Here is a 144,179-nt window from a genome sequence, read left to right as displayed (position 1 = left end):
TTAAACTTCAAAGTGTATATGTTGGAGGCAGAGCCAAGATGGTAAAAAGGTACGAAGCTCTGTGGTGAACTCTGGTGCCCCAAACTCCTCCAAACAGACATAGAAAAATGGAGTAGATCAATTCCTGATGAGGAAATACAGAAAAAATAAGAATGAGTCATTTATCCAACCCAGATCAGTATAGGGAACCAGACAGGGAATTATACTGACACTAGGGATGGGTTGGTTGAAGATGATCCCATGTGTTAGCACTCCAGCAAGAAGCTGCATGCAAGGGCAAGAGGAGGTCAGACCCATGCCATACCATTGTGACAAGTATACGTGCCAAGTAGCAACTCTGTCATCCACTATACAGTTCCTGAAGTGAGGAGGAACACTGCCTGGTGGAGTTGATTGAGGGTCTGGACAGGGAATCCTGTCTGCAGATCCTGGGTAGAGAAACTTGTGGTTGCTCCCAGACCAGAGTGCAAACCAGGAGAGGAGTAAACTTCTCTCCCTTGATTGTGCCAGTTTGGAGGAACTGCAAACTTACAGGTCCCCAGAATATACCCTCCTCTTGACAAAGAACTCAAAAATCAAGTAACTGACTGGGAAAATGCCCAAAGAAGGGGAAAAAATAAGACTATAGAAGGTTACTTTCTTGGCGAAAAGATATTTTCTTCCATTCTTTCAGATGAGGAAGAACAAAACATACCATCAGAGGAAGACATTAAGGTCAAGGCTTCTACATTCAAAACCTCCTAAATAAAATATGCAATGGTCTCAGGCCATGGAAGAGCTCAAAAAGGATTTTGAAAATCAAGTAAGAGAGGTGGAGAAAAATTGGGAAAAGAAATGAGAATGATGCAAGAAAACCATGAAAAGCAAGTCAACAGCTTGCTAAAGGAGACCCAAAAAAATGCTGAAGGAAATAACACCTTTAAAAATAGACTAACTCAACTAACCCAAATGGCAAAAGAGGTCCAAAAAGCCCATGGGGACAAGAAGGCTTTAAAAAGCAGAATCAGTCAAATGGAAAAGGAGGTTCAAAAGCTCACTGAAGAAAATAGTTCTTTAAAAATTAGAATGGAGCAGGTGGAAGCTAATGACTTTATGAGAAACCAAGAAATTACAAAACAAAACCAAAAGATTGAAAAAATAGAAGATAATGTGAAATATCTCATTGGGGATATTTTACTGACCAAGAAAATAGATCCAGGAGAGACAATTTTAAAATTATGGGACTACCTGAAAGTCATGATGAAAAAAAGAGCCTAGACATCATCTTTCATGAAATTATCAAGGAAAACTACCCTGATATTCTAGAACCAGAGGGTAAAATAAGTATTGAAAGAATTCACCAATTACCTCCTGAAAGGGATAGGAAAAGAAAAACTCCTAGGAATATTGTAGTCAGATGCCAGAGTTCACAGGTCAAGGACAAAATATTGCAAGCAGCCAGAAAGAAACAATTCAAGTATTGTGGAAATACAATCAGGATAACACAAGATATAGTAGCTTCTACATTAAGAGATTGAAGGGCTTGCTATAGAATATTCCAGAAGTCAAAGGAACTAAGATTAAAACCAAGAATCACCTACCCAGTAAAAGTGAGTACAATACTTTGGGGGGGGGGGAATGGTCATTCAATGAAATAGAGGACTTTCAAGACTTGTTGATAAAAAGACCAGAGTTGAATAGAAAATTTGACTTTCAAACACAAGAATCAAGAGAAGCATGAAAAGGTAAACAGGAAATAGAAATCATAAGGGACTTACTAAAATTGAACAGTTAACATTCCTACATGGAAAAATAATATTTGTAACTCTTGAAACTTTTCTCAGTATTTGGGTAGTTAGAGGGATTATACATACACATATATAGACAGAGGGCACAGGGTGAGTTGAATAGGAAGGGATTATATCTAAAAAATAAAATTAAGAGATGAGAGAGGAATATATTGTTGGGAGGACAAAGGGAGACATGGAATGGGGCAAATTATCTCTCATAAAAAAGGCAAGAAAAAACTGTTTCAATGGAGGGGAAAAGGGGGCAGGTAAAAGGGAAAAATTGAAGCTTACTCTCATCACATTTAGCTTAAAGAGGGAATAACATGCACACTCAATTTGGTATGACAATTAATCTTACACTACAGGAAAGTAGGGGAGAATGGGATAAGGGGGGTGGGGAGATGATAGAAGGGAGAGCAAATGGGAGGAGGGAGTAATTAAAAGTAAACACTTTATGGGTCAGACAAGGTCAAAAGAGAGAAAAGAACAAATAGGGGGCAGGATAGGATAGAGGGAAATATAGTTAGTCTTTCACAACATGACTATTATGGAAGTCTTTTGCACAACTACATATGTATAGTCTATATTGAATTGCTTGCCTTCTCATTGCAGATAGGTGGGGAAGGAGGAAGGGAGAGAAGCTGAAACTCAGAGTTTTAGGAACAATTGTTGAGAGCTGATTTTGCATGCAACTGGGAAATAAGAAATACAGGTAATGGGGTATAGAAATCTATCTTGCCCTACAAGAAAAGAAAGAAGATGGCAATAAGGGAAAGGAGGGGTGTAACAGAAGGGAGGGCAAGTTGAGGGAAGAGGTAATCAGAATGCATGGTGTCTTGGGGTTGGAGGAGGGGAGAGATTTTGAGAAAATTTGAAACTCAAAATCTTGTGGAAATGAATGTTGAAAACTAAAAATAAATAAAATAAATATTTGTGGCCTTTCATTGTTTACCTTTGGTCTTCAGTAAGTATGAAAAAGTATTCTGAACTGGAGAACTGTTGATCATATATTCAATTATTCCAAGTCAATATTTGTAGAAGCATAGCACAGTATCAACTAAGGAATTATTTGCGGCTCTGTTCACATAGCAAGAGATCCTTGTTGAATGAGATGCTATTGACCCATCTTCAGTAGGACATGAACTTTTAGCTGTTTTTCCTTATAGGGGTAATTGAACTGAGTAGCTCAAACCACTCTCTTGCCTTAATGTTCTTGGGAGCAGTGGTATAAATAAGGAACAGTCAACTGGGATCAGAGGTGAAGCTTGTGGATGCAAAATGGAACCATGCTAAGTGGTAAATAAAAAGATGAAATGTCTAGTCCTTGTCCTCAGCATCATGAGCTAATGAGTCATAAATAAATGGGTTTCTTTTCATTCTTTTGTAACTGGGGCTTGAACAGGATATGCACAAAGCTGTCCTTGCTGCTTTTGGCTGACCATGTGCATTACTTAGCCCTGAAGAGGATAAGCACTTTGAGAAGATGAAGCCACCCCATTAATGAAGGAAGAACCAATCATTGGACCTTGAAAAAGAGAGTGATTCTATCCCAGCTTTTGTCTTTCAACTTTTCCCTGAGGCAAATGGTGGTCCCTTTTGCTAGATTTCCCGTAAAGGAATGGGGAATGAGACAATGGGTAATACTCTTTACCTTATCCTGGCTACTCTCATGTGGCAACTAGATCAGGAGAACTCAAGTAGATGAACTTTTACCTGTGTCTCCAGGTATTTTTGCCCATGTTGTATTTCCCTTCCTGAGTAGGTGGTCAAACATCATTGAGATGGATGGGGTCCAAGCTTGGAAATAATCTTGAGAATGTGAGAGGTCCGGAGGATCTGGTGCCATTGGGTAGAGCTGTCGCTGGGAGAAATTTTTGCATCAGAGAACTACCAACAAGAAGAGGAAATCAAGCCCTGGCCTGGCTAGCCAGAAAACATGGAATTTGAAGAGGTCAGTACAGAGCCAAGGTGAAATGTAAAATGCTTTATCAGTAGTATTGAAAATGACTTCACTTTTAAACAGCTTTAAGTATCAACCTCCTGGCTGGGTACATGGGTAGTTATAATTTAAGTTACTGAATCCTGTTTTAAGTCTTTGTTAGTACATATTTGTGATGTTTATGTTTTGTATATAGGAAATAAATGCCTCTTTCATACTTAATTCTTGTTATATATTGAGTACTTTTCTACTCCCACTTTGGGGAGAATGTGAACATGAACCAAAACCTAAACTTTAAGAAAATCATCCCTGAGTCACCAAGGTAAAAGTTTAACAAATCAATGAGTGTGAGAAAAGGGAGCCTAACTTTTTTGTCAAGACACCAGGGGTCCCTCAGAATAAAACCCAGTTCAGACCATATGTGTGGGTCCAGAGCAGAAATTCTCTTTTGTGGAAATGAAGTAGACACGGTGTCCCCACTGCCTGGGCCCAGAAGCAGTTCCAAATCTTAAACCATGCTTATCACTAAATAAATCATTTATCTTTTTAAATGTTTGATTTACTCTATTAACATATAGGTCCTATTATTCCATTTCATCATTAAAAATCAATTGGTAGAATAGAATAGGTATCCAAAAGAAAACTTTCTGGATTCATCCAAATTGATAATAAATTCCTAGCTCCTGAAGATGTCCAAACACCCCAATCACCAAGATGACAATTAGTTTTATTTTGATGTTCCCCAATCACTATATTTTTCTCAGTTTATTTTTTTTATGTTTTGCTAATGTCATTGGTTGTTGTCCTTCATTCTCAAAGGGAACCAAAATGACATCAGTATGTTGAGGGTCAAGGTACAGTGTGTCCATCTGTGGCTGATCAGACCAATATGAGCTTAGAAGTCTCCACCACAGGTTGGGCACAAATAGTCCATATAAACATTTGGAGCAGAGTTGTCTCTAAACTCACACACTTCACATTTCTTTTGAACTTTTTAATTGTTTACATTATAGTCATTTCCCAATCTATCTCCTCCCCAACTCCACTTGATCCCTGCCTTTTAAACAAAGAAAAACAGAGAAAGGAAATGCGTGAACAGAACAATGTATTCAACATTCTTTATCTTTAGTTACTCACAGAGGTGTGCTGGAGCCAACTTACATCCACTCGTAAGAGCCAACTGTGAAATTTTCAGTGTGAACATTTTGTCATTTTTCAATTGTGTCCAACTCTTCATGACCCCTTTTGGGATTTTCTTGGTGAAGATATTTGGAGTGGTTTGCCATTTCCTTCTCCAGCTCATTTTACAGACAAGGAAATTGAGGCAAACAGAGTTAACTGACTTGGTCAGGGTCCACATCTAGTAAGTGGCTAAAGTCAGATTTGAACTTAGGAAAATGAGTCCCCCTGACTCTAGGACTGGTGCTCTATCTGCTGTGCCACCTAGCTACCAGATCTTGGTCCAGGGAGACATAACTCTTTGTTAAAAGGATATTGGTAACTGAAGTTGAAAATTTCCTGTTTCAGAGATTGGAGGCCCTGATGCTCAAGACTTTGAGGAAATAAGACAGGTGAGCCTAGCCACATCTGAGAAATTAGCAAATGTTATAAATCAGTTTGATTGACTATCTTGTTGATTTCTAGACTTAAGAAAATGATGGAAACAAACTTAATGCAGATTAAACTAAAAAATGTGTCCTACGTACTTTTCCCCCAGAAACTCAATTGATAAATGTTTACAGCACATTCCTGATCCCTCACCTCTCAATTGAAAAAAAAGATGTATTTGTTTTTTGGCAATAGCTGTATATCATTTTATTTTTATTGTTATTAAGCAACAGGTACATACTTCTTATTCCTCCATACTTTTCTGGAACCATGATCTCATCAATGTGGATTTTCCTCTTAGTGGAGCAGATCACAACTGATTCATGCCTTCTCATCCTTCTTAGACCCTCATCAATCCTTCAGTGATGACATACCACTAGAGTCCTTCCTCTAGATCTTTTAACATTTTGCAAGCGGTGGAGCCAAGATAGCAGAGTAGAAAGACACACATACTACAGCTCTTCCCCTGCAGCCCATAAAATACCTGTAAAAAATCACTCTCAACAAATTCTAGAGCAACAGAAGCCACAGAACAACAGAGTGAAAGAGATTGCTAGTCAAAGGCAACCTAGAAGGCTGACAGGAAAGGTCTATCCCATGGGACACTGAGTGGAGCAGAGACCAGCCCTGGCCACACAGCACCAGGAGGAACAGGACCAGAACAGGCCTCTGGGGCAGAATCCCCAGCAGGGAGGGTCTCAGATCCCTCAACCCACAAGCACCAAAGAAAGCTTCAAAGATCAGTGAGAGGGCTTTCCCAGTTAGGCAACAGGGGAGTAGGGTCCCCCACCCCAGCATGGGCCCCAGGCAGCAGCAGCAGCAGCAGCAGTGGGGCAGCAGCACATGGTGGAGTCAGGTGGCAGCTTCCATCATGGGAATGGCTCAGCTTAAAGTCCCTGGGGAAATTGAGCAGCTGATCTAAATCTCAGCCCTGAGTGGTGGCCCTGCCCCCGCCTAAAGCTCCTGGGGGAATTGAGCAGCTGATCTGAATCTCAACCCTGAGCACGATCCTGAGGGGGAGCACTAGGACTCTCCTCTTGACAAAGGATTCAGAAGTCAAGTAACTGGCTGGGAAAATGCCCAAAAAAGGGGAAAAAAATAAGACCATAGAAGGTGACTTTCTTGGTGAACAAGTATTTCCTTCCATCCTTTCAGATGAGGAAGAACAATGCATACTGTCAGAGGAAGTCAAGGCTTCTGCATCCAGTACCTCCAAAATGAATATGCAGTGGGCTCAGGCCATGGAAAAGCTTGAAAAGTGAGTCAACAGCTTGCTAAAGGAGACCCCCAAAAATGCTAAAGGAAATAATACCTTTTAAAATAGGCTAACTCAATTGGAAAAGGAGGTCCAAAAAGCCAATGAGGAGAAGAAGGTTTTAAAAAGTAGAATCAGTCAAATGGAAAAGGAGGTTCAAAAGCTCACTGAAGAAAATAGTTCTTTAAAAATGAGAGTGGAGCTGAGGCAAGCTAATGACTTTATGATAAACCAAGAAATTACAAAACAAAACCAAAAGAATGAAAAAATAGAAGATAATGTGAAATATCTCATTGGAGAAACAACTCACCTGGAAAATAGATTCAGAAAAGACAATTTAAAAATTATGACTGCCTGAAAGCCTTGATCAAAAAAAGATCCTAGACATCATTTTTCACGAAATTATCAAGGAAAACTTCCCTGTTATTCTAGAACTAGAGGGCAAAATAAATATTGAGAGAATCCACAGATCACCTCCTGAAAGAGACCCAAAAAGAGAAGCTCCTAGGAATATTGTGGCCAAATTTCAGAGTTCCCAGGTCAAGGAGAAAATATTTTGCAAGCAGCTAGAAAGAAGCAATTCGAGTAGTGTGGAAATACAATCAGGATAACACAGGATCTGGCAGCTTCTACATTAAGGGATTGAAGGGCTTGGAATAGGATATTACAGAAGTCAAGAGAACTAGGATTAAAACCAAGAATCACCTACCCAGCAAAACTGAGTATAATACTTCAAGGGAAAAAAAGGTCATTCAATGATATAGAGGACTTTCAAGTATTCTTGATGAAAAGACCAGAACTGAAGAGAAAATTTGGCTTTCAAACACAAGAATCAAGAGAAGCATGAAAAGGTAAACAGGAAAGAGAAATCATAAAGGACTTTCTAAAGCTGAACTGTTTACATTCCTACATGGAAATTTAATATTTGTAACTCTTGAGACTTTTCTCAGTATTTGGATAGATGGAGGGATTATACACACACACACACACACACACACACAGCACAGCACAGCACAGGTTGAGTTGAATCAGAAGGGATATCTATAAAAAAATAAAAGTAAGGCGTGAGAGAGGAATATATTGGGAGGAGAAAGGGAGAAATGGAATGGAGCAAATTATCACTCATAAAAGAGATAAGAAAAATCTTTTTCAATGGAGGAGGTGAAAAGGGAGGAGGTGAGAGGGAAAAGTGAAGCTTATTCTCTTCACATATGGCTTAAGGAGGGAATAACATGCTCACTAAATTTGGTATGAAAATCTATCTTACACTACAGGAAAGTAGGAGAGAAGGGGACAAGTGGGGTGAGGGGGATGATAGAAGGGAGGGCAAATGGGAGAAGGGAATAACTAGAAGTAAACACTTTTGGGAAGGGACAATGTCAAATGAGAGAATAGAATAAAGAGTGGAAAGGGTAGGATGGAGGGAAATATAGTTAGTCTTACACAACATGACTATTATGGAAGTCTTTTTCAAAATGACACATATATAGCCTGTATTGAATTGCTTGCCTTTTTAGCAGGGATAGGTGAGGAGGTAGGAAGGGAGAGAAATTGGAATTCAAAGTATTAGAAACAAATGTTGAGAATGATTATTGCATATAACTGGGAAATAAGAAATACAGGTAATGGGGTATAGAAATCTATCTTGCCCTACAAGAAAAGAGAGAAGATGGGGTGGGGGAGAGTGGGGTGTGATAGAAGGGAGGACAGATTGGGGGAAGGAGTAATCAGAATGCAAGGTGTTATGGGTGGGGGAGGGGAGAGATGGGGAGAAAAATTGGAACTCAAAATTTTGTGGAAATGAATGTTGTAATCTAAAAGTAAATAAATAAATGAAAAGGAAAAAAAACCTCATTTTGAGGGTAACAATGCGTAATGGGATTTTGGCACCTGATTAGACCATCTAAGATGGAGCTATCCTCTTAAAAGACATGCCAAATCCCCATTACAGATGTAATCCATAAATGATACACATGTGTCTATTGTGTATTTAACAACACTTTCTTCATATGAAGTAGGCATGCACACTAAGATAAAACATTTTTGGACCATCTATCTCTCAGTAAGGAGGTGATGACTTGAGTTTTCTCCAGTCAGAGAACCTAGGTAGTTTGGAGGCTTTTGTAGAATCCACTGTCAAAGTATGAGAAAAATATGCACATAAAAAAGACTAGAAGTTACACAATACTCAAATGCCATGTAATTGGAGGCATTGTGGGCTGGGGAGATCAAGAAAACCTCATACTGAAGGTAACTTTTTGTTGTTCAGTCATGTGCAACTCTTTGTGACCCCATTTAGGGTTTTCTTGGCAAAGGTACTAGAGTGGTTTGCTATTTCCTTCTCCGGCTCATTTTACGGATGAGGAAACCAAGGCAAACAGGATTAAGTGACTTGCTAGGGTCACATAGCTAGTGTCTTTGACTGGATTTGAATTCAGGTTTTCCTGGCTCTGGGTCTGGAGCTCTATCCACTACATTACCTGGCTGCTGATTTTTAAAGTAAACTAGGAATTTTAAGAGGCAGAGGGTATGGAGGGAGTGAATTCTAGGGATAGGGAATGGCCTGAGCAAAGGTAAATGGATGGAGTTCTGCATATTAGGAAAGGCAAGAAAACCAACTTGGCCAGACCATAGTCTGCCTGAAGAGCAGTCATATATAATAAGACTGGAATTTTAGAGCAAGGAGATGAAGTGGTTTAAATGCCCACCTTTCAATACTAACAGAAGGCTGTAAGGAAAAAGGAGTGAAGGATCTCAGAACACATAATAAAATGGCACCCATGGAATAAATGCCTTGAGGTCAGGGACTTTTATTATATTTTTGTTTCTTAAGCACCTATCATCATTACCTGGTAACAGAAGTTTAAATGTTTGTTGGTTGAATAATGATTTGGTAGAAAGATTCTTGGTTCACCTTGCGGAGCTTTAAAGAGGAAGAACTAATTGTTTCTTTGTCCCTCAAGAAGGAATTTGGCCAAGACTTAAAAAGAGGATTATGGTTTTTGATGCAGAAAGGAGCTTACTCGCAATTTCATATGTAATAGGGGATTGCCCAAGGAGCTCACTGGTTCTGGATACAGTGAGCCATTCAAAAAGCCTGTCCTTCATCACGTGGTTAGCAAATGGGAGTCAGTTGTGGAGTTTTGGTGCATGCTCCAAAGCCCTGGAGAAAATGGTATCAGCCATGAGCATGCACATAGTAAATGTGCTCATTAGTATAGTTACATAGAGATAAGGAAACTGAAGCCCAGAGAGGGAAAGTATTATACTGAAATAAAAACCCCAGTATCACCCAGACCAACAATAGAGTTGGCTACAAAACAAACTCACTTCAAGGCTGTCATTAGCCAAAATCCCTAACTCTTGGTTTCTGCCCAGTTAATATATGATTTGAAGGGAATGAAAAATAGGAAAAACACTTTGAAGTGCTTAGGACACCACCAGGTTTCTTTTCAGTGAAGGATATTGGTAGAAGACTATTCTTGTAGTGGAGTAACAGTTGGAGAGGGGGAGTAAACTTGTGACTTAAAATCAGATGTCTTAAAAGCAGCTGAAACTTGTCTTCACAAAATGGTAATGAAAGAAACAAAATGGAGTCACTTGTGCCATTTTTAATATTATAAAAGTAACTTAGGGTCCAGTTCGGTGGAGCAGTGGACAGAGCTCCAGGCCTGGAGACAGGAAGACTTGAGTTCAAATACGTCTCAGACACTTGCAAGTTGTGTGACCATAGAGAATCACTTAACACCAATTGCCTCCAAAAAAAAAGTAACTTACCTGAGGTTACATAGCTACTAAGTGGCAGTAGTACAATTTGAACCAAGATCTTTTGGTTTCAGAGCCGGTACACACTCTCCACTGAAACACGCTGCCTCTGCTTTCAAAGGCCTCCACCTTGCCATTTTTCTCAGTTGAGCTTCAAAGTTCATCCCAACTGGAATTCTTGCCCTGAAAACCCTCTGCCCTCACGACCCAGGATAGGGTATCACTGGGTTTTTTTTTCTTCTTTTCCTCTCTTTACAAAATGGTCTTACATTTCAGATTCCTGGGACAAGAGATCTGGTTTGGACGCCAGAGCAAATATTGGGAAATTTCAAGTCACTTCATTTGATCTGTTAGTGACTTCAGAATTTCATGCTATTGCATGTGACACTGCTCAAACAGAAGATTCTGGCACCAGCTCAGAGGTTATGCCTAGCAAGCAGCAGGGTGAGGGGGAAGTGGTAGAGCCAGCGCATAATGAATGGACAATGGAAAATGAGGAATAAGGAAAGGCAACAAAAAGAGAGAGATTTTCTCATGTGATCATTTATGTGCCTCCTAAGAAGGAAGCTAGATTCCAGAAAATAAAAAATGGGCTTCAGGACATGTAAGGTGATTCTAATATGTTTATTCCCCATTGGGTCATTCAAGTGGGCAGACTTGACAAGGACCACCCAAGCCACCCATGTCAGAGATTTCCCCAGCAGAGAGGTATCCCAGGCATAGAAGGAAAAGCCCTCCCAGGGAAAGCAGAAGGAATTCTTTAAAAAAAAAAACAAAACTGTAACACTATCTATTTTGACATCATGGTCATTTCTGGGTGTTATGCACATACACACATGCACACACAAAATTTTGACATGGAACAACAGCTATGTGGCACAAAACAACAGCTCAATAAAAGCAATGTCTAATAATGTACACGCCATTCTACTGTTGTGTCTCTGCTGAGATAAGAGGGGATATGTTTCATTATCTCTTCTCTGTGATTGGTCATTGCAATTATTCTGCATCTAATAATAGGAGCTAGCATTTATATAGCACATTAAGGTTTACAAAGCACTGTACAAATATTATCTCTCTCACAAAACCCCTAAGGAAGATGCCAATATCACCCCCAATTTACAGATAAGGAAGGTAAGGCAGATAGAGGTTAAGTGACTTGCTTAGGGTCACACAGTGACACTAGTCACATAGACACTAGTAAGTGTCTGAGGTCAAACTTCAACTCAGATTGTCCCGACTTCAGGCTCAGTCAAAGATGCCTTTGAAACTTTCTTTTAGTGTTTGTCTTGTCTGTATGGTCGTAGTCATTGAATATATTCTTCTTTGGTTCTTTTTACTTCACTCTGCATCAGTTCATACAAATCTTCCCACATTTCTCTGAATTCCCTGTGTTCATCATAAGACTCCATTGCACTCATATGTACAAATACACTCTCCTTAGCAACCACCAAAAGAAGTGCCACTATAAATATTTTGGTATATGTGGGAACATTCCACTTTGACCTCCATGATTGGAGCATTATCCATTTTGTGTAGGTTGATCTGGTTTCCGTTTAAGGATCAGAGATCATTGTTCTGCTTCCATAAGGCATAGAAGTCCAAGTCAGACTATGAGGAATTGTCCTTTGGAGGTTTTAGCAGAATTCATCCTGCCCTGTGAGAATTCAGACCTAGGTGGCTAATTGCCATGATCAAGGTGGAGGTTGAAGGGAATACCATTTTATCTTAATTACTATCTTTTTCAACGTCAGGAATTTCATCCTTTTTGTATTCATTGCTATTACTAACTCATTTTTATTGGATTTTATGGTCTAGGGGTGTTTTATTATCATCTAGTTGTTGTCCTTCGTTTTCAAAGAGGACCAAAATGACATCACCATGATAAAGTAAAATTTCAGTGTGTCGGACTGTGGCTGATCAGACCAACACGAGCTCAGAATGCTCTACCACAGATTGGGCACAAATGGTGCGTGTGAATATTTGGGGTGGATACTCCAAAGTTGCGCATCCTACGTTTCCTTTGTACTGTCTCAATTCTGCTTTGTTCATAGAGTACAGCACCCTTTCTGATGTGGGCATGCCATGCTGAACAGTCCTGTGCCAGTGTCTCCAATGTTGCATAGTCAATTTCAAAGTTCTTGAGAGAGACCTTGAGAGTGTCCTTGTATCGCTTCTTCTGATCACCATGTGATCACCTGCCCCATGCGAGTTCTCCATAAAATAGTCTTTTTGGCAAGCATACATTTTGCATTCAAACACTGTGACTAGCCCATCGGAGTTGGGCTCTCTGAAGCACAGTTTTTGAATGACCTGGAATCACTGGCCTAACCTGACTTAGCCCAGAATATTTGGTGTGGTGGTTGGTGATTTGTGTTTAAAGTCATTGTTGAAGTGACAAAAAGGTATTGTGGGAATAAAATGGCCAAATGTAAAATCTTGTACTAGGCAACGGTGGCATTTGGGGGGTTATATGGGGCACCTTCTCAGTGAGATAAATAGGATCAGTTTAGAAACACCAATCCAGTAATCTAGGCTAGCCCTACTTGCATAGACTGGCTATAGGTAGCTTCAGGTAGGGAAAAAGGTGATGTCCCCATCACAGTCATAGTTGTCATCTTATGCCACTGGTCAAGACAATTACCCAGTGTTCCTGAATGTAGCAACAGTATCTTTCCACCCAAGACACATCCTTCTCTTCATTCTTCCCCAGCCCTGCCCCTTGGCCCCTCTCCCACCTTCCACTCATTTTATGGTATTATTTAGGAGGAACTGGTAACATGAACAGCCTTTGGCAGCTTGTTGGCAAGGTAAAGGGTGACCAAGGCTTTTTACGAGAACCTGTTTTACAATACCTCCCTGGGAGTCGGCCATTTCCATACCACGCCAGGTCAGTAACAGATATCTCAGTAAGCCTATGTCCAACACCTTCTTCCCATGGTGCTTCCTTTTTAGTCTATACTAAATAACTCAGTGACCCCATCAGCTCCCACAGATTCAATTGTCAAAAACATTTTGATGATTCCCAGATCTCTATATACAGCCCATGTCCTTTTGGTGATAGCAAGTTGTACATTTCCAACTTCCTCTTGGACATCTTGAACTGGATATCTTGTAGACATCTCAAGCTCAATAGGTCCAAAATAGAACTAATTATCTTCCCACCCCCTAAACCCTCCCTCATTCTGAACTTCCCTATTACTGTCAAGGGCACCACCATCCTCCAGTCACTCAGGTTGACCATCTTGGTGACTTGACTATTTGACTTATCACCTCCATATCCAATGCCTTACCAAATCCTGACATTTCTACCTTCACAACGTCTCTTTCCACTCATCAAACCTCCACCCTAGTTCAATAAGCATTGATTAAGCACCTGCTATGTGACAGGCACTGTGCTAAGTGTTAGGAAAAAAAGAAAGGCAAAAAAAGGCAGTCCCTGTTCTGGAGGACCTCATGGGTCCTTCAGGTCCTCACCCCCTCTCAATTGGACTGTTTCATAGCCTTCCAACTGTTCTCTCTCTGGCCCATGTCTGTCCCTACTCCAATCTCTCAGTGGCTAAGGAGAATTTTCTAAAAAACAGATGTGACCATCTCACTTCCCAGCTCGTGGAGTTCCATGCACTCCCTATTACCTCCAGGATCAAATATAAACTCTGAATGGTATTTTAATTTCTTCATAACCTAGCTCCCCCCTACCTTTTCTATTGTCTGATAACCTTATTTCCACTCATATCCTCTATCTTCCAACCATACTGGCTTACTCCATTTCTCATCTTCCACCTCCAAGTCTGTCTCCAGGCCTGATATGTTCTACCCCACTCACCTCTGCCTCTTAACCTGACTTCCTTCAAGACTCGGTCAAATTCCACCTACTATAAGACTCCAACCTCCTGTCCCCAGAAGTTAATATCTTGCCTTTCAATATAACTTTGTCTATTACCTACTAGTATCTACTATCTATATCCATGTCTATATCTATAGTATCTATCTATAACTCTCCATAGAGATAGAGACTATAAGAACCTATAGTATCTTATCTATCTATAAATACAGAAATAAAAATAGGTAGATATACTATAGATATAGACATAGATGTAAATATCTGTCTCTGATATCTGTCTTTATGTTTGGTCTATATCTATGTTTATAACTATAGTCTATCAGTCTATATCTCTTGGGATATTTATAGACAGATGTTACATATAGACATAGGTATAGATAGATATATATATAGGTATGGATATATCTTGTATATACCTAGGTATATACCACCACCCACAGGTCCAAACAAGCCCTTAATGCAGGGGTTCTTATCCTGGGCTTTGGGAATAGACTTCAAGGGGGCTGTAAATTTGAATGAGAAAAAATATATATTTTTATTTTCCCTAATCTATAATTGAAATTTAGTGTTTTCTTCAATTATTTACAAACATGATCCTGAGAAGGAGGCTCTAGGCCACCCCAGATGGCCAAAGAGATCCAGGACATACAAAGAAGGTAAAGAATTCTTGCCAAAAATGTGTTTTGCTTGACTCTGCGTGTTTGTAACAGGGTCTGTTTTTCTTGCTTTCTCATGGCGTAGGAGGAAGAGAGAAGAATTTGGATCTGAAAATAAAATAAAGTTGAGTTTTTAAAAATAACACTTGTCTTAGTGGAATGCCATCTCTGAGTGGCTTTCTCCCAACCCACCCCATCCCCACTGTGTAGGTTCTGTTCTGTCTGGCTGTACCAAAAACTTGGCATAGGCATTACGGTCCACCAACCCTTTATCTTTTTGGCAATCATGATGCATCAACTGAGGCCCCAACTACTCAGGCATGTAATGCTCCTCTGTGGAGTCCTTTATGTCTTCATTTAGGCCCTTGTGAAATAATTCTATGACTCTGTCTCTTCTGGGTCCCAAGAAGGCTTTCAGTTAGCAGAGCACATGGATATAGGTTAACAATGACCATGGTCTTATCTCAGTTCCAGCATTATAGTGGTCATATCTTGACAGCAAGGGAGACTTCCCCCAAATAGCCAGGGATTCTACGTTTAACTGGTGAGAGCTTTCAAGAAGGAAAACTGCTCCATCTTCCATCACAGGAGCTGATTAATAGAATGTAACAGACCTTCCAGCACGGCTGCCTTGAAAAGGGGTCCAAGTCACTGAAGATACTGGGAGTTCATTTTATTTCTCCCTAGTTTTGGAAAAAAGAAGCAAAAATGAGATCAGAATTGGAGACAAGAGATGGAGTGGTTTCCCTGTACACTAAGCATGTGTCAGGGGCAAATGTCAGCCAGTCATCAAGTATTTGTAAAGTGCCTACTATGTGAAAGGCATTATGCTAAGCACTTGGGATACCACCCCCTAAAAGGTAAAAAACAGTCCTTCTCAAAGATGCCACTTCGAATGAGAGAGACAATAGGCAAACAACTATGTACAAACAAGATATACGCAGTACAACTTAGAGATAATGGATAGAGGGAAGCTGTCAACATTAAGGAATACTAAACAGCAACCCTGGTATCATTATCCGTGCTTCCTCCTGGTAGACTGGAGGAACAAAAGCTAAGGTACATTTTAGAGGTATAAGACTGTATTGTTTTGTGTACTAGGTGGTGCAGTAGATAGAGGGCTGGCCCTGGAGTCAGGAGGACCTGAATTCAAATTCAGCCTCAGCCTAGCTGTGCGACTCTAGGCAAGTCACTTAACCATGTTGGCTTCAGTTTCCTCATCAGTAAAATGAGATGGAGAAGGAAATAGCAAAGCACTCCAGTATCTATGCCAAGGAAAGCCCAAATGGGGGTCACAAAGAGTCAGACACAACTGAAAAATGATTAAACAATGACACTTTGTCGGGGGACTGGTGCCCTGAGGAAAAATAGATCCACAAATATTAGCAACATTTATCCCCTTTCCAGCCTCTGTTAGGATGGGTCAGACCAGCACTCACTTTTAGGTATGTTCTTTTGTTTTGTTAAAGATTGGATCTGATGCCTCTAATCTTTTCTCATAAAGACCTTTGCTTGTCCTTGGGTCTCTATTTCCCTCATGAGAGACGTCTAGGGTAGTTCTGGGAGCCACCCAAAAGTAAGTGACCTTTCCCAGCACAAGGCTGGAATCCCAGTTCCCAACCCATTGCTAGAGAATTTTTTCTGCCTACCTGAGGGCGTCATCACAAGGTGATGTTGATATGTTTCATAACTACATTTACGACAGAATTATTGATTTTAAAATCTGCCTCCTCAAACCATGAATCTGACTGACTTGTTATGACCCCTACTGGTTACAGTGGGATGCCCCAATCCTAAAATCTGCCTTTTGTTGAAAAGGGCCATGACTAGGCTTTAAAATAATGAACAGAAAAACATTTTTAAGTGATCACTATGTACAGAACACTATGCTAATTACTGAAGAAACAAATAGAAAAATAGAAACCATTTTTGCTCTCAAAGAGCTCATGCAGTAATTGAGGGAGTAAACACATTGAAGAAAGCTCATCTGTAAAGTTCAGACAGAGAGGCCTGGCATTCCTAAACGTGCAGTGGAGGAGTAGATGGCAAGGCTAATTAGTCCTTAGCTTACATCTGTAGGTCTGAGTATAGTGCTTGGGGTCTACAAGGTATAGAGACAGGGCATATGGGAAGGTTTGGTGGTCTTCCATCTTGGTGGTTCCTTCCATCGGAAGGAATAGAGTTGGTGACTTCTATCTCATCCAAGCTCTATGAGTACTCTAGATGGGTTGTGGCATGGGCTTGGGCCTGGGATTTGGGGGGAGGAAAGGATGGGGGAGATAAGCCCCAATAGTCTAGGAAGGATGGTGTCATTTCCCACTGGACTTGGAATATGGATGGGGATATGAGTGGCATGCTAGGTCAGCATTAGAGCCTTTGTGGCTGGAGACAACTGTATATGGTGTTCCCAACGTGCTACAAGTCAAGCAGTCTTTCTCTGTGGTTTCTACAGATGCATATCCATCTGGACCTTCACTAGATTTTCAAGGACAGTGGCAGAAAGAGTGACAGTTTCCATTCTCCATTGGTATTCCTGTAAGGATTCCAGGATCTGTCAGACCATATCCTCGGTACACCAAAGGCAATAGGTGAGGGTTCAGGAGATATTTTCAAAGACAAAGACCACAGTGGTCTTGGGATAAAGCATCACTGCCTAAGTCTTTGCTATGTGCTGTCCCTCAACACCTCCAACAGTTTACAGTTCATTCCATTGCCCAAGACTTTCCCCAAAGACAAAAACAATAGAGGGGAACACAAACAAATACAAATCGAAGCACTGCCCATAAAGAGAAAACATCCCAAGCAACCAGACCTCCAGAACTATGCCTCATCATCTGACTCTTGTTCTCTCTCTGGACATCACAATCCATTCTACCACAAGAGATCAGCTTAGAAGCACCAGGCTGGAAATCTGGGCTATCTTTGTTTTTGTAAGCTGGTGGCAAAGAGAGAGGCTGGTGCCCTCATGAGGTTGATTGACAAGAGATTTTGCCTTCCTGTTCCCCTCATCAATTGCCTTGCCATCCTGTTTGTGATCATAGAAGGAATTTTAGAGTCATATTGATCAGGAACTCTCTCTGCATTTTGTCAGTTCATCATCATACTTTCATCACTTTCAGTGGTGGGGAACTCATTTACCATGTAAGATAGCTCATTCCATCTTTGAATGATGTAGATAATTAGGAAGTTCCTTCTATTAAGCTGAGAACAGCCTCCCTATGACTTTGACTTTTAGGTCATGGTTTTGTCCTTTGGACCTCCCTAGAGTAAGTTTTCCCCATGAGCATTCTTTAGATAATTGAGATCAATAATCTTGTCCTTCCAAATCTTCTCTTATTCAAGCAAATATCCCTGGGTCCTTCAAATGCTTCAATCCAACTCAATAAGCATGTATTAAGTGCTTATCATATTCTAGGTAATGTTCTAAGTGTACAAAGAAAGGCAAAAATCACCCCCCCCCCCAAGCACAGTCCCTGTCTTCAAAGAGCTCCAGATCTAATCAGAGAAGCAACATGCCAACAACTATGTACAAAATAATATATATACAGGATAAATTGGAGAGAAGCTCAGAGGGAAGAAGGCACTAGCATTAATGGGCCCCCGAGACTTGACAAAAGTTGTTGTTTGTCCTTCATTTTTGAAGAGGCCCAACGACATCATGGAGTGATGTCTTGACTTGAGTGGGAATTGGATTTAAGTGAGGCAGAGTTGCACAGTCATCAGCCTCACTCTTCCAGAGTCATCAAAGTCAATTGGCAAGACAAAAGTCAGGATGATTGGCAATGCCCTGGGCTGCAGTGGATCACCTTGGTGCCTTTGATGTATAACCAAGCTTTAACAACTCTGCAGTACCTGTTTCAGGTGACTTCATGGCCATGGGAACAAATTATTCTCGTTGGGGAAATCTACACATGCTTGGGGTAGACATTCCCCTAACTCACAGATGGATGTGAGGCCTGTTGGTTACCCTCAAGATGGTTTGACCAGGGTGTGGCCACTGCACATCCTACAGCTTCTTGGAGCCAAAAGTAGAATTTTATCTGAGACTTGAAAGAAGTCAGGAAAACCAGCAAACAAAGGTAAAGAGGGAGAACCTTCCAGGCAATAGAGAGCCAGTGGTGTTTATTGAGTGTGTGTGTGTGTGTGTGATGATCAGACCTTTGCTTTAAGAAGACAACTTTGATAGCTGAGTGGAGTATGGACTGGACTGGGGAAAGATTTAAGGGTCTGTGCCAGGGTGCTGACAGTGGCAGAGGAGAGAATAGGATGTGTATGAGAGACATTGTGAAGGTAGAATCTACAAGGCTCTTAATAATCGAATTAATGATGTCCAATTGGGGAGGGGCACCCAAATGATATTTCTTGGGACATGGAATAATTTTCTTAAAAATAATGATTTCTTACATCTGTATACCACTTTTTACTTTTTAGGGATTCACTATTTGCACATATTATTTTATTCAGTCCCCATCAGCATGGGGCACAAATGTCATTTCAATCAAAATTGGAAGGGATATGAGAGGTCACATGTAGTCCAACACTGTCTTTTTTTAAAATTGTATTTACTTATTTTATTTTTTGTCAGTTTTATTTTTTCATTTCCACACTATATTTTTCCTCCTTCCTCCTGCACAATCCACTGAGAAGGTGAGAAATACAAAATTTGGTTAAAAAATGAATAGTTTTGCAAAACAAATTACTGCATTAACAACGTGAAAGAAAAGAAAATAAAGTACTCTTCAGTCTGCGTCCTGAGTCCATCATCTATTTGGAGGTGGGCAGTATGTTTCATCATGAGTCCTTTGGAATTGTGATTAGCTATCATGCTGATCAGAGATGCTAAGTCTTTCAAAGTTGATTATCTTTATACAATTGATTATCTATTATTGCTGTTACTGTACAAACTGTTCTCCTGGTTCTGCTCACTTCCTTTTGCATCAGTTCATACAAGTCTTGCAGGTTTTTTTTCTGAAACCACTCCCCTCATCATTTCTTGTAGCATGATAGTATTCTATCACATTCATATTCCACAACTTGTTCAGTCATTCTGCAGTTGATGGGCATTCCCTAAATTTCTAATTCTTTGCCACCACAAAAGGAGTTGCTAGAAAAAGTTTTGTACATATGGATTCTTTTTCCTCTTTCTTTGATCTCTTTGAGTTATGTAACTAAGCATCAAAAGTTGAATAGATTTTTAAATATAATCACAAATTGCTTTCCAGTATGGTTGGACTAGTTCAAGCTCCACCAACACTGTAGTAATGTGCCTGTTTTCCAACAGCCCCTCCAGCATCTGTCATTTTCCATGTTGTCATCTTTGCCAATCTGATGGGTACAAGATGGAACCTCAGAGTCACTTTAATTTGCAAAACTTTAATTGATAGTGATGTAGACCAACATCATCTTTTGAAAAAAGGAAAAAAATAATAAGGCCTAGAGGGGTGGAAATCACGCAGAGTAATAGAACCAGAGGCTCCAGGGCAAGAATGGACTTCCAGATTGCTTTCTTCACTCAGGAAACTGGATGTCCAAGTGAAATTCCTGGCTGTGGTGCCACGCAGGGACACCTGCCATTATTTAGCACTTTTTAGTAAGGGACAAGCTGAAATATATAGCTCAATGTATTCATGCATTGAAAGACATAAGCCACAGCCTCAAAGCAACTTTTTATTCCAGGTCATAGAAGAGCTACTGCTGGGATAGTAGGGACAGCTGTGGGGTCAGAGGAGGAGGAGGACTCACTGAGATACTACCACTTGATTTTATCACCATCTAGACCATCTGTGGAAAGGGCCCAGAGATATCGACTTCTGCCCTCCCTTATTACTTCAAAATAAACATATAACCCTTCTTTTAGTTTTCTAATGTCTCCCCCTCCCCATTTATTGCTAATTTTAAAGAAGAAACAGCCTGGACATTAAAAAACAAAAAGAGAAAGTAATTGAATTTTAAAAGTCTTCTAAGCCTATAGCAAAGAAGTACCTGGTGTTGATCAAAATGAAGACGAAGTTAGGGCTGATCTTTTTCAGTGTAACCCGGTGTAATCCTAGAAGAGATGCTATGGACACAAGATGAGTCTCTATCTCAGAGTTCACCAGTTGGTGACATCTTTTGAATTTAGCTTTGGAAATGTGTGAGGATTTTTTTGTTTTGTTTATTTGTTTGTTTTAGAGAATTCTAATGGGGGAAGCCAGAGGAAGAGAGTTTCTTCTCCATCTTGTGCTACAAAGATGGACAGGGTTGATAGGTACATCCAGTCTCTGGAATACTGTTCCTCCCTGTCCCACCCTGAAAGCTTGGTGGATTGCTATTGCTGGGTGGAGTAATTAGAATTGTGAGATGCCAAAGAAACTTCCAAGAGCAGGAACCTACTTAACCTACTTAAATAACCTACTTAAATAAACGTAAACTTTGGCAAGATGTCTAGAACTACACCTTACTCTTCACAAAGAGACCCACAGTCCAAGAGTTTCAACTGAGCAATGCTGAATCTGTTGAGATCTCCAATACCAAATCAAAAATCTCAGTAGAGTGTACATGAATCGTTTCTAGTACATACCTACAACTCCACCAGAAATGAAGTCACAGACTTTGCACCATACTTGCTTAGGTTTGGTCCATGCCTGTCTATTAACCTGTACTTTAGAATTTAAGAGCATGGAGATAATGCAAATATTTTCAACCAATTCATGTCAACTAAGAGAAATTCTCAGAAAGAACCTCCCCAACAGCCATGTCTTTGAGTTCAGAGAGAAATAAATGATGACATCCCCAAGACCTTTGACAAGGAGAGTTCTATTGAGAAACCTGGGTGTTCAAGGGGCACACAAGTGAGCAGACTAATGAAAAGCTAGCCTACATAAAGTACTTAAGGGATTGGGTAACTCTCCTTCTTATCGAATAGATCCAGAGAGTAAAGACACGTTACCACAAGGACTTATCGCCCACTGGAGAGTTATTTGGATTCTTTGATGAGCAGATAGAAAGTCAGTAGCTCAACAAACAGCAAATGTTTACGCACTATCTGACTAAGATATATACTCAGTACTGATAGTATTTAATTGTACAGGATACGTTTAAGTATCATTCATTTTCCTAGTTTCTCTCTTTTGACATGATCTGTTTTTGCTGTTACCTTATGTGAAGTTATGATTATAATCAAAACTACAAAGGTTGTCTGAATTGGCTACTAATGTGAAAAAAAAGTGTCCAGTGAAGGACACTCTAACCTGTTATCCAGTAACTTGTCTTCGAACAAAGGATCAGTCTAGTCCAGGAAGAAAGACATCTGCACCCAGAGGCAAATTCTTTTTTGCCAAGAACTTTAGCTCCAAAAGCTTTCAGAAGGCAAATACGATCCACAAAGCATGGAAATGCTGATAGAATGCATTTGACTTCCTCTAACGTCGAATTTATAGGGCAAAGGATAAAGCTCTGATGATGGTGATGGGTCAAAAACATCAAGCAGCTCATGCTTAAGGGCAGAGATGTCCTAAGAGCTAGACCCAAACGTGTGAATAAACTAATTCATGATATATCAGGTGAACTAGAAATACTTAAACATATGTATGTATGTATATATATACACACACACACACACACACACACACACACACACACACACACACACACACCCAGGCCAGCCATGTCTTCATTCTTCTCCAAGCTGAACTTCCCAACATTCTCTGCCATACCGTTGAGTGGGTACTCCCTCTCCCTTTTAGCTTCCTTTTACATGTTAGAGTCTTCCATTAGAACATAAACTCTCTAAGTATTTTTCTGCTTTCATTGGTTTTTACCATTCTTTGTACTCCCCAGGCTTAGCATAGTGCCTGGCTACATAGTAAGTACTTAATAAAAGTGAATTGACTTGATAGACTTGACTTTGGTGATTGCTTTAACATAGGTACTCCTAGCAATAATCCAGACTATATAACTCAGCCTTGTCTGCCCAACATGTATGACTCCCTCTACATCTTCTCATAAACCTACCGCAGGGGACCCACCTGCCATATTAGGGGTCTTGCATGAAATCATAGGTTCATAGATCTAGAACTAGAAAGGATCACAAAGGCTGTTTCTTTTGATTTTGTGTAGATGCCAGTACAGGACTAGTCCATCACTTTTTCTTAGGGTCTGTTAGGAGTGTAAGATACTGGTCTCACAAATGATTTTGGTTCATTCAGGATCCAGTGAGGCATTACTTTTACAAACCTGCCAACCTCTTTTTCCTGTAGCTGTTTCCTGATATGACAGCCTAAGGGGTTATCCGTAAGGGACAATTCTATTTTCCTTCTTGCACCAATACTGCCCACAGGATCTTTATCAGCAGTTCTGATGCAAAAGAACTTTGAATTAAGGTCATGTGTGTCAGAATCTCATTTCTTGCCAATTTTACTTTTAGTTTAGCTAAGCCCCCTGGCACTCTGGTATTCATATAAGATCATTTTACTTTCTTTCTTAAGAGCTCAGCAAGAAGGAAACCAACTCACTGAGTAAGGCCAGCACGCTGGCTCCTTTTGCTTCGGAAACTACTAAAGAGGGGGGAGGGGAGGTGGAATGGCAGGGTGGAGAGAGACCAGGTTCCAACTATATCTGTACTTATTGGAAAAAGATAACATGGCATAGTAGCTAGAGAGCTAGCCTTAGAGTCAAGAAGTTCTGGGTTCAAACCTCTTTTTGACATATATAAGTTATGTGACCTCGGGGTTGTCATTGTATTCCCGTGTATTCATTTATCAACTATCTACAAAGAACTCCAAAAATCTATATACCCAATGCTTAGTGCAGGGCTTGGCACATAGTACTTGCTTAATTAATGCTATTGATTTGACTTGACCCAGCCCTAATCTTCTCTCTTTCTGTGTCTATTTCTCTCTGTCTCTGTCTCTCTCTTTGTCTCTCTCTATCTCTGTCTTTCTGTTTCGCTGTCTCTTTTTCAGTCTCTGTTTCTATATCTCTCTTTCTCTCTTTCTCTCTCTCTCTCTCTCTCTCTCTCTCTCTCTCTCTCTCTCTCTCTCTCTCTCTCTCTCTCTCTCTCTCTCTCTCTCCTTGTCTGTCCAACTCTACACTAGTCCTAATGGGCATCTCCTGAATGCCCTGCTGAAATCTCAAACTCACCATGTCCAATATGACTTTTCCCGGCCGTAGGGACGGCGGGAGGCTGGGGGTCATGGGTAAGGATTACTACCAGACGCTGGGCCTGGCCCAGGGCGCCTCGGACGAAGAGATCAAGTGAACCTACCGCCGGCAAGCGCTGCGCTACCACCCGGACAAGAACAAGGAGCCGGGCGCCGAGGAGAAGTTCAAGGAGATCGCCGAGGCCTACGACGTGCTCAGCGACCCGCGCAAGAGGGACATCTTCGACCGCTACGGGGAGGAGGGACTGAAGGGTGGTGGCCCTAGTAGTGGTAGCAGTGTTGGTCCTAACGGTGCTTCCTTCAGCTACACTTTCCATGGGGACCCTCATGCCATGTTTGCTGAGTTCTTTGGTGGCAGAAACCCTTTTGACACCTTTTTTGGTCAACGAAACGGGGAAGAAGGCATGGACGTTGATGACCCATTTTCTGGCTTCCCAATGGGCATGGGTGCCTTTACCAATATGAACTTTAACCGACCTCGTCCAGCCCAGGAACACAGCCGCCGAAAACAGGATCCCCCGGTTACCCACGATCTCCGGGTCTCACTTGAGGAGATCTATAGTGGTTGTACCAAAAAGATGAAGATCTCCCACAAGCGGCTTAACCCCGATGGGAAGAGCATCCGCAATGAGGACAAGATCCTGACCATTGAAGTGAAAAGAGGGTGGAAAGAGGGGACCAAGATTACCTTCCCAAAAGAGGGGGACCAAACCTCAACCAACATTCCAGCTGACATTGTCTTTGTTTTAAAGGACAAGCCACACAACGTATTTAAGAGAGATGGGTCTGACCTGATTTACCCAGCAAGGATCACCCTCCGTGAGGCCTTGTGTGGCTGTACAGTGAATGTCCCAACGCTGGATGGCAGGACCATACCGATAGTGTTCAAGGATGTCATCAGGCCTGGAATGAGGCGAAAGGTGCCTGGAGAAGGCCTTCCCCTCCCCAAAACACCAGAGAAACGTGGGGACCTCATTATTGAGTTTGAAGTGAATTTTCCTGACAGAATTCCCCAGTCTTCAAGAACCGTCCTGGAGCAGATCCTGCCTATATATCTCTGCTCCCCAAGGACTGAACCAAGGACATTTCCAAAGCTCAAGGTTTTCTGGACCATCTCCAACAGTTGTGGGCCCCCAGGGTGGGAGGGACCACAGAGGGTTTTCATATGCTGAATGTTTCCAGAGAATATATTACAATCTTTCAAAGTCTTGCATTAGGCTTCAGTGGTTTTTCAAACAGTAGGTTCACAGGTAATGGGGTAGTACACAATCATTCCAAGGAATTTGACCCTCTTTAAATGGTGCCAGTATGACTAGCCTCCTCCCCTTTTTCCCAGGAACAATACAAGTTTTCTGTCATCTCCAGCTCAGATTCTGAGCTATACCAACTACCCCCACATACACACTCCCTCCTTTAGATGGAAAGCATTAGAACCACAATTGGACTCTGCTGTTCTTTAGCACTTTTGGCTCTTAGTGTTAGTTGCTGTCTGCTGGAGTACAGGCCTGGTTGCAAGACCATTTCTGCTCCTCATTGCTGTTTGTGGTGTTACTGATATGTATTTTATTCCAAAAAAAAAAAAAAATATGACTTTTCCCCTCCACCAGCCCCTCCTCCAAACTCCACTATTTCTATTGAAGCCAGCACCATCATCTCTGGCACTTGGGTTTGTAACTCTTCCCTCTCCCTCACATCTGACCAGCTGCCAAATTTTGTCTGTTCTAGCCCAGGGCATCTCAGGCATCTCCCCTTATCCAGTCATTGTCCTAGAGTCCCTAACATGTCTTGCCTGGACTCTTATAATAGCTCAGAACTCCCAAATCTGAGAGATCCACCAGCATCAGCCTCTCCAGTAGCAGGGACTAAATGTTTAAAAGAAATTGACCTGGATGGGGCAAAGTCAAGATGGCAGAATACAAGGAGCAATGTAATTGAATTCTCCCAAAGTCTCCTCCAGATAACTAAAATAACTCCTCAAATGAAATTTTGGAGGATTAGAGTCAACAAAAGGTCAGGGTGAGAGTTTCTAGCCTAAGACAAGTTAGAAGGTTGGTAGGAGAGGTCTGCAACATAGGGATGGGAGCCAGCCTAGAGCACTCACAGAGGCAGCACCAGCTGTGGGCTTTGGAAGTAGCTATAACAATGGTAGTAGCAACAGCAGCTTCTGTAGCTCTTAGCCCAGAGACAATAAGGGGTTGACCAAGTTATCAGAAAGAAGTTACAGGGGGCCCTTTTCTGACACTAGGTGCAACTGGCAATAATTGGCAACTCTATTACCCAAATGTAGTTCTGGGTCCCAATTCCAGGACAGAGAGGAGTGCTAGTGATGGGTCACAAGCGAGCAGGGATTTTGGTCATAGTTCCAGGGCCAAGAAGAGTACTAGCATTTGGTGTTGTAAGTGGACAGGGGTCCTTCCAGAGCCTAGACTAGGAGACTACCTCTCCCCAGATCACATCACCTTGGAAATACCAAAACTTTCTGACTCACTACCACTACCACCACCACCACTGAACGAACTCTGAAAACAATAGCACAAAAAAGTCAAAAGCTTGGGACAGTACCTCCCCACCCTCCAGGCAAATAGAGCTTAGCTTTAACATAAAGTTCAAAGTTAAGAAATAGGCTAGAAGAGGGCAGCTAGGTACTACAGTGGTTAGAACCCTGGATTCAAGAGTATCTGAGTTCAAATCCAGTCTCAGATACTTACTAGCTATGTGACCCTAGACAAGTCACTTAATCTCAAATGCCTAAAAAAGAAAGAAAGAAAGAAATAGGCTGGAAAAGAGTAGTCAACAAAAAAGAATTTGATCATAAAAAGCTCCTACAGTGATAGCGAAGACCAGGACATAAGCTCAAAAGAAGACAATAATATGAAAACAGCTACAAGGAAAGCCTCAAAGAAAATGTAAATTAGATTCAAGCCCAGCAAGAATTCCTGGAAGAATTTAAAAAAGAGATGAATGATAGAGGAAAAGTCAAGGAGAGAAATGAGGGTGAAGCAGGAAAATAATGAAAAGACAATTGACTACTTGTAAAAGAGGTACAAAAAAAAAAAAAACACTGAAGAAAATAACACCTTAAAAAGCAGAATTGACCTAATGGTAAAAGAGGCACAAAAAAACACTGATGAAAGGAACTCATTAAAAATTAGAATTAGGCAAGTAGAAGCTAATTACTCCACAAAACATTAACAAACAATGAAACAAAGTCAAAAGAATGAAAAAAATAGAAGAAAATGTGAAATGTCTCATCTGAAAAACAACTGTCCTGGAAAATAGATAAAGGAGAGATCATTTAAGAATTATTATATTACCTGAAAGTCATGATCAAAAAAAGAGCCTTGACATTATATTTCAAGAAATTATCAAAGAATACTGCCCTGATATTTTGGACCCAGAGAATAAAATAGAAGTGGAAAGAATTCACAAATTATCTCCTGATATTCCAAAATGAACATTCCCAGGAATATTATCAGCCAAGTTTTGGAGCTCCTGTGTCAAGGAGAAAAAATTACAAGCAGCCAAAACTAAATAACTGAAATATTATGGAGCCACAGTCAGGATCACACAAGATATAGCAGCTTCTGCGTTAAAGATGGCTTGGAATATGATATTCCGGAAGGCAAGGAAGCTAAGATTACAACCAAGAATCATCTACTCAGCAAAACTGAGTATAATCCTTTGAGGAGGAAATGGATATTTAATGAAATAGAGGACTTTCAAGCATTCTGGGAAAATAAGGCCCTAGCCACATAGAAAATTTGACATTCAGGCACAAGACTAAAGAGAAGCATGAAAACATAAACATGAAGGAGTAATCATAAGGGACTCAATAAAATTAAACTGTTTATATTCCTATAAGGGGAGATGATACATGTAACTCCTAAGAACTTTATCATTATTAGGGCAGCTAGAAGAGGTTTGCATACACAAAGGGTATGACACAGTAGATGTACGGATGCTCTCAAAAAAAATTAAGGGGTGAGAAAGAGAGATGCATTGGAAGAAGCGGGGAAGGAAGAGGTAGAATAGGGGAAATCTCATATAAAAGAGGACTACAAGGAAGAGCTTTTATAGTGGAAGGGAAAATGTGGCAGGTTGGCAAGCAATACTTGAACCTCACTGTCATGGGAACTGGTTCAAAGAGGAAAGGTTATATGCAAACACAGTTGTGAACAAAATTATTATTTCTCTTATATTTAATAACTAATTATTGAATTGGGACCAGGGTTTTTCCCCCCTTTTCTACTTCCTCATCCAGAAATCAGCCAGAATGGGAAATTGTAAGAACTTACCCAGCCAGGAAGACTAAGATCTAATCAAAGACAGTAAAGAAATTCTAAATTTAGGCAGTTGGGTAGATTCCTGTTCAATGTGTCTACTCAGATAGGTCTGGGAAAGTGTGAATTCTCCCTTTTCTCAGACAGGTGATATGAAAGTTGATAAATCTCTTTGACCAAGATTTAGGAGCTCAGTGTCATGTACCTCAAGACCCTCATTGGAATAAGCCTACCTCTCATTATAACATTCATTCTCTTATTACTTATCAATCAGAGTGGATTATTACCCTTAGATGCACCCCATTTTCAAAAGACTTTATATAAATATTGAAGGTTTGACAGGCTTGATCTCTTCATTACAAAGGGGACAATGAGCCTGTTTTGTTGACTGCTTTCTAGAGGCAGTCAATAAAATTTATTTTAATTTACCCAGAAACTCTGTCTCAGAAATTTTCAATCATCACAGTGGATATAGAAATCTATCTTACCTACTAATAGGGAAATGAGAGGGGAAGGGGATTAGAGATATCGGGAGTGGGGATGATCAAAGGGAGGATGGATTATGGGAGGCCTGGTCAGAAGCAAAACAGACTTTTAAAAAGGAACAAGAGAGAAAGAGACAGAGAAAGAAAGAGAGAGAGACAAGGTGAGAGAGAGACAGAGAGACAGGGTGAGAGACAGAAGAAAATGGGATGAAGAGAAATATACAGTAATCCCAGAAATATACAGTAATGTGAACGGGATGAGATTCCCCCATAAAATGAAAGCACATAGAAGAATGGATTAGAAATCAGGATCCAACAATACATTTTTTATAAGAGAAAAATCTGAAACAAAAAGACACACACAGAGTTGAAATAAAGGACTGGAGCAGAATCTAATATGCTTCATGATCTCAGAGAAAGCAAAAGCAAAAATGGACCTAATTCAAAGAGATAATCAGGAAAACGACATTATGTTGAAAGGTACCATAGACAATGAAGCAATACCAAAAAGAATTATAGCAAGTTTCTCTGATATGTATGTATATTTCTCAAATATATAAGGAACTACATCAAATTTATAAAAATAAGAGTCATTCTCCACTTGACTTGGTCAAAGGATATGAACAGACAGCTTTTAGAAGAAAGTTATCTACAGTCATAAAAAAAAATTATTGAAATCACTACTGCTTAGAAAAAAGCAAATTTAAACAATTCTGAGATAAGACCTCACACCTAATAAAAATGACAAATGCTGGAGGGGACGAGTAATAACAGGTACACTAAACTGTTGGTGGAGCAGCAAACTGGTCCAATCATCACCGGAGAACAACTTGGAACTATTCCCAAAGAGATATAAAACAATGCATAGCCTTTGACCCAGCAATACTTTTGCTAGCTATGGACCCCAAACAGATAGAAGGAAAGGGACCTGTATGTACAAAAATATTTATAGTTCATCAATCAAGGAATGGCTGAACAAGTAGTTGTGGCATATGATTGGGGTGGAATACTGTAGTGCTATGAGGAATAATGGAGGGGGTGGTTTCAGAAAAAAAAATATGGCAAGACCTATATGAACTGATGCAAAGTGACATGAGAAGAATGGGGAGATCATTGTACACAGTAATCACAATGTTGTGATGATGATCAGCTCTGAACAATACAATGATACAGAATGATTCCAAAGGACCCATGATGAAAAATACTATCTACCTCCTGAGAGAGAACTGTAGAACTTTAAGTGCAAATTGAAGTATAATGTTTTCACTTTGCTTTTTTCCTTTTTCTTTTCTCTCCTTTTCTTTTTTTCTTTCTTTTGGTGACATGGTTAATATGGAAATACGTGTTACGTGATTTCAGGTGTATGATTAATTCTTTGCCTTCTCAGTGAGTGTGGGAGAGTTTGGAAGGGAGGGATAGAACATGGAACTCAAAATTTTAAAAGAATGTTGAAAATAAGTAAATAAAAATTTTGTTTAAAAAATAAATAAAATTAAACCAAATCCATGACTGCCTTCTGCCATCCTGTCTCCACTTCTTGGTCTCTTAAAGGTACCACCTGGACATTCAAATCTCCAAGAGATTCTGGGTTTTATTAATGTGGCGAGCTGATTGCTTCCAATTCCTGTCTCAGTTATCACCTTCATCTTCTAGAAGGAGGAAAGGAAGTAGAGAGACATGAATTTAATTGGCCACACATCTGTTAATCCTTAGAGCTAGGTCCTGCCTCCCAAGTCCAAAGCTTTTCCCATTCCACTGGGTTGTTTGTATTGATGGGGCCACCTTCCCTGGTGCAAAACTGTTCAGAGCAATCCAAGGACCCTTCCAAGGGTGTTGCAGCACCAACAGTAGGACCTCCTGGTGGGACAGGGCTATTACAAGTCAAGAAGAGACTGTGTTTGCCTCCCCTTAGAACAGCATGGGATAGGCTGTTGACGTCAGTGCTGAGAATCGATTGCTTGTCTGTAGAGATAAGGTGGTTGGGGTTCTCTGGATGAACAATCTTGTTATTCCCCAGAGCCACAGACAAACTGTTCACTATTAACTGAGATAGAAAAGATATTAAGATGCTGATGTTGGCAGACCTACTTAATGCTGATTTTTAGGATGCAGATAACCTCTGAAGCTCTCTGCAGCATGCTTTGGGCGCTCTCTCCACTGGCATGTTGGGATGAGATATCTGACTGCAGAAAGTGCAATAAATGTTCAAGGCACCATTATGTCTGGGTAGCTCAGAAGGGGAATCAGTCAAACAGCACAATAATAAGCCAGCCCTTATACAGAGCTTCAAGCTTTGCGAAGCCCTTCACGTATGATGACTTAGTTGATTTTCACAACAACATTGTGAGGTAGGTACTATTACTAACCTCATTTTACAGAGGAGGAAACAGACACAGAGAGGTTAAATGACTTGCCTAGGGTCAAACAGCTAAAAAGTGTCTGATGCAAGATTGAAACGCAGATCTTTCTGACTCAAGTCCTAAGCTCTATCCACTGCACCACCTCTCTGCCAAAAATAAGGGATATTTTTTTTGAAAGGGTTAATAATCTAACTTTAATCTAGTCTAGTCTTCTCACAAGAGGATTGATGATAATGGGAGCATAAGTCCTACAGCATTCCCTACTCCCCCTTCTCACTGGGGCCAGCAAGAAGGGTGGTGGGAAGGCAACTATCCCTACTTCTCGATGGAGGAAATTGGAACAGGCACAGCTTGTGCATTTCCCTAAATCCCCTGAAGCCTCAAGGCAAAAATAAGGGATTTTTACCTTTTTTATCAGAATATTTTACCTAGTTTTACCAGAGTATTTTACCTGTTTTTACCAGAATATTAACAGAAGTTGGGTAACAAAGTGTTAACGAGGACAGCTGATGTTGTGCAAGGAAAGTTTATGCAAATGTTCATCTGGGGAAATTCCGGAGAATAAGATCTAGCAAACATTAAAGGGAACAGCAGTTGTTTCTGTCGTTCACAAGAGCTGGAGCTCTAGAAACAATGACTTAAGACCTAAATCAAGAGAGTTGTCAGTCAGTCAACAAGTATTTATTAGCCCTTTGGATATAAGACACTGTGCCAAGCACTGGAGTTCGACTCTAGATCATTAGTTCTCAGAAATATTTAACTTGTGAGTTCTGCCAAGGGCTCTCACCCCATATAATTTTAGAAAGAGAAAAGAGGAAAAACTGTGTATCTTGTATTTGATTGATTTATTTCTTTTTTTAAATTTTTATTAATTTTATTTATTTTCAGTGTTCTACAATCACTACATATAACTTAGATTTTTTCCCCCTCCCTCCCCCCTACCATCTCCCTCCCTCCCTGAGATGGCATACAATTTAATATAGGTTCTACACATACATTCCTATTAAATACATTTTCACTATAGTCATGCTATGTAGAAGAATTAAAATGAATGGGAGAAATCATATAACATACCAAAATGTAATAGAAATGAAAATGATCTGCTATTTTCTGCAATTGAATTCCATAGTTCTTTCTCTGGATGTGGAGGGCATTTTGTCTTAAAAGACCATTGGGAGTTTTTTTAGGTCCTTGCACTGCTGTGAAGTTCCAAGTCTACCAGAAAAAGCTCTCGCACACTGTGGTCGTTGCTGTGCACAAAGTTCTCCTGGTTCTGCTCCTTTCCCTCAGCATCAGATCATATCAGACCTTCCAGGCCTCTCTGAAGTCTTCCTGTTCATCATTTCTTATAGCACAATAGTATTCCATTACATTCATACACCACAACTTGTTCAGCCATATCCCAGTTGATGGGCATCCCCTTGATTTCTAGTTTTTGGCCACCTGATCGACTTATTTCTAAAGTTATGCTGACATCCTTTACTTTTTTCATCACAATCTTTTCCCTATATGGCATGTAGTCTGTCAAACCCTCCCTCGAAACAAAGGAAAACAGTTGGAAAAACTGACCAACAAAGTGACCAGCACTACCATTGTAAACACAATTCTGCACCTACAATCCTCTTCCTCTCTTCTGAGACAAGTGAAATGGATTATCTTTTCTCTGGGACTGAAATGGATTGTTGCATTTAAAAAATTTTTATTTATAATTTTATTGATGTCTTCTGTTTTTTATATCACATTCATTTCTGGATGTACTCCTCCTACTTTTTCTATCCAATGAGTCAACCATTCTAACAAATAATAAAAATGCAGTTCAGGAAAACCACCATCAACTCAGTTAGACAAAATGTGGAAATGTTCCCTACCCACGATCTAGCACCTATGCAAAGGAGGGAGGAAAATACGTTTCCTTATCTCTTCCCTGGAGCCAAGTTTGGACATTATAATTATGCAGCATATAATTGGGGGGGAGAAAGGGTGTTCTTTCCATTTATTTGTGTTGTTGTAATCATTATGTCTACTGTTTTCTTAGAATATCTGTTCATGTAAGTCTCCCTATGCTTCTCTGAATTCTTCATATTCATTGTTTCTTGAGGACTAGTAACATTTCATTACATTCACATGCCACATGAGAGACTACGCAATGATGGATAAAGAGCTGACCTGGGAACCAGGAAGGCCTACCTGGATCCAAGTCTTATCTCTGATTCGTACTGATGTATAAATAGACCTGGGCAAATCACCCAACCTCTCTGTGCTCTAGAGAGTGGTCTAAGACTATAGTTACAGAGAAGATACTGACATACTGAGAGGGAGAGTCTTGGGAAAGGAAACTTCTTCATCTGAAACTTCCCTACATCAAAGATCTAATTTGAATCCCGCACACTCCACAGCTTCTTTAGCCATACCACAAGCAATGGGTGTCTAATTTTGTTTCTGGTTTTGGGTATTACAAAAAAATGTGATCATTGTGCTTCATCAGAAGTCAGACTCTCTACCTTTCAGCATCGGAGTGGACCCTCATCAAGGACACTGGGGATGCAAAGAAAAACAGAAACAGCCCCTGTCTTCAAGGGGCTTACATGATAATGGGGGAAACAGCCTGTAAATAACTGGGTACACAGAAGATTTATATAGAAAGTTCCTATAAGCATTTATTAAATGTTTATTATGGGCCAAGCACTATGTTAAGTGCCAAGAATACAAATATATGCAGACAAGATAATCTCTTCCCTCAAGCTGCTTATACTGTAATGAGAGTCTGGAAAGACGGAGGCATAAACGTGGACAACACCATGTGGAATTGGTATGGAGGAGAAAGGTCACCCATCAGAGCCCTGCATCCCTGGAGTGGTCTCCAAGATGGAAGAAGCAAGGGAGACAGAAGAGGCTGGTGGTCTAAGTACAGACCCCACAGCATAAAGATTGACTGAAAGGGACAACTCAGGGCTGTTTGAACAAGCAGCTCCCAAATACGAGTAATGAAAAACCAACATTAATGACAGCTGCCATTTACACAGCCTTTTGAGGTTTGCAAAGTGCTTTCTCTTATTTAAATGATCTCTGTCTCATCAGTCAATCTATTAAATGGCCCAGGGACACAGCTCTGGAAAGGCCCCCCTTTGACCTTGGCCTTTGGCATGTAGCTCCATCATGGCAGCTCCAGGGAGCTCCATCTCATCCTGAGGCTGCACTGCCCTCTGCTGAACCAGTCAGCTCTGCCTCCTGACAAGCTCATCCCATCCACTGAGGCTGACTAGGAGAATGTTCCAAGTGTCTACAGTTCTTGGTGTTTCCCAGGCTGCAAAAAGCACAGGACTTCTCAGGGGAATGTAGGTTAAAGAGTAGAGTCCTGGTAGTTGGGTAGTTCATAGCTCATGCAGTCCTCCAGAGCTCAGCCTCCTTGACAATACTAAGTCATTACAGGAGCAGAGGCTATGTTCAAAATGATGCCTGTATAAGGGCAGGCTGCCTCTGGTGAGCTGACCCTTTAAAATAGGGGCAGATACCGTAGACTGGCATGGCTGGAGAGAAGACACACCCTGGGGAAGACAGCTGCCAAAGACGAGACTCCTATCCAGATCCCCACTCGTTGGGGCCATGCAAACTTGGGAAATGTCTATATGATTTCTCAAACTTAAAGTGGCATAAAAGAAGAGGCTTACGCATTCCTCAATCCTACCTTGCTGCTACCTCATGATAATTCATATCATCACCAGAAGCCAATGCTATTTTATATACTCAACCAAGTGGGTGTCTATACAGGTAGGTGTGCTTGTGGCTGTTCAGTTGCGTCTAACTCCGTGACACCACTTAGAGTTTTCTTGGCAAAGACACTGGAGTGGTTTGCCATGTTCTTCTTTACCTCACTTTACAGATAAGGACACTGAGTCAAATAAGGTTATGTGACTTACCCAGGGTCACACAGGTGGTAATTATCTGAGACCAGATTTAAACTCAGGAAGAAAAGTCTTCCTGACTCCAGGCCTAGCATTCTATCCACAGCACTATCTAGATGCACAATTATGTATATATGTATATGTGTGTATATGTATGTATATATATATATACACATATATATGTTTAAAACAGATAAATTTTGGGGGGTATTTAGAAGGTGTGTGGTAATAATGAAAAAAATCAGGGAACCTGGGTTCAAATCTCATCACTGCCACTTACCACCTATTTGATTTTAGGCAAGTCACAACTTCTCAGCCTGTTTCCTTTCCTGAAAAATGAGGGAATTGGATTAGTTGATATCTAAATTTCCTCTCTGCTCTAAATCTTTGGTGCTGTGGTTATAAAATATAGCAGGTGATCCATGGAATCCTCTGATCTATTGGTTCCTTTTTCTGGGACATTTACTCCAGGCCCCTCCTCAAGGACTTGCTCTTTGTTGAGATGATAAGGCAGCTCCTGACTGGTCACTAGAGAGGGAACAGGGTTGGAGGTTTCGTCTAAGACTTCAGAATCAGGAGGAACTGTCCATTGGGGAGCGATGACAGCTACAAGTAAGTACACTTGCCTCTTTGAGAGAGTCTGAGGTTTTGGTCTCCTGGTTCAGCTTTCTGTTGTCTTCCCTGAAACGCCAATGTTCAGCAGCCTGAGAAATGGACCTTTCTAGTACCAGCAGGAAATTCCAGAGTGTGGGAAGTCAATAGTTCCTAACCTGGTGCTGTTTGTCTCGAAGTTGAGAGTTCTCAATCAGGGGCCGTTTGTCGAGCAGGTGATTCCCACAACAAAGCAACGATTCTTCAAAGAAAATCAATAACATGGCTAGAAGGAAAGTGTAGCTTAAGGAAGCCCACAATATGCCCCAAATGGGCAAGAGATCCCAACTTTGTGACTTTCTCAGCTGATACAGATGGGAAATGAATGGGAACTATCTTACGTATCTGATGAGTAGTCTCGCAAAGTTTGAGGTTTGTTGTTTCTGTCTCCTTAGGAGATAATAATGACGGTGATAGCTTGTGACTTTAAATTTCTCTGTATTTATTAATGCATGACTTTGCATTTTCAGTAGTGGAAGAAAATAAACAAAAAACATTGTTGACACCTATTTTGTACAAACAGTTCCCTTTCTGGAAGGAACCTTGTTACCCATTGGTTTACTTTTTTGCGGAGGGAGGATATCCTAGATATGACTCACACCTGAACTTTGTCTTCTCACTAGCACTCTATTCCACCAAGCTATGAACCATAGAGACAAAGGAAGAGGTGCCTTATCTTGCTTTTTTAGAGTTCAGACCTCGCTCAGGCCTCTGTTTGTTGCTTTCTTTTCCACTTTTGGTGAAGCAGTATTGGAGATGATATGACCTTGTGAGTTTTACAAGAATAGACTAGCGAGTGGGTCATCCTTTGTTCCTTTTTCTTTTTTTTGGCAAGGCAATTGGGGTTAAGTGACTTACTTGCCCAGAGTCACACAGCTAGTAAGTGTCAAGTGTCTGAGGATGGATTTGAACTCAGGTCCTCCTGAGTCCAGGGCTGTTGCTCTACTCACTGTGTCACCTAGCTGCCCATCTTTCATTACATGTATTTCAGTAAAACTCTTTTCCTTTGTAAATCTATATATTTTGTTGTAACCATTTTCAAACACTATTCTAAGAAGAGATGTTTGTTGTTAGTTCATTTTTAAAGAGGACCAATGACATCGGGAGGTGATGTCTTGCTCATGAATGAGATTTAAGTGAGGCAAAGGTACACAAAGTCCTCACCCTCACTCTCTTACCCAGAGTCATCAAAGTCCAGGGACAGGACAAAAGTCAAGATGACAGGCCTGGCAATGGGCTGGATTGAAGCAGATGACCTTGGCATCTTAGATGACCAAGCACTAAGTGCTTCACAGCGCCTCGATTGGCTGCCTTCATGGCTGTTGGAACAAATTGTTCTCATTTACCCATTCCAATGGGGCAAGTCTTCACATGCTTGGAGTAGACATCCCAATAACTCACCAATGGGTTCAAGGTCTATCAGTTACCTTCAACCTAGTTTAGCCAGTGGGCTGACTTTACTGGGGTCTGGCATTGCTCAAATGCTACAGCTTCTTAGAGTCACAGGTGAGAGTTGGGTGAATCAGGTGAACACCCAAAGTGGACCTGCAGCCCTGAAGAGGACTCAGAAAGCCCTCACACCAGAGGGGCTGGTCCTCCTGAGCACTTCATGGACCTCAGGAGAGCTATCACCCAAAGTCCAGGAACTGGAATCCATGCTAGAATTCACAAGAGGCCACAAAGTTCAGACTGAAGTCCTAAGTGACCCATTTGGCCCAGCATAGGTAGAAGTCAAGAAGGAGCTACGGCAATTCAACCATCTGCTATCCCGAATTCAGAAGTGAACTAGGTGGGACCAGTGCTGTGCAGAAACTGCTTTAAACATGAGCCAGTAGCTGAATGAACACCTCCCTGGCTACTGCCCTCCATGGCTTCCTTAAAGTTCCAACTAAAATCTCACCTCATACAGGAAAAATCCCTCTTAATCTCAATGCCTTTCACTTGTTCATTATTTTCTATTTATCCTGTATATAGCTTGCTTTGAATATATTTGTTTGCATGCCTTCTCCCCTTTAGATTTTAAGCTCCTTGAGGGCAGGGACTGTCTTTGGCCTCTTTTTGTGTCCCTATCACTTAGCACAGTGCCTGGCACACTTAATCAATTGAATTGGTCATCAGAGGGACCCTAGATCCATCACTCCCCTGACTTTTCCTTCTTTAGGTTTCCAGCCTGAAATTCTTATCAACAAGACTGGCACAGGCATGGGGAGGAGGGGGAGGGAGATTCAATACTTGCCCCTCCCCTCTAGAGTTTGCTACCTTTTACAAGTCAGACTTGGTCCTTTACCTTATTCAAACACTTTTCTTACACCCACTTCCATTTTTTTATTAGTGCCTAATGAAAAGTGGAGGGGAAATCCCTGCTGTTTGTAGAGGGCTGCCCCGAATGGATATTATGCAACTAGAGGTGAAATTGATTCTTCGTATGTAGATTACTCATTAATAATTATCTGTGACAAATGTTTAATCCCCTAGTAACTTCTTAGGAGAGCTCAGAACGGCCTTATTGTGTTTGCCTAGGGAAAGCAAATGCATTTTAATACTAGGCAGAACCTAATTAGAACAGTAAAGATGCTACCCACAAAACCAAACAAAACCAAAAAAAGAATCACATTCCAAAACCTAACCAAAATCCTATAAATGTATCCTTATTTTTTGATTTTCTGCTATTTTGAATTTTCCCACTAGGTGGCGACATAGTGCATCAATCACCAGGCCTGGAGTCAGGAAGACTCATCTTCCAGTGTTCAAATCTGACCTCAGACACTTAGTAACTATGTGACCTTAGGCAAGTCACTTAACCCTGTCTGCCTCAGTTTCCTCACCTATAAAATGATATGGAGAAGGAAATGGCAAACCCCTCCAGTATCTCTGCCAAGAAAACCCCAAATAGGATCATGAAGGGTAAGACATGACTCGAGGACAACATTTTGAATTACCTGTGCTGCTGCCAGGCTCCATTAGGAAAGATAGTTGAGAAGCAGTGGTACATGTAGGCTGGATGTTATCTCTCCAGAAGGCTCCCTAAAATTCTCTTCCCCATCTTTCTTTCCCGACACCTAAAGGCACCAGTTGTGAGATCTAGAGGAATCTCACCCATCAGTGTGGGCTGTGCCATGACCTTGCTGTGAGCAGAGCTGTTTTTCCCCACTTCTGCTATTTCTGCTTCATTTACTGGTTGAAGATTAAACTCAGAAAGTTCTCCTAATTGGCTTTTTTTCTTTTCAACCCTGAAAGAGTTAGGAAAGAAAGTCAACGTGTTTTAATTTAATTCAACAGGTATCTATAAAGTGCCTACTATGTGCCAATCATTGTGCAAGGCACTGGGAAATCAGACAAAAAAACAATCGAATGTTTGTCACCAGAGGGCAGTGTTCCACCGGCGTGGGTGATGGGGTGCTTACGCTTGGACCCCAGGTCTAGGACCATATCTCTCCCTTGCCCAAAGATCTCTGACAATAACGAAGGAGGGCGCCCCAGTGAGGCACACTAGCTCTCCCTGTTACAAGAACAAGCTTACTTCCCTTGTATGAACAGGACTATCTTGCACTAGCAGACCCATCGTGTACTGATTCCCACAGTTACCGCATACAATCCAGAAGACAAGCTACAGACCAAAACCACAACTCTTAGAAGCACCCCCACAGACACACCGGGATATGCCAGTAGTGAATGATGCCCGTGCCCCAGGGACAGGCTCCCAGTCCTGGCTCTGTGATGCATAGAAAGTGAGAGGCATAGGTTTTCCTCTAAAATGGAAAGGGCACCTGGTGGCCCAGCATGGATAGTACCACTCTCCCACGGGCCAGAGGATTGGCTGCCTCAACTCTAGCCAGAAGGGTCCTCTCTTTCCGCCCCACCGAGTCCCCACCTTCGGTCCTGGAGCCAATTTTAGGGAAGAGGAGGTTACGCGGACTTTCGGTTAAAGGTATGGGGTTTAGGACTGGAAAAGACCTTAGAGCTCACCTCATCCAGCCTCTTCACTTTACAGATAAGGAAACTGAGGTGCAGAGAGCTTCGCTGATTTGACTTTGAACCTAGACCCTTTGACTCCAAATTCCGGGGTTTTTCCACACTCAGGGTCTCTTCCCCGGGTACAGTCCGAGTAAACGACTCTGGCTTCGTTTTACGGAACCCAAGCCTGTAGGAGCGGGAATCTACGACCTGGGGCCAAGAGCCCACCCTCACCTCCCACTCCCGGCCTAGGTCTAGCCCCTGTAGGCCCCACCCCCGGCCCTGCCCCGCAGGATGGGGAGGAGTGGGCTGCGGGACTCTCGGGCCCCCCAATCCCGCCAGATCTCCAAGTCAGGCGCTTCCAGGGGACCGACTGTGCGCCTGCGCCCAGGTGAGAGCTCCCGGAGCCCGGGCCAACCTGGTGGCCCGCCCCGCCCTGCCCCGCTGGGCTTGGGCACCTGCGCAGGACACTTCTGGTTCGCGATTTCCTTCGGTAGCCCCCACCGGGCGGGGACGGGGAGTTAGGAAATGGAAGAGGCACCGGAGGCTCGGGATTCCCGGGGTACCCGCACCCGGGACCGACCAAGGGACCGAGAGCACCGCCCGGAGAGACAGCGGGACAGAGATCACCGCCCGGAGAGACAGCGGGACAGAGATCACCGCCCGGAGAGACAGCGGGACAGAGATCACGGCCCAGAGAGACAGCGGGACAGGGACAGACGGAGGGACCGGGACGGGGACAGGCAAAGGGACCGAGATCCAGACAGAAGGGGGAACAGAGACCGGGACAGGCGAGGGCACCGAGATGCGGACAGGTGGAGCGAGCGAGACCCCCAGCTGGACAGACAGGACCGGGAGCACCCCCGCTCGAATGGACAAAGACTTCGAGAAAAATCCCGCCAAAGCAGGACTCCGGACGTGTTTTGGGAGCAGCCCCGGGACAGAGCCCCTCCTCCTTGGCCTGCCCAGAGGACGACGGGGTTCGGACCATGGGAGAGGTGAGCAGGGTCTGTGGTAGCAGTTGGGGAGCCCCTCCGGTCTGAGGGCAGGATCATCTCTCCCCCCACCCCCATCAGGATCCCAAGTTGTTCTCTTGGCCCTCCGTAAGGTGGAGGGCAGGAAGGCTTAGACCTGCCTGAACTGGGACAACACTCCAGAAGCAATTTGGCCCCACCCAGGAGGGCACTTGGCGCCAGTCCGGGGGATAACTGGTTTTAGAGGTAACTGATTCGCTTCTTCATCAGGAAGTGTTTGCTGGCTTTCTAGGAGGTGTCACCTGAGTCTGGAAGGTGAAGCCACGCCTTCTGAGAAGTTGAGGAGGGGCGGGAATTCTGGCCAAGAAGATGAGGGGCGTTAGGTTTGGAGAACGCTAAGTAGGCCAGTTGGCCAGCACCCGGTCCAGCTTTTTGCCTTTGTGTCCCTAGCACGGAGCTTTGCACACAATAGGTCTTTAATAAGTTTTGGTTGATTTGAAAGCCTACTGATCTTGCTCTGATTTTCCCAAATGAGCCGGAACCCCTTTTGCATTTTTTTTTTAACCCTAGCGCTGTACACCACGGTGGTTGGCACAGAGTGAGGCATAACTTATTACTAACTGCCCACCTGCTCACCTGCACCCAATTCGTGACACCGGACCTTGGATCCAGTTTCCTTTCTATCTGAAAACATCCTGTACTATTGGTAGCCTAACCCTACCCCTAGATTCTGGCAGGGCCTGGTGATGGTGCTTGTCCTTCCTTCCAGAAGATGACCCAGTGAGGTCAGGAGTTGAGGTCTTAGCTTGCAAGTGAATTGGATTTAAGTGAGGCAGAGCTGTGCAAAGTCTTCAGCCTCACTCTTTCCTCCAGAGGCATCAGAAGTCCATTATTGACAGGTGGGCCAGGATGACTAGCGATGGCCTCCCAGGGCCTGTAGATCTTTGATGGGAAAGAAACCCTTAACTGTGCCAAAATTGCTCCAAAGTTATCTTCACCGCTACACCTGACTGCTGTTTCTTAGGCCTCAATAATAAGTTAATACTTTAATAAGAGTTTATGTGTTTGCCTCTTAACAGAGGAGGCAGTGATTTAAGCCCAGAGGAATGACTTTGAATGGTAGAATTTTAGGCCGATTGCTTGAGGGAGATAGTTTCCAAAGGGCCTTTTACAGATCACTTTCAAGTCATACTTGGCCAGGATGGAACATCTGACTGATACTGAATATCTGAGCTCCCACGCTTCTAATTCCATCAGTCTCCAACAGGAGAGAAAAATAAAAAGAGTTTGAAAATCTGGGGGAAAGCATAAATCTGTCATTTTCCCAAAGATGAGACCCTTAGCTTCCCCTTTCTTCTATCCAAGGTGGGTTTACCTCCTTTCTCCCTAATATTAAACCTTTATTGGCAGCCCAACCCTACCCCAGACTCCCCATTCATCTCTCTTTCCAGTTCTCTTGCTTATTATGATGCAAGGAATGTTGCATGTTATTATTAAATCAGTGGATAGAGTTACAGGCCTGGAGTCACTGAGTTCAAATCTGGCCTCAAACTTTGAATAGCTCTGTGACTCTGGGCAGAACCCTGCTGGCCTCAGTTTCCTCCCTCATCTGTAAAATGAGCTGGAGAAGAAAATGGCAAACCACTCCAGTGTCTTTACCAAGAAAATCCCAAATGGGGACATGGAGAGTCGGACCCTACTGAAACGACTCAACAACAGCCAAAATCAGATAGCACTTGACCCCAAAGAATTTGAGTTCTGCTGAAGGTAGGGAGCTGGGAAAGCAGGGTGGTGCTCGAAGAGTGCTGTTGTGGAAGGAGAGAGATCCAACTGGAGATGAAGGCAGATTTCTTGAAGGAGGAGGCTAGAATCCATGTTGAATCTTGAAGGAAGCTTCTTCGAAAACCTTCCAGGCAAGGAGTGAGGTCTGCCCCGGGTATCTACACTTTGGATAAGCTGTGTGTACATTGCTGTATCTCAGACTTGCTCTAATCTGTGGAAGGGTACTCAGTTTTGCTACCCAGATAAAGAAACAAACAGTCTCGTCCCCCCTCCCCCCAGCCTGTACCACTTTACTTGGCCCAGTTTTAGCCATTGACTCCCACCTTAAGCAACTTTGCATTGCAAATATAGTAATCTGGGGCACGTTGAGCCAAATAAACAACCTTTCTTTGTAATTCCCTACTGCCGGGAGACTGAGTCCTTTGGGGCTCTGGATAAAAGTTAAAAGTAGGTGGCTATGTGTGGGGGAGTGCTTTGGGGTTTGTGCATGTCCCCAACATCCAGCTAGTGTTTTCCAGAGTTGTTCCCAATGGAATGTGTGTGAGAGATGCCTTGAAGTTAGCGAACCAGCTTGGAAAAGGCAAGAGTGCATGAGGACCCTCGTACTAGAAACTCAAAGGTTTACATTGTCTTGAACTGTTGAGGAATTTTTTTCTTACACATTATTATCCCCATTTAGTAGTTAATTCTTTGTTAATTAATGAACACCTTGGCCAAAAAGAGGGGTGGGGAGAGGAATGCTAACTTGACTAGCAATAGAACTGAAACTTGAAAATTAATTTTGAGAAGGCCAGATTTTTCTCAGGTGGAGTGTGGCACAGGCCAAGCAAGCAGTAGGGGAGTCAGCTGAGGTTCAGAGGATTTACTGAGATATCTTGTCTAGTTACAGAGGAGTTACAGAGGGCCATATCTTTAGGGAAACCCCAGACTTCTAAATCAAAGAGATTAGAGAGAGCTAGATCTGTTTTCCTCCAACCAGGATCTAGAAAGTAGCAGCCATTTAGAACACAAAATTCTAGTCTGTCTTTGGAGCAAGCACTCCTGCCTCAGTTTCCTCTTCTGTAAATTGATGGGCCTGATCTAGATGAAGTCTGAAGTCTCTTTCAATTCTAACATTGTATGTATATATTCATTTAAATCCAGCCTTGATATAATATTTCTTGGAAACCTCTTTGTTCTTCTTGATTCTGGGTGGCCTGAGCTTTTGTCTGGAGCTAGTTCTCCTTTCTCATTAAATTCCTTCCCCCACCTGGTGTCCCTGCCCGACTTCCTATGCCTTGTTGGGAGGAATTCTACTCCTGAAACTTTAACTCTTTCATCTATGTTTGCTGTTTGGCCAATATATGCTAATCAATCATTAATTGACAAATAACTAATTACCAAATAAGGATAATAATGTTTACCTCACTGGCTTGTGATGAAAATCACATAAGATAACATGGAAAGTGCTTTGCAAAGCCAGATGAAAGCCAGTTATTATTAACAAGCATTTATTACGTGCTACTATGTGCTAAACACTAGTCATACAAATGTAAGAAAGGGTTGCATTTTAATGGGGGAGACACAAGCATCTATTAATCTATGTCAATAAGCATTTATTAAATGCCTACTGTATGCCAGGCACAGCTAAAGTGCTGGAGATACAAAAAGAGGCAAAATGCAGATAAATTACACACACACACACACACACACGCACGCACACACACACGTGCATGTACACACACTATACCAAATCAATAAAAGGGAGTTTTAGGAGAGAGTACACTAACAATCTGGGAATTTGGGAGAGGCTTCAAGTCAACAAGTACTTATTAAGTGCCTACTATGTGCTAAGCTAGCAGCTAGGTGGCTCAGTGGATGGAGTTCAGATTTGGCCTCAGATACCTGCTTTGTGAGCCTGGGCAAGTCACTTAATCCTCTTTACCTCAGTTTCCTGATCTGTGACATGAACTGGAGAAGAAAATGGCAAACCCCTCCGGTATCTTTGCCATAAAAACCCCAAATGGGGTCACAAAGAATTGGTCTTGACTGAAAAATGACTAAACAACAACGAATTGGTAATACTATATTTTATGCACTTTAAAACTTGATTCTGGGAAGGGGCCCGTAGGCTTTGCCAGAGTGCTGGTGGACCCCTAATGCACAAAAATGGTAAAGAACTCCTGGTGTAGAGAAGGGACGAAACTTTGGGGTCTACCAGGTCAGTGTGATGGGTGGTATAGAACTAGCAAATCTAAGTAGCATTCAGAGTCCTTAGACTGCCAGCCCTCAGTGAGGGAGGAAGGGGCTTGGCTTCAAGTTAGCATCTCTCAACCCATTGCTTCTAAGGGTTATTCAATTCTTCCTTATGGTGCGTGGAAGAGAATTTTATATTTGAACCTGGGTCCTTCTCTTTTTGTTAAATCCATTTTTTTTTGATGCTGTTGCAGTGACGACCCTTCCGGGAGGTCTCCACCTTTTAGCCCAAGTCCTGGATTGGAAGAAGTAGAATACTATGAGTCGGAGGCTGCAGGCCTACTGGAATGCCACAAATGCAGATACCTGTGCACTGGGAGAGGTGAGATACAACACCAGGTTACCTGGTTTGGAGTTGGGAAAGGGGACCACAGGGATGTAGTAGGATGTTGCTGGGCCAAGGAAACAGAAGAAATTCAGCTGGTCTTGTCTTTCAGTTCCCAAGAGTTTGGTTACCATACCCTTTGAGTGCGATAAATGTTCTAATGAAAGAATGCCTAAAAGGTCATTGCAGGATTTGGTTGGGGGGCCACTTTTCTCCAAAAGCAATGGCCTGGCTACCTGGAAGTTCAAAATAGTAGGTGTTTATTAAAGTATCTACAACGTGCCAGGCATATCACCCAACTCCTCACTTAAATTGCAATGTGTCATAGTGAATTGGATTTAAAGTTAGGAAGACCTGAGTTCACATCGTACTTCTGACACTTACTAGCTGGGCAAATCACAACCTTTCTGAGTCTCAGTTTCCCCATCTATAAAAGATAGATACCGTAGCCAGTGCTGCACCAGCCCCATAGGTTGTTGAGGATTAAGTTAACATCCATGTAAAGCACTTTGCAAACCTTCAAGCCCAGTGCATAACTAGGCTGCTGTCATCTCTGGCTCAGGAGAGCTCTGGTAAGTCTAGATCAAGCTAACAAGGAAAGAGATGGATTGACCGGCTAGTAAGTATCTCAGGCAGGATTCCAACAGTCCAATGCCATCCACTATATATCAGCTACAGCCCCTTTTCTGGCCAGAATATGCTCAGAACCTCATTTGGAAGAGGCAGGGAAATCGATCCACTAATCATTGGATTAGATAGGGAGATGATGTGTGATTTCACTGGTCTTATTACCATCTTAGTCACTGAAATGCCTTTTCACCACAGTGAGTGCAGAAACCACGAGCCAGTTTCTGGTAGTTTCTGACCCTGCTTACAATGTGGAAAATCTGGTTTGGCAGGCGAGCTCTGAGATCGTATGACTTAGACAAGACACTGTCTGGGCTGATTTTGCCAAGCCTTGGGACTGGGTACAGGAGGTGAGTGTTTGCTGCTTGAGGGGAAAGAAAAATGTAATCACGGTGCTCCTGCTTGGAAATAAAGCCTGAGATCTTTAAGGCAGTGTAGCAATTATAAGATTATAAAACCTCTCATAAGTGGGATTCTATACAGTCATCCAGTTACAGACACTCCCCCTTTGTTTCAGAGGCAAAGACATGCTGAGGAAAATCCTGAGAAGGTTGGCACTGTTGATCTTTCTTATGTAAATACCCGGATGAGAGTCGTGACAGGTTAAAAAGACTGAAGTTTTTTTTCTTCCACTCTGACTCATTTTGCCATGGGAAATGAGAAGGGCTCAGTTTCTGGTCTGTAAACTGAACATTAGACTCAGAGTATATCTGACTTATCTTTGGTTTTGAGTTTAGAGATGAGGTTTCTGTCTGGCGTGGGGTGGGGCAGGGTGGAGAAAGGGGGCAGGCATAACTAGAGGAAGCTAACAAGCTGAGGACTATGAAGAACCTTGGTTACCCAGAGATCGGCATAGATACACCAGAATGATAGTAACCACCATTACAAAGAAAACTTCAGCAGTCTGTCCCTCTGCTTAGAATAATGTCTGAGCAAAGGTTACCATGAGCTTCTTTATCCCAAGCTAAGAACTGGTCTTTCTTGACTAAATTCCTTATTGATTAAATAATCTCTCTCAGCAAACGTGGGAGGACCACAGACTTCACTAACTTCATAGTATAGATCTAAGATCTCAAGAGATCTGAGAAGTCATTGATCCCAACCTCCTCATTTTTACATAATTTTTTTTTCAATTATTAAGCACTTATTTTTTTCTTCAACCTCCCAGTCCTCTAGGGAAAAAAACAAACAAACAAGACCTTTGTAATGCCCATATTGACTATGTCCAAAAATGTGTCTGTCAGGTTGTAGGTTACATTCTTAACTTTGGTCTTTTGGAAGCATCTAATCCCCTCATTTTACAGATGGGGAAACTGAGGCTGAGAAAGGTTAAGTGATTTGCCCTGGGTCACAGAGTAAGGACACTAATCACTGTTATCACCTAGCACCAGTTCCTTAAGAGGTATTCACATCTTTGGCTATGTTTTTCTCTACCAAAGTTAATAGAGACTGGAAGCAATTATTCAGGATATTTGAGCCCAAACCCCATTTTTGTCCACAGACCCCCAAACATTATAAACATCAATGTTTCTTAAGCAACTGGACCTTTAGAGTCAAGCCAAATGAGCAAACATTTATTAAGTACCAACTTTTGTGCCAGGCTAAGTACTGGAATAGAGTGAACAGGTATTCTACAGGCAAAGACTTGGAGATGAGAGGAGTATTCTTAGCAGGAAGAGCGGAGCATGAGTTATTCAAGAAGGCTGTTACATGAAGGTGTACTCAGGAAGCAGAAAATAGTCTGCTCTGGCCAGGTGGACAGAGGGTAGAGAACCATGAGAGGGGAGAGAACGAAGATCCAAGGGGAAGGGGGAAGGTGAATATCTCAGAAGAGTAGAAGGAAATGGAATTGAAGGCTTGGATGTAAGAATTAGCTTTAGCAGTGAGGAAGACACATGCCCAGCAGTACATTAGTAGATGTTTAGCAATTGGCTCTCCACTAGGGGAAAATATTTGCACAACACACTTCAAAGTTTAATCTGAATTATCAACTTTTCTTCATTACTTTTCCAAGTCCACTCAATCAACATAACAATCAGGCCCTGATACATAGCATTTGCCAAGTTCCAACAGAAAATTTAACAATCTCCTGGATGATTTGAGCTGACACTCCTGGATATATCTTCCGCAGAGGTGGGACTGATTAAAAGTAGGTGAAACTACAGGGCAACTTTGAGGTAGAAAGGAGAGAAAGTGAGAGAGCTCATCAAGGAGTCTTGATCTTGGTAGTAGATAGTATTTTTGATGTGAGTGAAAGGGACTGGGAGGTTCATTGAGAAGTTTTTGTACAGTTAGCATGAAGGGGACAGGGAATCAACAAGAGAGAGATTACTGAGCAGCAGAGAGGACCCCACAGACTGTCCTCCAGGCCTGAAAAACATTTCCTTGAAATCTAGGATTTGAGTTGTCCTTTATAATTGGAATATAAGGAGGGAATTCTGATCTGAGCTAGGTTACAGGAGTTGGGAGTCCCAGCTTTTGTAACCAGAGTGAACCCAATAACCAGGCTCCCCACTGTCAGTGCTATCAGTTGGTAAAATATAACAGGCTTACATCCAAAGATATCACTCTGATCTCAAACCTGCATTCCTCCTCATTTTATTTCCTCACTTATCTAGATGCTCCAGTATTGTAGTACAGTAGGTTGTGAAGTCTCAGGTGATATGACTGAAATTAAGGGTCATTTGATTCATTAATATTAAATGAGGTTGAGGAATTTAGTCAGAGAAAGGAATTGTATATAAAATGACCCCACCTCCACTGAGGCTTCTGCCAATGGAATCCTTGCCTTGGAGATTTGTTCTAGAGGGGAGTAACTCATCTTTGATTTTGGGGTCTAGGGCCACCACTGATTCAAACATATTTCCCCTCAGTCTTACAATGTAGAGAAGGTCATTGTCCAAGTGGTTAATTGGCCTTGAAGTTTCTGAAGGTGAACAATTTACAGAGTTAAAAAACAATCAGGGGAGATTAGTGAATGGACATTGTACCTAGGAATGAAGTATATCTTGGTTAAGGAATATATAATAGCCGTGGCCTTGTAGAAGGAACCCTAGATTCAAGCTGGGAGACTTTGGTTCAGAACTTTTAGCTGTGGTAATCTGGTTTTATCTCTAAAATCGAGATAATATCGGAGGCAGCAAGATGAAGTAGTAGCTTGATAATATGCAGGACTTTGAGACAGGAAAACCTGAGTTCAAATTCTATCTCAGATTCTTATTAGCTGGATGACCCTGGACTAATCACAGTTTCCCCTCTAGATAATGGGGATAATAATAGCACCTGCCTCAGGGTTGTTGGGAAGATAAAATGAGAAGCTATGTAAAAGCTCTTGGCCACCCTTAAATCATTATATTGCAAGTTATTATTACTACCTACATCTCAGAATTGTGAGAAAAGTAATTTCTAAGCCTTAAAGGGCTGTGTACACATGAGTGATGATAATCTCCGGTCTGGGTGGTCAGAACTAAATACAATTGTAGGTATGCAAGGATCTAGAAAGGTTCTAGAGAGGCTCATTCTCCTGCCTGGAAGAGTGATGTAGAGATGAGACACATCTCACTTAGTTCCGTAGCACGTGGAGACGTCTCCAGCAAAGTAATGAACACTTGACTCTGATAATGGCCCTAGGATATCCTTCCTAAAAAAGACTGATTAGGAGAAGTGGAGATCAGACAAGTACACTATCTATATGCATACACACACACACATATAGATGCATATACACATACATACGTGTACACAATCCACACAAACATACATAAACATCTGTCTATGTGTATATATACAAATGTGATTAGGCAGAAAAGCAAAAACATTTTAAAGCTGTCTGGAAACAAAATAGCCAATAAAATTATATCATGCTTTTAATTAAAAATGTGGTTTTTTTCTTATTAACAGCATTTTTTAAAAAGCTGCATTATTTTTTAAATGCACATTAAAGTTTTTCTCTAGACTTGGACAGATCTTGTTTATCAAACTGGTCAGGCAGCAGTTGGGCATATATTTTCACTGGAGCCATAGCAAGTAGAAATAGATTAACTTTTTCTTCCTTATCTAAAAATGCCAGCACCTTCTACTTTCCCACAAAGATATATGGCTTTCTTCTCATTGGGAGAGGTGGTTCAACAGTCTTCCTGAACTTCTCATGGGCCCAAGTCTTTTAAGTCCTTTGGAAAGACTTTTTTTTTTAAGACCAACCTCTTAAAAATGCATCACATCTTATTGTTTGTGGACTCACTCGCTACCTTGTATCTTCATCTTCATCTCCCCTGCTCCTGAGGAACCTTTGACTGCCTGGGCTTTCCTGGGGGAGGTGGATACAGAGGCAGTGGTGGAGCTGCATGCAGTGGGGGAGGTAACCTCCATGTTGAAAAAGAAGCCTCATCCACAACATAACCCATCCTTCCACTTGATCTTTGCAGCCTGCTGCCAACTGATGATGGTCCTGCTGAATTTGCTGATTCTGGCCTGTAGCTCTGTGTCTTACAACTCGACGGGGGGCTACACAGGCATCACCAGCCTTGGGGGCATTTACTACTATCAGTATGGAGGAGCCTTCAGTGGTTTTAATGGTCCTGATGGGGAGAAAGCCCAACAGTTGGACATTCAATTCTACCATCTCAAGCTGCCCACAGTGACAGCGGCAATGGCCTATGGAGGGGGCCTCATGGCCTTCTCCTGCCTCCTCATTCTCCTTGGTGTCCTTCGGGTCCCATGGCATTGCCCACCGTGGCTGGTGATTGAAGCTATTTTGGATGTGCTCATCGCTGTCAGCTACATACCTGCTTTGTATTTCTATTTCCACCACCTTTCAGCTGCCTACAACTCAACCGTGTGTAAAGAGAGGGAGACCTTGTACCAGAGCAAAGGGTATAGTGGTTTTACTTGTAGTTTCCATGGTGGAGACATAGGGGCTGGAGTTTTTGCTGCTACTGGCATCATAGTCTTTGCTGTTGGCGCTGTTCTAGCCTTCAGGGCATACAGAAGAGTCAGAAAGTCTAATGAGAAGCCTACAGAAGCTTATGAATTTTAGTTTTTCATCAGTTGCTGCTAGATCTCAAAAACTTCTTCACCTTATTTTGGAACAAGCTATCTATAGATGGTTGGAAATACAGCCTTCTTATGGTGAGAATGGTGGAAAGAGGACAATGGAGCAAACTTTGAATTATCTTCCCTTGGGAAAATTTCCTTAGAAATTGTTGCAAACCAAGACCTTCAGAGAGGTTTGGGCTACAATGATATGCAGCACTTGGGGAGTTTCTCTGAACTTAGCCAGCTTTCTGTTCAATAGAAGCCAGATACACTGGGACAGTTGTGCCTAATTTCTTACAAATATAGCCTGTAAGTGAAGGAACCAGGACTTCCTGTTGCTCTCCCCACCCCAGCCATAATAACTCTCCAGTATCTCCTTGCATCCTTAATTGGTAAAACAGTAGAAATTAGTAGAATAACATAAACTAGAAATTGGGAGTGGGATTTGGAGAGAGGCACCTTGGACTATAAACAAATTGAAATGCAAACAAATTAATCCCAGGAGCCATTCATTCCCAGATTCTAATTAGTATTAATGAGCCAATATTGCCTTTCAGTTAGGAAGACTAACCGTTGTATTTACAATATGTGTGCCATGATATGAGATACTTAAGGTAAAGTCAGAAATTCAGGAACCACTCATTATAGCTTCACTGCAAACCAAAGCCTTCTTTGATCCAGTGATTCACTGACCTCACAGTACCTTAAGTCTCATTCTTTGTACAAGTTTTTTCTAAACAAATTCAATCATTAAAAATCCAGATTTGCACAAAACATATATTGGGGTCAGAGTGACAAACTCTTCACTTAACAGAGAGATTCTGTAGAATTCCTTCAATAGTACACTGCCAAGAAGTCTGTTAAAAATTTAACTGGATTAATGCACCTTTTTGGGGAACATGGTATGTAAAAGGAAGGACCACTAGGTGGCGCAGTGGACAGAGCACCAGGTCTGGAGTCAGGAAGACTCATTTTCTAAGTTCAAACCCATTCTCAGGTACTTTTTAGCTGTGTGACCCTGGGCAAGTCACTTAACTCTGCCTCAGTTTTCTCATCTGTAAAATGAACTGGAGAAGGAAATGGCAAACCACTCCACTATCTTTGCCAAGAAAACACCAAATGGAGTCATGAGGAGTCAGACACAACTGAAAAACAACCTTTCAACAATAAATGCGAAAGGAAGACACCCCATTAAATGAACAGCTATAGACTTATCTTTTTATTCTAGGTCCTACACTCTCCAAAGTCACCAGAGCAAGTCCTTCTCTTTTCTTTCAGGTATATGTTTCTTTCAACCAGTGGTACATTCAGGGTTGGTTCATCTGATCTTGACAATTAGGCAAGGTTTGGTTGGATGGCTAATTGGGAGTGGTAAGGGTGGTTATCCCATGAGGTGGACTTTGAGCCTCAAAAGAGGTAAACGCCTTTACTGTTGCTCTGTTAACCTATAATGTCATCCAAGTCCATGGGAGAGTTGATGTTGGGAAATCCTTCCATTTTGTGGGTCTGCTTGAAAGTTGGGTTGATTAATAGTACTTTAAGTGAAATCAGTGTCTCAGAAAGAAAGGCTGAGGTTGTTTTTGAGACCTAGAGAGGTTAAGTGACTTGCATGGTGAGGTCATCCAGTTAATGGGTCAGAGATGGGATCTGAACTCAGTTCGTCCAGACAGGATAGCATGGTTATTGCTCCAAAGTTGCTACCAGATGTGAATCAAGACAATGAATTTGTGTGTCAGTTAACAGGATTAGGAAAGTGCTGTGTGTGAATGCCAGTGGGTTTTAGGTGACCATGTCCTATAGTGACTAATAATTATAGTCATTCATTTTTTATTCTGGATTTGAATCCATGCCTCTGGGGGCACCACAGAGAGGAATCCAGTTTCATATTTGAATCCCAGCATAATCATTTTTTAAAAATTTGTGTTGTTATTAAATATGAATGATTCAACAAATACATCACACACACATGTACTACCAGTCTATAAGTATGTATAGATGCTATTGATTAATAAAATATAAATTCCTTTAAGAGTGTTACTGAGTAGGTAGCAGCTTTTGTGATCATATATTTTTTTCAGTCAGTGTTTATGAAGGTAGTGGTTGTTTATAGGAGGAAGAGAACTGGACTTGGAACTCCAGTTGTGGGTTTGAATTCCAGGTTTGTCACCTATTTACTAGACGTGTGACATCAAATATGTCACTTAAAGTCTCTGAATCAGTTTTATCATCTGTCCAAATGAAAAAATTAAACTCCATAAGTAACTCCTTACAGTTCTGTATGGTCCCTATAATAATGGTACACCACAAGGTGGAGTCTGTGATATTTTTTTTACATTAAAAAGAAGTCTTCTACTCAAAACTTTGCTGAAAGGTGCAGAGGCAGGTGATGGGTTGTCTTTTGGTGAGGAGCAGCAAGGATGGATGGATCTTGGAATCCCTAGAAAAGGGTATAAAAAGACTGGAGAATAGCTACTGTATGAATAGGTAAGACATACCAGTAGTGCTTGATGGTAATAAAAACCCAGGCTAACTCTCAATGTCTGGGATAAAAATGGATCTGTGGGTTGGTCTTTTCTTTCCCCCAAGAAATCAAGCTCTTGCTAAGGTCTTCCATAGCTTTCCATGAACTCTCACTGAACAAATAGGAAGGGAAGGATGGATGGGTGTACTTTGTTCAGTAGGTACTAGGTATCTCTTCATCCCACACAGATGAATCTATTTCTGGTTTTCCTTTGCATAGCCCATCTTCCATGGCTGGAATAATATTCCTTTCACCTCCTAGAAGTCTTTCTTGACTCCTGTGGTCCTCCACCTTTAAAATTATTTGCACACCATTTTTGTGTAGACACCTAGGTGTAGTAGTGAACAGAGTAGTGGATCTAGAGTCAGGAAGAGCTGAGTCTGGATCCTACTTAAGACACAGGTAGGTGTGACCCTGGCAAGGTATTTAATCTCAGTCTCGTTTTCCTCATCTGTAAAATGGGGATAATCATAGCGCCTAATTCTCAAGGTTGTTGTGAGGATCAGATGAGATAGAAAGTGCTTTGCAGACTTGAAAGTTCTCTAGAAATGCCATTATTATTGTCAGTCTCCCCCTTCCTGCATTAGAACAAGGCATTCTGGGGAGCAGGGGCTGTCATTTACATCTTCTGCATTTAGAACAGTGCTGGGCACATAGTAGATGCTTTGTAAATGCTTGCCGAAGAGAAAAATCTTTAGCAGCAGATTTCTTTGGAAGTCAGAGCCTCTGTTTAGCAGCCGCCTCTGAATGCTCCTCCCCCAGGCATTTTTAATTACACCAGCTCTTGTTGCGTAACAGCAGTTGTGAGATACATGAACGTCAGCAGCCAAGATACCAGGAGGTGAGCGAGGCTTCCTTTGCCCCTGCCCAATTCTAGTACTTCTGTTATTTCCTAGAACAAAGCTTTTCCTTGGTGACTAACTGGTTTATTAAGGACTGCATTTTCCTCCTCCCAGGTGTGGTACAGATAGTGGAAGTGATACTGAATGGGATGGTTCTCATGTGCATTGTGGCCTCCTACTTTGTCCTGGCTGGTTTCAGTGCCAGCTTTGGGAGCAACTATTACTCTCCCTTTGAAGGGACGGAGCTGGAGCAGGTTCGCCAGCTGGACCAGCAGTACACGATCCTGCGAGCGCCACTTGTGTACAGCGGACTGGCTGTCTCCCTAGGCCTTGGGGTCCTCACCATGGGAGTTTTAGTCCGAGGAGCCAGGAGCCCAGAGAAGCTGCCAAGGAAGTGGCTGCTTGTGGAAGCCGTCTTCAGCCTCCTGGCAGCAGTTGGCTATTGCATAGGCATAGGCATCTACCTTCACACGGCTCTGCGCATCAACGCCACCGATACCTGCAAAAAGCGGGAGAGGCTGTATGCTCGCAACGGGCTCACCTATATGAACTGTGAGCTGGCAGGCACGGACGGGGCAGCGGCCACCTTTGCTTGTCTTCTGGTGATCATGTATGGAGTTAGTGTCGTGTTGGCCATCCGGAGTTACAGGCAGCAGCAGCAGCAGCAGCAGCAGCAACATTACGAGGATGGCAGAAAGCAGCGCAGCATGTACAGTGGCCCACCAGGATACTGGGGGTCAGGAACTCTGTGAGAGTCTCTTCTCACTCAGCACTCCTCCCCCCAATCCAAGCCCTCAGGTGTCAGCTGCTTTTATAGTTTCATCCAAATATGACTTCCCATTTTAAATCACATGGAGTTGCAATTTTTGACATACTTACTTGATTATGTATAAATGTTCCTTTTTAAGGTACCAGTTGTGAAGGGTGCTCAATAAATACCGATGGGTGGATGGACAGATGTGGGGAAAGATTACAGACTTCCAGAGTACATGTCGGAAGGCTGGCCATGGCATAGTTACTCCCATAAATACATTAGGGTGGGCAGTGCTAGTCTTCCACTCCAATGCTCACTGAGCTAGTCAAGCCCTAGAAGACCAACTATCTCAGCAAGAGCTGAGTCCTGTGCTCCGTAAAGACAACTACAAATCATTAATCCAACTATTTAAGATACTAAAGGACCTATATCTGTCCCCAGAAGATAGTCAGTTTTCTGATTTGTTCCCCAAAGGGCATTTCCATTCTGGTTCATAGCCTGGCTCATATCCACTCACCTATGGTGCAGTGGATAGAATTCTGGGCCTGGAGTCAGGAAGACCCATCTTCCTGAGTTCAAATCTGGCCTCACTAGATGTGGACTCTGGGCAAGTCACTTAACCTTGTTTGCCTCAGTTTCCTCATCTGTAAAATGAGCTGGAGTAGGAAATGGCCAACCACTCCAGTATCTTTGCCAAGAAAACCCCAAATGGAGCCACCAAGAGTCAGACATGACTGAACAACATTCCAACCCTTCCATTTCATAGATTAGGCAGCACAGACCTAGAAAGATAAATTGACTTAAAGTTAGTTATACTGGCTGTAAATTAGCGGAAGCAGGATTTCAACCTGTGTTCCCTGACTCCAAATACCATGCGTTTTTTACTTTGCCATGCTTCCTTCAGCATGAATTAAGTTTCCTACATTAGGGCTATTACATGTAACATATATAAAGCACTCCCATCTCTTCTTTTTCTCAAGTGGAGAACTTGAAATAGAATAGTCTTTCCTAAAACAGGTAAAGTTCACTTGGAAATATTCTACATTCCCAATTAAACTTTCCTTATGTAAAACCTCTTTTCAATCCACTGAAGTTAATATTATCACTTCACATTACACTAATGACTATTCCCCTTCAATGAGATCACTAACACTGAATCTTGAAATGAAACCCTCATTCACATAATCACAGTCGAGAAGCATTTATGAAGCACCCACTTTTACTAAGCACTGGGGATTCAAAAAAAGACAAGGCAGGCTGTCTGCACTTTGAGTTCACAATCTAATGGGGGGAGAGGTGGTACAAGAAACAAATATGTGTACAAACTATATAAACAATAGGAATAACAGGGAAGGCACCAGAATTAAGGACTGGGAAATGTTTCCTATAGACGGTGAGGTTTTAGCTAGGACTTGAAGGAAGCCAGGAGATTAAGATGAGGAGGCAGAATATTCCAGGCATGGGGGACAAGCAGAGAAAATGCCCAGAACTGAGAGTGATGGACACTTTCGAAGGTAGCCAGGGCCAGTGTTATTAAAGAGTAAGGTGGAAGACTGGAAAGGTAGGGGGCAGGGAGTAGGTTATGAAGGACTTTAGGGCAGAGATGGTCAGATTTTTGCTTTTGGAAAATCACTAGCAGCTGAATGAAAGGTGGTCTGGAGTGGAGAGACTTGAGGCAGACCGATCACCAGCAGGCAGTAGTCCAGGTATAAGGTGATGAAGACCTGCCCAGATGGGGTGGAAAGGAAAGGTGTATTCAAGAGATGCTGCAGAGGCAAAATGAACAGGCCTTGGCAACAGCTTGGATGTGGGTGGTGAGAGATAATAAAGAGTCTAGATGACTAGGTTACGAGTCTAGGGGACTGCGAGAATGAATGGTGGTTAAGTATGGAAAAGGAGAGAGTTTAGGGGAAAGACGGATTGTTTTGAGTATGTTGAATTTAAGATGTCTAGGGAGATCCAGCTGATGTCTTGAAAGCAGTTGAAGATTTAAAACTGGAGGTCTGCGGAGAATTTCAAGTTGGAAGGTATTTCAGAAGCCACTGACAGTCTAACTCATCACCTACCCTGCAACTTCAAAGTCTTCCTTGATAATGGGGAGTGAAAGGAGACCTGCTTTCTGAACATGCTACTTCCACCTAGAGACTGTTCTCTGTTAAGGAGGGTTTTACTTTTTTGGTCAAATTTATCAGCTTTCTGCCCCTACATTCCCTCCTCTGTTTCTTCAGCCTAATCATCTCGTTTCCTTCAAGTGATCCTCAGATGATATGACCTTGGGACTCTTTACCATTCTGAACATCATCTTCCTCAGGGTAACTCGTGTCTATCAATGTCCTTAAAATGGGGTGCCCAGAACTGAATACTTCATGGGGTCTGATGAGGCCAGAGAACATCATGCCTCTTGATGCCAGCTTGAATTTGCTTGTTTGGCCACTTTTACATAGTTGACTCATGTCGAGTTTGCAGCCCACTAAAAATGGGTAAATCTTTTTCAGATTTCAGAGGAACTGCTGTCTATGTACCTCCCCTAATTTTTATACTTGAAGTTGAATCTCTGATCTCAAGATTAAACCTTCATGTATTTATTCTTACGAAATTTCATCTCTATGAAATCTGAGTTTTATATGAACTGATGCAAAGTGGAGTGAGCCAAACTCGAACAACGTACACAGTAACAGGAATACTGTAGTAAAAATCAACTGTGAAAGCCTTGGCTACCCTGATCCACAAAAATCCAAAGTACTCAGGATGAAAAATGCTATCCACCTCAAGAAGGAGAACTGATGAACTCTGAGTGAAGACTGAAGCAGATTTTGTTCACTTTATTTTTCTTGGCTTTTTTTGGGGGGGGAAACATGGCTAACTTGGAAATATGTTTTACATGTCTATATACATACATACATTATGTTACATATATGGTATGTTGCTCAATGGAAGGGGTTGGAAAGGAGAAAAATTGTAACTGAAAAACTTTTTTAAATGAACGTTTAAAAAAAGATTATTAACATAAAAAGACCATTATGTCAAGCAGATACCACATTCCCAACCATGCTCTACCCTGGCCATCATCTTGCTATGCCTCCCTGCTGATACCCTCCTAACTAGACCTCCAGAGACTGCCGTTTTAATTCTAACTACACTGTAGTCCAAGCTATCTCTCCATCTTGTCTACAATAATATCCTAAGACTTTGTTAAATTCTTTGCAAAAAGCTAAGTAAATCATAACCCTAGCTTTTCCCTGCTCTACCATTTTAGTTAGCTATCAGAAAGGCATGGACGTTAGCCTGGCACAACCTCATCTTGGAGATGCAGTGATGCTAACTAACTCTTTGTCATCATGTTCAGTAATACATTCAAGAGCTCTGCTGGGTTTCCAGACTTACTTTTTTGGGGGGAGGGGGGTGGTGAAGGGCAGGAGGAAGAATCAGGACATTTGTCCTTTTCTGGTCCTAAAGCATTTGGCTTATTCTTCATATTTTATTTTTTTAAAGTTTTATTGACTCCTTTGGTTTTTATGTCACAGATATGGATATGTTTACTTCCCCCAGTGAGCTCTCCTTGGTAACAGAGGAATTAAGCAGAACATAGCCACCATATCTGGTGTAGTTCATATTCCACATCCATAATTTGCTATCTCTTGAGAGGAAAAAAAGGCTATTTTTTCATTTCTTCTCCCCGGTCAAGTCTGATAATTAGTGTTTGGCTGCTTCCTTTCATTTACACTGCTGTGGTCAGTGTCTATGCCTCTCTGGCTTCCTTCACCTATTTTTGGTTTAGGAATGTGGTAAGGATGGAGACTTACGATTTCATCTCTAGAGGGAACTCCCGTTGAGGAAAAGCCCTCTACCAATGCCCCCGCTTTGCAACTTAGTAAGTTGCCCAAGGCACGTGAGAGGTTAAGTGATTTGCCCAGGGTCCCATAGCCAGCATGTGACCGAGGCAGAACTTGAACCCAAGTCTTCTTGACTCTCAGGATCATCACCTATCCTTGATGCCTCTGCTACCTTAAACCCAGAATTTTTTTCATCACAACAACATTCTATCAGATTTCATTCCCCAACTGATAGCCACTCACTTTTTCCAATTCTTTGATACCACAATGAGTGCTATATTTTGGAACATATGGGACCTTTCGTTTTTTTACTCTGATCACCTTTGGGTGTACACCCAGCACCAAGAACTTACAGGGGAATGACTGAAAAAGTGATGGTACACAGATATGATAGATTACTACTGTGTTGTGAGAAATGACAGGAGAGTGATGAAGAGGAACTTGGAAAGACTTGTATGAAATGAAAAAGAGTAAGAAACAGAAGAAAAATTTATGCGAATGACAACAATATTGTAAGGGCAGACAATTCTGAAAGAATTGGGACCTCTTAGCAATAATGACCAATTGCAGTGTCAGAGGACTAATGCTAAAACATGCCACCAAATTCCTGATAGTGAGGTGGAGGGCTCAAGAGTACAGAATGAGACACACTGTCCTTCGGATATGGCCAAGGAAGAAATCTGTCTTGCTAACTACTACATATTTTTAACAAGAGTTTTGTTTTTATTTCTTTCTCATTTCAGCGAGGGAGTAGAAAAAAAAAGGCAGACTTTTACTGATTGAAAAAAAAATGAAATTTAAAGATTCCATTGACTAGAAGAGCATTTTAAGAAAAGACTACGTCCCTGAGATGTCAAGTATATACAAGGTATACTATTAATGAAAGTAAAGATCTTTTGGCCTTATCATGTGAAAAGCTGACTAAAAATATTCCTATCTCAACTTATCTGTAAATTTCAATAAGATTTATGTGGAGTATACATTTTCCCCCACCCTAAAGAGGGAAACAAGGGGAAATCCTGAGGATGCGTTCAATTCCAAATCAATCTCTCTATATGATGAACCAATAGAACATCACATACAAGTATTTTTAAAATAATAGGCATTTCACTTTAAAATAAAAGCACCAAAATATATTATGTTTATTTGTTTATTATTATCATCATCATTATTTTTACAAACAATAGATTTGCTGAAACATGCTCTGGCTCATGTTATTGAATTAAAAAATTTAACACATTTCAAAAATATCAAAAATACACTGTAATGAATCTTCAGACTACAATAGGACAACGATTGCACGAAACTGTAAGGTGTGGACTCACTGCCTGGACAACGTCCATCGGCAAAAGTGAGGGAAATCCTACCAAACCAGGAGAAGGGCATGTAGTCTAGAGCACAAGGGACTTTTATGTGTGGTTGAATGATCACAGCAAGACTTAGTATACGCAGGCTCTTTTCCTAAGCCAGGAAGTATTTTCTCAATTATAGGGCAATCACTAACTGAAAATAAAATGTCACCTCTGTGTTCTGGGGAATCTGAATGGCTTTACCTAGAATGAAATGTGAGACAAGTCACACATCGTCTGGCCTGCTTCAGGCATCACTGAATGGCTTGGAGGCTGCTGAATCACTCTTATATATATTTGTCACTTGCTTCCTCATGGAGGTTTTTCACAGGATAATTAGTGACCAGAAAAAGATGGTAAGCCAGTGGCTTATAAGTACTTGATTTTGTTGGAAGTTCTATATAAAAATAAGATAATCATTCCACACTCAGTAGATTGGCTAATACTAACTAGACCCATCTCCTGGAAAACAGCAGCAACTGCAGACAAACTATCATAGTACCCAATAATAATCAATCTGCTCACATCTGTTCTATCTCATACACAGGGAATACCTCATCTTATTGCACATGTACGCTTGACAGTGGTATAATAAACCCTCACTTGTCTGGAGTGGCGAGTCAGTGATAAGCACAGTACTGGGGCCTGATATATTCCTCTTCAAAGTTTAGAATACAGTACTTCCCAAAGCCATTTTGATTGAACACCATGACTCCTAGGATTCGTCCATTTTCAACTCACGGGGGTGTGCTTCAAGGCCTCAGAATAAGTTGTATGCTTTCAGAACCTCTGTTAATCTGTTCTGTTACACAGAGCTGGCAGGTACACAGTTTACAAAGAACACAGAACCCCAAGAAGGGTACTGTACAAGGGAAATCTAAGGGCACATTTAGTCCCTTGAGCTTAAGACAGTAGATAGTGCTTGGGGTATGAACCACTGACAGACATCTGGTAATGCAATTTCCTAAACATCATCTTTTAGGGCAACAGGCCTACCCTCCCATTCTGGTAGAGGGGGGAAGCTGCTTGGATTTTTGGGAAGCAATCCTTTACTTATCTCCTCCAGAGTGGATAAGAGAATTGTTTTTCCCTACACCCACAAATTTAGGTTTGTTTTTTTAATCTAATCTGAAATTTGCTAAAAAAAAAAAAAAAAGTAATAATAATTTTACCTTCAGTATAGGAACACTTGTAACTTCCAAAATTCTGAGCTTACAAGTCAAAAGGATAGGCCCAGTACACCAGGTTATACAGAACTAGTGGTTGTTCAAACAAGCTAGCCGGGGAAAGAAAAGAAAGAAATTAATATAAGCTAAAGACTGAGGGAGGCTGTGATTCCCATGTGGCATCTTTACAAATTAGCCTTCTCCATTTGAGGATGTTACTTTTTCAACTATTCTGCATTTCTGGAAGGACAACATTCAGCATTACCATCACTAGCTGAGCCTCTTCCCTATACAGCTTTCTCATTTCTCCAAAGAAACAGTGCTACTGCCACAAAATAATGCACCCCCTGGTTTTTGTTTTTGTTTTTTTTTTTTTTTAGTAAACCTCAAACTCTGAATGTGCCCCTGTAGTCCCTTTCTAAGCAGGAATGAATCAGATCCAAGATTTGAAGTTGCAAGTTCTTCAGTAGCAGAGCAACAATATGACAGATAAACCAAAATTTTCCTAACAGTACAAGAACTTAAATTTGGACTCCTGAAACCATTAACATTAAATGGTCATTAAGCAGTTACCAGGATCGCTCTTAAAAGCAAACATGAGCACCATACATTCATGTGTATATGTGATACCTCTTAAGACAATCAATATTGTGGACTCGTCAGCAAACTGATCATCTAGTCAACTGGTTTGCCATTATTGCTTCGAACAACAAGTCCCCCACAAAGTATAAATTAAGCTGCTTTTAAAAATTATTTGGCAAACCAATATTCAATCTTTATATTCCTACTAGTAAAGTAAAAGCCAAATGGTTCCACCCTGTTTTCTTCTTGGACTGTGCAAACCACTCAACAAATCCAAATCTTACACCCCCAAATTGACTGGATGAGACAATGTCAAAGTTTTGGAAGAAAAATGAGAAATTAGCTTTCCTGTCTACATAAATCTTCAAATTACAAAGGCAATTCAACAAAATGTGCAAGGAAATACATTCTGACAGGGCCATATGGAATGAGAAGTGACGTGCAAAAAGTACAGAAAACAAAGGTTTCTGTTTACATGGAAATGTTTCTAATTGGATAAGAATCATACAGCAGTAAATGAGCTTAACACTCACAGAGAGCAGATATAGTATAATAAGACTGATTTTTAAAGGGTAATATAGTCTCTGTCACTGCAATTCTAAGATCTGAAAACCTATAAAAAACAGATTTTAGTGTTAAAAATCTGTTCCTCTGGTTTTCAGGGAAAATGATCTTCCTCCACTAGAGGGAGAGAATTCCTAATATGGGAGGTTCATCCATCTGTTCTCAATTTCTCCTGAAACATAAAATAGCTCAAGGTCACCTGGATAAGAGTCAGCCCCTGGCCCTACCTAGCAGGAGATGGAAACTGCCTTACCACATTTTATGGGATTATGCCAGCCTCCAGATCACGCCTTCTCATATGCAGGGAAATTCTCAGCCCCTTCCCATTCCTGTCAAGAGATCTGAACTGGATCCCCTCACCATGACCAGGAGACTCTGTAGCTTTTCTCTTCATTCCAATTTTTGCCTTTTAAAAATTCACATCCCTATTAAGAGAACTCTGAACTTTCCTCCATCTCTGTTCCCTCTAACCCTTCCTGGGGACCCCTGTGAGAGGCAACAACACCTTGCTGTCCCTAACCAGAGGGACCACGGTGGGACTGTCTCTAAGATGATTGGCTCGAGTGCAGATTCAAAAATAAATTTCAGTCATTGAAAAGTGCTTCCATTACAGTACATACATAAATCAATTGTTTGATTGGCTCTGCATTCCCAGTGAGCTTCATTTCCGGAGGCTGTATTCTCCTAGAGAAGAATAAGAAAGCCACATGACTCTAGCACATCTCATCCTTAGGCTGAGCTCTGACACTGGACAAGGGGACCATTCAGCCAGAGATCCTTCAGCAGTAATTGTGAAGACAATCAATCTTCAGTCACTTCTCCCACAGAAACAAGCCCCTTCCTGCCCAGGCGGGCAAGTTCTCAAAATTCACCTAGGAGAGAAGCGGTTAATGGCAGGTGGCAGGATTGAGGCAGACCTCCTCCTCCTCCTCAAGGAATTCCACTCACAATTAAATGTTAAATCCAACACTGATGGTAGTTGTTAGTTCATTCTAAGTAAACCCAGCTGGTCTCATTTTTCATCTCCGAGGCCTCCTTTCTGTTCACCTACAGGATAGTGGCCAACGCAGATGCCAAACTTGTTGGTCACAAGAATCCATCACCTTCTCAGATCCTGGAGCTCCTTCTGGAGGGTTACAGAGCAGTGTCAAATTCTTCTGAATGGTCCACCCGATCCTCCTCCCAGGGCTCTGAGTCTGCCCCAGCCCGGGCATCTGGGGGGTGTTTTAGTTGTTCCTTTACTTCCTCTTCCAGGTCATGAGGTACAACAAGCTGATCCTCTGGCTCCAGCTGAGTTGGGGCACAAAAGTAGCCCGTCTTTTTCTTGGGGGCTTCTGTGGCCACCTCAATGAGGTTCAAGCTATCTTCTAGGGGCACAATAGAGCCATTGGAGAGTTTTTTCCCATAGAGGCAAGAAGTGGATGGAGATTTCTGTAACTCCTTGCTCACTGGAAGGAGCGTTCCACCGTTCACGCTATTTTGTCTCCGGAACTTAAAGAACAATCCTCCAGAGTCTTCCTCGGGACCCAGAGTCACAGAAGTCTCTTCAAGGGCAGGAGGAGATGCCTCAAGACCCTTTCCTTTACAGCAGTGGATGTCTACTTCCACCTCTACTTTACTGCCATTTGTCATGACCCCTTCAACTGGCTGGTCATCATCACTGTCCAGGCCATTGTCAGACTGGTTACTTGAGAAAGTGGCACAAGATGGCTGGCGCTGAAATATCCCAGAGGTAGGCATGGGATGGAGGCTGCAACGTCTTTCTGACCTTGGCAGCAGGCTGGCATCCGGGCCAGTGGCATTGTGCTCATCAGAAGCTGTGGAGCCTACTTCACTGCTCACTTCCGAGGTGGACATTTCACTGCTGAACTCAGAGGCAATGCCACTGCTGGAAGAAGGGGTGGTTGGCTTTGGAGCATCTCTGATGGTGGTAGCTGAGGCAAATCCCCCAGGACCTGGGAGGCTGAGGCCATTCACCTCACAAGTACAACCATCTTCCCCAACATTCAAACAGATCACCATTGCCCCAACGTTGTCCTGACAACCATAGCTTTGTGCTAGTGTGCATAACTTCTTGGCAGCTGCTAACGGATCATGGACATGCCGTACTGCAGCAACAGCCTCCAGGTAAGACAGGTGTTCCCACAGTGCTTTGTTTCCCAAGATCAGCAGTTCATCTTGTACTGTAAGTGGAAGGGAATATATATGGGGCTTTGGAAGAATCCAAGGGTAGAGGTATGTACAGCCCAACATCCGGGTACAGCAGGTCACTCCATTCACTTTGTTGTCCTAAAGATAAACACAATTAGTTTAAACAATAAGCAATAAACCTTAGGGGTCCTGACATTTATCTATGGCTACTGCTTAAGAATGTGTCATCGAGGAAAACAGATACATCATAAGTACTTTCCAAAGACTTGAAAGTTTTTACCTGTGCCAGAGCCAAAAATATAAGATTATGGCCAAAAACACTTCACTGTTTTCATACTATACTGTCAAATGCAATACAAAAGTTGCTTGGCCCTAACATTTCCAAAGCACGTAGCAGCCTATATGTATTTTCTACCTAAAGAAACTTCTGGGTTAGAAAAAACCACCAGCACGAGTCACCCCGTTTTTCCTTGTCACTAGTATTCTGAGAGAGGTTCAGAAGCCAATGAGTCATTGCAAATGGCCCTTCATTAGAGAGGCAGGTGGGACTAACTAAAAAGACCTAAGGAGATACGTGTTTGCTCAGGAGAACCTTTGACGACAAAGAGCCTAAAAAAAGAAACTGGAAGGAAGCAGACAAAGGAATCCCAAGTGAGAAAAAAAAAATCAAGCCTATCGACTCTGATTCCAGTACAAAAATGAACTGTGGGAAGGTCAAATCCTGAGCCACACAACTCTAAACAAAGTAAGAAGTCACAAGTGATTTGTTCTACCTTAAAGAAATTCTAAAGTCCACGTAACAAGCTTTAAAATACAAAATTAACCGTTTGGCTTTAAGGCGAAGTTTTTTATTAACTATTATTAGAGGTTAAAACACTTTTCTTATGAGGAAACAATCAATGTAAACTTAGAAAGAGATTTTATTCTACTGTAAACTTATCAAATTTTGTCCATTAGTTCTTCAAATCAGCTTCAAAAGCTGTCTACAATCTAAAACAAATAAATTCACAAATAAATCCGCTAAATTCTAGGGATTCCCAGCCCCCTCCTTTTACTTATCTTCAAGGATTCAGAGCTCAAAAGGACCTGAAGGTCACTGTAGCCCCATCCCTTGGTTTCATAAATGAGTTTTCTGAGCAGGGCAGGCAAGTGCTTTCTGAACCCAGAACTCCTTCCACAGCACTGTGCTGTCTCTTTAACTGCCTTCACATCAAGTAATCAATTAACAAAGAAGGAAGCCCTGGCCTTGAACTCTGATTCAGGGAGACATCCAGGTCAGGCCAGGATTCATGTCTCAGAGTTACCTTCTGAGGCCCTCCTGGTGCTGGGTGGGGTCTGTTTATATGTGTTCATGAATCATAACGCAGTGCACAAGATTGCTAATTATGGGAGTCAGAGGACTGAATTTTCAATCTTGGCTACTTTTTCAGGCCTCAATTTCCTCATCTATAAAATGAGAGGGCTGGACTAGCTAGACTTCTGAAGTCACTTCCAACCCTAAACTGTGTTTCAAATGATTCACTGTCCAAGAGTAATTGCTATGGTATTTCTACGACTTACTTTGCCTGCAAAAGTATTTTTGGAAAACAATCTAACTGCATAAAAGGATTATATAAGGCATTTTATACAGTGAATTAGTAGTAAATACTAACAGATGTGCTTCTTGTAGTCGTCTACGCTACTGGATCCTAGGTATCCACAAACCAGTCTCTTTGAGAAACAGAAACAAAAATACTGACCTCTTAAAGAAAAAAGAAGATAAAAAATATTAAAGACGCTGGCAACTAAGGCCTCAAGTTGTTTCAAAAAACGATTTACTAGAAAAACAGTACAAGATAAGAAAAAAACCATAACTTTGTATTTTAGAGCAGAGAACATGAAACAACAAAGCTCTATGCCTTTCTCAAGCATCTTGTCAGGAAGAGGGCACCAATGAAACTGGTAATCAAATCAACCAAGGGAGAAGCTTGTATGTCAGTTTGTTTTTGTTTTTTGAACATTAATGTGTGGAAAGATGTTGTAGGTGTAGAAAGAAGAATGGACCTTTTGTCCATTGAATCTAGCTCTTTCCTGCTGTAATATAAATAGTAAACTATTTGTCAACTAAAGACTCCTTGTCCAGCAAACCAAAAGTCCTTTGAACAGTTTCTTAGATGTGAAACTAATGCCAAGAACAGACTTAGCCCAGAAATTGTTAAAGATAAAAACTTCTAGTCCCTTTCAGAGAGCTCTAACCACAGAGCAGTTAAAGAAGCATCTGGATGTCATGGAGATGACCCACCCCATCAAGAAAGCCTAGAAAAAGCAGCACCAACCTCTGTTATGATGGCTTTCTGTTCTTTTACCCGCTGCAGCTCCTCTGGGCAATGTTCCAAGCTGAAGACTCTGGAGAGGGGCAAGGGCTGTCCATTCCGACACAGGACTGCTTGGCATGTGCCTACATTGGCCACTGTCAGGGTGAAGCTACTTGTAGGATCAGCAGTATCATGTCGCACGTAACAGAGGAGGGCAGAGGACCCTAGCTTCTGGCCAGCCATTCCCAATTTTCTGTTTTGGCAAAGAAGTAAAATAAAATGGAGTACTTTAAAATTAGTCTAGCAAATTATTTCCTGTAATTGCTTCAAGTCTCAATAGCCACCAATAGGAAGACAAGAAATCTCCTTGCTCCCCTATGATGTGCTCATGAGCCAGACTTGGCCCTTAAAGACAGGTGGTAATGGCTAAAGGTGGTAATGGGGAGTACTCAGTAAGAAACAGTCTCTAACTGAAACTTTAAAGAGCTATAGAGATACTAGTCATCATTATTATTATAAAGTCCTTTTAAGTTGAATGCCTAAGAAAAAGAATGGGGAAAGAGGGCCATCTCTTCCTTTGGTGGGGCGGGGGACTCTGACTCAGAGTCAGTGAAGGAGCATTTATCAAGCACCTACTACATACCAGGCCCATGCTAAGCCCTGGGGATATAAAACAGGCAAAAGAAGGTCCCTGCCCTGGAAGTGCTCACACTTTAATGAGGAAGACAACAAACACTTATGTACAGACAAGTTACATGTAAGGACAGATGAAAGAGAATAAACTGAGGCAAGATACTACCATTAAAGAGAATGTGGCAAGGCTTGCTATAGAAGGTGAGCTTTTAGCTGGGTCATGGAAGAAGCTGGGAGGGTATCCCAGGTGTAGGGACAGCCAGAAAAGAGGCTTAAGAAATAGTCAGAGGGCCAGTGTCCCTGGACTGAAAACTCTGTGAAGGCAGGGAAAGGCTGGGAGGACTCTAGGGAGACTGGGAGGGGGTGGGGAGTGCATTTCTTTACTGATAAATTTTATTTTGATACAGTTATCAAACCTAAATAAGCCTCTAATAAAACACTGTTCTTGAAATGTATTACATAAAGAAGTCTAAGAAAGATGGCAGCACATGTCCCCAACATGCTTGAAGGACTACAGGACTTCAAATACTTAAAAAGTCAGACACAGCCACTGTGTTACAGAAACCTCTAATCACAGATTTCATACTAGCGGAAGGCGAGACTGTCTAGTTACACCCCCTAATTTTCCATTTAAGACAGGCTTTTATAACTATTCAGTTAGGGAAAGGAAAGTTCAGGGCAAGTCCTCTGACACCTGGAATAGTACTCTGCTATAGTGCCCTGCCTTCTTCCTGGGGATCCCAGATGGAAAAATAAAAATGGAACCATACACTCACAGATCAAGAAGACAGAACACAGGCAATTAGTATATGGTCAGCTTACACATCCAACAACTGATTTACATATCAATGAACCAAACTTCCCACGTGCTATGATAAGGGAGTGAGGCTCCTACTGATTCTCCCCTCAGTCTTGTCAGTCTCCAGACCCTCAGAGATCTGACCAGGAAGCTGGGTTTGTAACTTGCATACCTGTGAGATACCAAAAACGTGTTAGCCATGAAAACTGTGTCCACCGCTGACTGCCAGACCTCCTCCAGAAGCACATCAGCCATAGTGCACTGCAGGAGGCGGGGGAGCTCCTCATTCCGGTCCCCATCAAATATGCCGTATACAGCTTCCACACCATCAGCAAAGTTATCCATGGCCAAAGCAGACACACAGAGCCTACAACAGTGGGTGTCAGAGAAGTCAGATAACCAACCACTGTTACTATTTTCTCAGCAGTCACTCTAAAAAGTCAAGCCAACAGTCAGGAGGGAGGGAGGAAGGGGTAAGTGCTCAGGGAGATACAAGGTGGAGGAATGACAAACACAAACGAAAATTGTCTCTAGATAGGACATTGGTGCTGAGTTTGAAAAACAGCATAACGAGGGAGTTAATTTTGTTAATTCAGTGGGTAACTGCAGGCTTTATTAAAAAACAATGCTTTAGACTGCACATGGAGAACCGATATCAGGTTACTTACCATCTCAGGGAGGAGCAAAGGGAGGGAGGATGGAATAGATATGTAACACAAAACTTTTTTTAAAATGTTAAAAATTGTTTTTACATGTAATTGGGGAAAAAGAAAACATCCATTGAAAAATAAAATTGAAATGATCTTAAATGGCACAGAAAAGTTCTTTCTGGGTAACCACCAAGCAAGGTTGCGGTGGATGCTGACGTACTCACTTGTTCCTCTGGCCGGCCATTTCAGCAAGCCCGTGGCTCCAGAAGGTCGATGTGCCTGCAGAGTCAGTCGTTAGCAGGGGTTTGGGATCAATTTTCAGGGTGGTGAGATGACTGCAAAAGAAGTTAAACTACTGTAAGGCACTAATGCCATTTTGCATTTTCTTGGCCTTTATTTCTTTAAACTTAATGTGAACAAAGGCACAGGAAAAGGCATTCTATAGCAGGTTCCTATTTTTTGGGTATAGCTCTCATATGGGGCTAACCACCCTTGTATGTGAATTTGTTTCCATAGGCTATACCATTATTTCTAGCGGAAAAGTGAACTTTGTTGTTAAATGCCCTGGAAAAGGTACTAAACTAGGCAACTTCATTACGTTACATTAGAGGCATTCTGCCTCTGCCTAGCTATGTGACCTTGGGCAAGTCACAACTCCTAGAAGTCTGTTTCCTCCACTGTAAAATGGGATAAACACAACTAGAATACCTACTTCACAGTATTATGGAGTTCAAATAAGTGCAGTACAACCTTTCATGTTCTGTAAAAATGTCCGTTGTAGTTTTTTATCAGGTATAATTCAATAACTATTTACTAAATACGTACATATCAGTCAGAGTGCTAACTTGATGAGATCGAATGAAAATATTTGTAAGATTTACAGTTAGTGAAACAAAACAAGTGCCTCATAAATGATTATTCCCTTCCCTTCCACCTGTGAGGGTCACAAAGAAAGACAAAAATGGTCCTTGCCCTCAAGGAGCTCATGCTCTAAGGACAAAGACAACATGCTTGTAAGAACTATGTATAAATTTCAGTCATTTCAGTTGTCAGATTTTGTGATTCCATTTGGGATTTTCTTGGGCAAAGATGCTTGAGCAGTTTGTCATTTCCTTCTTCAGCTCATTTTACAGATGAGGAAACTAAAGCAAAGAGGGTAAAATGACTTGCCCAGGGTCACACAGCTAATAAGTGTCTGAGGCCAGACTGGAACATAGAAAGATGAGTTTCCCCGACTCCAGGCCTGCCACTGCACCACCTAGCTGCCATGTCTAAATGAGGTGGGATAAATGAGATCATTCTCAGATAGAAAGCTGTAGCATTAAGAGTGATCAGCAAAGGCTTCCTGTAGAAGGTGGGATTCTGACTGTTACCCTGAAGGAAACTAGGCAAGTCAGTAGGCAGAGATGAGGAGAGAGCAGTCCAGATAAGGGAGACAGCCAGCAAAGACAGGGAGTCAGGAAATGGAAGGTCGAATGTAAGGAACACAAAGTGAGGTAGCGTCAATGACAGACGCACAGTATGCAGAAGTATTAGGAGAACAGAAAAGCCAAAAAGAGGATTTCACATTTGGTGTTCAAAGACCACCCTGACAGCTGAGTGGAGGATGGAAGGGAGCCTCCAGGCAGGCAGGAGGGTCTGCCCCGGGGCCAGGGTAGTGCCAGGGACAAGACACAGTCACGTTCATCACAGCTACTGCCGATCTTTGGGGACCCACTCCTCCCCAAGGCAGCCCATCCCACTTTGGGGTAGCTCTAGTAATTAGGAAGCTTCTCCTGGCACTGGGCCTAACCTGGCCATTGCCATGTTCACCTGCTGCCCTTTTCCTTCCCTCTGGGGTGAAGTAAAATAAGTATCATTCTTTTTCCATATCATGGTCCTCCAAATACTTGGAAGATAGAAAGTATCTTTCCCTTAACTCTTCTCCCGATTAAAAGTATCGTTCATTTCTTCAACCAATTTTCCTGTTTGTATGTGTGATTTCACCTTTTTCAGTTGTTATTTTAATTTGATTTTCTGCCACCTTCTCATTAATTATTGGCTAAAGATTCAGCAAGTTTTCTAGTCTTTTCAAAGCATTAGCTTTTAGTTTTATTGTTCATTTGGTGTTTTGTTTTTTTTTGCTTCCAACATGTTCCTTCTTTAGTGTTTTACCTCTTGAGCTTGTTTAATTTTACTTGTTGGCTTTCTCATTTTTAAAAATGCATATCTGGTTTGAAATTCTCTCTTTTTCTATTTTGTCAATGTATGTTTATAAGGATATGATTTCCCCCCTGAGCTGCATCCCAGATATTTTGATTGCATTATAATTTTTTTTCCACATAATTTAGGTACTGGGCTGGGAAACCTGTAGCCTTGAAGCCATATGTGGCCCTCTAGGTCCTCACGTGCAGCCCTTTGACTAAATGCAAACTTCACAGAACAAATCCCCTGAATAAAAGAATTTGTTCTGTAAAACTTGAGCCCTGGAATTTAAGGATTTAATTGGTATGTCTCCATTTGGGTTAGTCTTTCATTTGTGCTCCCTGAACTGATTATTATTTGTATTAAGTTATGGTCTGTAAGTGACATGTTAACTAGTTCTGACTTTTTACAATTGTCTGCATTATCTCTGTGTCTTAATACAGGGTGAATTTTCCGTGTAGTAAAACATTCATGTGGTTCTCAGAAATATACATGCTCTTTACATGTCTTTAAAAGACAACACAAATCTCATGCTCTAGCTTCTCTAGCAGTTTGTTCAATTCTGTATTTTCTTCTCTGTTTACCTTTCTGATGGACTAATCTAAAACTGAAAGAGGGACAATGAAGTCTTACTGTTTATACCTTATAGCTCAGTTAATTTTTCCTTTAGCTTCAAAGCTAAGGCCATTGGGGCGTATGTTTAATACTTCCCTGGTTTCTTTTCAGTCACAATTAACATCTCATCTTCTATAGAACTTTTCCTAACCTCACTTAATTCCAGTGCCTTCCCCGTAAGTGTTTCCTGTTTACCCTGCAGATAGCATGTTTGTATATGTTTGTCCGTATGTTGTCTCCTCCATCAGACTGAGAACTCTGGAAGAACAGGGAGCGTCTTTTGCCTCCCTTTGTATTCCTGCAACATAACACAGTGCTTGCTCCCACATAGATGACTAATCAATGTTTATTGATTGATTGTCTATGTCTCTTTCAGCATAATGCAATTTCCTTGTTTATTTCTCCCTTTTAAAGTTTTGAATGCTTTTGTTTTGTCTCAAAGCATGATCGTAAATCCTGGGATTTGGGATTCACCTGAAAGATAGTAAATTTTTCTCCAGCCCCTCATTTTCTGTATGTTTCAGCTTTTTTAGTGCGTTTCTTGTAAATGATATTGTGGGGTTTTGTTTTCTTGGATTATTTAATTCATTCACAGTTAAAGTTGCTAGAATCAGGTTTATGTTATTCATTATTTGTGACTAACAGTTGTTTGTTTCTCCTGAATTAGGACTTTCCCTTCCTCTATAATACTTTTGTCTCTTTAGTCATTTTATCTTAATCTACTTTAAAGATAACCCATTTACTTTGGCTCTTTTTGAACCCTCAAGCTGTTCCTCCTTTCCCTAGTTTTGCTCAACTTATTAGTGTGTTTTCCTTCTTATATCTATTTATTTAATTCTTTCCCTTTTTTCCTCTTAGTTAAGTATTCAAATAAAATCCCCTTTCCTCTCCAACTTATTTTGTCGTTTTTAAAATTTCATTTCCTGTGTCCTTTTCTAAAAATAATTTCTCCTTATGCTCCACTTATTTTCTTTTTCTATTTCAGATCTTTCTTCTTTTGATCCACGGTCATTATATTTCCATTTAATTTACTCTTTCCCTAGTCTGTATTCCTCATGAAATGAAAGCTTTCCAAGGCATCTGTTTGGGGTTCCCTTTTCTTTTTTTAAAGTCAGTTTTTACTGATATTTTCTGTTTCTTACATCGTTTTTACTGATATTTTCTGTTTCTTACATCACCATGATATCCCACATGACTTCCACTTGCCCCTCCCAGAGAGAAATCACATATGACAAACTGATGTGAGCATGTATGATATATAATGGTTACTGTGTATGTTTTCTTGGCTCTACTTACTTCACTCTGCATTAATTCACACAGAGCTTTTCATGTTTCTAAGTAGCCATCATACATCATTTCCTACAGTAGAGTAATATTCCATTACATTCATGTACTCAATTTGTCTAGTCATTCCCCAATTGATAGACATCAAATCTGTTTCCAATTTTAGTCAACACAAAAAGGGTTGCTAGAAATGTTTTGAAGTATCTGGGAACTTTTTTCTTATCAATGGCTTCGATGGAGTATAAGCTAAGTAATGAAATCTCTGGTTCAAAGGCTATGGAAATTTTAGTTACTTTATTTGCAGAATTCGATATTATCTGCCTTCCAAAATGGTTTACTATTTCAACGCTCCAACAACAATGTATTCCTGCGGCTATCCTTCCACAACCCCTCCAATAAAGAGCATGGTCACTCTTTGTCATCTTTGCCAATTTGCAGTAGGTGAGGCAAAGCCTCCAGGCTGTTTTTATCTGCATTCCTCTCATTATTAGTATTTGGAGCATCATTTTTTTAATGTGGTTGTGAATACTTTGCAGTTCTTTTAGGAAGTTTGTTCCCATCCTTGGAACATATACCTACTGGGACATGGCTGTGAATCATATTTAAGTTTATTGCTTATATGTCCTAGACACCAAGTTCTCATCAGAAACTGGATGGAGATTTTTCCCATTTGATTCTTTCTCTTCTTATTCCAGATGCACTAACATTGTTTGTGAAAAAGTTTTTCAGTTTCAAGTTCCCTCTTCTGCTTTAAATACAGGATTATATTCCTTTAGTTTCCCATCACTCTCTAGTCTTTCTTCCTGTTTGTTATTCTCCCATCCTGCAAAAGGCCTACTTGTTCCCCACTCATCACACTGTACTTTGTGTTACAGGAACAAACGTGACAGAAACAATTTCTATTTATCATTATCCTAAATTCAAGCATTGTTCTGCTTGAGAGAAAAATGTCCAAACTGTCAGAGTCCCATCATGTCCTCGGGACACATCTTCCAAATAAAACAATCCTGAAGTAACTTCTGAGGAATACTGAATAAGAAAAATTTTATAATACGAGAAAATACAGTTCCATAGCTTGGGGTTAACATTTTGCTTAATTTAATAAAAAACAGGCACTTAATCTCAGCCCCTTCTTGGATAATTATTTTCTTGCAACCACTTAATCCCTCTAGGACAGTACTTCCCTCACGGCTTTCCAATAGCAGTAACTGAAAAGGAAGACCTCCTCCCTTTGATCAATACTCCAATCCTTTCAGGAAATGAAAAAAAGAGGGTACTGCACTTAGGTGGACTGCTTATTTCTGAAAATGAGGAATGCAGCTTTACAATCCACTGTTACAAAATGTTTCTTTTGCCTCATTTCTCAAATATGAAGAGAACTGAGTCAAATTTATAAAAATAAGAGCCATTCCCCAACTGATAGTCAAAAGACATGAAGAGGCAGTTTTCAGACAAAATAATCAAAGTTACCTATAGTCATATTTAAAAATGTTCCACATCACTAATAATTAGGAAAATGCAAATTAAAACAATTCTGAGGCAGCATCTCTCACCTGTCAGATTGACTAATACAACAGAAAGGGGAAGTGACCAATGTTGGAGGGAATGATGGAAAAGTGGGACAATAATGCACTACTGGTAGAGTTGTGCACTCAGTGCAGCCTTTGAAGCTGAGATGAAAAAATGTGGATCAATTCTCTGCTGCCTGTGCTAATTTTGGCCTAATAATTAACACTAGGAAAACACAGGAGCTCCATCAGCCACCACCACACCATCAGTTACAACAAATGGAGAAGTTTTGAATGATGTGGACAAGTTCACTTACCTTGGTAGTGTACTTTCCAGGGATGTACACATTGACAATGATGCTGATGCTCGCATTGCCAGAGCTAGCTCAGTGTTTGGGAGAGAAGAGGTATTAGACTGACTACCAAACTGAAGGTCTACAGAGCCGTTGTGCTGACCTCATTGTTGTATGCTTGTCAAACATGGGGAATAGACCAATATCATGCCAGGAAACTGAATCGCTTCCATTTGACCTGTCTTAGGAAGATTCTGAGGATCACCTGGCAGGATAAGGTACCAGACACTGAAGTCCTTGCTCCAGCTGAACTGCCAAGTATTCAAACTATGCTTCAGAGAGCACAACTCTGATGGGCTGGCCATGTTGTTCAAATATAAAATCTGTGCTTGCCAAAAAGACTATTTTATGGAGAACTCACATGGGGCAGGTGATCACATGGCGGCCAGAAGAAATGATACAAGGACACTCTCAAGGTCTCTCTCAAGAGCTTTGGATATGACTGTGCAACATGGGAGATGCTGGCACAGGAATGGTTTGCCTGCATCAGAAATGGTGCTGTGCTCTTTGAGCAAAGCAGAATTGTGACAGCACAAAGTAAACGCAGGATGCACAAATTTGGGATATCCACCCCACATATTCACACGGACCATCTGTGCCCAACCTGGGGTAGAGCATTCTGAGCACGTAATGGTCTAATCAGCCATAGTTGGACACAATGAAATTTCCCTTTATCATGCTGATGTCATTTTGGTCCTCTCTGAAGATGAAGGACAACAACCTACCAACCACTGGTGGAGTTGTGAATTGACCCAACCATTTTGGAGAGCAATTTGGAACAATGCCCAAAGAACTATAAAACCATGCATACCCTTTGATCCAGCAATACCACTACAAGGTCTGTATCCCAAAGAGATCCAAGAAAAAGGAAAAAGACCTATATGTACAACAATATTTATAGCAACTTTTTTTTTTCATGGTAGGAAATAATTGGAAATTAAGGGGATATTCATGAATTGGGGAACAGCTGAACAAGTTGTGGCATATGATTGTGATGGAATACTACTATGTTGTAAGAAATAATGAGCAGGATGCTTTCAGAAAAACCTGGAAACCTGGACTTATATGAACTGATACAAAGTAAGCAAAGACAGGAAATTATTGTATGCAGTAACAGTACTATTGTATGATGATCAACTGTCAAGGACTTAGCTATTCTAAGCAATACAGTGATACTCTTAAGACAATTCTGAAAGCCTGATGATGAAAAATACTACCCACCTCCACAGAAAAAAATGATAGTCTATTTACAGATCAAAGCATACCTTTTTAATTTTCTTTTTTGGGGTCTGTTCTGGACATGTGTTTTTCATAACTGTACATGTACAACCTATATTAAAGTGCTTGTCTTCTCAAGGAAGGTAGAGGGGAGGGAATTCAGAACTCAAAAATTATAAAAAAAAAAATGAATGTTTAAAAGTTGTTTTTAATAGTAACTGAGAAAAAAATAAAATAAAAACATTCTAAAAAAAAAGAGTTAATCAACAGTGTAAAAGGCTTCAGAGAAATCAAGGAGAATGAGGATTAAGGAAAGGCCACTGGGTCTGGCAGGTAAGAGACCATGGACAGCTCTGGGAAGAGCAGCTCAGTGGAATGAGAAGGTCAGAAGCCAGACTGTAAGAGAATGAAAAGGGAGAAAGTGGAGGCACCTATTGTAGATACCTTTTCAAGGACTTTAGCTAGAAAGGGCAGAAGAGATACGCGATGAAATTTAGCACAGAGCAGGATCATGTGAGGGATTTTTTCAGAATGGGGGAGACATGAGCATGTTTGTAAGCAGCAGGAAAGGAGCCAGGAGAGAGGAAGACACTGAAAATAAATGAAAAAGTGGGGAGCAAGGGGAGGCAGTCTGTTGAAGGAGACAGGATGGAACAGGATGACTTAGAGAGCCTTCGATAAGGAGAAAGGTCACTGCTACAGAGGTTTAACTCCCACAAAATAATGCATTTTTCTTGGCTATTATATTATTGATTTCATTCTTTGTGATATTATTTGGGGCTCACTCTATCCATCCCCGACAAAATTCTTTTCTTGACTGTGCTTATTCTACAAAAGCATGAGGCTTCTGTGTAGTCTTCGTGTTTTAGGCCTGCTTTCATATGTATTTCTCACCACTCCTCATCTTTGCACTGAAATCACAGATCAATGATTTAATTTGGAAGGTCTTGTCAAATTCTTCACAGGATCACTCTCTTTGTCCCCAGCAGCAATGTCGGTGCATACGCTGAAATTCTTTTCATGGTGGTCTTTTTTGTATTTATTTATTAGTACTAAAATGTGAGGCGACCAAATATCCCACAAAATAACATTTCTTGTTGCTTTTGGTCAATTATAAAACCAATTCTGCCAATTTCTTTGCTACTCCAAGGAGAGCTTATGCCATCCTTCCCTTTAGCTGAAACCTCCTTTTTATTTCTGGTTTCATTTGTACTGAAACCATAAGATAGATATGGTTGAGCTCTTCTAGCAACAGTCCTATTTGTTGCTCACTGGACAAAGATCTTACATAAAGTTCACAAACTGTCTTAAAACCGTGTTATTTTTGCTCCCTCTCCCCCTTCACTCTGCTGCCACTCTGCAGAGATAGAAGGAGGCTGCTGCACAGGACTGAGGGCCACTCTGCATAAATAGAAGGAGGCTGCTGCACAGGACTGAGGGCCACTCTGTGTTCTTTTGTTTCTTGGGTTGCTGTGACTAAAAAATTCATCATCAACAGCCCAGCCAACAGGTGAAAAGCTTTACTGTGAACAGCTAGCCTGGTCCTTACAAAGCAGACTCAAGTCTGTTGCCAGAGCCATATTCAAAAGCCTTCTAGCTGCTTAGAGACAGACAGAACTTGCACTCTATGGATAGAGCTTTGGAGAAACCAGTTATATCTCCATGCTATAATGAGTCATCTGAACAGGCCTTTCCAAAAGCTTCTCCCTAATATTGCTTCACAAGCCTTTTTATGATGGGTTTCTCCATTTATATGTATCCTCTGTGTTTGCTTAGATATTCAATACCTAGCTTTAAAAAAAAAAAAAGCTAATTCCTTGGCAGGTTTCATGTGCATTCACATCACTCTCTTTAGGCAACTCCCATTTGTTTCGTCCTTCTCAGAACTGTATCCTTCTTCATATTTTTAGCATTTTGTTTTGTGTTTCCTGCCCCTCCTAGTTTGAATTCTGCTGGAGACGTTATTAGTACATGGGATTCTCTCTCACTCTTAGCCACCTTTGAAATCTGCTTTCCCAAAACACAGAGGAACATGTTAGGATAGAGAAAGCTTCCTTTCCTATACCAAACTTGAGGAAGGAATGGTCACTTCCTTCAAAAGTCCCCATCATTTCCATGCCAGAAACCTCCTTCTCCCTCTTGGTGAAGAAAACAGATCTACAACAGAATTTCCTCTTAGTTTTCCTACTTTTTGAAAGAAGAAATTCTCAGGAAGATAGGCCAAAATGTTACAAGCTTTTTTCCTTCCAGCAGAGAGAACATGCAAGCAGATGTCTTGATAACTGAAGTTCCCCATTACTACTCTATCAGTTCTGGGGCCAGGCTTCTGATCTGCTCCCCACTCCTATCTCCATTTTTTGTCCAGTTAGTATGCAGTATATTCAGACAACAAAATCACTTTCACCCTTTACCCAAATGTCTTTAACCATGGTTCCCCTTCAAGTTCCTTGATTTCCTTACATAAATGTATCTTATTAAAATACAATATCCTTTCCTCTTCACACCTTTTAAAAAAATCTAAATTCTTTGAAAATAACATATTCAAAAAAACAGCCTAGAGCAGCGGCGCCAAATACTCGACTCCTTTTAAGTACAGTCCAATTAGAAAATATTTAACAAAATAAATAAAAATACAACAGATCATAGACAATGTTAATCACGTGACTTTCTAAGTCAATGTGTGGCCCACAGGGGTCCTTGTGTATGGACTTTTTCTCCTTGAGTTTCAAACCACTGGTCTAGAATCATGCACCTAACACCTCAACAATCTTAGGGAAACCTATAAGATCAGATTTACCCATCTGCATCAGAAACTCTATAAGCTCACTCTGAACTTTGTGGATTTATACAGAAACACTGCCTCCTGTCTTGGAGCACCTGGGTATCCCAATAGCTGTTCTTCCTTTACTGATACCTAGCTTTGGAATATATGTGGGCAATTTTTTCTCTCCCTTATCCTTTTCATTTTAAAGTTCTTGTGATTGTACTTGTAAGACATCAGACACATACATTCTTTCCCACTCAAGTTAGGGTCCTCTAGCCCTAACCAAGCATCATGATGCAGGGAGGAGAGTATGGATGAATGTGGATGCAAAGGCCCTAGGTCTGTAGCAAGCTCTCTTTTTCATAACCTGCAAGACTCTGGGAAAGTCACTTAACTTTTCCTCATCTGTAAAAATTAAAGAGGATGGGCCAAATGATGTCGGTTGTCCATTACAGGTCTAACTCTGGTATGAAGACTTGAAAATGAAAATACGCACAGCTGTCACAGAATATTCAGATGGTGATGCTGTGGTGGCTATGATGCTCTGGTCCAGTGGAATGGTCTAACCACTGGCATTAAGCCTCTGTCAGCAAGTGAATTCAAGGAACGTAATAAGAATGGCATTGGTCCTACTAAGGACACAGCCTCTGTCAGAACAAAGTCTGTTAAAGGCTTTTAAAGAGCTTGAAATTGGCAGGATTAAGGTCACATGTGATTTCAGCTTCAGAATCTTTAGTATATATCTGTTACCTGAAAATGTCCAGTGTCTTATGTTCCAGAACCAGATTTGTATTTCCAGTTAGGTCAAGGTCCTGTAGGGCGGGAGGCAAAGCCTCAGGAATCAGAATTTCTGTCAAGTCATTACAGCTTAAATCTACAAACTGACAGGAACAGAAAAACACAAAATGAGACTACATCAGGGAAAGCAAAGCCTTCATTCCCAAACATTCATGACTTCCTACCCCGTATGCCAAGGGTAGCAAATAATCACTTCTCTAATCAGAAGTCCCACTCTATCCTTCTAGGGCCCTTCTCCAAATGGGAGGAAAACCACAACACACCCACACCTGGGGAGTCCATCAAGGTCAGTCATATTTACTTCCACAGGCTATCCCTCACTCCCATGGAGATACCTGGATTTGAGGCAAATGCAAGATCTCTGGAAATATGCTGATATTATTGGAGTGCGCAACAAGAGTATGTAGCTGTTTACAGTTTGCAATGGTTGTAGGAATTGTCTTTAGTTTGTTGCCGCTCAGGTTCAGCTCCTCCAAATGCTCCAACTTGTTCAATTTGCTGAAGATGAAACAATACGATAAAATTTTTGTGCATCCCTCTCTCTGCGCTCACATGCCCCTGGTCTGTCTGACCTCTATTACTGCAGGTGCCTCCTAAATGGTCTCCCTGCCTCCACACACTGGTCAAAATGAAGTTTCTAAAACCTCTATCTGATCATGTCAATCTCCTGTTCAATTATTGCCTCTAACATAAACAGGAACTCCTCTGTCTGGTATTTAAGGCCCTTCACAGTCTGGCTCCAGCCTTCCCATCAAACTACCCGACTGGCTGTTTCTCATTCATGACATTCACTCTCCTACAGACACACCTGCCTTTGCATGGGCTATCCTCTTCACCTGGAATATATATCCTTTTCATCTCTGCTTCTCAGCATCCTTGGCTCCTCTCCAGTGTCACCTTTCCAGATTCCCTTCAGCTGCCGGTAGGCCCTTCCTGACCCTGAGTTTATTTATCTGAGTATAGGATGTTTGTCCTGATAGAACATAAGCACTGAAGGCAGGGATTGTTTGATTGTCTCAGCATCCCCAATACCCATTAAATGCAGTCCCTTAAATGTAGTAGGAGCTTAATCTTTGTGGACTGACCATGTAAAAATTCCTAAATTTTCTTTTATCAAATTATTAAACATTTTGAAAAGATCATACACTAAGAAAGCATCTAACCAATCTCCTCATTTTGTAGATGAAGACCTGATGCCCACAGACACTGAGTGACCTTGTCCAGGGATCAAACAGATTGTAAATGGCAAAGCCAGAATTTGGACTCATATTCTATAATCTCAAGGTTAACCTCTTTCCATGACTTCTGCTTTTTAATGCCAGCACCTATTCACTGACAGTTTAAATCTACACTAAAAAACAGTAAAGTCTCTTAAGTCATTTTAGAAGCATCAGAAAACTTTTGCCTCACTGGCATTTACTAGCTATCACCTTTCTTCTACCAATAATTCTTTTCCTATTTTCTGGAAAGCGTTTACATTCTCCTTAACAAATAGGACAGAATTAAATTCTCACACCATCACACTGACGATATCAGAGTCTTGAGCAATCTTGTATCCAAACGACACTATAGAGAACTCTTTCAGATATGGGGACTACTAGTTCCCAAGCAGAATAATGGCTCCGAAACAGAATGGACGAAACAGAAGCAAATGATCTCCATGAGACAAGAAGAAATGCTTTTTAAAAGTCAAAAGACTGGAGAAATAGAAGAAAATCTTCAAAAGGTTAAAAATTTCCTCTTCCGAAAGTACAACGAATAAATAAAAGGTGTTTTGTAAAACAGTGGTGAGGGGGAAAAATTATTTAATTCATTAATTAATTTAAATTTAAAAACTGTAATTCACCTTACAGAGAAGTCTTTAAAAGCCTAGTGTTCTCTGAATATTAAGAAACAAAGGAATGGAGTAGCTAGGAATTAAACAAACATCATGAAATTTCTCCCCAGATAGTAATGTTCCTATCCCATTGTTATTAACCTTTAAATCTATGACAATACAAAACACCCTCCTTGAGTCAGGCATTAGAAGATTCTACTTTTGCCACCCAGCTGGAGAACTCAAAATGTCAATGGCAATCATCTCAGCAGAAATTTTAAACCCTGAAAACACAGTTGGACAGTTATTGAAGAGTCTGTAAAATATAATATCTATGTTGCATCTATGGCTCAAAAGCAGCACTGCGTGTATTCACCTTGCTGGGAAAGTCTGTAGTTGGTTGTTTGCAAGGTGCAGGACTCGGAGGTGTGGGTGTCCCACCAGCACAGGGATACACTGGTCTGTCAGTTGATTACTGGTCAGATAGAGTAGCTGCAGCACACTCAGGCTCTCTTCCCCAGTGCAAGCAGAAGGCAGAGACTCGAGACTGTTTGCAGAGGCGTTCAGGTACCTGAGACTAACAGAGGAGTCAAGAATTATCAAAGAGAATACATATACATAGCCATTTTCACTGAGTGCATCTAATACCTTAAAAATGGGAGTTGTACAAATTACTTCATGCTCTGGGAGGGTAGCTGGGTGGTACAGTGTATAGAGTGCCAGGTCTGGACTCAGGAAAACTCATCTCCCTGAGCTCATATCTGGCCTCTGACACTTCCTAATAGTGTGATCCTGAGCAAGTCACTTAACCCTATTTACATCAGTTTCTTCATCTATAAAATGAGTTAGAGAAGGCAATGGCAAACCACTCCAATATCTTTGCCAAGAAAACCCCAACCTGTGTCACAAAGAGCTGAATTGAAAAACGACTGAACAAGCTCTCAGAAGAGCATTCAGTCTTTCTCTCTTTTCTTTGTCAAGGTTCTAGTCCTCTTCTTCTTCTCTCCAACACATGCGCTTCATTCTTTGGCAATCTCATTCCCACCAATGGTGTTCAAGGAGTCTGCTCCTACTACTCCCCTTGAGCCACACCTGACTGCTTGCTATGCCCTAGAAACACCCTGTGCATTCTCATTTCTGAAACATTTTTGGTACCTCTTTCCTTACCTGAAAACACCCTCATCTGCCCACCAGCTTCTGTTAAAAATATGAACTATAAATAAAGCCTTTAAGGCCCATTGTAGCCACCAGCTTTTCTCATTCTCTCCTTCTTCTGGCTTCCTATAGCATATTACGTGCACTTCTCTTAAGACACATTTTGGACCACAATATAGTTATTTATGCATGTATCTTTGGGACAATGAGTATTTTGAAGTCAAGCACCATTATTTCATTCATTTTTTAGACCACTCAATCATATAATGCACAAAATAAAGGTTTCATATTTGGAAAAAACCCAAATATTATATATTTATATAAGTACAAATACTTAATAAAAGATGTGCTCATGTTAAGACTTTTTATGTTTTCCTAAGAAAATCTAACCACTTATTCTTAAGGCAAAGGAATATTACATATTTAAAGGAACACGTGTTAAGTAAAGAATGATTTAGGTGCTCTCCTATGGCCTTGTCAGTCTTTTAGCATTAGTTTTCCCATTTCTAAAATGACACCACCATCCTTCATCTGGTAGGAAAACTTCTGTTACTGATGGGCTCCTGTGATTTCATTGCAGAATGTAGGTAACTCCTTCTACTAGTTTCTATCCTCCAAGAGGGAGGAAGCAATAATCCTGTCCATAAATTTATATTTCAAGAACCAACAGCTTTTTGGGGACCACCTCTGCCAGCTGTTCTCATCACAATATTAGAGTTTTTAAGATAACAATGTAAAAGAAAAAGCTCTACCAATGATGCACAGAGCTGACTAACAAGGGTACCACACTTACACAGCTACCCAACAATGAATTCAGTCCTAGTGACTTATTCTTATCCAGAGAGGGCAGGTACTGTGTCAAGGGTAGCAGCACTAGAACTGCCCTCCTTCTCTCTTTTTTTTTTTTTTTTGAAAGATCACAACCATAGTTATTACCTGTAACGACAATTCAGCATAGGATCCAAAGGTATGCAAGTGACAATCAGTGGTCATGCTCCCCTATCCTCCCTCAGGATTTGGACTACTACCTCATAAAAACACTACGATATATTACCCTGGCAATAAAGCCTCTCAAGCAAGGCAGACAGTCACGCAGAAAGGCTCATAATCCCTAACAGTTCCAAAGGTCACTTTCACCATAGGTGCAGATTAGTACAGCTTGCTCATCCAGAGAGCTTGTCCCCCATAAAAGCCCGTTTGTGGCACTTACTTTAAGGCCTTGGAGAACAGGGTGTCTGGCAGCTTGGTGAGTAGATTATGCTGCAGATCCAACACCTCAAGAGGAGTGTGCTCCACAAGGGCCGGGAGGCTCTGCACACGGTTGTGTCCCACCAACAGCTTCCTGAGACTCAGGCTACTCAGAATCCTGGGAGGGGAAAAAGCCCAAAGGAACAGATAAGAAACTCCACATTGCTTGCTGAGTCTTACAAAGGAAATGTCTGCAATGATGGATTTGTCCAAAGCACTTAATAAAATCAGGAAAATTACAGGACATGATATCAGATAACGCAAATTGGGCAAAGTGCACTAGCCAAAAAAGAGCATCTCTAATGCTGTGCTAACCAGTCACCAGAAGAAGAACATGACTGTTTAAGGAGAAGGGAATGAATGAAAATAGCAAATATAAGACAGACCTGAACTATATCTTATTTTCTACAACATAATCACTCTGGATTCTAAGTCTAAAAAGAGGCTTCTGCAAGTTTTATTTCAAATATACAGTTGAAGTACAACATTTTGTTTCAATTTAAAAACACTATCCTGAAGAACATGTGGAGAGGACCACAAATCTGGGAAAAGATGATTTAGTGATATGTTAAAGAACGTATATGTATGTGTATATAAATATAATACATGTATATATATGTACCTAATGGGGATCTCTGTTAGAAGATTGTAGCTCATATCCAACACCTCGATCTTCTTTGATTCACAGACCCAGTCAGGAACATACTCTAATTGATTCCTAGGAAAACACACAATTAAAAAGGCACCATCATTTGTAATAACTAGTAGAAATGGAAAGCCACTCAAATCCAACTTAGATACATGGTGTGAAAGTGAACCTTGGGTTTTCCAAACGTGGCTGTTTTTACCAGGCTGAGTGATAAAACTGTTTCTCATCCATAGCCCCGCCTAATGAAACCTGGAATGGCCACTTATTCAATCAGGAACTGTTATTTGTGCTGATGGAAAGAATACCCAAACCAATGAAACTGCAGATTTTTAAAAAATGTTTAAGTAGAAAAGAACAGTAATAAATAATTTCTAAAAAATATTCAGACTATTAATGATAATTGTTCTTAGGAGAAAGAGCAACAAACTGCAAACTGAGGACATCTACATCATAGAAATATTTTGTCTGTGTGTGAAGTATTACATACGTGCGTAAATTACTTTGTGAAACATACCAGGCTCATTTACTCAACTAACAGTTTGCCTACTGTGTTCTCAATGTGATGTTACTTGAGAATCTTTGCTCTCAAACAGAAAGTGTATAAATGAAAATCATCTTGTTAAAGATAAAGTCAAACTGTCACAAAGCTGTATCACAGAAAATGAGGCTATCAGAATAAGAGTTAATTTATTCTCTAATTGCAGCAAAGAACTCCACAGTGAAGAAATGCCTACAAATTCAAACCTAAAGCTTCTGAGTCTATCTCTAAGCTGTGTGATCTTAGATCAGAACATCAGCCTCCAAAGACTTTTAAGAGTCTCTTCAGAGCAAGGAGGAAAACGACTGTTACCTAGGAGACAAACTCACTGTGTTCTAAAACACACGCAACAAAGACAAGCCCCAAAATTTAACACTCTCTCAACAACTTAAGAATGTTCTCTAAAGGGAGGATGAGAGGGACTTCTTGTTCTCATTCCAGGCAGCACAGGGTCTGAGAAAGGGAACCAGATTTAGTGTGAGGAGATTGGGCTTCAATCACTGCACCTCTGGGCCTCCATGTCTTCATCTGTAAAATGAGGGGAGAGCAGTAACTTGTCCGACATCCCAGGACGCTGATTCTGAAGCCATTAATTTGGGTTATTTGTATTATCCTTGACCTCTACTACCTCTAGACAATCCGGGGCTTTTTCAAAGTTCCAGACCAAAAGGGGTCGTGGAAAGGGATTTAAAAACCAAAATGGAACAAACTCACACCAAAAATACTAAACTCAAAGCCCCTGAGTCAAATAAATGCCTTCCCCAACCCAAGTAATTCTAAGACTCAACAGGCAAAGGATAAAATTGTCAACAGAGGGGGAATGGATCTTTTTAATCTCAGAATAACTCCTTTGTTCAGAGCAAACTATAATCATCTATGACTTAAAGAACTGTTGACTCGTGGCTCTTTTCCTAATACAGATACTCTGAACCAAAAGAGGAGAAACCCTTCCAGTGATGACCATTCCTTTTCAGAACTCCCACCTCCAGGTGGGCATCAAAACATTTCTGTGCATTTGCATGTATGTTCCCTGAAGGAGCTCAAGAAGTATTTATATATGGTCCCCTTAAGAAACGAAAAACATACAAGCCATCTCCTCCCTCATGGTACACACACACTTACCTAGAGAGTTCTAAGGAAGTAAGCAGACTAGGCACTGGATAAACATTCACTGTTGTCAGCCCTAATCAAAAAGGAAGCAGAATCATTAGCCAAGCCAAGGCAAAGCAAAGTGAAGATTAATGGTAAAATTAGAGAAAGAAAGTCTTTAAAACAGGTGTTCTCAACCTGTGGTATGTGAGCTTCTTGTTGGCAATGTTTTAATAACTGTATTTCAATATAATTGGTTTCCTTTGTAATCCTGTAATTTATTTACGTATTAACAACACAGTTTAGAGATGGGGCCCACAGGTTTCCCCAGGCTGCGAAAGGGGTCCCAGATATTCCTAGTCCAAGTGAAGGCACTGAAGGAAGCCTTGCAGGAAGGGCTCCTTTCCCATTCAGAAAAACTGTGATTGTTCTGGGACCCCACATCTCAAACTGAGCATGTTCAAAACACAACTCTTCCCTCTAAACTTCCCCAGAGGGCAGCTCGGTGGCGTCATAGTGCATAGAGCTCCAGGCCTAGAGTCAGGAAGACTCATCTTCCTGAGTTCAAAGCTGGCCTCAGACACTTCCTAGCTGTGAAACTCTGGGCAAGTCACTTTATTCTGCCTCAGTTTCTTCATCTATAAAATGAGCTGGAAAAGGAAATGACAAACTACTTACGCATCTTGGCCAAGAAAACCCCAAATGGGGTCCACAAAGAATCAGACATGACTGAAAAATGATGGAACAAGGATGCCAAAACAGCCTCTTTATTTGCTCTGTTTCCAGGCTGTTGCCACAATAGTTTTTCTAAAAGTATATATCTGAGCAAGAGTCAGTCTATTACTGGAAAGAACACTGACCATAGAATGAGAGAGCCTGGGGTCAAACCCCGCCAAGGAAGTCGACTCCCTGTGTGTCCTCGGGCCACGTCCCTAGCTTCTATGGGTCTGGTCTCATCTATAAAATAAGTTGGAGTAGAAAGCCTCAGGCTCACACCTCTGACTCCATATGCCTACATGGTCTTCTATAGTAAAACAGTCTTGTAGGCAGCTTCCTGGCTGTTTCTCACACAAGACCACCCCTCTCCTGACTCTGGGCATTTTCAGTGGCTCTCCCCCCCAAGCCCAAATTCTCTCTTCTGTCTTCCCAGCTTCTTGTAAGTCTCAGTAAAAATCCCATCTTCTACAACAAGACTTTCCTGATAGCACTTAGTGCTAGTTAGTGCCTCCTCTCTGTGGATCATCTCCAGTTCCTGATAGAAAAAGCTTGTTTGTTCATAGTTATACGCATGCTGTCTTCACTTTCAGACTGTGAGCTCCAGGAAAACAGGGCATATTTTTGCCTTTCTGTTTCCAGCACTTAGAGCACTGGCACACAGTACATACTTAGAAAGTGCTTGCTGACTTGACTGGCAAATACAGGGTACTTTGACCCACTTCAGTTGTTTGACCAACAATTGCTTCAGGGAATAAATAAGGGTATTCAAAGTACTTAATTTATCAAGAATATTTGTTGATACTAAGCCATGTAAAGGGCTGGGGCTTTTGGTGGGAGGTGGGGCTTGTTTTTTATTTTGCAACATCAAAGCTACATGTGTTTACAGTCTGTTCTAGGCTAATGTCATGCAGATCCTATTTAACACAATTCAGCTTCACAGATTATTAATGATCAGGAATTGTTCCCACCTCAAAAAGCCTTTTTTCCCCCTTATTTCGGTTACTTATTAACTTTGTATAGGCCAGGAAAGATTGGCTTGTTTCTACAACAATACATTCGCTCCTCGCTCTTAAGAAGGGAGTTCTCTTTTTTTCATATAAGTAGTACTATTTTTTCCAATTACATGTAACATTTTTAACATTTCTTTTTTTATAAAATTTATAAAATTCTGAGTTCCAAATTTCCCTCCCATACTTTCCTACTCCCTAAAACGCAATCAATTTGATATAGGTTATATAAATAAGCAAGGGAATCTTAATCTGGAATCTTGAAAAAATTTTTTAAACATTTTCATACCTTTATTTCAACATTATTTATTATGCAATCACATATTTTATTTTATGTGTTTAAAAACAGCTCTCTGAGAAGGGGTCTATAAGCTTCACCAAACAGCCCAAAGAGCCTATGACTCTCAAGTGCTGTTTTTTAAAGACAATCTAATTCTATTCCCACCTAAATTCAGAGCTCTGGTTTGAAGTTCCGTTGGTTTGCTAGACCACCTCTGCTAATGAAAAAAAGTCCTTTACGCACTGAGATTCTGAAACCTTAACTAAATGCACAGAAGAAAAGAAACCAACATTCAAAATGAAGGCCATGGCAAAAAGTCGGACTTTTTTCTCTGCTGAAAATTTGGTTCTATTTCTGTCTAGTTTAAAAAAAAAAAAGCGATGCTGCTAAAGCAAACAGTCCAGAAACAGAAAAATTAGGGCTTTCGCTCTTCAAGGACTACAGTAACAAGGATGTTTACTTAGTACGATACTGAGACCATCTACTGAAAATACCTTTGGTCCTTGAGGATTTTGTTAAAATGCCTCTTATTGTATGAACCCTCATGGTGGCCCTGTCTTAAAAGACTGCTGAAAGAGAAACAGCTGTTCCCACACCAAGGATAAAGTTCTCATTCATTCTCTTTCCTCTCTTCCCAACACCTCTCACTCAGGCTCAAGACCTCAATTCTTCATTCCCAGTCACATTATACCCAGTGTGTTGTTAAGTCTGGTCACTTCTACCTTTGCAACTTGTCCCCCACCTATCTCTTCTCCCCTCACATTGACCTGATACAGGCCTTCATCCTCCTGGGCATTGGTCTCCTTCCCTCTCTCAATCATTTCTTTCTCTGAACTGCAAAGGGATCTTCCTAAAGCAAAGGTCTTGGCCATATCACCCTCCCACCCCCACTCTGCAGTGGCTCCCTTTGGCCTCCAGGACCAAATACAAAATCCTCTGCTTGTTAGAAGAACTTGGCCCCTTCCTACTTTGCCAAGCTTCTTAAGACTTCACTCTTTTCTGTGTCCTCTCTGTGGCAGGAACCCTGTCCTTGTGGCTGGTTCTCAAACACAGCACTCCATCTCCTGACTCTCACTTTTTCAGTGGCCTGATGCCAGGTAGGGAATGCTCTTCCGTCCCACCACTGCCTCATGGCTTCCTTCAAATGTCTTCTGCAAGAAGACTTTCGGGTTTTTCTCCCATTGATCAGCCTCCATCTGATTGGGGTGTAGCTGTCTGCATTGCTGACCTCTTTATTACAACATGGGCTCTTTAGGGGAAGAGATGTTTTGCCTTACTTTGTAACCCCAGGGCTTACCAAAATGCCCCAAACAGAGTAAGTGTTTAATGAATGCTTGCTGAATGATGACTCTCACAAAGCCTCAAGTATCCTTCAACACAAGACCCAATTAGCAAAGCAGGAGCAATTTTCTTAGGAAGTGTTTCCTTCCCAGAAGCTTACACAGGACAGGCAAGTAGTGGAAAAATGGCAAATTTACTGTTGGAGTTGGCACAGAGGGCCCGAAGGGTGAAGCCACTGAGCGTCAGGTCCCTCAGTTGATTCCGGTCACAGTGCAGCTGCTGGAGGTTTCCCAGGGAACTCAGATCCAGGTCAGTCAACTGGTTATCCCGCAAATCCATGTGGGTGATATGCTTATTCCCTTCCAGGTTGTCAACAACTGTTCTCTTCAAATTGTTCAACCTAAACATTGGTCAACAAGTCAATGGAATTAAATTCTACTAAGGAAACCAAAAAGGTTAATAGCCCAAAAAAGTACGATGTCCCTTTTCCTATGCTTAACATTCACAAAGAACATTTAGATGCCTAATTTACTATTATACCATACAAAGAACCATAAAAAGCTGGTCATTTTCTTCTAGTAATTTGTAATCTGAGAAAATGAAGACTTGGATACATATATACAAGTTAAAAAGACAGTAAGCTTATCCATGAAAAGAGAATAAAGTTAGTTTTTTGTTTTGTTTTTGCATCCTGGCTGTTCAGAAATCTTCATTTAAAGTGAGGGAAATAGAAAATGTTCCATTCCAGATTAAGCAAGGTAAAGGCCAAGGTCATATTCTCTTAAAGTAGAGTTAAAACAGTGGCTTTTTGAAAATTCTACTTCTGAGAACCTCTGCACATGGAATATTCAAAGCAAAGGTGTCAATGGACAGGAAAACCATTTAAAAATGGACAAAATTCAGACAACTTCCAATGACAAAAACAGCATATGATTTCTTGTTTTTTCTCCCTCCTTAAAAAGAACATACATAGTAACTGATGTGATTTAATGATAAGTTTGAGTCATCAATGTTACTTAAATGTACTCCATTTAACAAAGCAGAGAAGTATGTAACATGCTACAAAAATATTTCCATTAAAATAGATACTAAATGACTGTTGATGGAATTATGAATTTGAATTCGTAAGTGTGCTTAGAAAGTGACTACAATGTCTACATTCTTCGACCCAAAGATCCCTTTGCTAAACATATACCCCAACTGGGTCAAAGATAAAAAGAGGTGTCCTACATACAGGAAAATACTCATAAGAAGTACTTTTGTTGTAGCAAAGAACTAAAAACAAAGAGGATGCCACTGACTGGGGAATAGTTGAACAGACTGTGGTACGTGAATGTAATGGCACATTAATGAATAGTAAAAAAACAAATACGAAGAATTCAGAAAAGTATGGGAAGACAGATGAACTGATAAAGAGTGAAGAAGAACCAACATAAACAATGATCATAACAACGTAAAGGCAAAGAATGGCTAAGACTAAACACTCCATCCTTGTAAGGCTCTGCACTCCTTTCTCTGCTGTGGTGGGGAACGACAGGTGTGCAATACTGAACGCACCATTAGATATAGTTGATGCATCTGATGGTTTTGCTAAACTGTTTTCCCTCTTTCTTTTTTTCTCTGTTACAAAAGATGGCATGCTGGATAAGGGAGGAAGGAGAGTTATTTTCAGAAAACAATGTTATGTAAAAACAAAAGAAATCAAATAAAACTTTTTAAAAATCCCATGCTTAATGGATAAGCTTAACTAATCTGGAAAATTCACTCATTTTGAACACATTCCCCAATGATGACTGATTAATGAGGCATGACTTTATCTTTAAAATTAAATTAATTCCTCTTCTGAACCTTAATGCAGTCATCTCAGAAGTAACACAGCAAACCTAACATAAACTTCTTTCAGAGATCAATCTGAGAAGACACAGAAGGAATACTCTTACCTGAAATCAACATGTTTGATATGCTTCATCCTGTTCAAAATCCCAAGATTCAGCACTTCTAGCTGGTTGCCTGCCATAGCCAGTTTCTCTAGCATAGTGAGCTTCACACAAGCCTCAGGAATTTGGCTAAAATTGTTGAAGGAGAGTCCAAGGGTGGAAAGCTGTTGCAAATTTCCCAGTTCTTCAGGTAAAGTAATGAGGAAGTTGCCATCAAGACAGAGAGTCTGTAGACTGTGTGAAATGAATTTAAGGGGGAAAAAAACTCAGCTAGCAAACCATTTCTCAAAATGACCAGATTTGGAAGTAATGAATTCTAACTCTAGACTGAATGCTGACAAGGAATAATGAATTCCAGCAAATCAACAATCACTTCAATTTTCATCTCTCCAGAGATCTAACAAATTAGCCAGCAGCAGAAGAGTCAAATTATGAATGGCTACAGCTGACAGGGGGCTCAGTCAATATTATGTATAATGAGAATTTTGGTTACTAAAATTGCTATTTGGTGTTGGACACTGGATGACAGCCCCTAATACTCACATGAATTGTTTTCTAACAAGATCCAGTTATTCATATCCATATAAATCACCAAAACAAAGCTACTTTCAAAGCACTCTACTGACGTGCATTTTTGCAACCAACATTCTTTTGATTTCATTCCAAATGCTGTGTCAATTCCCTAAAGCACGAAGCAAAAGGGAAGAATCCAAGGATGCCACATCAGAGCCTGAAGGGCCCTCAGTAGTGATCTGGTCCAACTCCCTCCCGTTTCAGATGAGACCCCTCAATTCCTGGGAAGGTGTGACTTGCCTAACATAAAGTATTAAGCAGCAGAAGCAGGAACTCTTAACTCCCAAGCCTGATACTTCCATAGTACTGTGGGGTCTAAGTGGGGTCAGATACTCACTTAAGAAGATTGCCAATCTGACCAGGTAACTCATGAAATCCATTACAGGAAAGGTTGAGTTCCGTTAGAGTGGAGATCTCACAAAGTAAAATGGGGAATAACCCAAGCTTGTTGTGGGACAAATTCAGGACCTTCAGTTGAGAAAACCTGAAGAGGAAAAAAACAGGAATCACATCAATTACCAATAGAAAGTAGCTTTAAATGTCAGCCTTTGATCCCAGTACTAAAATGATTTGCTTCTTTCAAGTCCTCCTCTTCCTCCTATCACCTTTATATAGTTTGTCAATGTTTGTTAAATACTGTACATGTAATACCCCATTTGATCCTTACTACAACCTTGGGAGGCAGGAGCTATTACTATCCTCATTTTACAGATGAGGAAACTGAGGCTAAAATTAAGGGACTTGCCTAGAGTCACACAGCTGGTCACTATCCAAGGCAGAATTTGAACTCAGGTCTTCCTGATTGCAAATCCTAGCATTCTGTCCACTTTACCACCCGGCTGCCTCCTTTCCCATTCCAAGAATGCCTGTGAAAGACATTATTCCTCTATATCCAACCCTGTATTATTCCATGAGCTTGAAATCTCCTATTTTCTATTCCAGAGGCAATATACAATTGTTCTGCAACAAGAAAGTCTGCCACAAACACCTAGCACACATCACAGGTCAAATCCTAGAAGCAAATATTGACCTAGAATAATTTTGTTTAATTAAATACTGACTGAAATCAGCTGCCAACTGATCAGACCACGAAACCTCCTAGCTAAATTGGGATCTGATCTATTATCATTCCACTTTGCTTCTCACAAAGCAAAGCAAAACAAAGCAAAGCAGTCTGCTGTCTCCTACTGGGATAACTTAAAAGCTCTTACTTCAATACAAGGTTCACTAACAAAGCCAAAGGAGAAAAAAAAAGATCCTTATTCCTGTTGAGTGCAGACTGATAATTTTATGTTGAAGCACCAGCTAAACTCAGGGCCAAAGGAGCTCCTTTTCCTAAGGCTTCTCTCTCTAGGCAGTACAGAGGACAGAGTGCTAGGCTGGCAGTCAACAAGAGCCCAGTTCAAATGCAACCTCGGCCATTTACTGAGCTACCCTGAGCACACTGCTTAGCATCTGTCTACCTCAGTTCCCTCATCTACCTGCCAGGGTTGTTAGGAGGATAGAAAGGTGATCCGTACAGACAGCTCTGCAAACTTTAAAGCACTGCACATATAAATGGTAGTTATTATTATTTGGTTTCAGTGGGAGCAGTCTGGATGATTACATATAGAAGGTCCCCAGATTCTTGACTTGGTAATACTGATTTTCCTTATCTGCTTCTAGCTTTGAACTCCTGGGACCTGACTTCAGTTTTCCAAATCCTTTACAACTGAAGTCTACCCTCTTATGCTCCTGTCCTCAGCCAGATAACCCAGTCACTCCCTTTGTTTGTTTTAATTTTAGAGTTCTTAAAACAAAAAAGTTTCATTAACATGGTAATATTGAACATCAACACAACCCAATCTGCCTAGCCACTATTTAAGGTGAAATACATAAATTATCATTCCAATTTTTCAGTTACTTCCACTATTATCTTGAGTCAGATAATAAACATTTATTAAGCACTTACTGTGTGCTACATACCATCTATTCATTTTCATTCACTTTTCCTCTCTACGGTCACAGTGTGTGCCCCATTCTTCTGATTTTTTTTTCAAAATCATATGGTTTCATAAAGGCCTTTCTATCGTAATACATTCCTCATACTTACTGGTCTTAACTGCGTTACAATATTACATATCTGAATATAAGATTTAACTATTCTTTTATTATCAAAGATGCAGTTTGTTCCCACTATTTATGATTACATTATAATAATATATTATTATGTAACATATATTTTATATGCCATGTTATATATAATTATCATATACGATTATATAATGCCACAAAAATCTCTGCAGGGTTGATTTTTTTGTTTTTAATAATAGTATTAAGGTATGTTCTCACAAATGAAATTACTAAGACAAAAAGGCATGATTATTTTTGTAACTTTGACTATGTATTTCCATAATTCTTTCCAAAAAAGATTCTGCAAGTCTACAGTTCCATCAGTAATTAATGCACATAACTGTCCTCTACTGCACAAGCAGCAATGATGTAATACTTTTAATTGTTTTTGACAATATGATAGATGAAGTGTTACCTCAAAGTTGTTTTATTTTATGTCTTTGATCATTAGTGGGTGTTGAACATTTTTCAAGTGATTGTTAATAATCTGCTCTTTTGAAAACTGTACATATACTTAGGCCAAATGATCTCAGTTTCCACTGAGGAAAGAGAATTACCCACTGAGTTTTTTTTAATAGTTCCTCATATATTTCACTTTCAAACATTTTTATTGTGAAATTAAATACCAAACAAGTTAGACATCTAAATGTATACTGGGTAACTGAAAAAGAGGCACATATATGAGACTGCTAGATTTTTATATACAACTAGCTTTTTTTAAAGTATATTTGTAATCAGATCCACCTGTAGCTTTCAGCACTGTCCTGCCTCTCCTTTGTTCTTCAATCATTCTGTTCTTTTTATTCCTGCCTAATCCCCAGCCCTCCTTGTCCTCCCACCTCCACAGAGACATGAGAATTAAAAAAAAAATCTCTGTAACAATATAGCCAAGCACAACAAATTTTCATACTGGCTGTGTCTGAAGATGCCTGCCTCATTCTGCAGGTCTTCAGATTACCTATCATACATGTGATAAATATTTTCCCCAATATGTGCATTTTTATTTTAATGTAATCAAACATATTTTGTCCATAACAATTTATTTTGTTAAAAAAAAAAAGCCTCACCAACAACTATGTTACTTTATTCCATTTACTTCCATCTTTTTAACAGCTGTGTTTCTGTTGTTCAGGTCTCATCTAGATAAAATTCACTGGGTCCCCTTAAAAAAAGAACTTGTTTTGTGAAGTTTGGATTCAGTCAAAGGGCTGCACTTCAGGACCTAGAAGGCCAATGTGTCCTCGAGACCACAGGTTGCCCACCCCTAGTCTGATGATTTCCAGCCCAGTCTAACCAATTTTAGAAGTAAATATATCAAATAAAAATAATAATCCTTTCCTCAGCTTTTACTTGCCACACATTTATCAAATCAGAATCATTTGTACTGTTTGGTCTAGCTATTCTGTTCTGTTAAGCTATTTCTCTATTTTTTCCCACAGTTCCAGGTAATTCAAAACCAATTTAAAAAGCTGTTGTAATAAAGACTCTGGGACTACGAGACCACCACTAGTTGTTTCTCCCCTTCTCGATGCGCCTCTTCATTTTCTTGCCTGCTTGTTTTGCCATATAGATTTCACCGCAATTTTGTTCATTTCTCTAAGGAAGTCCCCTGATTTTGTGCTTGGTATCACATTAAATGCACATACTACTTGGAGGAACATTGCTGTTTTTTTATATTAATCTGATCTACCCACCCATGTATGCTCAATGTCCTTCCAGCTATTTAGCTCCTCTTCTCTTTAACTCATTAGTTTAGAGCAGTTCTTACAATGGTAAGATCAAACTACAAGAGTCATTCCCAAATTTTTTATAGTTCTGCTCACTCCAAAGTTTTTTCAATGGTTTCTTGGTTATTACTACTAAATGAGACTAGAGATGATATCTGTGCATTCATTTTGTATCCTAAAATTGATGGGCTTACTTATTGGGTCTATTAAATTTTGTGAAGTGGTTGGATTTTTGAGATACACATCTACAGGTAATGTTATTTTGAACTTAATTCCCAATGTTAAAATTTAATATAATTTTCCTTTCTTATTGTGATCACTAGAATTTCTAATACATATCAAACAAAAGTAGTGACAACAATCACACAACAATCACGTTCAACTTTATAGTTATTTTCAGGGGAATGTTTCCAAGACTCTCAGAACTGTACATCTAGGTCCATACCACCTGCACTGGTAGAAAAGTCAGAGTTTCCCTCCAGTTCAGTGAGACATTGAAAAAATCAGTGGGGGCTTGGGCCTAACCCCTCCTGTGGTCCTACACCCCAGGTAGCACCTGTGCAGTTGCTAACTCGCTCCTGTTCCAGAAGCTAGAGAGTTCTACTCCTTTAAACCTACAAGCAGTCCCCTGGCCATGTCTCCACCTGTTGACTAATTTGGGAGGCTAATCCCTGTCATCTTTGGCTGGTAAGATCAAATGCCTAGAAGTCCTTGATTTTGTTCAGTATAAAAATGATCCCAGTTGAAGACACTCCAGATCATTCTGGGATACTGGTACGAAGTACCAAAGGCATGAAAGGTGCTTTAGCCCCTGTTCAGTAAAGACAGTCTGAATTCTGCACAAGCCTCAGGATGCCGCTGCGATCTTTACCCCAGAACAAGTTCTGTCTATACTGACCCTGTTACTGCTACAGAGAAGGATGGGCCACAGAACCTGCCCCTGCTCTCATTTTATATGACTACTCTTACACAATAACCATATTTATTAAAGTAAAAGACATAATTTAAATAAATTTTGTTAGAACATGACCATATTAAGCATTCCATTATTCAAGCTTTTTGGAACAAATTTGAGTCTAGTTGCTTATAAACTGCTGTTTCCTCCAATAAGGGTAGTTTTTCTATTTGCCTATGTTTTGAGAAACGGGGTCAATAAGTAAACCATGACAGAGTTCATTTTTTCAAAATAGGAGCTGTCAATTCCTAGGTTCCTTTACCTGTCTTATGCAGATGCTCTCAGGCTCTGAAATTTGGAGAGAAACAAGGTGGTGCCTAGTAGAAAAGTAGGAAGAACTGGAAATAAGCATAGACTACAAAGATAATAATGTTACAGTTGGGGATGGGGGAAGAATTAGAGGCTGGGGAAAGAAAAGAGTAAGGGCAGAATACATCTAAGAACTGAAACAGTGACCCTGAAATCTTAAGGAAAAAAATGTGTCAAAAGCAATTTATTCCAGAGAAAAATGTTGGAAATAGTTTATCTTAGTAATATGTTCTTATACAGAACTGCAAATCTATCTTGCCCATCACCAATGACAAGATCTCACCTTGTGAGTAGTCAGGAAGAGTAACATTATCTCTCAAGAAAACTGTGTCTTATACATAGTAAGCACTTAAGAAACGTTTGTTAGATTGAACTGAAAGCGGTAGCTACGTTTCTGGAAATCCTATTGCCTTGTGGACAGTGTTACTGAAATAAAGGGGACATTTTGTGCAGTGTAAAAAATGTGAAATGGAGGCAAATTATATGAGTAAATATGGTAACTGTCATGTTCACTTTCAGGCAAAGACCATGAGGATATAAGCAGTTTTTCAATTTTAATCCAGTAATCTAAGACTCTATTATGTAAAGGAAAACAGCTTTCCACACACCTGTAGAGACAATCCAGGCCTCCTGGTCTTTCTAATTGCATAAAGTTATGTCGCAAGTTGAGGTAGGTGAGGTCTTGACTATAGAAGAGATGCTCAGGAACCTCCTCAAGGCTGTAACAGGAGAGATCCACTGTGCTTATTCTCTGCGACACTACCTGAATAACTCAAAGAAAGAAAGTTGCAACTGAGCAAGCATATTAATACATTAATGAAATAGCTAAGGACACAGCAAACATAAAGGCTGACTACAAGGATGTACAATAACTACCAGGCAAAGATATCAGGTTCCTATAAGAAATATCAGTTAATTCTGGTTTCTTCTCTATCTCACCCAGTTCAGCTAAGTGTTGTCTACAAAGAAGTATAAATAATCCAAAAAAATAAAGAGCTGTCAAACATGTATGGATGAGGTGTTACAAATTAAATTACCAAAGGTGAAAGCTAAGTAATTCAGGCTACAAGACAAATTTAAGATTATCTAGTCTGTATGAATAGAAAGTCCCTTTTAATAATATGCCAAAGCATGGGATAACTACTCATGACAAAAACTAGTCTTAGAGCGATGAGAAGTCAAAACAATATAATGTTTAAACTATAGAAAGTCAAGGGTTAAAGGTTTAATCGATAATGTAATATGGACTAGAGAAACAAGTTAAGAAAAACTGAGGAAATGTCATGAGGAAGTCCATACTCAATAATTCCAAGTTTTATTGCTTCTGCAGCACTTGGACTCAAGGTTAACTGTTTTAACTTTTAAAATGAGTATGCAAAGCTAGCATACAACTGGGCGGAAATAGGCTAGGCTAGCAAGGACATCTAGATAAACTTTTAAAGTTGTTGGTCTTTATGGATTTAAAACAGTAAACAAGCTAAGACGCCAGGTAGGTGCCCATAGCAAGCCTATGTGAAGAAGATAGGTCTTCACATAGGAATGATTATCTAGAATGACAATATTACAGTTCACTGCCACATCACTAAGGTTAAAGTTAGAGTTCTACAAGGTCATGAAAGGTACAGAGCAAAGAGTACTCAGATAAAAGCGGACTGGATTCTAGTCCCAGCTCTAGGACTCATTAAGTTACATATTCTTGGGCAAGTAATTTTATATCTGTAGATATAAGAGATAGCAAATGCTTTACTTACCCTCAAAGGGATGGTATAAGGATAAAATCAGTTACTTGATGTGAAAGTCTCAACATATATATGTGTAACTAGGTAAGTGTAAACGTATATATTCACATATGCAATATGTATTACGTTTATATAATTCATGTTTACATATATAATAGCCTTTGAATAGCTACGTATTTGAGGGAGATTCTCCCTAGAAATGCATTGTCACTCATTATTTATCATTTATGGAGATAGCCCAAGAAGGAGAGCAGGGGAGGAAGTGCAGCCCCCGCACCTTGGCGGCCTGCCGATGCCACCTCTGGCACTCTGCCAAGGACTCAAAGCAGACATGGTACGTTGGAGCCTGGGCTCCTGCAGAGCTGAAGGCAAGGCTGTGTTGCCGTCGTTTCAGTTCTTCTACCTGAAACGAGAAGACAAAGGGATCACAGGGAGAGCCCGGCTCCATGATGATGCAAGTTAGGCACCAAGTAGGGAAAGCACAAGATAAAAAGATAGAGAACATAAAGAAGGGTTACCATGTTAAACAAGTTTCTTGAACCCATAGGTTATAACAACTTCACATCATTCAGTTGTAAAGAAATCCAGAATGTAATTGCTTTTGGGGAGAGGCAAAACCAGAAATTATTAAAGGCAGAACCTTTGATATTCACAGTTTCAAAATGCTCAAGGTGGGCTTATAAACATAAGAACCAAAATTATACTGTTCTATTTAAAAATTTCCAGAATATAAAGTACAAGTAAGTATAAATCAGTCTTTTTCTTATCTAAAATAACCTAAAAGAATGAAGAGTAATTCTCATTTATCAATCTTACCTTTCCCCCAACAAGGGGCAAAATGTGCATCTTTCCAGTCTGGCAGTCTTTCACTGAAGACACAATAAGACAAGTCCCACAGAGAACAACTAAGCGCTCAGCCCACTTATGAAGCTGGGTCTTTCCCTTGCGTACGTTATAGATGCCAGATAACAGAATTCGGTCTAGATGGTCCATCTGGCATGGCTTTTCTGAAATAAAGAGTACATTACTGGTTACTAAATAATGACAGTCTCATCAAATATATATGCCAACAAACTAAACCAACAAGCAGTCAGTGCATGCCTGGGGTGGCACTAAGTGCTAGGAATACAAACACGGACAATCTCTAGGGGTTTACAATCTGACAACAAACACAGATGATGAAGAAGGGGCCTGCTGCTGAGGAGGGGAATAGTAAAGAAAGCAGCCTGGAGAGTTCAGAGACAAGTAGTCAATCAGAACAAGTATTATAGGGTAAAATATGAGAAGTACCAACAAAGACATTACATTACAAGGGCATAAGATTTCTGGCCTGCCAAGTCAGATAGTAAGCTATCACTTAGACAAACCCTGTGCTACTGCTGGGGAAATAGAGAGGAACACAGTCTAGTGAAGGAACAACATGCAAACAACCACGTACAAACAAGATACAGCCAGGATAAATTGGGGGTGATTTCAGAAGGAAAGGACCAAGGTCAGACAGGCCTCTGGAAGGCTTCAGAAGACAGGACTCAGCTGAGACTTGAAGGAAGCCAGGAGGCAGGGATGAGAAGGGAGAGAATTCCAGACATGGAGCACAGCAAGTAAAAATGGAGGAAGAGCCAGAAGGTCAGGGTTACTGCATCACAAAGTGTGCGGACAGAACCAATGGGTAAGAACACTAAAAAGGTGCCAAGGGCTTGAAAAGACAAATATAAAACAAAGGATGCTCTATTTGATCCTATTAGGGAGTTACTGGAGTTATTGAATGGGGGTTGGAGGAGAAGGGTAGGGATATGGTCAGACCTGTGTTGTAGGAAGATGATTTTGCCACTTGAGTGGAGCATGGATTAAATGGGGGAAAAGACTCAAGAAGACCAACCAGCAGGGTATTGCAAAGTCCAGGAAGACAGCAGAAATGACAGGACAATGACAATTTACTGGATATGGAACAATGAGAATGAGGAACAGAGATGACATCTAGGCTGGGAATCTGGGGGGTACAGAGCACTGGACCTGAAGTCAGGGAATATCTAACAGCTGCACGACCCTGGGCAAATCATATAACTTCTGCCTGCCTTAGTTTCCTCATCCAAAAAATGGGGCTAATAATAGCAACTATCTCATAAGGTTATTGTGAGAACCAAATAAGATATTTGTAGAGCACACTTAGCATAGTACCTGGCACATAGTAGGCACTTAAGAACAATCATTTCCTCCTTAAAAATAATGCTTTACAATTGAACCAAAAGCATTCCTGGAAAGTTTGTATTTTTCTGTACAATTTGAATTTTGTATTTAGGGATATAATTACATTGGTGCAGCATATTTTGCCAGGAGGCAGATAGGTATCTTGGTGGACAGAATGCTGGGCCTGGAGTCAGGAAGACCTGAGTTCAAATCTGGCCTCAAACTCTCACTAGCTGTGTGGCCCTGGGCAAGTCACTTAACTTCTGCCTAATCCAGTAGAAAAGGAAATGGGCAAATCACTCCAGTTTAAGCTAGCTAGTTGTTATAATTACTTATATAAATGCCAGCTGTTACTATGTATTATTTCTTCCTATTAAAAGGAAAACAGCTGCTTGAAGATGAAAAATGTCTAGCCTTTTCTGAACCTAAGATGAAATTCTTAAATGGAAGTGTTAAGTGAAATGCAGCCCACTGTTAAAATTCATCTCATTAAAAAATAGTACCCCACTTTGGATTTTCTACAACTGTTTGTCTTGTTGAATTTAAAGGAACTTTAGAAATGTCTAGAAAAAATGAAAAAAAAAAAGACTTCTAATGATTTTTCAAGAGAAGCCATATGCGATTGATGAACTGTTGATGATTGGGATCACCACCAATTCTGGAGCGACATGTCTTTGCATGAGGAGGCCACGTGAAGGCACAGCATCACTCCTGGTGTCAGCTTCAGCCTTAAGTGTTCCCATCAACGTTTGTCACTAGGGATGGCACCACAGCAAAATGGAGGCAAAGGAAACCCTCTGAAATTAAGTGGGTACATTCTACTTTTCAATACAGAACTTGAAATAAATCAAAAGGATTTTTGTCTACTTAGAGTATTTTAAATGTCTTTTAAAAAATATATGCTACTAATTTTCCTTTCCACTATTTGTTATTTACTAAGACAATAACCTTGTTATTGAAGGCTAAATTATCAGTGAGTTTGCTTTCACTTTGTTGCATGTATTAGAACCCAAAGTTCATTCTATGTTAAGTAGAAACTGGTCATTTACTCTTAAGTTTCTACTTTTAAAAATAATTTAACATTCTACTTAAGGGATTGAAAGAAAATACGTTAAGCCCTTTCTTTATTAAATAAGATACTCCACAGTTCAACAAAAGATTGCTTTAAAATCATTTATCACTGTCTATACTTGATATTTTATTAAAAGGAAACTACGAAAAAACATGATTTTACTAAAGTTATGTTTTTGTTTCTGAATATAATTTAACATTTTAAAATTATCTAATTACTTATTACAAAAGTACACATTAAATTAATGTTAATTATAAGTTCTTGGATTTCTTTTCCTAAAGCCTTGTTCCTTTAAACTCCACATTTTATTTAGGAGGAAACTTCTAAACCTGCCATCTCTAAGATGGGTACAGTTAATTTTGTTTTGGATGACATTTTTTTCTTACTTCACACGCTGGTTTGCTAATTTGCAGGATTGGCCAGAAACAAAGAATGCCTGAAGCCTTTATGTTTAAAAAAAAACCAAACTGTTGATGGTCATAAAAATTAGAACCAGACAACTCAGACCTTCGTTTCAGAAGTACATTGGACATAATTAGAACAATTTGTACTGTTAGAGAAGGCAAAAAGAAGCTATATGCTTTTCAAAAAAGATATAATTACTATACAAATTTAAAGGGATCATAAAAAAAACACAAGGTGTTCCAAAAGTCTTAGTGCTATTTAATAGCTTTAAGTTAGTGAAGATTAAAATTGCCCTAACATTTTTGGGAACAATCAGCATAGATGCCTAAGTCTTAGTAAAGGGAGCTTCCTCCCTATCCCCGTCCCTAACACCATTTATACCTGTGGAGCTCAACTATATGTTCGACCCAGTCCCCTACATTTTCTAAACGTACACAGGCCTGAAGAGAATAGATGCCCAGACTGAAAACAAAGGCAATACAATGTAGATAGGTTGCATCATGCTCAAAGTACTCTATTTTCTAAGGCTAAAAAAAAAAAAAATCTTCACAACTGACAATGGATTTTCTGGTTAACCCAAATTTCAAATTTATCCTACCACTTTATTCCCTGAACTTCCAGTTAAAAGTTATATACTGAGGTTTTAAATATTTGGAATACCAGGAAGGAAAAATATCACAGAACTTTTTTTTACTTATTCTTCCATATGGAACCACAATATAGCTTATAGGCCAGCAGGCAAAGTGTATTATGATCCCATCATACAAACTGTTAACACTTCTATACCTACTTATTGTCTTACTCAAGATGTACAAGGCTCTAAAATTATAGAGATCCTAGTAGTAATGTAGGTGTGCTGTCTGGGAGTTCCTGCTAGCTAAACTATTCCTTTCTTCCAAAACAAAACAAAACAAAACAAAGAAAAAACTCTAAGAAATTAGATCGTTTGACTGAAGGTCCCCAAATAACTATTCCTAAAGACAAACAGTTTGGGTACACAATATATATTAATTTCTGGTCTATAAATGTACTAAGAGAAAAGATAAGCCATCATCTTGAATAGTAACTGTTTCAGGAAAAAGAAAAGGGGAAAAATAGATATTCAGTTCAATACTGCAAGCATCTATGAAGCACCATCCATGTGAAAAGGCACCTTGCTAGGCCAACATATACAAGAAAATGAAAGCGGTGCCTGTCCTCAAGAAACTCACATACAGCTTCTAAACAGCGAGTGCCGTCTCCCCCATTAGACAGGGAGCTCCTGGAGGGCAGGATCCTCAGCACTGAGCACAGTGCCTGGCACAGAGCAGGTACGCAACCGATGGATAAGTGTAAATACAAACATTTATATTTGTTATTGTTATACTAATATTATATTATATAATTATATCATATATACTAATTATATTATGTTAATATTATTATTATATATTATTTATATGTGTAAATAAATATATTCATACATATAAAATAACTTGAAGAGGGAAAATCAGAAAAGGCTTCTAGACAGGAAATAAGCCTTGAAGGAAGCTAGCAATCTAAGAGGCAGAGGTAAGGAAGAAGGACGAGCAAGGCACAAACAAGGAGATAACACCTTGTGCCAAGGCAAAGGAAGCAGGAAGAGCAGGTAGGCTAGTCTGGATGGAATGAAGAACACAAGGGGGACAATTACCTTTTCAGTTCGATGGACAGTCTTGGACTGGAGAGGATCTGAATTTGAGTCCTACCTCAGACACTTACTAACTAACACTAATCCACTGATCCTCATCTATAAAATGGAAATAATAAAAGCGCCTACATCACAGGGTCAAATGATGTATGAAAGTGCTTTACAAATCTTGAAGCACAATATTTAAAGGCTAGCTGCCATTATTATTATAATGAACCCAGAGTCCACTTGCCTGAGTGGGTGTGTGGGAAGAGGAAGAAAAGGAAGGAGACCTCCAGTCAGAGGAATGGATCTGGAATTAGGGCTCTTAACAAGGTGTCAACTCTACAAGGGGAGGTACCCATCAGATGCCCCAAATGCTCATTGCCCGGTAAACTCAAACAGATTGGAGGGCTACAAGAGTAGGGGAATTCATCACTTGATGGGAACTAACTCCTTAATCAACCCTCCTTGCATATATAAACTCCCCTAGCTTTATTAACTATTTACATCAGGCATCTAAGGAAAGCTGAAACTGGTTTTCTAACAGAAATATCTCTTTGAAAGCTTTATCTCTGATGTTAATCATAAGGAAGGTACTACTGAGAGGGAGTATGGGAGAAGGGAGTTTCCAGGAGGTGTTCCAGACTGGAGGGAAATCCATCAAGAAAAAGGCTAGGCCTAGAGAAGCAAGTTTTTCTGGACCACCACAGCAGCGAGAGGTCCATGTCTCAGGAAGAATATTCTTCCAGTTTCTAGGAAGTTTGATTTTTGAAGGAAAAGACTGAGAACGGGGTATCAATTACTGATTGTTGCAATAGTCCAGTTAAAAGGTGAGAAGGGCCCAAACTAAGGGTGGCAGCAATGTGACTGGAGAAAAGGGGACTGATTCAAAAGTTGCCATGGAAGTCAAAAATGACAAGATTTGTCAAGTGACTGGGTAATGAAGGGAGAGGGACACAGAGCCCAGGAAGCTTCTATGGCTAAAAAACCTAACTGGGTCACTAGGAGTGCAGCACCTTTAAGAGAAAGGGTGATTAGCAGATTATCAGGAAGCATCCCTATAGTAAAGACTGAGTTATGAAGTAAAAGCACCAAGTCACCCCCACAGACAGAAATCAGCCTCTTAAAAGGCATTTAAAACTAATTTGTACAAAGCAGCTAAAAAGGCAGCTAGTCCCCAAAAAAGCAACTTCACAGAGGAGAGCAGTAGTTCTCCAAGAGGCAGCACAGCACAGCCGAAAGAACATTTTTTTAAACTCAGAAGACCTGGATTTGAATTCACATTCCACTATGTGATCTTTATGTATCATTTCATCTCTCCTTACTTCAGCTTCTTATACCTACTGCATATGAAACTTATATGCCAGGAATTTTTAGTAAGGAAGCGATGAAGAGAGGTGGTTTTGGGGTATCACAAAGAAATGAAGTTACCCCACTTCAGCAACCTTTTCCCTTCTTCAAGGCCCACCAGATCCTAAATCTTTTTCTAGCTAATCCCAGCTAAAGTGTTAGCAGATAAACTTTACTACCAAGGGTTATTTGCATTTTCATGTGGTACTTTTAAGTATACAAGCTTTTAAAACCTAAGGAATGAAGGGGGAGGACTTTGGCCTCAAGTGACAAAGATAATCTATCCCTTCAGTAAATTTACTAATTCCAACTATGGATTAACTGTAGGCAATCTCCGTCCCACCGAAAGCAGGATTAATATTCATTCTCTAAAACTTTCACCCAGTTTAGGGGAGGCAAAGGGTTAGAGAGCCAAGAACACTGGACTAAGTCAGAAGTGTCAGCTCTGCCACTATTTGTGGGACCTCTAAAAACTTCAATTTCCCATTTATAAAATGAGGGGATAGGGTTAGATAATAGCACAAAACATAACAAGTTAGAGTAGTATCCAGTCCCCTCTCCCTGCAACTTACTCCCAATTACAAGGCACCAGCTTTGCCCCTCCTCCATCTTATTTCCAGGGCTTTCTTTAGAGAGTTCTACGCTAATCTGCATGGCTCAACCCAGTCACAGACAATCTGGAAAAATATGGGATTATGAAAGATAGTGGAAATAGAGAACATCCAAGCACCTTCAAAGTCCAAGTCTCCTATGAGCCTCGGGAGAATACACCTTTGCTAGGAAGTGGGGAGAAAGGGAGGCAAGATGTCTTCCAAAGACAGCTCCCATGCCCCTTAAGAAGCTGGGTAGAAAGGAACACTGGCTTCTGCGCTCTTCCTCCCACTTAACACCCCACATTACCTACTCCAGCATTTCTGCTGGCTGTTTCCCAGGTCTGGAATGTTCTCCCTCCTCATCTCCACCTCCTAGGTTTCCCTCATTTTACTAATGAGAAACTCTGGCAGAGCTGACACCAAAACTGTCCACTGCTCTTTACTCCAACTCCTGCCCTCCCCCAGGGGACTTCAACACACACAGCGACATTCCCTCAAAGACACTAACTTTCCATATATTCCATTTACTCATTTTCCATGAACTGCTCCTCCCAAACAATCCAGCCACACACCTCTAATTTGCCGTGGCCCACAAACGCACGACTTGGTCATGAACTCTGATCTCCCTGTATCTGATCACAACTTGTTTCCCCCCCTCTCCCTCTGCCTTGCAACTTGAAGGTCTGTTCTTTGCTCTCATCGGGACCTCTAATCCTAATTAGATCCTAATTAATCCTAATCCTAACCTCTAATTCTTTCCTGGGTTATCACCTCTGAAATGGCTACATTCTCTTCCCTATCAAAGACCTCATCTTGCCAAGCCTAAGCCTTAGTAGCTCTGGATATTTCTTGCTCACTCTTACTCAAATGCTATGGAAGGAAGCTCAAACTATGCTGCCCAAGTCCACTAAAAACTTGTTACACAATCTAAACTGGGCCCTTACTGGAGCAAGGCCATCCTTCCACATCTTCCCAATCAATTCATTATTCCACTCACCACAGCACATTTTCCAATTTTTCATCCATCCCCAAACCATTAGCTCCATAGTTCTCCCTCTCCCTCCCCCTTAGCTGAGAAATTTGCCTTACATCTAGGTAAATACAATTAAGGTCATTCCTTGGCAGGTCTCTCTTCTTCCTTTCTCCAGATCTCTCTCCATCAGGGGCAGCTAGGTGGTGCAGTGGATAGAGCACCAGTGCAGGAGTCAGGAGGACCTGAGTTTAAATCTCACCTCAGACACTTGACACTCACTAGCTGTGTGACCTCGGGCAAGTCACTTAACCCCAACTGCCTCATGCTGGGTCATCTCCAGTCATCCTGATGAATATCTGGTCACTGGATTCAGATGGCTATGGAGGAGAAGTGAGGTTGGTGACCTGCACAGCCTTCCCTCACTCAAAACAAAGTCAAGTGCAAGTCATATCATTATTTCTCTGATGGCATGGTCTTCTTCAGCAACAAAGGATGAACACACACACATCTCCCCATCACCTTCCCCATTCTCGTAGGTGTCATCTCTACCCCTCACTCTCAATGGTCCAGTCAGGTCACTTCTACTTGTATACCCCCTTTTCTCCTTAGGCCAGCTCCTAAAGCACTGTCCTGCTCAAGAAGTTCTAATGGCTCCCATTTGCTTTTGGAATAAAGCACAAACTCCTATTTGGAAATGAAGGCCCTTGTTGACTTTCTTCCTTTGGCCCCCTCCTTGAGACTGATCACTCCTTTCTACCCCTCCCCACCCCTTTCCCCAGGCATGCTATAGTCCAGCTATACAGACCTCCTCATGCTATTATACCTACAGACCCTTCCATCTTCTCCCCTCTGACTTCCCTGCCTTTGTGCTCCCTCCACACCTTCACAGCTCAGAACCCCAAATTCCCTTGGAGGTACAGTTCAAAAGCCACCTCTCTTCAAAAGGTTTTTGAACCTCTCAGGCTGCTCTAAATATCTTTCCAACTTTGAAACTACTTTTTATTTATTTTGCTCATGTCCTCTTAACTGCAAATATGCTGTATCCTCTAGATGCAATATAAGCTCTTTTAGGATAAAGGGTCTCACTTTTTCATTTTTAATTTCAAACTTTGGCACTGTGGGCATATCCTGGGCCTTCTCTATAAAAAATTCTCCTATCAGTTCACATCGAGTTACAGTAATGATCTCTATGATGGTGACTCCAAGATCAATTTATCCAGCTCTCCTCTCCCCTCCTAAACTCCAAGCTCTACATCAACAACTGCCTATTAGTGATGCCTATTTACCTGGATGTCCCAAAGGAACCCAAAACAGAACTCATTATCCTTCCTCCTAAACTCAACTTGCTCACCATCACTGTTGAAGGCACTACCATCCCTCCAGCTCCTCGGCTAAAAACCTCAGTGTCATCCTTACTGATTCACTACACATATCCAATCTGTTGTCAACTCTTAGACCAACTTTTCAACCAATATTATTTTCATTTCAACAGAAACCTAGGTCTCTTCAGGATAACATTCCTTTTAAGTCTTGCCCCTGGGGACCCACTTCTATTGTCTGAGATACAGTCAGGAGAAAGGATGGAACTGCTTAAAGGCCATTCACCTACTACCACTTGGCTCCTCATTTTACCATTACATGCTGTCAATCCACCAAATTCCAGGTCATTCTCTGAAAAGGTCCATGGTATCCTTTATGAAATCTGATAGCAACACCTATAGAGATTTTACTATTTATGTAGGTAGTCCATCCAACAAAATGATCACACAATTTCTCCACTTTCTCATCTGTGAAAACCTCCTTTCTCCACTTCAACTGCATATTCCAAATGGTCTTAGATATCATATCAGTCATCCACTGTAAGAAGCATATGACTTCTAAGATCCAGAGTTTTGGAATTCCACCCTCACACCACAACCTATTTTTATATACCACACACTTAACCTTAAATTAACTACCCTTAACCTTATGATTTTTAGTCAAGTATGTGGCATAATGGTTAGTGTACTGGATTTGGAGGCAAGAAGACCTCAATCATTTACTTGCTGCGTAACCCCGAACAAGTAACTTCACCTCAGTCTCCTTATCCATGGAAATACAGATAATAATAGCATCTATCTCCCAGGGTCATTGGGAGAACCTTAGAGCACTACAAAAATGCATGGTGGGGGTGGGAGTGGTGGGGGTGGGTCCCTTAACTAATCTACATTCCAGTCCAGCTGGGCTATATGACAAGCTTCATCTGACTCTCTGTCTTGCTCAAGAGGTTCCCAAACTTGTTTGGCCTCCTGCCCCCTTTAAAAATAATTACTCAGATCCCTCTGGAAGTCTATTTTCTTTAATCTTTTAATGTTTTTTTTTAAATTTGCATTGTTTCAAAAAAATAAACATTTTTTTAAATGACACATATTAAATTTAATAATTTATTGTAAATTTGTGGGGTATTTTCTGCATTGAAATTCTGATGATCCAATATTGTGTCATGCAACCGTATAGTATATTATAAACAAGTCATTATATGGACATATTCCTGCCAATGCATGCTGGAATTCCAGGCAACATTTGCCAACACTTGCCTGTTAAGACCTTTCAGTGGACTTGACCACGGATGGGTTATAACTTGCATTTTGTGTGCTTATTTGGAAAATAAAGCTTTCAAAATTTTCAATGACTTTTCATTTTTCTTTCCTTATGCTTGCACTACTCCCTTATTTTTTATTCAATGCCCCCCAACTGCACCTGAGGCTACTACCTCCTCCCTGGATTGAATGTTCTAGCACCCCCCAGAAGGTGGTATCACCCACTTTGGGAACCCATGTTTTACTCTTTGGTTTGCCTCTTTAATGTTTTACTATCCAATAGTCTGGAGTTCTTTGCCACTATGTTCCCCTACTATTCTCAGTCTTTGACTCTTCAAACCTTGGTAATCACCCCCTACCACAACTATTCAATTCCTTCTCTCCTGCTCTGTTCTACGGCTACAGAATGTCCCTAGTATGCTTTTTCTACATCACAAATTCATAGTGGGGATGCTCATGTGCATACATACAAACAGATGACTGAATTTCCTACTTAGCTGAAAAGACTGAAACTATAGGACAAACATCCTCAGCTGCCCTTCTCTAGATCTCAAACTTTCCCAGAATCACCACTTTCTCTCTAGGTACACAAAAAATCCCAACTATCCCATCCAACAAAAATTAATTCAACAGAGATTTATTAAGCACCTACTGTGGCTAAGGCATTATGTTAGGCCCTAGAAAAACAGACAACTGAAACTATGCCTGCCTTCAAGAAGCTAATGATTCCTTGATGCTTTTTTAAGGGCCCTGTTACCTCAGACTTCACATAGCCATTTTGTTACTATCTACTGTACCTGCATAATATTCTGTACTACAATTATCTAACTGTAGAAACCCTTTTACTGGGTGGGGAACCTGTGGCCTCCAGGCCACATGTGGCCCTCTAGGCCCTCAAGTGTGGCCCTTTCACTGAATCCAAACATTGCTATCAGAACCGTCTTTACGCATAGATACAGTCATGTCATTCAGCTAAAAAATCCTTAGTTGCTTCTTATTACCTTTCAAGCAAAACTCAGTCTTCACAATCTGGTATCCCTTTATCTTTCCAGCCTTATTTCCCATCAATCCCCTCTAATCAAAGTGGATTAGTCTCCGCCTCGCATACACAACGGTTTTCAGTTGGTGGGTCTAGGTATCATTATTCCCTAGGCCTCAACAAATATTCTCCCTCCAGACTTCACTTGTTAAATTACTAACCATTCCCCAATAAACAATCAAAGGATATGACCAAGCAGTTTTCAAAGGAAAAAGCCTACGCTATCAGCCACCATGTAAGAAATACCCAAGTTACTAGCCAGCTGTAAAGAAGATAAATCATTACACGAATGTAAGTAAAAACAACCCTGAGGTCGCACCGCACGGACATCAGACGGGCAAAGACGTCCCCACCTGCCCTATCCCACCCCAAAAGGAAATTACAGTCACTGGGAGAAGTGTGAGCAATAAGCAAACCAAACCTCTCAGCTCTCCCAGAAATCAATTTGAAAGTGCACTCCAAAAGTTACTAAATTGTGCACACCTTCCAACGAGGGACACCACTACCAGTCTTCTAACCTCTAAGACACAGACGGAAGAGGAAAAGAAGCCACATGAGAAGAGGGGAACTCTCAACATGTACAGCAACACCTTTTGTAATAGCAAAAAACTGGGAATTAAGAGGGTACCCATAAATTTGCAAAGAGCAGACAGAGGATAGAGGGCTGGGTCTGGAATCAGGAAGACCTCAGTTCAAATCTGATCTCAGACAATAAGCTGTGTGAGCCTGAGCACATCATTTAAAATAAACTGGAGAAGGAAATGGCAATCCACTCCAGTATCTTTGCCAAAAAAATCCCAATTGGTGTCACGAAGAGTCAGGCACGAATGAAACAAGTGAGCAAGAGAAATTATGGTATATTAAAGTAATGGAAATATTAATTGTGCTATAAGAAATTATAAAAAGTGATAGTTTCAAAGAAACATAGAGTGAAGTTAGCAGAACCTAGAGAACAATTTATACAAGAACAGAAACAGCAGAAAGAAAAAACTTGAAAAGACTTCAGAATCTTGATCATTGTGAAGACCAACCATAATTCCAAAGACTGATGAAGTATGCTACCAACTTCTTACAGAAAGGTGATAGACTCAAGGTGCAGGAAAATATTTACATTTTTGGACACGGCTAATGTGGTAATTTGTTTTGTTTAAATATGTATATTTTGTATATTTCTAAAAGGGTTTTTTTCTTTTTTTGCAAGGGGAGAGACAGAAGGAAGAAGGGAATGGGCAACAGGGTTGTCAAAAAAATATAAAGCAGTGTCATTGAAGCATTTTTAAAAAATTCACAAACAGAAGGAAACACTTACAATCAGGATAACTTTGAAAATTACATGTTGAATTTATCATGTACATAAAAGGAAAAGCAAGCGGTATATAATAAAGATTCACAGTTTCAGGTCAATCTTCTTTTTCTGTTCTACTATGAACATGGGAATGCTCATTTTATTTGGTATTTAAATTCAAAATTTTTAAAAATGAAAATTTTAAATAAAACAAAATGAATCAGGTAAACAGATGAGAGCTGATGTCAGCGGAGGGAAAAATTAATTGGGAGATAAATTCAAATAATTTATTAAAAAGTACATGCAATTCATAACTGGTATTATACTAGCTACCCATAAAAATATTCATCCAGAGGACAAAACTCATTCATTACTATATATCTTATTGCTTCAGTTCCTGAATCTACCAAGTTTGTGAAGGGAAAAGAAATACCAGGTTTTTTGTTTGCTTTTTTTCAAGGCAATTCGGGTTAAGTGATTAAGTGTCAAGTGTCAGAGGAGGAATTTGAACTCAGTTCCTCCTGACTCCAAGGCCAGTGCTTTATCCACTACGCTACCTGCTGCCCTGAGAAGCACTATGTTTGAATAAACAAAACCAGCAGCAAGTTGGGACTGGAACACAGTGTGCAACAGTTAGAGTTTAACGTGGAAGTATAAATATGCCATTTGCCATATTTTTTGTTATGTACTTGTTTTCTTTCTTTCTTTTTTTTATTTTTTTGGGGACCTGGGGGGCAGGAAGACAATGTTCTTAATAGTTTGAATTTAAAAGATTTTATGATTTGGGGCCTGAAAATTGATTTATAATGTTGTAAAAGATTCAATTCCATTGATTAAGCATCTGACTCAAAGATCAATACTTTTCCCACTATACTTGCTGTCATTCAGGAATAGAAACACAGCACTTTGACAAATAAAAATTAAGCAAAGAAATCAAGAAAAAAATGCTATGTTAAAAACTGTTAAAATTCACAAGTCTGTAGAGACAAGAAAATATAAAGTTCTAGATTCAAATTTTATTCAAGCAAAATAATAATCTGACAGTCATGAGGTTATTCAACAGCATACCATTTTCAAAAAAAAAAATGTACCAGATAACCGTAAGCCCACAAGGTTGTACCAAAGAGAATTCACAAAATCACAGAACTTTCACTTTTGAAGAGACCTAAGCAGTCAGCCAATACCCAAAAGGCATCCCCACTCTAATATGTGTAACTCATATTAGAGTAACAGGTAGACACCCAGCCTCTGCCTGAAGGCCAGTGAAGGGACAGCCACCACCTCCTAGGGCAATCTAACTTCTAGGAACTAGCCTAAATTTGCCTCTTCTTAGCTTCCACCCAGTGCTTTCCTCTAGGATAAATAATGCAAGTCTAATCCCTTTTCGACAAGACAGAACCACTGAAAAGGCTTTTTTTCTCTAGGGAAAACATTTCTAGGTCTTCCAACAGTTCTTTATATGACATAGTCTCAAGGTCCACCATCATGATGGCTTTGAAGACATTCTCCAGCTTATGTTCTCCTTAAACTGGGGCACCCAGAACTGAACAAGATACTCCAGATGTGGTCTGACCAGGGAAGAGGATGGTGGGACCATTAGACTCATTCCTGGAGGCTTCCCTTTTCTTAAAGAAGCCCAGAATACCGCACTGGTGAGTCACACGAAGCCTGCAGTCTGCAGAGCCTTGGATCTCTTTTACACAAATTGCAGTCAGAATAAGTTTCTGCCACCACCCTCCCCCACTATCCTGACCTTGTGAAGGTGATTTTTTAAAACCAAAAGTGAAATTTTGCATTTCTCCCTACTAATACTAATGATCTTTTGGATTTAGCCCAGTGCTCCAGCTGCTCAAGATCTTTGGGAAAGCTAACATCTAGGATGTTAACGATTCCTTCCAGCTATGTGTCCCCTGCAAATCTGCTGAACATGCCATCTATACCCTTGAATAAGTCACTGATAAAAAACATTATTAAACAACAGATGGTCAATGGAGACCTCTCTGGCATTCCATTTGGTGTGGCATCAAATTCTAAACAACTACTCTGAGTCCAGCCAAGCAACAAATTATCAAATGAGTTGTGTTATCATTACTTAGACTAATACCATCTACTCAAGGTTCTGATACAAAGCACAACGAAATTCTAGTAACTGGTAAAGTAATTTTTTTTAAAAACAGAAGATTTCTATTTACAAAATCAAACCACAAGTAAGCACCTTCCACAAATTGTACTAGGTGCTGTAATACAACTAAAAAGAATAAAGTAATTCCTACTTGTAGGGAGCTTAGGTTCTAATGCTAGAGACAACCACTTACAAAAATAGTTATAAAGCACATGTCTGACCCTGTCACCCTGCCCTGCTCATCAATCTCCAGTGGTTCCCTATTACCTCCAGGATCAAACATCTAACAAGTCCTCAGTTTAGCTTTCAAAGCCTTTCATAACCTGGCCCCTTCCTCCTTGCAACGCTCCATCTCCTGACTCTTCACCTTTTCATAGGGTGTTCACCAGCCTGGAATGTTCTCCTCCCTCCCATCCCCCTCTAGACTCCCAGGCCCCAAGTGGCCAGTGCCTTCCTTCTTACTGCACACACCACTGTACACATCACACACATACCTGGCTGTCTGAAGGTGGTCTCCCTTTTGGAATAGCTCCTGAAGGTTTATACCTTTAGCACTAATGCCCTTCTTCGTGTAAGTGCTCAATAAATGCTTATTCACTGACAGAAGAAATAAATACAAAGTTGTTAAATACAAGAAGGTTTTGGAGGCGGGATGCTAGCATTTGGATGGCTGTGTCTGAGGACCAGAAAGAAAGCCAGTCTGGCTGGACAGCAGAATGTGAGGGGGAGCAATATCTAAAGAGACTGGAAATATGGTTTGGGTCCAGAAGGCAGAGCTGAGAGCTAAAGAGAATGGAGGCAACAGAAAGCCAAGGGAGTGGGCTGGATGGAGAGTCACATGGTCAGATTTATGTTTAAGGAAAACCACTTTGGCTGCAGTGCGCAGGACAGTCTGAGGTGGGAGGAAATCCATTAGGGAGCTATTGCAACAATTTAGGCAAGAGGTGATCCAAGACGACTCTAAAGAGGTAGCAGTCTGAGTGAAGAGAAATGGGTAAGTGTGAGAGATATCGTGAAGGAAGAAACTGCAGCTAACTGGGTAGAGGAGGTGAAAAGGAGGCAGTGAGGTGAAGTGCACATGAGGATCTGTTGTTTTAAGGGGTCTCTCATAGCAGCTGGTTTAGACAGCTTAAGATGGCAGTGAGAAAGCTTCGTGGGTAGAGTGCTGGGTCTGGAGTCAAGAACACTTAAGTTCCAGTATATGACAAAAACTGCTGTAAAACTAGAAAGCAGTATGTTGGAAACTAACAGACCAACATCCCACACCATATACTAAGATAAAGTCAAAATGGGCACATGATTTACACATAACGGATGATACTATAAGCAAATTAAGAGAGTATGGAATAGTTTTTCTGTCAGATTTATGGATAAGGGAAGAATTTAGGACCAAAAAAGATACAGAGCATTACAAAATGTAAAATATATAATTTTAATCATATAAAGGCCTCATTTCTCAAATATATAGGACTGAATCAAATTTATAAAAATACATATCATTCCCCAAATGTTAAATGATCAAAGGATATGAACAGGCAGTTTTCAGATGAAGAAATCAAAGTTACCTAAAGTCATATGAAAAAATGCTCTAAATTACTACTAATTAGAGGAATGTAAATTAAAACAACTCTAGAGTTATCACCTCACACCTATCAGAGTGGCTAATATGACAAAAAAGGAAAATGCTAGATGCTGAAGGGCATGTTGGAAAACTTGGACACTAATGTATTATTGGAAGAGTTGTGAACAGATCCAGCCATTCTGGAGAGCAAACTGGAACTATGCCCAAAGGGCTATAAAACTTTGCATACCCTTTGATCCACTGCTAGGTCTATATCCCAAAGACATTCCAAAAAATGGAAAAGGACCTATTGGTACAAAAATATTCACAGCAGCTTTTTGTGGTGGCTCAGACTTGGAAATCAAAGGGATGCCCATCAATTAGGGAATGGCTACACAAATGTTGGTATGTGATTGTAATGGAATACTATTGTGCTATAAGAAATGACAAGCAGGATGATTTCAGAAAAACTTGGAAAGACTTCAATGAACTGATGCATAGTAAATGGAACAGAACCAGGATAACATTGTACACAATAATAGCAATATTGTTTAATGAAGAACTGTGAATGACTTAGCTATTCTCAGCAATATAACGATCCAAGACGATCCGAAAGGACAAATGATGAAACATTATTCACCTCCGGAGAAACAACTGATATTGTTTCAATACACACTAAAGCATGCTATTTTTCACTCTTTCATTTTTTTCTTTTGAGTTTTCTTGTACAAAATGACTAATGTGGAAATGGTTAGCATTAACTGCACATGTATAACCTATAGCTGATTACTTACTGTCTCAGGGAGGGGGGAAGGAAGGGAAAGAGAAAGAGATAGAATCTGGAATTCGTAACTAAATAATAATGTAAAAGAACTTGAAAAAGAAAAAAAAAGAATATCTGACTTCAAATCCAGTCTTGGGCACGTACTAGTTGTGTGACCCTGGGTAAGTCACTTATCCTTTCCCTGTCTCACTTTCCTCAACTGTAAAATGGGAGAAATAATAGCACCTACACCTCACAGTTTTGTTGTGAGGATCAAAAGAGATAATATTTGTAAATATTGTGGGGCACACAGCAGACATTTAACAAATGCTTATTCTCTCTCGCTTTCTCTCTAGGGCATCCAGTTTGAAATGCCCAAGAAGCAAATGCTAAGGAGGAACTGAATCTCAAAAGAGAGACTGGCTAGATCTATAGATCTGGGAGTCATCTGCATGCATCTAGACCCATGGGAGCTGTAGAGGTTACCAAGAGGTTACCAAGAAGGAGAACAGAAGAAGAGAAAAACCCTAGGATTTGGCCTAGAACAGAACCCTGGAGAAGATGCAGTTTAAGGCTATTATTTGGATGATGAGCCAGCAAAGGAGACTGAGAAAGTGGTCAAAAATTCAAGAATGAAAAAAGTTACCATCCTTTTCTCTACATCCCAAGATTATCTAATTTTCCTTTTAAGAATACCAATTTGGATATTTCTTTCAGATTAGTACAAAAGTAGTCCATTGTGAATACAGAAATCTGCATACTGTTGCACTTTAGCCAAACCAACCACCAGAGCATCTGTTTTTCTTTGTTAAGAGAGGAAAGGTATTGGGAAATGACTGACAGTCTGGGTAACAAAAGATATAACAATAATAGTACTAATGATGATGATGAAAGGTTTTTATAAAACAGGTTTAAGTTAAACTCTAGACCGGTTAGAGATGACTACAGAGTTAAGTTTGCTAAGCCCAGGAAGATTCTTACCTCCATAAAAGCGAATCATACAACTGAGGTCAGGGTTTGTTGCCTCCTCCTGTATACGAACAGGATCCTCAAAGCCCAGGCTGCCTAAGTATTCATATACCATCTGAAGGGGTCGATCGGTAGGGTCCAGTCTCCTGATGATAAAAGCCAAAAAAAAAAAAAAACCAGTTTGGTAAAGAGATAAGTGTTTGGTCTCCTAATTCTCAAACAAACCAAAATATACTATCCAACACATTTTTAATTTTCACTTTTAAATAAATTACAACTTCCCTAGAAAATTAGGCTATAACTAGTCTCAACATAAAGGTAGAGAATTATGAAATATAAAATATAAGATTTAGAGACATTTTACCTCTGATAATATTTATTACTGTATGTACCCACCCCCTGTTAACAGACTCTAAGAGTCTGTAGGAGTTGTGGATAGAGAGCTGTCCTAAGGGTCAAAGATCTAGGGTTCAACTCCCACCTCCAACAAACAATATTGGGGACAATGGCTACGTCATTTTATCTCTCAATGCCTTTGGCAACTCTGTGCCAATCTGAACTAGTAGAGTAATTTACTTACCAAGAACACCCTATATTAATGAAACCATAGCTACAGATTGAAAATAGTAGGTTCTTAATAAATGTTTCCTAACTGAATGGCAGAAGGTGTAAAGATGTTCAGCTTTTTTAATGGAAGGTTAAAGGGAAACAATAAGAGCTGGTGTCCAATATCTGAATGGTGTCACTACGATGGAATAAACAGATTGTTATGTTTCAGAAGGTATAACTAAAACTAACAGAAGTAACAGAAGGACAGACTTGAGGTCAATATAAATAACTAACTAGAACTATTTAAAAAAACTCTAAAAATAAGGATTACGAGCTGTTAACTATCACCTGAAAAATTTCTCCCAATTCCTAACAAGCAAAATGCAAATAAAAATAGTTTGAGGTTCTACTTCATACCTAGCAACCAAGAAAACATGACAAAAGGTGGACACTGCACTGCTGAAGGGATCATGAAGACAGACAACTAAATCACTGCTGATGCAGCTCTTTGAAGCAACAATTTAAAATTATTCTAAGAAGGTAGCTAAAATATCCATACCCTTTGACCCAAAGGTACTATTGCTAGGGTATTTCCTAAGGTCACTGATAAAAAGAAAGGCTTCATATATGCCAAAACATTTACAGCAGCACCTTTTGTAGTAGCAAAGAACTGTTCACATGTTGTTGGTTCGGTCCATTTCAGTTGTGTCCGCCTCTTCCTGACTCCCTTCGGTTTGCCATTTCTTTCTTCAGCTTATTTGACAGATGAAGAAACCAAGACAAACAGAGTGAAGGGACTTGCCCAGCCGCGCTGAGTTAGTAAATGTCTGAGGCTGGATTTGAACTTGGGAAGATCAGCCTTTCCAGCTCCAGGACTGACACTCTATCCACTACAGTGCCACCTAGCTACTCTGTGAAATGAAGGAGCCACCAACTGAAGAATGACTGAACATCTGCAGTGCGAGAGCATAACTGAATACAACTGCACTCCAAAAGAAACAATGATGATTGATCCATACAAATAAGATGATCACAGAGAAATAGGAGAAGACATATGAACTGATACAGAATGCTGTAAGTAAAAAGCAGGAAAACAACGGACACGATGCCTACGCAACGTAAATGGGGCAACCACCACTGTCCCCAAAGTAATAAACTGAATGCTGTGAAATAATAATCAAGTTTGGCCCCAAAAGAAGGGAGAAGTACCCCTACCCTTCCTTGTAGAGGTGGAGAGGAAGGGGGAATTATGGGCTTGGATCACCACACAAAATGTCAAACTTGGTTGATGTATTGGTTGGTTTTGCTGAAACTAATCAATGTTAGTATAGTTTTCCTTTCTTTGTTATCAAGGACAGCTCTGGGTTTGAGGAATAGGAAGAGTAAGGGCAAGAAGGCATACTGGGAAATGTGGATTGTCTAAAAAGCAAAAAAAAAAAATCAACAAAAAGTATAAAAAAACTTTTCAACTGTATACACTGAGTGTTATCACAGGAAGCATTCAAACAGGGGTCCCCTTAGGACAACCTGGTGAGATATTTTAGAAGAAAATTCTTTAAAAAAAAGTGACTTATAGAAGTGATTGTAGAAAACTGAAAACAAATAAATTGATTAAAAAATAAATTAAAATTTTATAGAGTGGAAAATGAGATATGACCACTACAGATTCCTTCAAACTCTACAATTCTGTGATTCTAAAAGTCTCAAAGTTACATTTCAGAGTGACCCCTCTTTCTCTCAAGTCAAGAGATTCCATCCATGAAACTGCTCCAAAGCAACCTAGAAAATGTACTACCCCAAATCCTGATAAGGCAATGCGGAAAAAATCACAATGACTCATTTGTATAGGCCAGGTCAGCATAAGGAGACAGACAAAGATTTGTGGAAACTAAGGCCAGAATCGGGCCAGGAGCATGCTATGCAAAAGAGCTCTCCAGCAGCACTGACCAGGGAGATGTGGGCAAGAGCAGGCCTCAGACCCATACTTAGGAAGCAGCAAACCAATATAGAGCACTGCAATGGAAACAGGTGCCACCTGGCAGTTCTGCTGCCCGTTATCCAGTTCCAGGTCACAGATTCAGGGTAGAGAAAAGGGAAAGGATGTTGTGTCAGCAGTGTGGCTCAGACACCAGGAACACAGAGGACTTAGAGACAAAAAGTCAGCATAGACCCCAGAGCTGTAGAGGAATAACCAGGACAGAAATCCCAGTCCAAAGAGGAACCTACAATTTGTCAACAGAACTAATTGAGCTTTACAACAAACTAATAGTGGCTGAGTCCAACAGCATTCTACTGTTGCTCAGATCAGGAATTTGCAGAGCTTAGACCAGAGCAGCAATAATACTCAGCCTTGGATCAGACCACTTTGGACAAACTGAAAGTCTGCAGGTTCCCACCTTGTCCCCAAGATCATAGAATAAACAACCGCATAAGATCCCAAGAACAGGCTCAGTCCAGACCTTCCTTTTAGAAACATGACAGAGCCCAGCCCTAACATCAAGTCTGACGCTGGAAAACAGGCTGGAAGAATGAGCAAACAAACAAAAAGAGAGATCCCACCATATTAGCTGCCATGATAGCGGCAGGGAAACTAAAGACACAAACTCAGAAGACAAGAATCACTCTAAAACATTCACAAGCAAAAACTCAGAGGAAAACACAGCTTGGGCACAAACTCAACTAGGATCCCTGGAAGAGATAAAGAAAGAATTTTAAAAATGTTTGGTTTTTTTAAATGAGAGCATTTGAAGGGAAAAGTGAAAAAGTGAAAGTTATAGAAGAAAGAATTAGAAAGGGAATAAACAGATTTAGCATAAGAGTTACAAAAATCTTGCCCAAGCAATAAACTTCCTGAAAATCTGAATGGACTAAATAAAAGCCAATGATACCATGAGATGGTATGAAGTATCAGGACAAAGTCAACAGACTGAAAATATAAATGAAAAGCTAGGTAGAGTCCTAGCAAAAACAACTGATCTGCAAGACAGAAGAGAAAAAATGTAGGACTCCTTGAACTATGTAAACATCATGACCAAAAAAAAAAAAAAAATCCTAGATATCATATTTCAAGAAATCTTAAAAGAAAACTGCCCAGATCTCTTACAACTGAAGGTAAAGTAGAAATAGAAGGACTCTACCTTCTGAAACTCAAAAATGAAAACTTACAGGAACTGTATGGCCAATATTCAGTTTCCAGATCAGAGTAAAAAATACTGAAAGTGGTCAGAAAAAACTCAAATCCTGAGGATCACACACGATTTAGCAACTACTACTCTTGAAGAGGCAGAGAACTTGGAACACAATACTCCAGAATGCAAAGAACAGGTGCTTATAGAGAATAAATAATTTATCCAGCAAAATTGAGAATAAAGCCAGAAGTGAAGAAAATGAACTTTTAGTGAAACAGATTTCCAAACATTCTTGATGAAAAGTTCAGATCTGTAGAGAAAGGTTGAAGTTTAAAAAAGGCATGAAGAGAAACACAAAGAAGTAAACATAAATGACCATGATAAAGGGCTAAATAATAAACAACTGCTCATATTCGAATACAGAGAGATGATGATTAGAAAAGGCCTAGGAATGGCTCTATTTTGATGATCTTAAGAGAATAATGGAAAGACAGACTGATAAAGGTCTCATTACTCTAATATAAAAGGAACTAAAGGAAATTTATAAAAATAAGAGCCATTCCACAATTGATAAAAATATGGTCAAAGGATATGAACAGTTTTCAAAAAAAAGAAATCAAAGCTATCAATAGTCACATGAAAAATACTCTAAATTATTACTGGTTAGAGAAATGCAAGTTCAAACAACTCTGAGGTACCACCTCACACCTTTCAGATTGGTCAATACGACAGAAATGGAAAATGACAAATGCTGGAGGGGGTATGGAAAAACAGGTACACTAATATACTGTTAGTGGAGTTTGTGAACTGGTCTGACCATTCTAGGGAACAATTTGTAACTACCCTGAAAGGGCTATAAAACTGTGCATATATACAGCAAAAACCACCAGCAAAACCACTAGATCTGTGTATCCCAAAGAGATCCAAAAAAATAAAAGGGGGGGAGGTATTTCCAGCAGCTCTTTTTTGTGGTGACAAGAACTGGAAATTAAGAGGATGCTCATCAATTGGTGAATGCCCATATAAGTTGTGGTACATGACTGTGCTATAAGAAATGATGAGCAGAACAGTTTCAGAAAAATGGGAAGACTCACATGAACTGATGCAAAGTGAAGTGAGCAGAACCAGAACATCACACACTGTAACAGCAGTATTGTAATGATGATCAGCTACAGTAACCGCAATATTAAAAGGATAATTACAAGGATAACTGTGGAACTCTGAGCAGTGCAAAGATTCAAGATGAAAATGCTGTCTACTTTCAGAGAATGAACTGATGAACTCTGAGTTCACAGTAAAGAGTAATTTTTTTCACTTTCTTCCTGTTTCTTGATCTTTATTGGGTTGTCTTTTTTTGCAACATGGTTAATATGGAAATATGTTTTGCATAATTTCACATATAATTGATATACTGCTTGCCTTGTTAATGGGTGGAGGAGGAAGGGGAGAGAGGAATAGAATTTGGAACTCAAACTTTTTTAAAAGAATGTTAAGAGGAAGAAGAATACATTATGGGGAAAGGAAAGTTAGGGAAAATTATTTCATATTATCAGTCTGTGTAAGTAGACATATAAGATACACACACACACACACACACACACACACACACGAGGATATGGGGGAAGCAGCTGGCACAGCCTCACTCATCTGAACTAGTCAAAGGAAGAAAAAATGCACACAGAGATTTAGATACAGAAATACATTTCACTCAACAGTAAAATAAGAGAGAAAGAAGAAAAGTGAGGAGTAGAAGTTAGTGGTTAGGTAGATTAAGGGAAGGATTAGTCCCAAACAAAACAAATTTTAATTGCTTTGGGAAAATTAAAAAAAAAATTAATTTAATTGGGAATGTATAAAAATATTTATAGCTCTTTTTGAGGTAGTAAAGAATGGGAATCTGAGGGACTGCCCAAAAACTGGGGAATGAATGAATAAGTTATGGTATATAAATGTAATACAATAACACTATTGTGGTTTAAAACGTAATCCTTGTGATGCTGAACCTCTGGCAGCCAACATACAACCCTGTGTACTCCCACCTACTTAACCCTACCCACCTTCCAATGTTCCATTCCACACCTGCCACCCCCACTTTGGCCACTGGAATGCCTGCTCCATAAGCAAACTTCCATTCATCTTAAACCTCTTCTTTCTCACTCCTTTTTACCTTCTGGGCCTAAGACCTAATTTTCTCTTCACGACAGTACTTCTCTTGCCACTCTTTCCAATAGTGACCATGCTTTCTTTGACGTCCCATGACTTACTGTGTGATTCCTTCCCACTGTCACTTTCAGATTCTGCAACTATCACTCAGTAACCTTTCCCTGGGGCTAATGCTCTCAAAACTAAATGCCCAATCCAGATCCTTCTGACCAAACAGAAAGGCTGTCACTTACAAACCTTTCCCAATCTGGCCCCTTTCTGTCTTTCAAGTCTTCTCACAATCTGCTCCCGTGTCTTCACTGTATGAATCAACCCCAGCCACTTTGGCAATGCTTGTCACACGTGCAGGGGAGGTGTGTCCTCTTCACTCCAACTTCTCGTTTCCCTAGCTTCCTTCAAGATAGCTCACAGCCCACCTTCCTCTGCTCTTTGTCCCCCTACCTGCTAGTGTCTTACACTCTGAGATCACCTCCTGTTCACTGCGAATGGATCTTATGGGTACCACCTAGCTGTCTTTGTATGTCTCCTACAGTGAAATGTGAGTTCTTTGCATCCCCAGTGTTTACTACAGTGCCTGATACATAATACATACTTAATAAATGCTTACTGACCAACTGACGGATCCAGAAGATAGACATACCTCTGTTCCCTAGATTACACAAATGCCATCCACAATGTCAGACTTCTGTTTTGCATGTTTCTATAGCAACTCAGAATTTTTCCTTTGGAAAATTAAGAGGATCTGCATCTGCCATAGTTAATTTGACATAAACTAGTAAAATACGCAGTATTTCAAGAACTGCAAAAACAAGCATAGCAAAGGGCTAATTCCACTTTACTCATTAAACTCCTCAAGTGTTGTGGAGTGGGGGAAGGAAAAAGTTGTCATCTGCTTACGATTCAATTTTGTGTTTCAAAGTTCCAAAGACTTAACAGGCTAACAATTAGTTATTTGTTAAATCTCTCATAAGTCAAAGTGACAGAGTATAAAACATCCTAGAAATGTTGGTACAGAGTTTAAACGTGCATATGAAACAACTATTCCAATGAGACAGTAAGACTCTTCTTTAGATGCTTCAAAGAACTACAAGAGTTCTCACAAAAACTAAACGCACACCACGGGCCCATCCTCCACAAAACAGTAATGTTTATCACTGACACGCATGGCTTCTTGCTGGGAGAGAATAAGGGTAGGAAATGTTAAAAATCACTAATTTATCTTATATTTTGAAGTAATTTATATTAGAAGATGCTCTTCACAGACTTACCTTCTTGATAGCCATAAATCCTACAACAGAAACAGGTTATTTGCATGCTAATTTTACAAAAGCAGAGTAACAAAGATATTCAGTGATTTGCTGTCCCACTCCCCCTCAAAAATCCAGAAAATCAGTGACAGAGAAGGAATTAGAATTCAGGACCCCAAATCCTATGAGTGGTTTCAATTATATGATCCACACACTAAGATGCCACTTTGCTTATCTTAAAAGTGTTCCCTAAATTCCCAGTACTATCTAGCTTTCATCAGCTTCAAGGGGGTCAACTCTCATTTCTATGCAGAAGATGCCCAGATCAATACAGCACCCCCAAATCTGTCCAGTATCTCTAAGTACCTTCCCCCACTGCATCTCACACATCTCTCATTTGAATGTGAAGTCCTGTGGTTTCTAAAACTCAACATGTCTAAAACAGAACTTGTTGGCTTTCCTTATAATTCTCTCTTTACTCTTCAGGTTACTACCCTCACTGTCCCAGTCAACCTGGCTTACAAACCTCAGTGTTTTCTTCCACATCAAATATACAATTCACTGCTGAATCTCGGCATTTCTACCTCTGCAAATATTCCTCAAGTATGTCCCCTCATCCTTAGGTCTTGGGCCTTACAGAAACAGGCCAGGATATAGTTTGCCAACCTCTGCTAGTCTCTCTTACATGTACTGTAGCTACCATCTAGCTAGCCCAGCCTATTTTTCCCAAATCTCTGTCTGAATTGGCTTCCCCCCAACCCTGAAACTAATCTCCTTCCTCACTGCTGATTCTTAACTTTCCAGACTAGCTCAATTCTCTGGGCAAGAAGCCTTTCCTAGTTCTTTCCCACAGGCTAAACCTCTGAGATTATTTTATTTGCACTGTCTATATATTTGGGGTGAGTTCCCAGGGAAAAGGGATTGTAGGTTTTTTGCCTTTTTTTGTATGCCCAGCACTTAGTTCAGTGCTTGGGACTTAACAGGTATTTAATAAAAGCTTGTGGAATGATTTAAGCTAGTCTATCAAATCTAAGAGATATTAGTTATTTTTTAAAATTGTCTAAGACTGGTGTATAAAATCACACATGTCCAAAAAGGCAACTCTATTCTTTCTAATTAGAAGGAAATAATTACAGTAATCTTCATTAGTCAGTTTATCACTTTTGCGGTTCAAAATAATAACTAGAAAGTCTGAGTGGCGTACCGTATGCTGCCCAGAAAGGACTAAGATCTTGTTGGCTCTAATTCCATACTCAAGACTCCTTGGTGACATAAATATATCACTTAATTTCTCTGGGTCTCTGTTTTCTCATCTGTAAAATGTGGAATTTGGACTACTGATCAGGGTGGGCTTATGAATTTTAAAAAATACATATTATAATGACTTTCAATATAATTGATTTCCTTTGTCTTTCTATGTATTTTATGCATTTAAAAGCACAGGTGTTAGCAGACTGCCAAAAAAGTCTAGGACACAAAGAAGATGAAGTTTGCTAGACTAGATGATTTTCAAGGCTGCTTTCAATTGTAACTCTACAGTAAGGTTCTATTTATTATAAATTTACACAATAATCATTTCTACTTCTACCATAACTACATTTATAGAATTCAGACTCTTCCAAAGCAGAAACTAAAATTTATCCTAAACCATTTATCACAAAACGGTGAGACTCTTCTTCGTGTCCCAATGGACAGATCCTAACCTTTAACAAAGGGGCCCATTTTTCACAGGAAAAAAAGTGTCAAAAAGCAGCAACAACAACATCCTTAGCTTTCCCACACTTGGTCTGCAGGCTGTTGTTTGCCAGCCGTGGGCTAAAGCATTAGAAGTTTGGAGAAGTAAAAAGTGACCAGGCTGTAAAAGGCTTTACACTCCAAACTAGATTTTACATTTGATCCTTGAGGTAATAAGCAACCATGGAGATTTTTGAATAGGAGAATGGCATGGTCAGACCTGTGCTTTAGGAAAATCACTTCAGTAGCAGGGTGGAGGATGGTTTGGAATGGAAGAAACTTAAGGCCAGGGGCCAGTTACAGAAGGCTCTGGGAATAGTCCAGGGGAAACGGCACAACAGGCACGACTAGGCCAGGTCCCACTAGTACAATGAGTAAGACGCCAAGCCAGAAACCCTGGCGCAGAAGTTCAGTGACCAGACCCTTGGCCCCAGCACAAGAAGCTTGGCCCAGAGCCCCTGTATCCCAGAAGCAGTGCTCAACTTTAAAAGTCACAAAATAGACTGGAAAATGAACAAAAAACAAAAAAGAGCTCTGACCATAGAAAGGTACTATGGCAACAGGGAAGATCAAAACATAAACTCAAAAGAGGACAACAATGTCAAAACACTTACATGCAAAGTCTCAAAGAAGAATAGGAAATGGTCTCAAGCCCAAAGTCTTCTTGGAAGACCTCAAAAAGAATTTTAAAAATGAACTAAGAGAACTAGAAGAAAAATTGGAAAAAGAAATGAATGATGCAAGAGAATCATGAAAAAAGAGTCAATAGCTAGAAAAAAGAAAATAACTCTTTAAAAAGTAGAATTGGTCAAATGGAAAAGGAAGTACCAAAGCTCACTAGAGAAAATAATTTCTTAAAAATCAGAACTGAGCAAAGTTAATGGAAGTTAATGACTCTATGAAACACGAAGAATCAATCAAACAAAATCAAAAGAATGAAAAAACAGAAGAAAATATAGACAATCTCACTGGAAAAACAACTAACCTGGAAAACAGATCCAGGAGAGATAATTTAAGAATTAGTGGACTGCCTGAAAGCCATGAACAAAAAAAAAAAACAAAAAAACCCAGCTTGGACAATATCTTTCAAGAAATTATCAAAAAAACTACCCCAATGTCATAGACCCAGAGGATAATGAATAATTGAAAGAATTTACCAATCACCTCCTTAAAGAGATCCCAAAATGAAAACTCTAAGGAATACTATATATCCAAATTCCAGAACTCCAGACTAAGGAGAAAACACTGCAAGCAACCAGAAAGAAACAATTCAAATATCAAGGAGACGCAGTCAGGATTACACAGGACTTAGCAGCCTCTACATTAAAGGATCAGAGGGCTTGGAATATGATATTCTGGAAGGCAAAGGAGCTTGGATTACAACCAAGAATCAACCATCCAGCAAAACTGAGTATAATCTTTCAGGGAGAAAAATAGACACTCAATGAAATAGGGGACTTATAAACTTTCCTGAACCAAAACTGAAAAGAAAATTTGATTTTCAAATACAAGACTCAAGAGAAGCATAAAAAGATAAAGAGAAAAGAAAAAACAAGTTATTCAATAAGGTTAAACTATTTACATCCCTATATGGGAAGAGGACACTTGTAACACTTAAGAACTATATTAGGACAGTTTGAAAGAGTATTTATATAGACAGAGGGTGTGGGTATAAGTTGACTTTAATATGATATTAAAAAAATTAAGGGATTAAAAAAAGGATTGTACTGAGAGAAGAGGGAAGGAGGCAGACTAGGATAAATTACATCACATGAAGAGGCGTAAAAGACCTATTACAATGTGGGGGTTGTGGGGATGAGCACTGTTTAAACCTTACCCACGTCAGATCTGACTCAAAGAGCGAATAAGATACACACTCAGTTTGGTATATATATCTATCTTACCCTATAGGTAAGTGGGAGAGGAAGGGAAAAAGAAAAGGGGGTGGGGGCTGATAGAAGGGAGGGCAGATCAATGGAGGTGGTAGTTGGAAGCAAAACACCAGTGAGGAAGAATAGGGTAAAAGGAGAGAGAGAAAAGCATAAATGGGGTAAAAATAGGATGGAGGGAAATAAACAGTTAGTAACCGTAACTATGAACGTGAATGGGATGAATTATCTCATAAAACAGAAGTGAATAGCAGAGTGGATTAAAAACCAGAATCCCACAATATGTTATTTACAAGAAACACATCTGAAGCTGAGAGATACACGCTGAGTAAAGGTAAAAGGCTAAAGCAGAATACATTATGTTTCACCTGAAGCAAAAAGAAAAAAAATAGGGGTATCAATCGTAATCTCAGACAAAGCACAAGCCAAAATAGATTTGCTTTTAATTCGTCTCTCTTAAAGACAAGGAAGGAAACTACACCTTGCTAAAAGGTACCACAGATAATGAAGTAATGTCAATACTAAACAAATGTGCACCAAATAGTACAGCATACAAATTTCTAAAGGAAAAATTAAATGAGTTACAGGAGGAAATAGACAGTAAAGCTATACTAGTGGAGGACCTCAATCTTCTCCTCTCAGAACTAGATAAATCTAACCACAAAATAAACAAAGAAAGAAGTTAAGGAGGTGAATAAAATTTTAGAAAAGTTAGATGTGATAGTCCCCTGGAGAAAAATGAACAGTAAAAGAAAGTAATACACTTTTTTTCTTAGCAGTACATGATACCTACACAAAATCTGACCATATATTAGGGCATAAAAACCTCACAATCAAATGTAGAAAGGCAGAAATATTAAATGCATCCTTTTCAGATGATGATGCAATCAATCAAAATTACATATAATAAAGGGCCATGGAAACAAACATTAAAAATTAATTGGAAACTAAATAATCTAATCCTAAAAAATGGGTGGGACAAACAACAAATTATAGAAACAATCAATAATTTCATCAAAGAGAATGACAATAGTAACACAATATACCAAAATTTATAGAATGCAGTCAAAGCAGTTCTTAGGAGAAATGTTACATCTCTCATTGCTTACATGAATAAAAGAGAAAAAGAACAAATCAATGAATTGGGCATACAGCTAAAAACGTAGTAAAAGAACAAATGAAAAGTCCCCAATTAAACACCAAATTAGAAATCCTGAAAATCAAAGGAGAGATAAATGAAACTGAAAGTAAGAAAAAACTAAGAGCTGATTTTGTGGAAAAAAAAACCCCAATAAAACAGATAAACCTTTGGTTAATTTGATTTAAAAAAAAGAAAACTAAATTAACAGTATCAAAAATGAAAAGGATAAATTCACCACAATGAAGAAGAAATTAAAGCAATAATTCAGAACTATTTTGCCCAATAGTATGCCAATAAATCTGACAATCTAAGTGAAAAAGATGAATATTTACAAAATATAAATTGCCCAGGTTGACAGAAGAGGAAATAGAATACTTAAATAATCCCACTTTAGAAAAAGAAATCTAAGAAGCCATCAGTAAACTCCCTAATAAAAATCCCCAAGGCCAGACAGATTTACAAACATTTAGAGTACTATTAATTCTAATATTGTATAAACTATTTGGGAAAATAGGTAAAGGGGTGCTACCAAATTCCTTTTATAACACAAATATGGTGCTGATACCTAAACCAGGAAGAGCTAAAACAGAGAAAGAAAACTACAGACCAATTTTTTCCTAATGAATATTGATGCCAAAATTTTAAGTAAAATTATAGCAAAAAATTATAGCAATTTATCACCAGGATTATACACTATGACCAGGTGGAATTTATACCAGGAATGCAGATTTGGTTCAATATTAGGAAAACTATCAGCATAATTGACCATATCAGTAACAAAATAAAACAAAAATCATATGATTATCTCAATAGATGCAGAAAAACTTTTGAAAAAATATAGCACTCATTCCTAATAAAGACATGAGAGAATATAGGAATAAATGGAGCTCTCCTTAAAATAATAAGTGCTATCTATCTTAAACTATCTGTAAGCATTATCTGTAATAGGGATAAGCCAGAAACCTTTCCAATAAAATCAGGAATGAAACAAGGATGTCCATTATATCACCACTATTATTCAATATTGTACTAGAAATGTTAACTTTAGCAATAAGAAAAAGAAAGTGAAGGAATTAGAATAGAATAGAATGGTATATACTTAGAGAATCCCAGAGAAGCAACTAAAAAACCACTTTAAATAATTAATAACATTAGCAAAGTTGTGGGATATAAAATAAACCTACACAAATTATCAGCATTTCTACCCATTACCAACAAAGCCCAGCAGCAAAAGACAGAGAAATTTCATTTAAAATAACTGTAGACAATATAAAATATTTGGAAGTCTACCTGTCAAGACGAACCCAAAAACTATATGAACACAATTACAAAACACTTTTCACATAAAGTTAAGATCTAAATAACTGGAAAAACAGCAATAGCTCATGGGTAGGCCGAGCTAATATAACAAAAATGAGGACTAAAATGAAGTAAGACTGCAAATATATGTGGAAGCTGGACTATGGAAAGCATTCAAGGTCAAGCTAAGGAATTTGTATTTTATTCAAAAGGCTGCAGCAGGGAAGGAAGGTTTCTGGACAAGGGAGTAATTCAATTAAATTAAATCAACAGGAAGATTTGGCAGCTGTCTGGAAAATAGATTTGAGAAGAGAGAAATTGGAAACAGGAAGACTAATGAGGAAGTTACAATCATCGTGAAGGCAAGAAGTGATGACAGCCGGAGCTAAGGCAGTGGCTGTATGAGGGGAAAGGGCATATGAAAGTTTTGGAGAGGTTGAATGGATAAGATTTGGCAAATAGCTGGACACTGAAGGGATAAGAGAGAGAGGGAAGAGTGAAAGATGACTAAGATGATGAACGTGAGTGCCTGGAAAGATGGCTGTACACTAAACCAGGAGAGAAGCTGGTAGGAAGGGCAGTTTAGGGGAGGTAATGAGAAGAAGTTGGTGAATTCTGTTTTGGACACAATGTATGAGATGCCTGTGGGGCATCCAAGAGGAGATATCCAGTGAGCAGTTGATAATGTGTAATTGGAGTTTGGAAGAGAAATTGCAGCTGGACATATTGATTTGGGAGTAATCTACGTAGAGATAATACTTGAACCCCATGAGTTGTTGCAACATCCAAAAAAGAGAGAAGAGGACCCAGAACACAGACCTATGGGATACTTGCAACAACCATGGTGGATGGTGACCCAGAAAATGAAAACATGAGAAATAATGTTGTGATAAGCCATAGGAGAACAGTCACAGAAGTTGAGAGGGCAGAGCATACAGGAGAACGGACTGGTCAACAGTATCTAAAACTGCAGTGCATTCAAGGAAGGTGATGTATCATTATCTCCTTGACAAAGGAGTTGGGGAATGAAGAAAACTAAAACTAAAGATGAGATATCAAGATAAGGAATAACTATGATTCAATCTAGTTATCGTCAAGCAGCATTTATTAAGTTCCTGCTATGTTTTGGGTTTTGTGTTAAGCAGTGAGGATACAGAGAAAGGCAAAAGACAGTTTCAAGGAGCTCACAGTCTGGGGGGGGCGGAGTAGGGGGAGACAACATACAAACAACTATGTACAATAAGATAACCATGATATGCTGGAGATAATCCACAAAGGGAGGGACTGGAAAGGTTTTGTGCATAAAGAAGGCGGGACTTCAGCTGAGACCTGAAGAAAGCCATGAGACAGAGATGAAGAAGGAGAGAGTTCCTGGCAAAAAGCCAGTAAAAACATACATAGCCGGGAGATGAAATGTCAGGGCTGAGGAAGAGCCAGAGGGCCAGTGTCACTAAATCCAAGAGTAGGTGGTGAGGAATAAGGGGTAAGAAGGTTGGAAAGGGGGTGGAAGGACCAGGTAAGAGTTTTCAGTAGGAGTACAGTTGTAAGACTGGAAAGGGAAGGAAAAATTATTCACACACCATTTTAGGAAATCAATTAAAGTGCAGATTGAGATTTGCTCTCATATAGTCCAAACTATATAAATATAAACTGGACATGAGCAGAGAACAATGAGTGCTAATGAAAAAAGGCTAATGAGAGTGTGGAGTTACCCAGCTGAACGTTAAGGAAGAATGCTGGACTTTGAGTCAGAGGCGAAATCACATTTCCTAGTTGTGACCTTGGACAAGTCACTTCTCTGCATGTACCTCACAGGCATACAGTAAGAAAAGCACCGTCTCATAGATGTGCAGGATAAAAGAAAGTACAGAGGAATCAGAAGGCAAGAGAACCAGGTTCTAATCTCAGGGCTGCTCTACACAGATCAAGGGAATTCTTTGGACCTGGGTTTCCCCTATTACATGCTTAATATGAAGTATAAAACATGGATCCATCAAAATATTCTTCCCTAAACTGACATCTAAACTGACACAAGGTGAACATGTAAACAATGACTCTGGCACTGTAAAAGGGAAGAAGGACACAATAAATGAAAGTGAATGCTGGGAGACTTAAACAACCAAGCTTTGCTCCAAAAGAAACATATGGGAGGGTAGCTCCCATCTTCTTTGCAGAGATGCACAGGAAATTGCTGCTCATAATAACAGATTTTTTAATGTGTTGGTTGGTTTTGCTGGACCGTTTTTTTCCCCTCTTTTTTATTCTTTGTTATCAGGGATGGTTCTCTGGGAGGGGAAGGGACACATTACGAATGTAGGTGACATAAAAAGATATTAAAGTTTTATGTTTTTAAAAATTCTTTCCTCTCCAGATAGAACCAATACCAGCTATAAATCAATAGAACTATACAAATTTTTATACCTGACATTCCACAATTTAAATCTTCAAATTTCTCTCTGTTAAGCATTCTGAAATCAAAGCTTGTATTTAGCCAAGCTTAGTCACTCCACAATCACATCAGTTGCAGAATAATTAGAGACTCCTCTCTCCCTAGAATCCATTTTCAGGTACTATGCGTCTTAATCGTATTTATATATTCCCTAAAAAAATAGGATGTAACTCCAAACTTACCTGACTAGGTCTCCATGGAGCTGTAAATAAAGGCTTTCCTTTCCCTGTCCAGCACATATCTCGGATGCTGGTGTCTCTATTGTGCAAAGGACCAGGTGTAAATCAGAAGAGGATGAGGTGACAGTGCTGGCCACGGAGGCAGTGGTAGTGGCAGTAGCTGTTTCTGTTCCATAGAGGTAGACACAGCCTCTCTTCACATCCTCTTTCAGCCAGTCTCTCTCACGGGAGCTGAACCTACTTCTCCTGTGCAAACAGTGTCTGCTTCCACTGCGCTTCATGTTTCTCTAAAGGGTACAAAGAGCAATTACTGACCAGGATAGCCAACCTCTCCATCAAATGATATTTGGCTGTTTACACAGTCAGCTACATGACCACATTATCCTTCCTATTGGTTCAACACCTTCACCTTCCTCCCCATCCCACTTGCACACTCCCTCACTCTGTATTCTCCCTAAGCCCACAAGGCTCTAAAAATAATACTTTTTATACCAATGCAAAGATGTAGAACTTCGAATCTACCATAAATAGAAACTATACTTAGAAGCACTCACTACTGATCACACAAGGCCTAAGTGCTGCCACAAATAAACTGAAAAGTTGTCTACACAGTCTGACTTCCCTCATAGTCAGAACAGTGTGAGCCCACCGTATATTTCTCAAGATTAGTAAATGCCTGTTGTTTGATCGATGCCTCTTGTCTCATCTTACACAGGAATAAAACTGAATTAATTGTCCATGGAATACACATACTATTGGAGGAAATGAATCATATCAATCTTGACAATCTTACTCTAAATTAAACACAACAAAAAGAAGTTGCAGTTATCTGTCAAAGATGGCTCACAGGTTCTCCTTGAAGAGGCAAATAAAAGAGTTGGTAGAGTTGGTTTTTTCATGCATAACTCACCTATAAAATCTTAAAGAAGAAGATGGCAGAAATTTAAGAGCGGTATTACTCAAAACAGAAGCAGCAGAGGATAAAACCATTTACAGAAAGCTTGGTGAGAGACAACTAAGACAAGTCATGCTGAGGGCATTTAAAGATGAAATTAGACAACAGATGAGAAGTGGAGAGCTATAAACATTCTTATAATTAACTCCTTTCAGTATTAATAATAGTATTCTACCACATCTGGTCTCTCAACACCATAGCGCTAGGTGCACTGAATAAGGAAATAGGAATGATACTGAAGAAAACAAAGATGAAAAGAGACAAAGTATAAAGAGAGGAGGTTGTGATTGAGGCAGTGAAATTTTGAGGGCACTGAGGAACTAAATGCTCATGATACAGGAAAGAAAAGAGAGGCCTGGAAAAAATATGGACTTATTACCAAAAAAAAAAAGAGAATATCAAAAAGCAATTTGCTTCTCTCCCACCTCTACACAATCTGTGAATGTAATCTATACCTGCATCATCTTTCATGAAGATCTGTGATGGAAACAAGCAAGCTTTTACAAAAATATTGTACAGAAAATCCTATCGCGGTCATGCAACCGACTGCAAGTTGTAGAGAATGCAAGAGCCTGCTGCACTTGTGCTGACTATTTGTCACTTATTTAAAAAGCATTTGATTCAACAGAACAAAACTCTACCTTGAAGGGTCTCCCTCCAAAACGATGCTGTCCATCTGGCAAAATCAAACGAGTTTCTGGGAATAATGCAACAGAGAATTCTGTTCAATGGCCTCAGCTAATTAGATATTAGATAAGCAAAATAGGAAAATTATACAAACAGGGAAGTGGGAAGGTGTAGGAGGAATTCAGGTTGTCACTTGAATTTCATTTTTATACTTTCACATGAACTGGTCAAAGGAGTGTAAAATACTCACACACGCACGTTTGGAGTAGAAATATATTCAAATCAACAACGCAACAGGAGAGAACAAGGAGAGGAGAGAGAAGAAGAAAAGAGGAAAGGAAGATTCAGGGAGGGAGAAATTAGTCACAAACTCAAAAACCTTGGAAGATGGATCAAAAAGATAGGTATGGGAGAAAAAGGAGACCATACTACTGCTGAGCACAATCAACTCTCATCACCTTTCTTCTTTGTAAAAAGGGGAGGGGAGAAGGAGTAAAAAAAGTATAAGAGAACAAGATGGCGAGAAATACACAATTAGCCATCATAATTGTGAATGTGAATGGAATAAACTCACCGATAAAACAGAAAAGAAGAATAGGCTGGATTAGAAAGCAAAATCCAACAATACATTGTTTACAAGAAACATACTTGTAATGTAAGGATTCCAAAAGAGTTAAAATAAGGAGACAGAGAAAAATCTATCACACTGCAGCAGAACTCAAAAAAAAAATGGAAGTATCTATCATAAACTCAAACAAAGTCAAAACCAAAATAGACTAACATAGAAAGTCATTATATGTTAAAAAGAAACCAGACATTGAACATAAATATATACATGTACCTAGTGGCTAAATAAGTAACGAGAAAGTGGGAAACCTCAATGTACCCCTTTCACACACCAACAAATTTCACCAAAAAATAAAGAAGGTAAGAATTTGAATAGAATTTTATAAAAGTTAGATATGAAGGATCTCTGGCAATTACAAAATGGAAATGGAGTACATATTTCTCAGTGCTCAACTACACTTACAAAAAGTGTTCATGTTTTAGGGCATAAAACCCTCACAAATGCATAAAAGTAGAAATATTAAATACATACTTTACTGATCACAATGCAACAGAATTTATATTTTAAAGGCCACTGAAGAAAAGGCTGAAAATTAAACTTAGTACTAGAAAATCCAGTGAGTCAATGAACAAATCAGACAAACAAATGACAACAAAGTAATGCCTGTGGAAGGTAACCAAGAGATCAACAAAAGAAAGAACACATCAATTTACTGGTATTCAACTGAAAGGTCTAGAACACAAAATTTAAGTCTCCATTTAAAAACCAAAATAGAAATTGCAAGGATCAAAGACAAGATTTACAAAACTGAGGGTCAAAAATAATAATAAAAAAACTAGGAACTGGCTTTTAAAAATACAATAAAATAGATAAACCATTAGGTAATTTAATTTAAAAAGAGAAATTACTAGGATCAAAAGTTAAAAGAGAATTCATAGGAAATGAGGAAAATATTACAAAATGTTTTGCCCAACAATATACAAATAAAACAGATAACAAATGAAATTAAGACTTATGAAAATATAAAATTCCTAGACTAAAAGAATAATTTAAATAACCCAGACTCAGAAAAAGACATTGAACAAGCCATAAATGAACTCCCAAAGAAAGGAAACTTTAGGATTCTTCAAAGAGTCCAACAGAAAACTACACCATACCTAAGGAGAACTTCACAAGTCCCCTGGCAAGGCAAGCAAGGGAGAATGCCAGCAATGGGAGGCTCTGACTTACTCTTCTGCCACATGCTTTCCCTCTCTCTCAGCAGGAGTCTCATTTCACTTAAACCCTGTTTGTATTTGTGTATGTCCCCCAGTTTGGGGGCTATTTGTATATAAGTTTAGTATATGCTGATAAAAGGTAACTAAATCTGGTCAACTGATATCAACTAGACCACTGAGAGGAAACTTAGCAGTTACCTTCATAGAACTCTGCCTACCAGTGCAAAATTAATGTTAGGAGAGTAGGTCTAAAGTAGGTGCTTCAAATGAATGGGATGGGCCATCTTCTGTGATCTACATCATTGGAGGGCATGCCCTCATCAGTAATTTAAAGAGGTTAATAAGAAGCCTTTTAGAATTCTAGCTCTAGTACCCCAAAAAAATAGTCTATGATATATCTATATTTGACACAGAGAAGAGGAAGGAAGGAGTAAAATATTATTGTCATGCATTATATAGCTTAAAATAGCCCAGGGGTGGGGAAGTTACAAACTTGAAGCCACATGTGGCACTCTAGGTCCTCAAGTGCAGCTCTTTGACTGAATCCAAACTTACAACCTTCTTTTTAAGGGGATTTGTTCTGTGAAGTTTAGATTCAGTCAAAGGGCTGCACTTGAGGACCTAGAAGGCCACATGGCCTTGAGGTCACAGTTTTCCACCCCAGTAAAATAGCCTATATGGGGAGACTGTTCTATTTGTATACTCTGACCTTTCTAACTTTATGGGTTATAAGGAAGTGTTAAATTTAAATATGGATTTTAATTGTATTCAATTAAAAAAAATTTAAGCCTCTCCAACATGCAATAGACTGTGTTAGCTGCTGAAGCTACAAAAACAAGAAATAAAACAACCTCTGTCCTTATCAAACTTATTTTCTAATGGGGCAGGGAAGAGAAAGGAATGGACACTTTATTCAGTGCCTACAATGTGCCAGGCACTGTGCTACGGGCTATTTTAAAATATCTCATTTGATCCTCACAAGAACCCTTGGCAGTAGATGCTATTATTATCTCCATTTTACAGTTGAAGAAACTGAGTCAGAGGTAAACTGACATGCTCAGGGTCGCACAGTCTATAAGTGTCTGATGCTGGATTCAAACTCAGATCATCCTGACTCCAGATCTGGCACTTTTTTCCATTACTCCACCAGCTGCCATTAATAAAGGAATATAATATGTTCATAGGTAAGTAAATACAAGGTAATTCCAGGAAAGATAGAACATTAACAACTGTAGGTATTAGGGAAGGATGCATGGAGGTGATATCTGGAACTCAGCTGTTAAGGAAAGCAAGTGTTCTGAGAGCCTGAGATGGGGAAGTCGTGTATTCTAGACATTCTAGACCTATGGCTTATACATACAGAGTAACGAGACAGAATGCCAAAACAACAACTATTAAGTCTGCTTGGGTGGAAAAGTGTGTGTAATGACCACAATAATGTAAAGGTGAAAAACAGTGAAAGATATAAGACCTCTGCTTCAGGGGACAGACAGTGAAGCATGCCTTTTTACAAGAAAGGTTGGGGAGGGAGGTGAGGAAAGAGAGTATTTAAACTAAAAAGAATGGTAAAGAGAAAAACTGTTTAAGAATATTCATCAAACTAGATACTACAGAGAAGCTACAAAGTAGGAAGAATTACTGTAAAGAAACCCAGAAGCTCATAGAGGACACAAAAATCCAAGAAAGAAGACAGCATTTGTAAAAGCCCTGGTCTCAATGTCTATACAAAAATGTTCAAATTTTAGAAAATAAGTAAACTAGATTTCGTTATACAAGAAGACAAATTAGGCATGATGGAAGTTTGGTGGGACAAGCCCTATGATAAGAACAGTGGTACTAGATGGGTATACCTTAACTCAAAAGTAGTAAGATAGGAAAAAGGCAAGGTGGCTTAGAGTATAAGAGTATAGTAAGAAAATAGACTCATGTGAATAAATCTATAAGCCAGAAGAGGGAAAGAACAGAGAACACCTGGGTAAAGACTTTTTTGTCAAACAAGTATACTACAGACCATCCAGACAAAAAAAAAAAAGAAATAGATGACGTGGGTGAACAGATCACAAGTCCGCTACAGAGTCATGACTGTAACAGTGATGAAGGAATTTGTTTCACTTGACTATACTTATGTATTCCAAGCATTTTTTTTAATCAACATAGTGGGCAGAGGGGAGGGGGAAGAGAAAATATACTTCTGTTCATTTAAAAAACAAAAACATTAACTTAAAAAGAGTGATGAAGGACATCAATTATTCAGACATCTAGTGGAGTTCTTGGTTAATAACTTCTTGGCTTGCCATAAGACTAATCTCATCCTTCAAAAGTGAAGGAATCAATAAGGGGTTATGTATTCCAAGAATTTTTTTTTTAATCAACAGAGTGGGGAGAGGGGAGGGAGAAGAGCTAATTTACACTGAGGGATTTTAGTCCATTGGATCCTACCTAGCCTTCCTCTGAATACCTTGAAATAAGTTCTTCTAAAATCTAGGATGTATGTCATGACGACCAACTTTCTTCCTCTCTGTCACAAACACTGAGAAGGAATGGTCACTTTCTTTGAAGGTCATCATCATTTATCCCCAAGCAACTAGTTCCTCCCTATTGGTAAGAATCAGATTTAGAATTCCCAAATTGAACATAATACTTCAGATGTAGTCTGATCAGGACAGAGTACTTACAGGACAACCCACCTCTTTAGTTCTGGACATTACCTTAATTATCCCTCTCAATACAGTTTAAAATTAGATCAGCTTTCTTGGCTGCCATATCCTACTGATAACTCATATTAAACTTGTGGTCCACTAAAACCACTTTTTTAGATTAACTGTGTCTTCACAGCCATCTCTTCTCACTCTGACCCTTACTAATCTCTTACTTACAGATCACATATGCAGTCCATTTAAACTAAGCAGTTACTATTTCAGAGTAGTTCCTTTCCAGTGCTAAGGGATTCTTTTTCCCCTTTCTGCTCTACATGACCTTCCACCCTATCCAACCATCCCTATAACCAAGTACCTGACACAGGTCTGTATTTCCTTCTTCTTCATGTAAAAAATATTTATGATGAGAAAAAGATGTAGATCAGTCACGTCTAGGTTAAAAGATGGGCAGACATGTTGCACTAATATCCATAACATATTAAAAGTATTAGAAAGTGGCTTCTACCACTTGGGATAAATCCTCTGTGAAAGATTTATGTAAAGAAATGGGGGAGGGGAAATCATATAAAGATATAGCAGTAAAGATGGATTACCACCTGAACTGGTAGGACTAACCATGATGAGATCACAGATAAATTGAAAAAGTAAAGTAATACCAAAATTATAAACTCTTTGAAAGCAGGAAATATCTTCTATGAGTCAATGTAATCCATTCCCACTTGTATTCAAGTACTTTGAACACAAGATCTGATGTCTACAACACAGATTATCCATTTATTTAATGCTTTATCCTGAAGACAAAAATTTTCCCCTTAACACATAATGCACATCAATTCAATCTTACAGAAGTAAAGTGCTAAATTATAATTTTTTGTCTGTTTTTCACAATTCTCTTAAGAGAATCAGTTTAAACTGATTCACAACCATACTAAAAAGACTGGATATTAAGTAAGCTAAATTCTTCTGGCAAAAACTTATCGGTGACTACGCTGTGATAAGACTCAAGGAGGTCCTGATAAACTGACTGCTGCTTTCTTCCTCTCTGAATCTGCTGGCTTTCTGGCTCCACGTGCCGGCTTACTGCCTGAAATGTCCTCAGCATCTTCGGTGGACAATTAGATTGTCTTTGGGAGGTTCTCGGCTTTTAAAGTCATCGTGCTCCTTGATACTGCCAGCCTAGGAGTACTATTCTTTGGCAAAAACATAGCATTTTATCCCTACAGTCTCATCTATGAACTGCTATCCAAACAGCTCATCTAAGGGAGCATAAGGCTGTGACCAATCTTTACAAAAGAGAAGCATACAAAGAAAATATTTAAGATTTAAAAGATACTTCTTGAAAGCAAACCCTTTCAGCCAAGAACTGCAATACAGTATTTACCATTTCAGTTTGATATTTTCACCTGGAGGAGCTGATGAGCACTGAACACTCATTTTACTGTCTTACAGGAATTTGGCAACCTAGAATACTGACTTCAGAATCAATCAAATTGTTCAAATCTCACTTCAGTCACAGAGTCTGTTACCCTGGGCAAGAAATTTTAGGCTTTCAGTGCTCCAAGCACCTCAATAAGACTTAAGTTGCAGACAGGAACAGATCTGCATTGCTATAGAAGAGGGAATTCCTCACTAGGAGTCTCCTACATTAATGACATCACAGGTCTCAAAAAAAAAAAAAAAGCTAAAAATAAGGATACTACACAGCATCTAGTTTCTAATGAAAAAAACCCACACCAGCACATTCTGAAGGCAAAATATTTCAAATAATTAGATTAATTTTGCATTATTCAAAATTAAAAATCAGGAAGGCTAGCTAGCCACATGGGGGTACACATAAGAATATCATCGTAGTAATCCTTAACCTTATGTACTTTCTATAGACTCCCAATTGTAAAATGTAAACATCACTGTGTAAAGCAGCTGAAAACCTACTTTCTAAACACCTTTCTCTTCAACAGAGGTTCCCCATCTTTTAAGAAAGGATTATTAAAAGCAGGTCCACTCATATTCTCATATCTACTTGAAAAAGTGCTATATCATCTGGGGAAAAACAACTGATGTCTGAGAAGTGTTTAAGTTAAATCTACCAAATCTATAATTCTTTTTTTTAAATTTAATTTTATTATTATTATTTCTTAATGTTTTACAATCACTGCCATAAAATTAAGATTTTATCCCCCCCACACCTACCCCCCACTACCCCCCTCCCTCCCCACGACAGCATACAATTCTGTATAGATTCTACATATACTTTCCTATTGAGTACGTTTTCACTATAGTCCAAATCTGTAATTCTGTATATATATCTAAGGCCTAAATTTACTATTTTTTAAATATGTGGTTACAACCCCCAAAGAAAGTGTATGCCAAATGTTCTCCCTGATAAAGTTTCAGGATCACTCAAACAGAATACTTCACTTAACAAATTACAAACTCTGTTAGGACAATACTCTCACTTTGTATATAAAATACCACCATTCATCTACTTAGGGGAACTTTTTACATTTTCCCATTGGCTGCCTATTTATTTGCAAGGGCTACTCAACCAGTAATCAGCAAAGACTGAGGCTTAATTACTCTAGAGACCTCATCCTCTCCTGGAAGCGGCAGAGTACTATAATTAAGACCAGTTACATGGTTTTTGAAATAAATCCCCAGATAAAGTCTTGGAACACTAAGTGACAAGTTGTCTTCCAAGAGAGGTACCGGTTCCAGAGCTCCTCGGCCCTCAAGTCAAAACAGGCCAGTTTGTTTACCTGATAGGACATAGGGCAATGCCTATCTCTGAGGCCTGCCATTCCCTGATAAGCTGAGCCTGGCTAAACTTTCTTTTTCTTCACTTCAGTATTAACTAAAATATACATTTGTGCTACCTGATATTTCTGAATAAAAATTCAGAAATCTTTAGGTAACTTTGTAACTTTTTGTTGCGGCCATATGGCAAAATTCAAAAACTTTCCAAAAGAGGTAGAAACAAAGTAACAATGTTGGAAGGTGGTAGAAATCTGTAACTGTATCCTTTTCCACAGCTTAAACAATTTCCCCCGTCTACCTCCTTTTCTTTTCCCCTCCAGGGTGCCCTCTCTACCAATGAACACGGAAAGAGGCTTCCCTGGTCTCCTGCTCCTTTCTCAAGGAAAACCTGAGCTATTTTCCTAAAACTCCCACTGCCCACATCTTTTTTCCGCCACAAGCCGTTACGAAAAGCTGAGATTCCTTCCCAAACAGTTCTAGGACACGTCCATTTCATTCAGCCATCTATTTCACTTCCAACAAGTTTCCCTAATGGTGGGGGGCCTCCACCGGCTCCCTCCTGGTACTCTCCGGAGCATCCCCTTCCCTGGCCCTTCCTGTGCCGCTCTGCATTTCAGGGCCCGACGCCACCCCACGCCATCCTCACCTGTCTCTATCTTCGTTTCCTCCGGGTCCCCCAAAGCCCCGCCGCCTGTTGCATAACAGCCCCCCCAGCTTTTTTTCCGGCGCTACCTCTTCCCAGCGCAGCCGCTCCTCTCCCCCCACCTCCCCGGCTCGTGTCGCCGGAGGGGGCTGGAAGGGAAGGCATCGTTTCCCCTTCTCAGACTCAGCTCTCGCAGCTGGAGATTTCACGCTTGGGGTCACTTCGCCTCGGCGCCCCGCACACAGTGGCGCTTCATAAAGGCTCGCTGTCCGAGCAGCACCACCCCCCTTCTTTTCCTCCCCTCCCCCCCGGCCCCCGGCCGCGCAGGCTGGACGTTTTCGGGCGTCCAGCTACGAAGCGCCCACCCCCACCCGGGGGCAGGGGATGCCGAGGCGGGCCCCGGGAGAGGCCCGGGATGCGCGTCTCCCTCCTCACCTTCAGGACTCGGATGCCCCCCGGCCGGCGGCTCGCAGCGGGGGCCTCGGGAGGCTCCGGGGGCTCGAGGGGGCCCCTGGGCCCCGGCTCCACCTCCCCCATTCGCAGCGGCGGCGGCAGCGGCGGAGAGAGGAGAGAAACGACCGGCGGCGCGACCGACGAACGGCGCGAGACGCAGCGCGCGAGGCCAGGCGGCGGCCCCGCCCCCGCGGCTCCCTGCGCAGAGCCCCGCCCCTCCCCGCCGGCCCGGCTCTGCCGGAGCGCGGAGCGGCCTGGCTCGGGCGGGCTGTCCGGGCGGGCGGAGGCCGGCCCACGCCGCGGGGCTTGGCCTCCGCTCTGCCGCCATTGGCTGAGCGCCGTTCTGATGACTGGGGGAGAGAGGGCAGCTTAGGCTAATCACGCTAGGTGACCCGGGAGCCGCGGGGGGCGAGGGCGGCGCGTGGGCAGGTGGCTCGGCGGGCCCTCGGAGACCCCGCAGCCCCCGGGCAGCGCCCAGACGTAACGGGAGGCCGCACGAAGGGGCTTCTCGGGGACGTTTACTTGGCCCGACCGCCCCCGGAACCCTGGGGCCGCCGGCGCAGCCGTGGGACGCGGATGGTCACGGAGGTCCTTCCGTTTGAGGCAGCTGAGCCCTTGCTCCAGATGAGGATTTCCATGCTCCCCTACCACCTCCATGCCGCTTTCCCCTCCCCGCTAATTCCGCCCATGTTGACCTCTCCCAGTCTCCCTTCTAAGACCTTGTCCTCACACAGGTGCCAGTGACTCATCCTTCAGAAGCAGCTTGTAAGGAATTTAGCAGCAAGAACTACTAATCTCGGGAGAATGACATAATTAGTAAATAGAACTGTCACGGTTTTCCCTCGGTACAGGTTGCCTAGCTCAGACCACCTAGAATCGGTCTGAAAGGCTGAGAACAGACCTTTAGGTTATTGGCTATCCTTTCTTTACTGTCAGCTGCACAGTACCACTCCTATCCCTCCCAAAGGGCCATTCCTTTGAACAGATGATGGGGGAGGGGGAGGAACTGATTGGGCAAAACTAACCAAGACCTCAAAAGTGACATTACGACTTCATCTATTTCAGGCTACCTATTCTTTTCACTGTGAATCGATGTCATTTTAAAAAACGAAGCATTCTGCCAGAAGGTACACAGGACTGGAAATTGGCTTATCCACCTAGGTCCCTGGCACAAATCACTTTTAAAAAAATGCAAATTCACCTTTACAACTGGTTTATTTACTTCATCTCATTTCCACAGCACCCACCTCATAGAGGCAGCTAGTGGCAGCCTGGATGGGTAGCTGGACCAGGAGTCGGGAGGGCCCAAGTTCAAAGGGGGCCACAATCACTAGCTGTGTGATCCTGGGCAGGCTATTTCTGACCTTATTGTAAGAGCTTATTCCCTCATGTTGTGCTA

General features: G+C 40.4%; 2 protein-coding genes, 1 long non-coding RNA gene and 1 pseudogene across 8 annotated transcripts in view; 2 read left to right on the top strand and 2 right to left on the bottom strand.

Moving 5' to 3' along the window:
- Positions 1-10,591, bottom strand: part of LOC140528465 (uncharacterized) — a 10,618-nt gene extending 27 nt beyond the window's left edge. The window contains exons 1-3 of the long non-coding RNA XR_011975197.1: positions 10,349-10,591; positions 3,483-3,630; positions 1-124 (exon numbers count right to left, since the gene is read on the bottom strand). The exon at positions 1-124 is cut by the window's left edge and continues 27 nt beyond it. This is a non-coding gene — a long non-coding RNA (uncharacterized lncRNA). The remainder of the gene's footprint in view (positions 125-3,482; positions 3,631-10,348) is intronic.
- Positions 10,592-24,008: 13,417 nt separating this feature from the next.
- On the top strand, positions 24,009-25,189 carry LOC140521465 (dnaJ homolog subfamily B member 1 pseudogene; annotated as a pseudogene).
- Positions 25,190-40,045: 14,856 nt separating this feature from the next.
- Positions 40,046-54,859, top strand: MARVELD3 (MARVEL domain containing 3). Of its 4 annotated transcripts, none has more exons than XR_011972945.1 (4): positions 40,046-40,606; positions 44,794-44,921; positions 49,976-51,863; positions 54,063-54,859. XR_011972945.1 is itself a non-coding variant. In XM_072636511.1 (4 exons), exons 1-4 carry the CDS (start codon positions 40,137-40,139, stop codon positions 54,181-54,183), a joined length of 1,167 nt encoding a protein of 388 aa, XP_072492612.1. In that variant the 5' UTR covers positions 40,046-40,136; the 3' UTR covers positions 54,184-54,322. The 4 variants fall into 4 exon arrangements, 3 of the variants coding, with proteins under 3 accessions (XP_072492612.1, XP_072492610.1, XP_072492611.1); XM_072636511.1 differs by having other exon boundaries at positions 49,976-50,423; positions 54,063-54,322; XM_072636509.1 differs by lacking the exon at positions 49,976-51,863.
- Positions 54,860-59,653: 4,794 nt separating this feature from the next.
- PHLPP2 (PH domain and leucine rich repeat protein phosphatase 2) lies at positions 59,654-142,946 on the bottom strand. Of its 3 annotated transcripts, none has more exons than XM_072636505.1 (19): positions 142,763-142,946; positions 132,910-133,193; positions 117,141-117,274; positions 99,396-99,586; positions 98,857-98,982; positions 97,449-97,603; positions 92,075-92,221; positions 91,168-91,398; positions 89,425-89,627; positions 85,976-86,036; positions 84,289-84,384; positions 83,629-83,784; positions 81,640-81,840; positions 79,783-79,945; positions 79,400-79,530; positions 68,948-69,058; positions 68,246-68,440; positions 66,663-66,894; positions 59,654-64,485 (listed from the first exon to the last, which is right to left on the bottom strand). In XM_072636505.1, exons 1-19 carry the CDS (start codon positions 142,862-142,864, stop codon positions 63,331-63,333), a joined length of 4,074 nt encoding a protein of 1,357 aa, XP_072492606.1. In that variant the 5' UTR covers positions 142,865-142,946; the 3' UTR covers positions 59,654-63,330. The 3 variants fall into 3 exon arrangements, with proteins under 3 accessions (XP_072492606.1, XP_072492607.1, XP_072492608.1); XM_072636506.1 differs by lacking the exon at positions 142,763-142,946 and adding an exon at positions 134,503-135,244; XM_072636507.1 differs by lacking the exon at positions 132,910-133,193 and having other exon boundaries at positions 142,763-142,833.
- Positions 142,947-144,179: the final 1,233 nt, after the last annotated feature.

The sequence above is a fragment of the Notamacropus eugenii genome, chromosome 1 (assembly GCF_028372415.1).
Source record: "Notamacropus eugenii isolate mMacEug1 chromosome 1, mMacEug1.pri_v2, whole genome shotgun sequence".
In the NCBI taxonomy this organism is placed as follows: domain Eukaryota; kingdom Metazoa; phylum Chordata; class Mammalia; order Diprotodontia; family Macropodidae; genus Notamacropus; species Notamacropus eugenii.
The sequence above is the reverse complement of the archived record's forward strand: the minus strand, read 5'-3'. Positions and strand labels throughout refer to the sequence as shown.

Excerpts from the sequence above, each read along its gene's own strand:
- PHLPP2 (XM_072636505.1), bottom strand. The coding sequence starts at position 142,864 with ATGGGGGAGGTGGAGCCGGGGCCCAGGGGCCCCCTCGAGCCCCCGGAG. Across the intron at positions 117,275-132,909 it reads CTCCATGGAGACCTAGTCAG|GAGACTGGACCCTACCGATC; the intron begins GTAAGTTTGGAG and ends TTTTATCATCAG. Across the intron at positions 66,895-68,245 it reads ACGTTTTTGGTATCTCACAG|AAAATTGGGAATGGCTGGCC; the intron begins GTATGCAAGTTA and ends TTGCCAAAACAG.
- MARVELD3 (XM_072636509.1), top strand. The coding sequence starts at position 40,137 with ATGGAAGAGGCACCGGAGGCTCGGGATTCCCGGGGTACCCGCACCCGG. Across the intron at positions 40,607-44,793 it reads GGGTTCGGACCATGGGAGAG|TGACGACCCTTCCGGGAGGT; the intron begins GTGAGCAGGGTC and ends ATGCTGTTGCAG. Across the intron at positions 44,922-54,062 it reads ATACCTGTGCACTGGGAGAG|GTGTGGTACAGATAGTGGAA; the intron begins GTGAGATACAAC and ends TCCTCCTCCCAG.